The 140,128-nt window shown below is 36.8% G+C and overlaps 13 protein-coding genes and 2 long non-coding RNA genes across 38 annotated transcripts; 8 read left to right on the top strand and 7 right to left on the bottom strand.

Annotated features, from left to right (window-relative positions):
- The first annotated feature begins 3,214 nt into the window (after positions 1 to 3,214).
- Positions 3,215 to 7,791, top strand: LOC147550355 (S-adenosyl-L-methionine-dependent methyltransferases superfamily protein). 2 transcript variants are annotated; one of them, XR_015236935.1, is made up of 10 exons: positions 3,240 to 4,299; positions 4,754 to 4,903; positions 5,003 to 5,270; positions 5,539 to 5,649; positions 6,025 to 6,184; positions 6,287 to 6,544; positions 6,630 to 6,752; positions 7,021 to 7,098; positions 7,246 to 7,640; positions 7,683 to 7,791. XR_015236935.1 is itself a non-coding variant. In XM_086665994.1 (9 exons), exons 1-9 carry the CDS (start codon positions 3,538 to 3,540, stop codon positions 7,451 to 7,453), a joined length of 2,118 nt encoding a protein of 705 aa, XP_086522120.1. In that variant the 5' UTR covers positions 3,215 to 3,537; the 3' UTR covers positions 7,454 to 7,791. The 2 variants fall into 2 exon arrangements, 1 of the variants encoding a protein (XP_086522120.1); XM_086665994.1 differs by having other exon boundaries at positions 3,215 to 4,299; positions 7,246 to 7,791.
- Positions 7,792 to 7,945: 154 nt separating this feature from the next.
- HESO1 (Nucleotidyltransferase family protein) lies at positions 7,946 to 12,227 on the bottom strand. Its single transcript, XM_086665995.1, has 9 exons — positions 11,984 to 12,227; positions 10,598 to 10,754; positions 10,326 to 10,490; positions 10,069 to 10,247; positions 9,901 to 9,996; positions 9,298 to 9,367; positions 8,970 to 9,100; positions 8,646 to 8,753; positions 7,946 to 8,514 (listed from the first exon to the last, which is right to left on the bottom strand). The coding sequence occupies exons 2-9, from the start codon at positions 10,743 to 10,745 to the stop codon at positions 8,107 to 8,109; spliced, it is 1,305 nt and encodes a 434-aa protein (XP_086522121.1). The 5' UTR covers positions 10,746 to 10,754; positions 11,984 to 12,227; the 3' UTR covers positions 7,946 to 8,106.
- An 11,821-nt stretch (positions 12,228 to 24,048) lies between these two features.
- Positions 24,049 to 24,898, top strand: LOC147550353 (uncharacterized; the record flags this gene model as incomplete). The annotated part of the gene is made up of 3 exons (XM_086668449.1): positions 24,049 to 24,129; positions 24,367 to 24,411; positions 24,503 to 24,898. Coding segments are annotated over 3 exons (522 nt in total), but the record flags the coding sequence as incomplete, so codon positions are not given.
- Positions 24,899 to 28,379: 3,481 nt separating this feature from the next.
- On the top strand, positions 28,380 to 33,221 carry LOC147550352 (methylsterol monooxygenase 2-2-like). The gene is made up of 7 exons (XM_086665993.1): positions 28,380 to 28,812; positions 29,521 to 29,658; positions 31,629 to 31,774; positions 31,991 to 32,110; positions 32,222 to 32,434; positions 32,559 to 32,639; positions 32,921 to 33,221. The coding sequence occupies exons 1-7, from the start codon at positions 28,783 to 28,785 to the stop codon at positions 33,003 to 33,005; spliced, it is 813 nt and encodes a 270-aa protein (XP_086522119.1). The 5' UTR covers positions 28,380 to 28,782; the 3' UTR covers positions 33,006 to 33,221.
- Positions 33,149 to 35,998, bottom strand: LOC147550351 (putative protein phosphatase 2C 24). The gene is made up of 4 exons (XM_086665992.1): positions 35,436 to 35,998; positions 34,725 to 35,042; positions 34,190 to 34,295; positions 33,149 to 34,061 (listed from the first exon to the last, which is right to left on the bottom strand). Exons 1-4 carry the CDS (start codon positions 35,937 to 35,939, stop codon positions 33,685 to 33,687), a joined length of 1,305 nt encoding a protein of 434 aa, XP_086522118.1. The 5' UTR covers positions 35,940 to 35,998; the 3' UTR covers positions 33,149 to 33,684.
- Positions 35,999 to 53,021: 17,023 nt separating this feature from the next.
- LOC147550348 (tropinone reductase homolog At5g06060-like) lies at positions 53,022 to 72,065 on the bottom strand. 3 transcript variants are annotated; one of them, XM_086664931.1, is made up of 6 exons: positions 71,774 to 71,941; positions 55,453 to 55,528; positions 55,049 to 55,256; positions 54,195 to 54,411; positions 54,004 to 54,110; positions 53,022 to 53,422 (listed from the first exon to the last, which is right to left on the bottom strand). In XM_086664931.1, the coding sequence occupies exons 1-6, from the start codon at positions 71,811 to 71,813 to the stop codon at positions 53,234 to 53,236; spliced, it is 837 nt and encodes a 278-aa protein (XP_086521057.1). In that variant the 5' UTR covers positions 71,814 to 71,941; the 3' UTR covers positions 53,022 to 53,233. The 3 variants fall into 3 exon arrangements, with proteins under 3 accessions (XP_086521057.1, XP_086521058.1, XP_086521059.1); XM_086664932.1 differs by having other exon boundaries at positions 55,453 to 55,531; positions 71,777 to 71,941; XM_086664933.1 differs by lacking the exons at positions 53,022 to 53,422; positions 54,004 to 54,110; positions 54,195 to 54,411; positions 55,049 to 55,256; positions 55,453 to 55,528 and adding exons at positions 69,359 to 69,721; positions 70,242 to 70,348; positions 70,436 to 70,652; positions 71,299 to 71,506 and having other exon boundaries at positions 71,704 to 72,065.
- On the bottom strand, positions 64,040 to 67,687 carry LOC147550350 (tropinone reductase homolog At5g06060-like). The gene is made up of 5 exons (XM_086671836.1): positions 67,531 to 67,687; positions 67,141 to 67,348; positions 65,062 to 65,278; positions 64,868 to 64,974; positions 64,040 to 64,416 (listed from the first exon to the last, which is right to left on the bottom strand). The coding sequence occupies exons 1-5, from the start codon at positions 67,644 to 67,646 to the stop codon at positions 64,231 to 64,233; spliced, it is 834 nt and encodes a 277-aa protein (XP_086527962.1). The 5' UTR covers positions 67,647 to 67,687; the 3' UTR covers positions 64,040 to 64,230.
- LOC147550349 (uncharacterized) lies at positions 69,189 to 69,410 on the bottom strand. The gene is made up of 2 exons (XR_015236603.1): positions 69,344 to 69,410; positions 69,189 to 69,238 (listed from the first exon to the last, which is right to left on the bottom strand). It is a non-coding gene; the product is annotated as an uncharacterized LOC147550349 (long non-coding RNA).
- Positions 72,066 to 74,872: 2,807 nt separating the features above from the next.
- LOC147550347 (protein FAR-RED IMPAIRED RESPONSE 1-like) lies at positions 74,873 to 78,814 on the top strand. Of its 3 annotated transcripts, none has more exons than XM_086664929.1 (5): positions 74,873 to 75,126; positions 75,353 to 75,448; positions 75,721 to 77,652; positions 77,807 to 78,060; positions 78,457 to 78,814. In XM_086664929.1, exons 2-4 carry the CDS (start codon positions 75,415 to 75,417, stop codon positions 77,869 to 77,871), a joined length of 2,031 nt encoding a protein of 676 aa, XP_086521055.1. In that variant the 5' UTR covers positions 74,873 to 75,126; positions 75,353 to 75,414; the 3' UTR covers positions 77,872 to 78,060; positions 78,457 to 78,814. The 3 variants fall into 3 exon arrangements, with proteins under 3 accessions (XP_086521055.1, XP_086521056.1, XP_086521054.1); XM_086664930.1 differs by having other exon boundaries at positions 74,920 to 75,126; positions 78,462 to 78,814; XM_086664928.1 differs by having other exon boundaries at positions 74,959 to 75,126; positions 77,807 to 78,376; positions 78,430 to 78,814.
- A 627-nt stretch (positions 78,815 to 79,441) lies between these two features.
- Positions 79,442 to 86,099, top strand: LOC147550346 (phosphopantothenate--cysteine ligase 2-like). 19 transcript variants are annotated; one of them, XM_086666440.1, is made up of 12 exons: positions 79,442 to 79,592; positions 79,645 to 79,761; positions 80,200 to 80,301; positions 81,744 to 81,899; positions 82,002 to 82,125; positions 82,229 to 82,273; positions 82,361 to 82,446; positions 82,941 to 82,993; positions 83,131 to 83,190; positions 83,745 to 83,846; positions 84,401 to 84,520; positions 85,659 to 86,099. In XM_086666440.1, exons 4-12 carry the CDS (start codon positions 81,752 to 81,754, stop codon positions 85,920 to 85,922), a joined length of 1,002 nt encoding a protein of 333 aa, XP_086522566.1. In that variant the 5' UTR covers positions 79,442 to 79,592; positions 79,645 to 79,761; positions 80,200 to 80,301; positions 81,744 to 81,751; the 3' UTR covers positions 85,923 to 86,099. The 19 variants fall into 19 exon arrangements, with proteins under 19 accessions (XP_086522566.1, XP_086522555.1, XP_086522567.1 ...); XM_086666429.1 differs by having other exon boundaries at positions 81,978 to 82,125; XM_086666441.1 differs by having other exon boundaries at positions 79,445 to 79,551.
- Positions 86,100 to 86,679: 580 nt separating this feature from the next.
- Positions 86,680 to 91,278, top strand: LOC147550345 (protein FAR-RED IMPAIRED RESPONSE 1-like). The gene is made up of 3 exons (XM_086666426.1): positions 86,680 to 86,753; positions 88,482 to 88,877; positions 89,153 to 91,278. Exons 2-3 carry the CDS (start codon positions 88,787 to 88,789, stop codon positions 91,135 to 91,137), a joined length of 2,076 nt encoding a protein of 691 aa, XP_086522552.1. The 5' UTR covers positions 86,680 to 86,753; positions 88,482 to 88,786; the 3' UTR covers positions 91,138 to 91,278.
- A 3,613-nt stretch (positions 91,279 to 94,891) lies between these two features.
- Positions 94,892 to 97,462, top strand: LOC147550344 (L-type lectin-domain containing receptor kinase IV.1-like). Its single transcript, XM_086666168.1, has 2 exons — positions 94,892 to 95,237; positions 95,347 to 97,462. Exons 1-2 carry the CDS (start codon positions 95,132 to 95,134, stop codon positions 97,335 to 97,337), a joined length of 2,097 nt encoding a protein of 698 aa, XP_086522294.1. The 5' UTR covers positions 94,892 to 95,131; the 3' UTR covers positions 97,338 to 97,462.
- A 679-nt stretch (positions 97,463 to 98,141) lies between these two features.
- OHP (one helix protein) lies at positions 98,142 to 103,946 on the top strand. The gene is made up of 4 exons (XM_086666170.1): positions 98,142 to 98,212; positions 103,132 to 103,440; positions 103,524 to 103,646; positions 103,757 to 103,946. The coding sequence occupies exons 2-4, from the start codon at positions 103,252 to 103,254 to the stop codon at positions 103,823 to 103,825; spliced, it is 381 nt and encodes a 126-aa protein (XP_086522296.1). The 5' UTR covers positions 98,142 to 98,212; positions 103,132 to 103,251; the 3' UTR covers positions 103,826 to 103,946.
- LOC147550343 (uncharacterized) lies at positions 101,758 to 103,126 on the bottom strand. Its single transcript, XR_015236965.1, has 2 exons — positions 102,718 to 103,126; positions 101,758 to 102,191 (listed from the first exon to the last, which is right to left on the bottom strand). It is a non-coding gene; the product is annotated as an uncharacterized LOC147550343 (long non-coding RNA).
- Positions 103,947 to 104,217: 271 nt separating the features above from the next.
- On the bottom strand, positions 104,218 to 107,147 carry LOC147550341 (FKBP-like peptidyl-prolyl cis-trans isomerase family protein). The gene is made up of 6 exons (XM_086666169.1): positions 106,802 to 107,147; positions 105,411 to 105,540; positions 104,998 to 105,131; positions 104,838 to 104,917; positions 104,639 to 104,731; positions 104,218 to 104,510 (listed from the first exon to the last, which is right to left on the bottom strand). The coding sequence occupies exons 2-6, from the start codon at positions 105,517 to 105,519 to the stop codon at positions 104,360 to 104,362; spliced, it is 567 nt and encodes a 188-aa protein (XP_086522295.1). The 5' UTR covers positions 105,520 to 105,540; positions 106,802 to 107,147; the 3' UTR covers positions 104,218 to 104,359.
- Between the last annotated feature and the right edge of the window lie 32,981 nt (positions 107,148 to 140,128).

Below are 140,128 nucleotides of genomic sequence, written 5' to 3'. Positions count from 1 at the left end.
CTTTTCATTCTGCGGAAAGAAATACAAAACCATTGGAGTTAATTCACAGTGACATATGTGATTTAAAAATGGCTCAAACTAGCTAGAGGAGGTAAAATATATTTTATCACTTTCATAGACGATAGTACAAGGTACTGTCACGTTTACTTGCTAAGAACTAAGATGAAGCAGTAGAGAAATTCAAAATCTATAAGAATGAAGTTGAAAATCAACTTAATTGAAAAATTAATATTTTGAGAAGCGATAGAGGCGGAGAGTCTGAATCCCCTTTCGCTAGAATTTGTGTCGAAAATGGCATCATTCATCAGACTACTGTTGCTTATATACCTCAACAAAGTGGTGTAGCAGAGCGAAAGAATCGAACTCTGAAAGAGATGATGAATGCTTTATTACTCAGTTCTGGATTACCTCAGAACTTGTGGAGGAAGGCAATATTGTCAGCCAACTACTTATTGAATAAGTTACCTCAAAAGAAAACATGTAAGATCCCTTATGAGTTGTCGAACGACAGAAAACCATACTTTAAATTCATTAAAGTGTGGGGTATCTGGCCAAGGTCCCGGTGCCTTTACCTAAACGGGTCAGAATAGGACCAAGGACGATGGACTGTATTTTCATTAGATATGCAGACAATAGTAGTGCATACAGATTCTTGGTTGACAAGTCTGATATAGAAGATATATATGTGAATATAATCTTAGAATCACGAGGTGCTGAATTCTTTGAAAACATATTTCCATATAAATCTAGATCAGATGAGAAATCTATAAAAAGAGATAGAAATGAAGAAAATGCAGAAATCTCTGAAAGAGATAAAAATCTAGTAGAGGACAAGTCGGAAGAGTCTCGAAAAAGTAAAAAAGGCAAGGGTAGAAAAGACCTTTGATCCCGATTTTCTAACTTATATGTTAGAAAATGAGCCTCAGACATACAGAGAAGTTGTGTTAACTCCAGAAGCTCCTTTTTTGAAAGAAACAATAAATAATGAGATTGAGTCCATCATGAATAACCACACATGGGAGTTAGTAGATCTCCCGATAGGTTGCAAACCATTAGGTTGCAAATGAATTTTCAAAAGGAAATTGAAGACAAATGGATCAATCGACAAGTACAAAGCCAAGCTTGTGACTCACGGATTTAGACAGAGAGAAGGTCTGGATTATTTCGACACTTACTTTCCTGTTACTCGAATCACGTCAATAAGATTGCTAATTGCGATAACATCTATCCACAATCTAGAAATACATCAGATGGATGTAAAGACAGCTTTCTTGAATGGAAAACTAGAAGAAGAGATCTATATGACTCAACCAGAACGATTTGTGGTACCCGACCAAGGGAAGAAAGTTTGTAAGTTAGTAAAGTCGCTTTATGGTTTAAAGCATGCTCCTAAGCAGTGGTACTTGAAATTTGATCAAACAATGTTGTCAAATGGGTTCAAAATAAATGAGTGTGACAAGTCCTTCTACACTAAGGTCACTGCTAAAGGATGTGCAATCCTATGTTTGTACGTAGATGACATGCTTATTATGGGAGATAATATAGATGTCATAAAAACAACTAAGCAAATGTTGTCGAAGAATTTCAACATGAAAGACTTTAGGGAGAGCTGAAGTCATTCTCGGAATGAAAATCTCTAGAAGTTCGTCTGGGATAAAATTATCTCAAACTCAATACGTTGAGAAAATTCTAGAACAATTCAGAAAGAATGATATGAGTTTAGCTCAGACGCCGATAGATTCGAATGTGCATTTGATGAAAAATCGTGGTGAAGGAGTAAACCAATTAAGGTACTCATAGATTGTCGGAAGTCTGATGTATTTGATGAATTGTACACGTCCAGACATGGCCTATTCAGTTAGCAAATTGAGTAGGTTTACTAGCAAATCCGAATAAAGAACATTGCACGGCTATACTAAGGGTACTCAGGTATTTGAGACAGACTAAAGAGTATGGGCTATTATATACCAAATATCCAGAAGTATTAGAGGGATATGCAGATGCCAACTGGATCTCAGATACTGATGATACCAAGTCAACCAGTGGATATGTATTAACACTGAGTGGGGAAGCCATATCATGGAAATCCTCAAAGAAAACATGCATAGCTCGATCGACAATGGATTCATAATTCATTGTTCTGGATAAAGCAGGAGAAGAGGAAGAATGGTTGCGACACTTCCTAGAGGATATTCCTATATGGACTAAGCTGGTGTCTGCAATAAAAATGCATTGCGAAGGCAGCTATTGCAAGTGCACATAGTAAAATGTATAACAGTAAGTCACGACACATCCGTTGACGACATAACACCGTAAAGTAATTACTCTCAGAAGGAGTCATAACAGTAGATTATGTCAAATATAAGGATAACCTAGCGGATCCATTTACAAAAGGGTTACCTAGAGAGATAGTAATTGCTTCATCAAGGGAATTGGCCTTTTGCCTAAAGTAAATGAGTAAAGTCATAACGGAAGCCCAACCTATGTGACTGTAGATCCCAAGATGTAGGTTCAATGGGAAAATTGAAGTTATATACTGACTCGAACGAAACACTGAAAGAGATTTATCCCTTACCTGTTCCTAGGATGAATCAGTGTTGTCTGCAATGAGAGGTTAAGCGTTAAGCTTTTAATGAATCCGAAAAATTTGAACTTGATTCTAACGTGAGGTATAACAGGATACCTTATTATGAATAACCTATGTGTGTGCGAACTGATGCCGATTCCATGAGAAGGTTGTAATGGCCGACTACTTTAGAGCACACATGAAAACCAGGTTGTTCAAGGCCGAAATTAACACAACCGAGAACTTTCGAAAGTAAGGAACTAGTTGTGTGATTGTTACTCGTTGGTTTACAATTCATGAGACCCAGTTCAAGACATGGATCCTATGTAGCACTCTAAGTTTTAGAGTTTGAGTGTTGCATTGGAGATGCTCTAACTAAGATAAAGTTAGAATTTTGCATTGAAGGCACAAAAAAATTGAATATCTCTACTTTTGCCACATAGGAGTGAGAATCTCAATTGAAACTTGACACATAGGATGAATAAAGATTTTTTAAAGTTTTGCAGTGGAGATGCTCTAATGAGAGTACTCACTCAAGACTTGCATGAGGACTATCTGCCTCGAACCCCAGGCGTCCACAAACTTGCATCAAAATTGCACATGTGCACTTTTTTTTTTTTTGATGAAAGAACATGTGCACTTAAATAGTTTTTTTTTTTTTTTTTTTGTTAAGATGTGCACTTAAATAGTAGAAAACGAAAATCTTTGTTCTTTGTATTATTTTATTTTTGTTTAATCCATGGATTAACAAAAAATATGGAGTACTAACATATTCCTCAAACAAAACGCTCTACTAGAGACAGAGTGTGTGTGTGAGAGACAGAGTGTGTGTGTGTGAGACAGAGTAGAAAGAGAGTAGAGAGAGAAAGTGAGTGGGGTTGTTTTAGATCACACTAGAAATAGATAGATAGATTGAAATCATCATGCCACTTCATTAACGATTCAATTTCCACTTCAAGTTAGAACAATCCATGATGAAGACATTCAACATGGGTGACTTCTTAAAATCAAATTTGTTACTGAAAATATCTGGATTTGCTTTTATTTCATTAGCATTCTTCTATTTGGGCAAGAATTGGTCTGATGGATATCAACAACTCACTTTCTTCAATACCAAACAATCTTCTTCAAATTATCATTCAACACCATCAATTTCTATCTCTCCCAACGCCAATAAAACCCTTGATCTCTCTTCTCTTATCTCTGACTCTGATAATCAAACTCATCAGCGGAATCCTGATCAATTCCTTGCTCAACCACCTACCCATGAATCAATTCATAATCCCCAACCCTCTAATCCCGTTTCCTCATCTCCTCCACCAACACCATCACCTCCGCCGCCACCACCACCGGTATTACTACCCCCACCGCCTCCACCGTCGATTACCAAATTTGGGATTGTTGATGAGAATGGGGTGATGGCAGAAGAATTCGAGGTGGGTGAATTTGATCCTGCTGCTGCTGAGAATTGGGGAAGTGAGAATGAAACGATAGAGGAAGATAATGGAGGAAGTCCTAGGGTTAGGGTTAAGAAATTTTCTATTTGTCCAGAGAGTATGAGAGAGTATATACCTTGTTTGGATAATGTTGATGCAATTGAGAAGCTCAATTCAACTGAGAAGGGAGAGAAATATGAGCGTCATTGTCCTGATGAAAGTCACAGCTTGAATTGCTTGGTTCCTGCACCCAAAGATTATAGAACTCCAATTCCATGGCCGAAAAGCAGAGATGAGGTAAGTTAAAGTTCTCTCCTTTCTGTCTTTGAGTATATATTATGAGCCAGATTTGAAGAAATACTATTTCCATGTACTTCATTTGGTTCTATTTAGAAATTGAAGCTTGAAAAGGCTATAATTGCAATTCATGGCAATATATTTATAATTGTTGAAAAGGGCTGTTATCAATGTGAAGGGTATTATTCTGTTTTCGATTTTGGTGAGAGTTCGTGGAGGTGCGGATCGCTAGGGTTAGTTAATTATATATTCAGAAACTTTTGAGAAATCTGTCTAACCTTGTTTATCACGCCATTATTCGTCAAAGAGTAGGTTCTACGACCGAACCACGTAAATGTTCAGTGCACATGTGTGATTGTTTATTTCGCTTGTTACGTTTCTGCTTCTATTGTTCTTCGTAATAACAATTACTAGAAGGAAATTTCTCAGAAAAATGACAGGAATCTTATGACAGGTATGGTTTTCTAATGTACCCCATACTCGCTTGGTTGAAGACAAAGGGGGTCAAAATTGGATCACAAGAGTAAAGGATAAATTCATATTTCCTGGAGGAGGAACACAGTTTATTCATGGGGCAAATCAATACTTGGATCAGATATCGAAGGTCCATTGGCTTTTAAAACTTAACAATTTTTCATGTATTATCCTATCTACCCACATTGTTTCAGAATCTAAGAAGATACTTTTTCATCTGGGTATGCAGATGGTTCCTGTTGAATTTGGTGTTCGTACTCGTGTTGCATTAGATGTTGGTTGTGGAGTAGCAAGTTTTGGTGCTTTTCTGATTCAACGCAATGTGATCACTCTGTCTGTAGCACCAAAAGATGTCCATGAAAACCAGATTCAATTTGCTCTTGAGCGTGGTGTTCCAGCTATGATAGCAGCTTTTGCAACACGTCGTTTATTATATCCGAGCCAGGCTTTTGAGTTGATACATTGCTCGAGATGTAGAATTAATTGGACCCGAGATGGTATGCTTTTTCCTTCAAGCTTTTTTGAGTAGCAACTACTTTTTAAGAAGGATGCTGACAGTCTGGTGCTTGAAATAGTAGTCATATTATCTTTCTTTGCTAACCGTTCCGAATCGAGTAACAATTATTAAGCAAGTAGAAGTCCAGTTAGATGCTATTTTGTACATTGAAATTCTGCCGAAAGTCAGAAATGTTAATGCTTCTAGTATTTATGTTGATGAGTTAATAACTTTTGTTTCGATCATGTTTGTCTCTGCATGGGGTGAAGATGGAATTTTGCTTCTTGAGGTCAACAGAATTCTCAGGGCTGGAGGATACTTCGTTTGGGCAGCTCAGCCAGTCTATAAACATGAAGTGGCCCTACAAGAACAATGGAAAGGTATTTTTTAGTATAATTTATAGCCTTATGGGCAAGCATATGCATTCTGCAGAAGCCCATACATATACATATTTATGAAGATGATTTACTAGAAATAGTTAGCGTGACAGAGAACATATCTAGTTAAATTCGTTTGTTCGGGTAGTTTCTTGATGAAAATCATGCCTCTCATAGTACGCTATTGTTATCTCATTATTCAAAACTGACATGCACACAAAAACGAACAGAGAAACACTTTAGTATATGCTTTAGCGTTTGCTCTTTTCCTCATTGGTCCATGTCTTCTTACTTATGAGGCCTTTAAATTAGACTTATGTGTCCAATACCTGAAGGAATTGCCACTTTCACTCAAAATTCTCATTTATTTTGTGGCAGAGATGGAAGACCTTACAAATCGTCTCTGCTGGGAACTTGTAAAGAAGGAGGGTTATATTGCTATATGGCGTAAACCTTTAACTAACAACTGCTACAAGAGTCGTGATGCTGGGACTCAACCTCCACTATGTGAACTAGATGATAACCCAGACGAAGTTTGGTATCTTCACTGCCGAGTTCATTATAGTTTTTCCAATAACGAAGAAGCTCATGCATTTCCCAGCCTGAGTGGATTTATGTAGCAAAACATTACCTTTTGCAGGTATACTGATCTGAAGGCGTGCATTAGTCGACTACCCGAGAACGGATATGGAGCAAATGTGACTGTATGGCCTTTGCGAGTGCACAATCCACCAGATAGGCTCCAAAGCATAGAGATGGATGCGTACATGTCTCGGAAAGAACTATTCAAGGCTGACTCGAAGTATTGGAACGAGTTAATAGGGGGTTATGTTCGTGCTTTTCACTTGAAGAAGTTAAAATTACGAAATGTAATGGACATGAGAGCTGGTTTTGGAGGGTATTCTCTATCATCATCTCTGGTTTGTATGTAGCATTGCATAATACCCAGATTGTGATATGTTGAACTTCGTTAATTCTTGCAGATTTGCAGCAGCTCTAATTGATCATGGGATTGATAGCTGGGTCCTCAATGTGGTTCCTGTCAGTGGACCTAACACCTTGCCTGTTTTATATGATCGAGGACTTATAGGTGTTCAGCATGATTGGTATGGGCTATATATATACATATCTGTTGGTATTTAGTTTTTCTTTCCTCTCTATCACGTCGATTGATATGAAATATATCAGACACCATCATAATAGTTCTTATAATAAGCTCAAATTCAAGTAGTTTATCGTAGGGTTTGCTTATCTATGTGTGCCGAAACCGATCGTTCTGATTCGATTCTTACATCATTTTATCATTCAATTGTCCAATCCTCTGTCCGAATGATTTTAAAGAAATTAATAGAGACGCCCTAAACTTCTTATCAGGTGTGAATCATTTGATACGTACCCCAGAACGTATGATCTATTGCATGCTGCTGAACTCTTCTCTAAGGAAAGAAAAAGGTATCTTCCCAATTTTATTGCTTTGTCATAAGTTCATTTGTTCTTATCATTTTCATTTGAATTTCATGCCAAATTTATCTGATAGTGTTAAATGTATAATCGTGCCTGACACAAATTTTTCTTCTTGAAAAAAAAATTCTGAATCAGATGCAACATATCAACTATAATGCTCGAGATGGATAGGATATTGAGACCTGGCGGACGAGCGTTTATACGTGATACTTTGTCTGTCATGGATGAAATTAAAGAGACAGCCAACGCTATGGGGTGGCAGTCGACTATGCGTGATACACCTGAAGGCCCACATGCTAGCCGAAGACTACTCTTGTGTGAGAAACGACTATTGCGCACCTAAGAAGTTCCATATGTAGCGAACTAGCCGACCTTGATCTTCAAGAATGTCATAGCAAGTTGTGTGGCTGAAAGGAGTCCACTCGTGTATCAATTAGGTTCTCTTTTTCATCTTTCTTAAAAGAAAATAATTAAAAAAAAATTGTATGTTATCTTCGATGTATTTTAATTTTTTTTTTTACAATAGAGTAGTGAAATGTTTCACCATTTTGATATTTTTGTGAAAAATGTAGTGTCATACTTACGTCCAGACTAGTCTGAGTATTGATCGAAAGAATTCTTGTACCAAGTTTCTACATTTTTGAGGTGTGCATAAGAAGAAACAATTATGTCGTACGAAAATTTGACCCCAGTCGATCAAATCACATACCTCACATACCTATTGACACTGTCGTTTGCGAAAGATTATAACTTTTCAAAAACAGAGTTAAAGATCGATCTACATGAGCCGTAAAATTGGAATTGTTGTCCCTCCAGGAAACGTACATGTTACCACTTTAACCAAAATGAGCTTTAGAAAATATAAAATCCACGACTAAATTGTTCAATGTACCCAAACTTCATACTAATATAAAATCCATACAAGAACCTATTGTTGCAGAAAAATGTTGATCAATGTACCAAAATCCCATATAACACAAAGTAGACTTGTACTAGTCATCTGTTTGTATAGTACCTTGGCTTCCAGACTTGTGGACTTTGCCCTCGAGCTGGTGCTGATCCTGCTGGTCCTCGCGAAGTTACACTAGGAGAAGGATTTGATTCATACCTATTCATATTGTAAACTGGGGTCTGAGTCGGATACGGGCCTTGTGACAGTGGTGGAGGGTAACCTAAACCACCTCCATGATGTGATCTTGTACTCCGATTTGCTGTTGCTGCAGCTCCTCTAACTATCTGTGAGCTGACCTGAGGTCTAACTAGACTGTAAATCAAACCATTTCTTTCCCAATTACCCGAAACAAGTCTCCTGTAGGTCCTCTCAAATGCTTCGGATATTTTCACTAGCTGACTCTCGGAAACAGCCCTAGCACCATTTTCTGGTTGCTCGAACGGATCTTCAACCTAACCAACAATTAGTAATAACGGTGTTATATTAGTAAAATAAACTCTTCTAGGACTATTTCTTTATTTGAAATGTTCTTAGCAAAGATTATAATCTGGTAAGAGCTGCAATGAGAAACTGAGAAGCATACGAGTAACGGGTAGGTTTTGGTCCACTTTGGGTTGCTTCTTTTATGCTCCCATCGCCCTGTGTAAGTGCAAATTGCTAGCTCAGATGCCATCGCGTTGATCCTCGAAAACTGCAAAAGCAGTTAGAGGAACCAAGTTTTGTAATCCTCTTTATGCAAATTAATGAACCAAGTTTCATAATCCTCTTTATGCAAATTAATATCCAAATCAATCTTCAAGAAACAAGTATAGGGTACCCCTATTAGTAGCAAAATTTTCAGAAGAAACGTTACATCGATTGCAGTGAATAAAAGAAATGTTACATTGAAAACAGAAACAAGATATACCTTCTGAAAAAATGAAACAAAGAGCTCGGACAGCGAGCTCTGATTTATATTTCTAATTCTATTCCTTCTGAATCTTTCTATATTTGCAGTACATGTATCATGTATATTTCTCTCAGCAATGACCCTCAAACCTACAGAAAGAAGACGCAACCACGTGACTTGCCTGTACTCAAATGTAGCAAAAAGGTCGGTCTCATAGCAGCCGAATTATATAAAATTTATTTTAAGATACACAGTTCCTTCTAAGGAATTCATAATACAAAACGTACACATTTGTTCATGATAGTGTATCCAGTGAATTGATCATTATGAAATTACGACTATGCACCTGTTAGATCCTCGCACATATTACCCGCATATATATCCATCAGTGGAGGCAAAATAGCAGGTTCACATGTCTATATGAGAAACATATACAAAATCAGATAACAGGTAAGGAAGCAATATTACTTCCTAAAACTCAAACCAGAACCCGTAGCTCCTAAGAAATGCAAAAAAGTTGAGTTGAATATACGGTGGAGAGACGAGAACTCAAATAATGTTGAAAGTAAAAAACTTTTCATGCATTACCCAGGGGGTAACTACAAGATGCTTCAGACCTCTCATGTTCTATAATTCATTCAGTCCATGGAAAGGAACAAACAGGACTTTCCCTAAACAAGTTTAGGGGGGGACCTATTTACTTAGGTCCTAAATGCCCCCATGGTTTGTCAAGTAACGAGTTTATTTTATCCAATAGCCAAATGGCCCCCAAAACTTATATTCCGCTCGGATGCTATACTTTGATGAAAAGATTGATAGTTTTATACTCTCGCAAATGTAAAGGAGGTACACTTTTCCTATTGAAATGCTCCCAGTTTAAGCACCTGGGGCCTCCATTCTAAACTTTTAAGAGTTTCTAATAGCATAGAAGGTAAGAAACCAAAATTACCTGAAAATGGAAAATAACAAGCAATGTAAGAGAATATGAGTTCAGGGTTCCAGTTTTTGGATCATTGATATTCTGAGATTTTGCCCACTCCTTGATCTGCAAAAAAGAATCAAATAAGATGGAAGAATTGATGAATAGCAGAAAATATCAAGGAGTGCTGAAACAGACCAGTAACACCATATCACGGAAACGCCCATCTATCTGAGTAATCCAAAGAAAGAGTTTGGATTTAACTTGGCCCACTAGATTACTGATCGATATATCACACGAGATATTATTGTGGTAGCTCTCATATATAAGAAGGGGAACCCTTGCACTTGGAATAAATTGCAGAGTACGGATCCCACCTGAAACAAATAATCTCTAAAAATGAGATACAACAATTAAACTGTTGGGTACACAGCAAGGAACTTAATGAACACTACCTCTCCTCCGCAATGCTCTCAGTATGTCCCTTAAAAGACTTTGCTTGCGCTTTTTCCCAGCAGACGAAACAAGCGAACCATTTGGTACTTCAATCGAAATATCCAAGTCACCCCATCTTGTGTACAGATTAGAAACAAATGACCCAAATGGTTCAACAGTTGAACCTGTCACATTTGGAGAGCTATCTACTATTATGTCTTCTCAAAAGTAAAGTTATTAAAACACTAAGAATTAATTCTTGACCATGTGTAATATGAGAAAATAGAAATACCCCTCAGACTTTCCAAAGATTGAACAACAGCTTTTAAGTCATTAATGACTTGCACTCGAGTTGTAACATCTCCATCTGATGGTTTGAGTGCAGCAAGTATGTCTGTAAGACAACTCTCCAGCGGAAAACTCGTATTATAATAACTCATCGCCGAGTTCTGAATTATATTGAAATGAATAATGAATCAATGTGATAGATATTTATGTAGATATGATGATTGTTTTGATACACCAAGGTATACATAATAGAAAAACGATGGTGTATTTCTAGGCTAAGCAGTTGACGACGGCGGCTAACCCAATGTCTTAAAAGACGTATTTCCGCCTCAAGACAGCGGGCTGCTAAGATGCGATACCTCGATGCATAAAAGGTGTACATTATTCTTTTTTTGTAAATCATCAATTGTATTGAAAGATAACATTACATAGTTCTATTACTTTGCTATTATATAATCCAAAGCCCTAGGTGTTTAATAACCAATAATAACAATGTTTTCAATGTCGCATTCTAACATAAACTCCAAAGACATATGCTTACATTTTTATTTAAAAATTTCTTAAGAAGACAGGGGACTCAATGAGAGATTAAAAAGGAACCTACTGAGACAAGTGCAATTCATTTTCTCACAAACATACACAATTTGTGGGTGTGTGCCTCAGACGCCTTGAGGCGTTTCGCATCAAGGCATACGCCTCCCAAGTAAATGTGTACGTTTGTTGAGTATGAAAGGCGTAAGCTTCAAGGCGATTTTTAAAACACTAAACCCACAATCCCAATCTCCCGTAACGGAATCGTTGGGGATAGTCTTAAGATCGGCTTGGTATCGGTCACCTTTCACACTACGCAGATACATGTATCGTTAATAAAATTGACTCGGGAGCCTGACATGGAACCGGCTCGAGATTAGGTGTACTCCTGATCCCGACCCAATCCACGAGTTACAGTCCATAGTTGAACCAACAAGCAATGCACAATTAGGTTGAGTATGTAATTATACAATGAAATAATACTGGCAATCACCTATTGACTCTACTACTAACAAAATCACTATAAAATACTCGAATAATTTGCAGTAATGAAGAGCTTCACCAAATAATCGAGTGGGGCAACTACTTTATCATCCAAAGACCATATTGTGCAATTCAATGAACAAGACGTAATAAGAAGATAGCCTAATTTAGTCTTAATAGTAATGGATTTATACCCATTACCCAAACCCAATAATTTCTTCAATATATCAAATTTGAGTCACAAGTACGAATCAAAATCGATTAAGAAAGAATTTCATCCAGATGAAAAAGAATAGGTGGGTTGTTGTTGTTGTTGTTGTGGTTGAAGAAAGAATGAAAGGATTGACTAAGCTCAGAGTAAAGATAGAAGACTTACTTTGAGAAGGTAATACCACTAGGGTTTTGTTTGATCATGAGAGTGACTTCCAAGTTGAAGTGAATTTGAAGTTGTTTAATCGGAACCCTTATTTATATCTAAGAGAGAGAATTGACTGAGGAGGGGCGACTGTGTTTGCTTAATCCCAAGGGTTTTCTCTCTCTCTCTCTGGTGGTCTTTCTTTACTTCCCAACATTGACGCGGGATAAAATAAAGAGATTTGGAATTTGGGCCCCCTCGTAAAGTTTCAAACCAAACACTCTCACACTCTTTCAACAAAAAAAAAAAAAAAAAAACACTCTCGCACTAAAGATTGACCCCTCTTTGACTGTTCCAAAAAACTTCAACCAAATTGATTTTAAGGTCTAATGTAAATTTTCATATTCATACTATTAGTGACGAAGTTGAACTTTGAGTTAGAAAAAGTTAGAGTACAAGATTAAAGAATTTTATATCGATGAGCAAGTCAGAACAAATTTTAACTTGTGAAATACGAACGAATGTATGCAAGCATGTCCTGACGTTTCAAGCTTTGTATATAAATAGTTGTAACTTAAAGTAAGGCTATAACTTATAGGTATATGGAATTTTAAACACTAATGCATACTCTTAATTGGTGAGAAAAAAAAGTAATTCGTACAGAGGAAATGCCCAAGAGAGCTTTCATCAAGAAAAGTGGAGACAACAAGAAAAGTAGCAAAAGAAAAGCAAAAGATACAGAGGAAATGTCCTATTCAAATTGATTTTTGAAGGGTTATTTCCCTAATGGCCCCCTACTTTGTGACCAGCTTCCCGCCTGGCCCCCTACTTTACGAGAAATACCCATATGACCCCCTATTTCCGTTAACTTTAACTTTCCGTCACTCTCTCTCCTCCATCTCTTTTTCTCTCTCTGCCATGTCACGCCACATCATCTGTTACGCCACTTCATCACCTTCTCCGGCAAGGTCGCCGGCCGGCCAAATTTCCAGCCGGCGACCTTCAAACAGACGAACTCCAGCGAAGGGTTCCTTCGCCGGAGTTCTTAGAGAGAGAGAGAGGAGAGAAAGAACAAAAAAATATATATATTTTTTTTTAGTTTGAAGGTCGCCGGCCGGAAATTTGGCCGGCCGGCGACCTTGCCGGAGAAGGTGATGAAGTGGCGTAACAGATGATGTGGCGTGACATGACAGAGAGAGAAAAAGAGATGGAGGAGAGAGAGTGACGGAAAGTTAAAGTTAACGGAAATAGGGGGCCATATGGGTATTTCTCGTAAAGTAGGGGGCCAGGCGGGAAGCTGGTCACAAAGTAGGGGGCCATTAGGGAAATAACCCTTTTTTGAATAGGATGATTAAATTGATAGTAGAAAGGATCCAAAGATACATGGGTCGCCAAAAGTGGAGACAACAAGAAAAGTAGCAAAAGAAAAGCATAGAAAAAAATATAACATCAAAGCAGGGAAATGAAAGACTCCCAAGAGATAACCACGTCCGTGAAAGAATAGGCAAACGCCCATTGCATTTTTCTACTCCACGGATAAATGAGAGATTTAGCCGTGAAGACAATACTATCCGAGGAAACTTTCTTGTCATAGAATATGATCTCGTTTCTGCTAATCCAAATCGACCATATAATAACAAACGGGATCATTTCGAGGATGACTCTCTTATGAGTACCCCCTTTCAACCCCTTCCAAACTAAGATAATCTCAGGGATGGATTGGGGGCTAGCCCAAGCGACACCGAGACTTTGGAAGAAGACAAACCACACTTTGTAGGAGACGTCACATCCCAAAAAGAGATGGTTAATGGATTCTTCATCCTTCCCACACATGGGACATCTGTTAGGAGCAATAAAACCTCGCACCCTAAAGATCATGGAGAACATATGTTGTATCGAAGACAGGGACGTATCTAATAATAGGTCAGGAGGGGCCATGGCCCCCTGGCCCTTAATTCCCCTCCACTTCTTTCCTGATCTTCCCTATTAAATAATAAAATATTAAATTTTGTTTTTTAAAGTTTTATTGGCACCCCTAACCCAACTCAACCCAAAACTTGCATAAGCCGGCTTAAATTTCTATCTCACAAAAACTTCCACGGTTTAAGATTCTTACAAAGCAATGACGTAAATTTGAATGACCTTAATTTCCACCGCCCATCTATTTCTAACGGAAGTGTTAGAATCACAAAAGAAGTTACCCAACTGATGTGGCGGTTGTGATATTCATCTTTCAACTCATGTGATTTAGTCAAACTTTCAAACCACAACCACCACATTAGTTGGGCAACTTCTTTTGTCAAAATCTTTTCTAATTTTAGCATTTCCTTATTTCTAATTGTAAGTTTCTATTGTTCTTTTTAGAATATCAAGTTTCTATTTCAACAACAACAAAAAAAGTTTCTATTGATAACTTCATTTTTTTATTTGTTAATTTATATTGATTTCAGTTGTCAAATCCTCCAAATTTTTATCTCTTATTAATCAAAATTGGTTGTTTTCCAATCGTAATTTTAGAACAGGTAAATCTATCAAAGAAATAGTCTCTCCCTCCCTCTCTTTATCTAACTCCCTGTCTGTTTGTATATCTTTCTCTCTCCCTCTCTTTCAAGTTATTTACGTGATTGTAAATACTTTTATGAGTAAACATTTAACTAATGTTAATAAAATGTAGTTTAAGTAGGTACAATTCAAAATTATCAGGAGTAGTAGTCCCATGTATTTTTCTTATTTGTGTTGAATCTTAATGACTAGAATGATATTTATAAGTGTGGAATTGTTATAATCAACTTCGTAAGTTAGTTTATGATAAGAATAGTTTGGCCCCCCTCTAACAAAAATTATGGTTCCGTCCCTGATCCAAGAAGCCATCCATGAAGTCAAACGAGCAAAATAAGACAAATAAGCAAAAAAAAAAAAAGTATGTCTTATCATGTGTCTTTAGAGCATGTGACGGGAATCTCCATGAACTAGTACTTTATGTAATCTTTCAAGGTCAGATTTCACTTCTTTAGTTTTTTATGTATCTATGATGTAAATCATGACGTGGATAGTACTTTCAAAAAAAAAAAATTTAATCCTCCACAATTATAGTTGTTATTGAAGGACATAGAGGAGTAACATGAGTTAGCTCAAGATTTATGCTTTTAGTTCATCACTCTTAGTCTAAGGAGGAAGTCTTTCTTTTGTTTCTCGATCTTATAAATAGACTGAGCGAGGACTCTTTACCTTAGAGTAGAATTCTGGATTCTTTAGGAGAGGCATCCACTCATAGTTGTTCTTCATACATATAAATGACCTAAGTAAAACTAATATTCAACATTGGGTTATGCTATTATTCTATAATAGAGAACTAACTTTGTTATCTTTTTAGATTGATGGTTAAATTTAGAACTTTATTACATCATTAGCCAATAGCCCTGAACTTTAATCCCTTCTAAAGAAAATGTGATTTACATATGACGATAATGAATTATCGATGATTGTCTCATTTACTTCGACTTTGACTTTTGTAGGTCAAATTTGTTCATCCTAATTTGTATGAAATTCATACAAATTCTAGATAATTGTTAGCTATATAATTCAAATTAAAACATTGAACTCATTTTAAACCAACGGTAAGAGAGTAATTGTTTATGAGGTCATACGCATGAAGGGGCAATCAAAATAATTTGGTGAAATATCTCTTCCCATAGAGACACTTCCCTTACTTAGTTATGATCATCTTTGATAAAAATAAACAAATAAAAAAGATCCAAAACTATCACGTAATTATGTCATTTTGGAGTTTGACTACAATCTAGACCATTTTTTTACCCAAGTGAGTTGTTAAGTCATAAATTAAGTCGAAATTAAAAATACATTTAATATTTTCGTAATTAAAAATAGTATAAAATTAAACAAAAAAAAAGATCATGGTTGATCAAAACTGAAACAGAAAAACAGAACCAGGTAGAGGTTATACTTACACTAAACCAAAACACTAACCTATTCTTCTATCCTTCTTATGCCAAATTGCCATCATCACTTGTTGTTTGACTTGTATACTATATTATCGTCTTGTTTCTTTCAACAATGATAATATCCTTCTGAAATTTTTTCAGAGATAAACAATCAGTATTTTAACTAAAATTCCTTAAATGAAAAACAGAAGGTTAGTACTCTGTTTTTAAATTTCAGATACAAATTGTATCTTTGACTAATAAAATAAGAAAGAGGATAAAGAATAGAAATAATATTAGTTAGAACCGAGGCGAGTGATCTCTTTCCTTAAGACAATAATTCGCCCTGTTTATTGTACCAACAGTATAAGCGATTTGTGATGCAGGCGCATAAACGTGTGGGCCCACGTCCACGCGTGCCCACATCCTATTTGGTTATAATAGTAGTTTATTTAGTAGAAGAGAAGTTACTTTAATTTGATGTTTCTTTATTTTAAAGTTTCTATGTTTGAGTAGTTTATTATTTTAGGCATCCTAGTTTGAGTCTATCTAGGAAGGTTTATTATCTTATAAAAGGGGATCTAGTCTATGTTATTATACACCTTGAAGAGAAAAACAATTGAAGTTATTAAGAATTTAAGTTTAGTTTATCGTTTCTTACAGTTTTCTTTAATTGTTCTTAGTTTATTTTATTGTTCTTTAATTATTCCGCTGCGTCTACATCAAGTGGTATTCAGAGCCATTTTTTTTTAACCAATCACAATGGTTAATCCTACCGTTCCTACTCCAACAATCAAAGAGAAGACACCAACTTTTGCCTCCGAATGGGACAACATCAACAAGAAGTTATCCTCGGTTACAAAATTGGAAGAAGCTTTCGAAAATTACAAGAAGGAAACTATGGAAAAATTCGAAAATCACAAGAAGGAAACTATGGAAAAATTCGATCATGAAGCTATCTAAACAAATCGAAGGCATATGTAAGTCTCCCTCTTTTACCACTACTCCTTCTTCTACTACTTCCATTCAAGCATCATTATCACTTCCAACCACAACACCAACTTCAAATTCCATACTTGGTCAACCTAACACGACCCCAATCCCGATTCACAACAACCCTACATCACCACTATCACCGGTGTTCCCACTCATAAACCCCACAACACCACCTTTCTCTTTCAACGAACAACTAACATCGAACAAACCCGAATCGTTCTCTCATTATTCCACTATCAACCCAAGTACCACCCAACCATCCCATATTCTCTCAACCACCATTGTTACCGAAGACGTTCTTGATAAGATGAACGAAATTCTCTCAATGGCCGAGGAAGAAGAAAAAGGTAAATTTTCTTTATCAAACCTAAATTCTATTCGTGATATGAAAAAACCATGTTCGGACCAATTATTCGATTCATATACAATTCCGGGAGAAGATATCCTTGTTTCGAATCATAAAATTTTCCTGAATCAATCATGTCCCACATCACCTCTTTCTCTATCAAATCCCCATCTGCGAAATTCTTTGGAAATATTGACGAAAAAGAGGATTAATTTCCCTATTCTCACAACCTCGAAAATCGTTACTGAACCCCAAGACGTTTCTATTAGAGCTTGGGATACGAATGGTGGATTTCTTCTCATTGAAGATGTTTTCTCCATCCTTGATCGATCAATTAAGGTTGATCTGGATGACTTAGAAGCTAAAACTATTGAATCTCTTCGTGGAGATATTGAACTACAACATGTTGAATTCTCATACTCATTACGGCCTGAACTCGTCATATTTAACGATTTACACGTTAGAATTCGCGCTGGAAAAAGCTCGATCATATCGTGGGCCTCACGGTCAAGAAGCTACATTAGCGTAGTTTCTATAATTAAGTATTTAGGGTTTCCATAATTATGAGTCTTAGCAATCAAGGAAAGTATTATTAGTAGTTATCTTATTTCCTTATTTGAGTCTATCTAGGAAAGTACAATCTCTATATAAGAGAAGTCTAGTCTGTCTTTGTTAACCAGATCAAAGAATATTATCAACCAAGTTTATTATTAATCAAGTTTATTGTTTATCGTTATTTTATCAGTTTTATTTCGTTAGTTTAGTTTATTAACAATGGTGGATTCCATTACTTTTACGCTTCCGCAACAATCTACATCAGCTGGTATCAGAGCTTTAAAAATCTGGGAACAAAAGATGAAATTTTTTTCATGGATACATCTCTCCTTGAGTGTTGGAAATTTTTTCCACGTTTAGATTGGGATCCCTTTCGAGATTCAAAACAATTTTATGTTGATCGAAAATATCCAGAAAAAATTAATACCGTTTCTAAAATTCCTCTATTCGACGGTCAATATCATATAAATTTTTGGATTCAACATATGGAAGATTGGTTCATAAACCAAGATATCCACGACGAAGATAAGGTTTTTCTCATCGAACAACATATGTCTGAAAGAATCTATGAACAATTCAATGCAATGCAATGGGGACTCATTAATCAAGGGAAAAAATTCGTAGACTATTGGACTACATTGAAAAGCATCTTCAGGTATGTTTTTCTTCCTTTAGATGAATATTTTTCATATGTGGAGACAAAGATTGAATCAAGTAGACAGTTCTCCAATGTTACTTCGGTCACCGTGTTCGATAGTATTGAAGAAGAAGTTCTTGACAAAAAGAACAAAATTTTCTCAATAACTGAGGAAAAAGAAGAACAAAGTGAACTATCCGAAATTCTTTCGACTACCATGGTCGATACTGTTGAAGGAGATTTTCTTGATAAAATAAATCCTAGTTTTTCAATAATGGAGGAAGAAAATTTCGATGAGACAGATCAAGAAGAAGAAATTCAACTGACTAACACAAGCTCGAATAAGTTGTTTGATCCATATATGATTCCGGGAGACGAATTAGTTGTGTCGAATCATAAAATAATTTCTCCTCTATTGATTTCTTCATGGCTTTCAACTTCAAAGAATCATACAAACGAATCTTCATGGTCATCCATTGTTTTTCCAAGAACAAGACAGGTTGTATATGTGACCTCTTTCGTCAAACTAAAAGACGACGGACGATGTCGCAATTTACTAGACGTATCTATGTTGGTATTGCTTTTGCGAGTATCTTGGCAATATATGTTTCACATTATAATTGGTGCTATTGTCAATATTTTTCTTCTTCGGATTTTCGTCAATTTTCGTGAAAAGTGGGAACTAAGGATTGCCTTCAAACTTGTCGCCGAAGTTACCTTCAACATCGCTGATATATATCCTCATTACTTGGACGATCCGCTTTATGACAACACCAACTTGGGGGCAAGTTGTTCCGCAGCGGGGGAGTATGATGGAGACCATCTTCCTATTGGGCCTCACGGCCATGGTGATAGTGGGCCTCACGGTCAAGAAGCTACATTAGCGTAATTTCTATAATTAAGTATTTAGGGTTTCCATAATTATGAGTCTTAGCAATCAAGGAAAGTATTATTAGTAGTTATCTTATTTCCTTATTTGAGTCTATCTAGGAAAGTACAATCTCTATACAAGAGAAGTCTAGTCTGTCTTTGTTAACCAGATCAAAGAATATTATCAACCAAGTTTATTATTAATCAAGTTTATTGTTTATCGTTATTTTATCAGTTTTATTTCGTTAGTTTAGTTTATAAAACAATGGTGAATTCCATTACTTTTACGCTTCCGCAACAATCTACATCAATTTGTCTCCTAGGATACAACGGATTACCTTTTCGGATCGGGTACTTGGATCTGAAAACTCTTTCGAACGTCAGTAAGTATTGAAAACTCTTGAATGCCTTAAACTCTCTTCATTCGAAGTGAATCTTGAAGTCTGGTTTCATGGCTTATTTAAAGGTGAAAGGTGACTGTTTGTTAACAGTCACATTTGGAGGGAAAAGTCACAACCCTCACATTTGGGGGGAAAAGTCACAACCCTCTTGAAGAAAGGAGGTACTGATCCACGGGTTTAATCTGGTCCGTCGGATGTAGATTTAATCTTGTCCGTCAGATTGTCTTTGGTATTTAAATAAAAATAAAGGCTTCTATGCTCCTAGCGACGATGCGCACGTGCAAAGTGCAAAGTGCAAAGTGCGGGCGCCTCTAAAGCGCCCAATGCGCCCTAAACGCCCATTCGCCCACGCGCGTGCGCGTGCGTGGTTTGCGTGGTGCAAACCACGCAAATCGTTGGACCTTTATTTCAGTCATATTATACTATGGGAGAGCAGCTTATTATAAACCCTACATATTCCTTTAACGTACCCGATATGGGACTTTCCTTAAATATTTCATATATTTCCATATTTAAACCAAAACTTCGAAAATTAATATCTTATTCATACGGAATCGGTTTTGAGCAAACCAAAGCTTGAAATTCAAGCCCTTGACGAGACGAACGCAACGGTACGTTATTTGAGTTGTTTCGACCAAGGGAACCTTGTCAAAAAGGCAAAAAACGCTCCTGCTGGAAAGTCGATTCCAACATCACTCCCCTCTAAATTCCCATATATGTATATATGTGTGTATATATATATATTAAGATATTAGTTTTATTTATATCTTTTGTTTCGTGAAAGAAGAAAAATGTTTATGATCCGTGGACTGCGGATCTGAAGAAGTGGGACAAATAACTAATACAATAAAAAATTAATTTATTTGGTTTTAGAACATGAAAATTAAAATGTTTGATAGATTAGTGTGAGATTTCTCCACATTCTTGAATTGGAATTTACAAATTTGGAGATGATACGTGTATCACCCGAGCTCACCGCTTACCTTTCAACAAAAAAAGAAGAAAAAAGGCTCACCGTTTACCGTACAACTTCATATAAGCCAAAGGACAACGTTATCATCTCGCATGTGCGAAATAACGAATTTGCTTCTTGTCCAGAAAGACAGTGTGCTAGATGATCCATGGATTTTCCCAAAACCCATCTGATAAAGAGCTTTAACCGAGAGTTTTGCAGGGAGAGAAGACAGGGGGGAGATTAAAAGACTTTGATTCATCTTATCTTTCTCAAAGTTCTTTTATATTTTATTTTGTTTCCTTTGATTCAGTCATTTCGGTAATGATAAATTGAAATTGTTTGTTTCTTCTTTTAGATTTTTTTTTTTGAATATTGATTGCAATGGTCATTACAAAGCCATTGCCGACTTACTACTGACCTGAAGTCCCACGAAATTAATGACCTAAAGTCCACATAAACTACTTTATTTAACCTGAGTTCAATATTCCTGGATTTACACTTTTATGGGATTGAACTTGGGACCTCCGCATTGCAGAGCAGATGCACTTACCAAGTGTGCTACCAGTTGTTGGCCTTCTTTGTAGATTGTTTTAGGGTTTTATTGTTTTTCTCTTTCAGTTGTTATAGATTAGTTTAATCTTTGAAGAAGCGAACTTATAGAAAATTCTAGATTTATAATTATTATAGTTTATAGTTTATCTCTCTAAATTGCTTTAGGGGTTTTTAGTTTCTCTATAAGTTTGATGAAATTTGATAAAGAAGACTTGTACAAAACGGAGATGCTACAATGACTTAGATGATGACATAATAACGCGGAGTACACTAAAAAACACTAAAAGACAAAAAAAATTCAAAGTTTGACTGCCGTGGGGGCCGTTTTTTTTTTATAAATGAGGAAACATGTCATCCTCTAACTACCAAATTCTAAGTCACTCTATCATTTTCCTATACAAAAAGGGAGATGCTACAATGACTTAGAGGATGACATAATGACGTGTAGTACACTAAAAGACAAAAAAAAATCCAAAGTTTGACTACCGTGGGGACCGCTTTTTTTGTTTTTTGGATTTTGCTTTTTCTTTCTAAAAATTATTTTATTATTTGAATAAGAAAACTTATGCAAAACTTGATTAGTTCACAGTAGTAGAATGTGACTCAACTAAATTTCTTTTAAATTAGTCTCTCAAACTCTTAAATGAAGATTAGGTGTTCACTATTTAGTCAAATCAGGGGTTCGCCTCCCCTGATTTGAAATCCAGTTTCCGCCTCTGAGCAAATCATTAATCATCTTCATTACAGATTTAATATAGAACCATACTTAATTTCATAGATGATAGACTTTATGAATATGTGTATTTTACATTCATATAACATAAAGAGAAGTATTGAACCCAAAGATAACAACATGAGAGAAAGAATGTGTGAGAAAAATCCCCATCGACAAGGGGAAATCTTGAAATGGAAATCATCAGCAGATGGTTGGCTAACGACTTTTCTCGACTAGAGGATAGGTACAGGATAGGAAGGTAACAATTGTGAAATGAGAGACAAAAGATAAAAAAAAATTATTTTGAAGTTTGGGTGATGGGCTTATAGTTTTAAGAGTTAAATTTAAAACATTAGATAAATATGAGGATCAAAATTTTCCCTTCTTTAAAAATTGAGAACCACATCGAACTTGTCTCTTCATTTTATCTACTATAAAACAGACAGAGGAAGTGAATGCATCACATATTAGGTTACATATGTAATCAATGATATAGACATATAATACAAAAATGGTGATATAAAAAATAAAAAATGACTAAGCCAATCATTCCATTACTATTAAATAAAGGGTTATTTCCCTAATGGCCCCCTACTTTGTGACCAGCTTCCTGCCTGGCCCCCTACTTTACAAGAAATACCCATATGGCCCCTTTCCGTTATAACACCGTTACTCTCTCTCTTCCATTTCTTTTCTCTCTCCTCCAGCATGTTTTCTCTCTCTGCCACCTCGTTAAACCAGCCACATCATCGTCTTCACCGGCCGGCAAAATTTCCGGCCGGCGACCTTCAAACTTTTTTTTTTTCTCTCTCTCTAAAAAAAAAAAATTTTAAAAAAAAAACCTCTCTCAATAAACTCCGGCGAAGGGAAACCTTCGCCGGAGCTAGGTCTGTTCATCACGAACAGACCAGATCTGGTCTGTTCGTGATGAACAGACCCTGATCTGGTCTGTTCGTGATGAACAGACCTAGCTCCGGCGAAGGTTTCCCTTCGCCGGAGTTTAGAGAGAGAGAGGTTTTTTTTTTTAGAGAGAGAGAGAAAAAAAAAAAAAAAATAAGTTTGAAGGTCGCCGGCCGGCGACCCTACCGGTGAAGACGATGATGTGGCTGGTTTAACGAGGTGGCAGAGAGAGAAAACATGCTGGAGGAGAGAGAAAAGAAATGGAAGAGAGAGAGTAACGGTGTTATAACGGAAGGGGGCCATATGGGTATTTCTTGTAAAGTAGGGGGCCAGGCAGGAAGCTGGTCACAAAGTAGGGGGTCATTAGGGAAATAACCCTTAAATAAAAGATAAACAAATATTGATTGTAAAGTTGTAAAGTTTGACGGATGGACTTAGGGCTGGGAAAACGGTCCGGGAACCCGGGACCCGGCCCGTTCCGCCCGGACCGTCTGAACCCGCAGACCGAAATGTACCCGAGCCGGGCTTACCCGGCCCGAGAGAATCGGGCTTATAGGGCGGGCCTCGGACATACCTTCAGTTCCGAGTCCCGGCCCGTTAGGTCCGTCCGTCAATCCGCCCGCGTCAATCCGCCCGCGTCAACCCGCCCGACAAGCCCTCATCTATTATAAAAACCCTCCCCAAGAGAGAAACCCTAGTAATCACTCTCTCCGCCTCTTTCTTTCTCTCTCTCTCCGCCTCTCTCTTTCTGCATCTCTCTCTGCCTCTCTATCCACATCTCTCTCTCTAACGAGTTACCTCCACGACTCTACTAGTAAGTTTCATCATGTATGAGACTATGATTCCATTAGTAATCAGAAAAGGTGAAAGATGATGTTGGTTTGTGTATACGCAGATGATCTAACGATCAAATGACGCGGTTAAGCCTTTCAACTCGTCTATAATACTATGACTCTAGTTGTTTGTTTGTTTTTTTGTTTTGATTTTTAAGGTATAATAGATCTCGACATCACCATTTGGTTATCTCTATGTGTTCTTATTTGATCAAACCAAACATTTGAGATGGTTAGGGTTTTTACTTTTGTTATTCCCTTTATGTATTATTTTGTTATTTCTGGAACAAACTCAACATGGTGGTGGGCTTTTGATTCTATTCTTCTTGGAAGAGAAGAAGAAGAAGAAGAAGAAGAATAGTGATAATGGTAAGAGTGAAAAAAAAACCTAACTCTAGAAGATTACATCTCTTTCCTTAACAATCCCACACATTATGACAACATTACCATCAAACATCTTAAACAGGTTCCTCTCTCTCTCTCTCTCTCTCTCTCTCTCTCTCTCTCTCTCTCTCTCTCTCTCTCTCTCTCTCTCTCTCTCTCTCTCTTCATCTCTCTCTCTCTCTCTAACTTATGGATTCATTCTTGTCTCTTAGAATATTGATTTGTATCTGGGTTTTCAAAGATAGATAAATTCATTTTCTTCATACCCATTCTCAAACAACATGTATAAAAATATATCTTCATTCTTATTTGGTTGCAGATCATTTACATGCATGGATTCAAGAAAATACACAATCAACCTAAGGTCCCTTAGATCATCAATCCCTACTCTGTAATTTCATTCTACTCGGATGGATGATGCCATAAATCAATAGTTTCTTATGTTTTTTTTTCAGAAGGATCTTTTAGATGCTTTGAGTTCAATACAAATGTTGGTTCCGACACGTTCGACAATCAAGGAGAAGAAGAAAACATGTTATTATTTGTCTTCTGCTGCTCTCTCCAAAAAGGAGGCCATAAGAGATATTGATGAGCTAGACTGGAAGGAATGTGCATTGCAATCTATTCAAACCCTAACTACAACTACTAATACTACTACTACCCAAGATGGTAATGATTATGAAGTTGAAGAGTACCCAACCACGACAATGAAAGGCAATGATCATCTAAAGTTGGATGAAATGAATGATGGTTGCAAGAAAAACACAGTCAAGAAGAGACGGAGGCGAAAGAAGAAGAATATTGTAGATATTGGGACATGGGGTGCCAAAAGGACTAGATATTTTAATTAATTATTGTTTTATTATTAAATTATTGTTTATTTTTTTTTTTTTAATAATTCATTAAAACCCGAGCCCGCCCGCCCCGAGCCCGTTGAAACCCGTTCGGGTAGCCGGGCTCGGACGGGCTACGGGCACTTCAAGTCTTTGATTTGCCCGGCCCGATCCGCCCGGCTCACTACCTCGGGCTCGGCTTATCCGAGCCCGATCCGCCCGAGCCCGACACTTGGTAACCCGAGCCCGCCCGATTCCCACCCCTAGATGGACTTATAGTTTTAGGGGCTAAATTAAACAAATGTTGGACAATAATTTCCCTTAATTAAAAATTGGAAGCCACAGGGAAATTATCTCTTCGTTTTATTACATAAAACAGACTGTGAATGCATCAGCATCACGTATTAGGTAACATATTAATCAATGATATAAGGTCACGGCTTTGGGGCATAAAGAAAAGTCTCCGGGGAATAAAGACTTCGGTCAACAAAATTTGACTGAAGGCGCTTCTTTATTTTAGGTCCAAAAAATGATTTTTTTGTTCTCTGACCCTTAATCTTCTTCTCTTCATGTATTTCTCTCTCTTCCCCTCTTCCGCTAAACTCCTGCTGCTCTCACTCATATACCTCCTCTAATATCAACACAAAAATGTTTTTTCTTCAGATATCGATGAAACAAAAGAATATGACCAAAACCCTAATTTTGAAAAATGTGAATAACAAAATCTCTTTATGAATTAATGATACCCGAAATTAAATTAATGGTGCTTCCAAGGTCTGGCGAATCGATGAAGCCGTCCAGATATCTTATAGCTTCTCAGATCGATCAATTAAGCATCAATTGAAGAACCTTGAAACCCTAAAGTACAATGTCTTCTCAAATCTGAAACCTTCGAATTTAGGGAAGCGAGATGGATATCGGCCATGGTGGGAAGCAAGATAAGAAGGGTTTTACTAGAAAGCTTTAAACCAATAGTGTTGATTTCAAACTATAATTGTTAAAGGGAAGCCATTGTTGAAGAGGACTTGCTTGTGATCTATTAAAAGCTTCCATCATACAAAGTGATCCATCAGATTTAAGTGGCTTTGCAGATAAGTGAGAAAATTTCATGGTTTGATCCCCCAAGAATTCCACCAGAGATTGAAGAGTTAGTAGGTTGAAAAAATATAAAGAACTTCCATGTTAGGAGATCAGTTAAAAACCCAAGAAGTTGTTCTTGCTCTTATTGCTTAAGAACTTCATCCTTCTTTTCTCAAATCCATGGAGGATCTCTTGTGGGCAGCAGGAGAGAGAAAGAATGAGACATATGAAGATCAGGGCCCTAAAAGCAATCAAGTCAATTTTTGTGACTAAAAGATAAATATGTTCCTAAAACTTTATTCTCCGGAGATTTTTTGTTATGCCCCAAAGCCGCGGCCATGATATAAACATATAATACAAAGATGGTGACTTAAAAATAGAAAAAAAAAACGAACCATTACATTACCATTAAACAAAGGATAAAAGATTATGGACTCTAAAGTAATTCCCAAAGTAGGAGTAGAAAACTAATCTAGTGTGGTATCATTGTTACTTTGTTAGGGGAGACCAGTTTTGATGAAAATTGTGGCACTAATGAAGGGAAGGTGTTTCAACCAAATTCGTCAAAATGATATTATCGAGAATAAGTGAAGAAAACAAAAAATATTTCATAATTATTATTTAAGTAAAAATTCTTTATGAAGACCTGTCATTTTGTTAACAAATTCTTTTATTTTTTTCATTAAACTTTGAATTTTATATAACTTTTTCTTGAGATATCTTTATTTAACTACCACAACATTGTTTTTTTTTTTATGAAATCCACAACATTGTTTTGGATATCCAAATTAGGTTTTGAATTGGAGAGATCGTACGAAAAAACTTTAAATGTCTTATGTGGCTCTTACTGTTTTTTGGATTGAGTGTTTCATTAGAGATGCTAAAAAACGGGGTGTTTTTTTTTTCGAATCCGACAAGTGTCCAGTAGCAGGCGTTCTGGGTATACATTTTAATTGGGTCACACATAGGGGTGGGAATCGGGTGATCACGGGCTTAATCCCTCATCGGATCGAATCAGACTGGTCGAACTGTAGAATTTTATGATCATTAATATTATCTAATAGATTTAGGCGGGGAATTTTAAAATCTTAACGTCTAAAACCCGCCCAAGACTCTCAAATTTTTTCGAGTTTATCGGGTATGTGACAGTTTAAGTTCTGATTTACGCTATTCAAAAGAGGCACCTTAACCTGCTACTCAAGAGAGCAGCAACTTCCAATGTTGTCGACATGAACAATGCCAAGGCCTAGTAGGTCACTTGAGCTTAATGAAAATTTGAGAAGTTTGACCGTTTTAAAAAATAACATCCTAACATGTCTTATATCTTTACGATGCGAGATGTACCCACTTTTATCCCCTGCATACCCTTGGACGAGCGGACTTTAATGAGTGAGTGATGTTAGAAAGATACTATCAAGTCGGGTTGAGGCTCGGGCGGGATGTAGGGTAGTAGTTTGGGTTTACCAAACCTAGCGAGTTTATTTTATCATGGTGGTCGGGTTAGACCATCTTTAGGTTTCAGATGTACTCTAACGGTCTCAGGTGTCTGATGATGTCAAAATATATCCTTCCGCTATCATTCAGGATGAGAGACTGCTTTGTTGAATCTTGAACAGCTCCTCACGAACTGGAGGGGGAGGAGGAACCTGCAAAAAAACTTAGAAACCTCTTCGAAGTTCAAGTCAGTTAGGATGTTCTTGCAGTTAAAATTAATGAATATTGAGTGATCCAAATTTAGGAATTGGACCTCTGATTGATGGTATCCGTTGTTGATACCGTATTTGTGATTGTGCCTTGTTCAAGGCGAGTTCATTGTCTTTTAAACGTTTATTTAGCTGACTGTCGATAGACGACGTTGATGATCCTTGAAATCCACCATATTGTATTGAAATTACTATTTCATAGTCTTGAGATATTAGGTTTCTTCTTTGAGTATCATTTATATTTGAAAGGTGCAAGTTCCTTTATATTAGGATATCTGGTATTTAGGATAGATCGAGTTTTCGATGTTATGGATTGCGTGGAGAAAGGACCTCCTCGTGGGACATTTGTATCTTGAGTTTATTTAATACTTAAGATCTTTAGACAATATCAAGAATTAAATCGGTAAAGCATTTTTTTTTAGAATAAATCGGTAAAGCATTAGACATGCTTCTATCCCCTATATTTCGGATTGAGGTATCAACTCCACTTACACGGACTCCATTTGTCTTCTTAAAAAAATCATAGTATAGACCTAGTTGTATTTGAGCGAAAACAAGACTTATGCTTCTACGACACTCGTAATGACGCCCAATTTTGAGTTTAAGTGGCAGAGTTATTTCCGATTCTTCCTTTATATTGACTTGTCACATGTTGTTCTATTATATCTTTTGTTTTTTTATTTATTGAAGTCAATTGATGATCATTTTTGGTCATCAGTGTCTATGAAAGGTTTCAGGTTGGTGGACTTTTTCCAAGTCCTGGCGAATTAGGCAAATCTTGGAGATGTAACGCTACGTACACCAACAGCAAACTTCCCCTTCCGTTGAGGACGGCACGGGATATTCTATTCTTGTATTTCCTCCGCTTTAAACAAACCAGAAAATAAAAAGGTATGATACGAGGAGGCCCCACGCCACCCATCACTCTATCACTCTCTTTCTCTCTCTTACGCCCTTCCCCCTCGTGGTTGATAGCCATAGACGAGAGAGAGAGAGAGAAAACTTACAGCCAGAAAACTAGAGAGAGAAAGAGAGAGAGAAGGGTGACGTCGTGACTTTTTCCGATTTCAATCAGGCTTCGTCAACAACGCCGCTGATACGAGCTTCTCTCCTCGGTTCATGGCGGCCCTTCTCGAATCTGGTTGGCTGGTACTATTCATACTCTCTCTCTCTCTCTCTATATCTCCTTTTGCTTCATTCGCCTTAACTTATTGCGATTACTTCAATCTTCTTCTATTTCTCTCATTATCATGTTGATTTAATCTGTGACTTTGATTTTCCGTATTTGCAATTTTTTATTCGTTAAGGCATTTGTTAGATTTGGATCTGTGGATTTGTGGATCAATTGAGGAACATTTGTTACTGTTGGAACAAATAGGGATTCTAATTTGTTTTTTTCTTTCGAAATGATTGTTGTGTTTGGTGATTTTCCAGATTGAGCATTTTGATTTTGTTGTATTATTTGACATGCAGTTCAATTTACATGCCACATTGTGAAATTGAAGAGAAATTGATTTGATTTGTCCTTTTCTATTAGTCAATTTAGATTGATATTATCATATAGAAAACATTCTTGAATCAATTTGGACTAAAATTGGTTCTCAGATCCACCTAACTGAATTGATACGGTTTGATTCTGTGTTCTCAGTAGTTTATTCAATGGGAATTTTGTTAATCTGATTTAAAAATAAAATTGGTTTCTTCAGTCACCTAAGAACCAGTTTGATTCGAGTTCTCGATTCACCATAGAAACTCTCATGGGTTTTATGTAATGCTTCTCTTATGTTAAAACTTGATCATCTCAATTGTTATGATAATTCTGTTCAGATTATAAAACTCTTATTGTTGTTGATGCAGTATTTGATCACTCATTTTAGTGATTTTCAATTGGCTTCTCTGGGGACTTTCTTTCTTCATGAAAGTGTTTTTTTCTTATCTGGACTTCCTTTTTTATTTCTTGAGAGGTCGGGATTCCTGAGCAAGTACAAGATTCAGGTTTGTTCTTTTTGTTGTTCGTTAAATGATTAAAAATGTGTTGAGATAATCGCTTCCTGCAAGTTATTAGCCTCTATGGTTGATGTGGTTGAAGTTTATATTGTACCTTACTATGCGTGGCTAGGATGCAAATTGTTCCATATACCAGTTTTCTTCTTCTTCTAGATATTACATGTTTTCTATAATCACGGCATGTCACTTTCGACATGGATGTAGGCCTATAGTTATTGTTCTTGTTGAGTACATCGTACCTTTTACATCCATTAGAATCTAATGCTTTTGCTGCATTAGGACGGCAAATAATTTAGACTAACATCAAGGGCGGAGTCAGGGTGGGGCGAACCCTGGCTCTAGTCTAAGGTGGAAATGTAGTATAAATGCGACCCCTTGCATTAATATGACAGAATTTGGAGTCAGTCAAAGTTGAGTGCGCCAAAGGTCACACGATTGAATCCTAGGTGGCTACAATTTCTTGTTATCGTTTTTTAAGCTAATTTGATGTTGACCCCCTGTATTTTGCCAACTTTTATATTGGCTCCAACTTATGCCCTCTACTTGTTACTATATTGTTTTTTAGTCAGTCTTTTGCTATCTCTTTTTCTTAGATTTTATCCAAACTATGTTAATTTCATATTTTTGTCTCCAAATTACCTATCACATCTATTACTTCTTTGTATAAGAATAAACGTATAAAAGATTTGTTTCTTTTCGGGTCATCTTCAATCATCATTGAAACTTTATGTGAATCTTATTTATTCTTATGTGAAGGCTTGAAATAATTTATTTTGGATTGAAAATTCAGATATATCTAGAATAATGATAGAAAAATAATATATTCACCAAAAAAATGTCTTTAAATTATATTTTTACTATTACCTTTACGTTGCAATTGAAAATATACTCTAGTAAGTCTAGGTTAGGCAGCGGTCACTTGAAATTCGTCACTTCCTTTTTTAGCAGATAGGTATAAACAAAATTCAGGAGTTTGAACACTCTTATGCAAATAGTGCACAAAAGCTAACAGAATTTCAACTCAAGGTTAATTCCTGGAAAGATTACTTTCTTGCCCAAGTCTTGCCTTGGCTTTACAAGTATAAATTTGTTTGAAAAAAAGTAATATAATGATATTATCGTGTTTGACCTTTTCTTCTGAAGATCACCATGTTTCTGGTCTCCAGAGGGCCCAAGCCGCTTTCCCATTTTTTCAGAGCTCTTTGCCATCACTTGAAAAGTTTTTATTTACTTCATTACTTGGGTGTTTTTCTCGGTAGATCTAATTTGAGCCCTAGTTTCTACATCAAATTTTTTGATCTTGTATAGGGGTCTGAGAGTTAGCAAACGGACAATAATAGTCACTGAAGGTCGAGAGAAGTGTCCTATCCACTCAATAGTTCAAATATCTTCCGCATCATGATGTGTTTGAAGTTCACATTATTCACTTAACTTATCTTGACACAACTTAACCAGCTTATGGCAATGATGTCAGGACATAAGATTACATTGCCGTATTTCGTAAAACAACGTTCACAGTGAAAATAATCGTAGGCCATTGTTTCTACGTAGATATTAAAAAGGATAGGAGCCTAGGCATCTGTAGGAGTTTAGAATTGACAATTTATTCTTCCTTCCCATGTCCACTCTTCCTCGTATATTAGAGCTTTCTCCAGATTACGTAACAAGAATTAAAAGACATGCTGGAAAAGAATAAGCTTAATCCTTCTTGTCCAAGTTACTTTTCTTGTACGTGAATTATCAATTTATAAGAAACCCTTATTTGGTTGTACCTCCATTATCTATTAGTAAGTTAGATTAGGACCTAGAATTGGTAGTACACCTTGTTTTTGAGTAACATGCCTCCTAAACTAACCTACAAGCTTTTGCCATCTGATGTTCTCGCTACAAAGTACTTCATTAGCTATATGCTGAACTTCTCTTAAGTTTATGATGAGTTTTTTTTTTTCCTTTTGTAGGCAAAGAATAACAGCCCTGCTGCTCAAGGGAAATGTATCACACGCCTATTGCTTTATCATTTTGGTGTGAACCTTCCGCTTGTGATTCTGTCGAACCCTGTCTTCAAATATATGGGCATGCGAAGCAGTCTTCCATTGCCGTCCTGGTATTTTCAGGTTCTTTAGACATTGAAATCATATGTTTAATGGTTTCCGTAAAGCGTCTTAAGGAATGCTTTAACTGTTTCTGTGAATAAATACGAGATTTATAGTTACCAAAATATGATGATCGTAGAACTTCCTGTTTGAAGTGATTGTGCATTCATACTTGTCTTCCTATATATTTTCTTATTATGATTAATTAATTTTTTTTCTTAATTTAGGAAAGTAGTTTTGCTGCAAATAATTTTCTTCTTCATCGTTGAAGATTTTGTGTTCTATTGGGGGCATAGGATCCTACATACAAAATGGTTATATAAGCATGTCCACAGCATACATCATGAGTAAGTTAGCAAACAATGCTTGTTATAGAAAAAAGTTTGTAAAGCTACATTTTGGTTACTTCCTTCTCTAGGTGACTAGGCGCCATTACATGTTTAGTGCATCATGTGCAGATATGCTACACCGTTCGGGTTGACTTCTGAATATGCTCATCCTGCTGAGATTTTATTTCTCGGGTTTGCCACCGTAAGTGGTCCTGCAATCGTAGGGCCTCATCTATTTACACTCTGGTTGTGGGTGGTATTAAGAGTTTTGGAAACAGTAGAGGCACATTGTGGTTACCATTTCCCATGGAGCCTCTCGAACTTTTTACCTCTATATGGAGGGTAAGTCGATCATGAGCCCATACTTGTTGTTTACCTGTCATTTTTTTTCCGTTCTATTTCTTCTTTGTGTAAGCTTACTGCCTCTATATTTTCCTTCATCAACCTCTAATTTTAATATTTGCAGTTCTGATTTTCATGACTATCACCACCGTTTGCTCTATACAAAGTCTGGCAACTACTCATCGACATTTGTGTACATGGACTGGTGAGTTTCTTTGTCCTTTACCCTATCCAGCATTAACTTATTTGAACAGATATATTGCCTTCATTCACATGTGCATCTTGGGTTCATAATTTGTAATTCGAGCAAGAGTACCGTTTTCTTCTAGTTTAAGCTTACATATTTATGTTTACTCGTGTTATAGATCTAGGAATCCTATATATTTCACTCCAACATATGTTGTTTTTGGTGGTTACGAAATTGGAAATACTAGGTCTTATGCCGACGAGGAGGTGTTTAACTATTGAACTTGGTTAATATTACAGGGTATTTGGCACAGACAAGGGTTATAGAAAATTGAAGGAACTCCAGAAGACTGAAGACGAGACCGATGGCAAGAAAATGCATTAGAAGCATAGCATTTTTTCCGTATGGTATCAAGAGGATTGATCTACATCTCATAGAAGGTTTCTCTCTTTCACCCCGCCGCTTATTCATGTTAAATTTGTTTCCCTGTGATTGGCAAGTAGTGATTCAAGGTGTGCACCAATGTGTAATCACAGCTTCTCTGAATGATTATTGTTTGCTCCCCCATATATCACATAAATAGAAGCTTATTTGCTTTTACATCTCTCTCTCTCTCTCTCTCTAGTTTTTTATGTACATCTTGGGAGGTACACAACATTTATACCTAGATTGATAGTTGCAGAAAACTGCAATTCGGATACCCTTGATTTCTATGAAAACTTGAAAAGTTGAAAACTAAACTACCTCTGTTCTCCTAGCTGTGAAATTGAACGGGGTACACAGTAAAGTCTGATTCCATTCTCACGAAAATAAAGATTACTCAGCTTGTTCTTCATAAAACTTAAACTTACTATCTAGATCATTTCCTCCCTTTGTACAACTTAACCAAAATTTGCTCTACTCCGAGGCTGCAACTATAGAGAACTGCTCCGTTGTTTGTTTTCTTCTAACTCAGCTCTAAATTCTGATTTGACTTGCGCCAAATTTCAGACTCTTCATGGTGTTCGATTTTTCTGAATAGCTTGTCCGGTTAAATTTTGGTCTATAAGTTCCCCTAGTTTCTTCACATGGGGATCCTCCTGAGATTGACTACCACAACACTGACATTGTCGGCACTCCGGCGAGCCAAAGCCAGCTTAGTCAGTAGCATAGCTGCGTCTAAGCAGGCCTTGTCTGGATTCTCTCCTCCACACACAGAGGAGGATGAAGACGCTGGAGATAGGACTAGGCCTTGACCGCCCTCGGAGGAGGATGAAGACGATTGAGATACGACTGGGCCTTGGCCTTTTAAGCACATTCGCACTATATCACAAGCAGTGTTGTTTGATACAACGTCCCACAGTCCGTCACTGGCTAGTATCAAGCACTCGTCTTCTTCACTTCTCTCTGTTATTGTTATCTCAGGATTTGAACTCACATATGGTTTCAAATAACTGTCCCCTGTTCACCCATTGCAAACCGAAAAAAAAACTCAGACTAGAAAACTTGTATTTCTTCCGACTGCGAAATCTAGTAAGAGAAAGTAAATGAAATTACTAGTTTAGACAGAGATAGAAGGAGCCGCTTACCTATAGCTCTTGACATGGCTAGAACTCCAAGTACACGTGGACCATCCCAATAGATCACACGGCCACCAGCGTCTTGGATTCGGAGTTGCTCTTCCGGCAGATCTGGCTGTTATTAACAATACATATTGAGAGACGCCAGGTTAGAAGCTATTCAAATTTCTGTTAGATGAAGTCTGACTTGATTGGCCTCATATTTAGGTGTTCGTTTTTCGAGGTTCGGTTTGAAATTTATTGAGGCATGAACTAACTCGAGTTAGATTTCAGAATGCTTGTTCTTGTCTGACTCGCAAGTGAGAGACTCGAGCCACTTCAGTCGTTTGATCAAAATCGACTTAGGTCGATCGAAATCTGAGCAGAGGCCTTAACAGACTCAACTTAGATTTCAAAATGTTTCCTTTTGTCCAACTTCTGAGTCACAGACTAGTGGTATCTCATTTGTCTGAACAACTGATTTTGAATCCATTCGAGCTAGACGAGTCGGATTCAGATTAATGAAAAAAAAACGAGGACACGCGTTTTACATGTCGTTCATTACCTTATGATCAGTAGAGAGAGGCACTGGTCCACCGCTGCGGCAAAGGACAGCTCGAGAATCACCACAGTTAGCAACAACAATTTTATCAGGAGTAACAATGGAAACTACAGCAGTAGATCCGACTGCATCACACTGAGGTATCTGTAAATCACATCTGCAACTTGTTCTAGGTACATCGCCTCGACACCCTACAACTTCTTCATCCATACGATAGAAACTTCTCTCCATTGTTTCCTTCCATTCTACTACTGATTCGTCTCCATTTTCAATCTCTTCCTTCACCAACTCATGCATTCTTTCTTTGCAAGTCATTGCTACCTACAATTTTAAAAAACAAATTAAATCAAAGGAAACCCTAGATTCTCTGTTTTGAATAACTTAGGGGTTAGCAAAAATGTGTTGAACCTGAGACCTCCGGATTACCGAATTTGTCCCACCAATCTTAAGTCATATTATTGTGTATAGTATTATTATTACGTAACAAACCATTTAAAAATTCAAATAGTTGAATATTCTACAATAATATATACTCCCTACTTAAAAAAATTGAACTTGTCCAACTGGAGGTGTAAGTTGTAACCTAGAGTTTTGAATCAATTAGATCAACCAACTAATTACCCGAGCCAGTTAAGCTAAAAATGGTCGGCAACAGACAGATGCCAATTCTGATAGGACCAAAATTATATTGACATTAATTAATTTAATACTTACATGAGAACATCCATGACCATCATAAAGTCCAAAGAAATGCAATTTAGAATAATTCTGATGTTTTTCCCGGCAAAAAGACGGATGAATAGATACAGCATCTTCCATTTCTCTTCTCCGGCCACAAACAGCGGCAGCACCGAACTTAGGACACTGATCAGAAACAGTACTTAAACTCTGATCTGAACTCATATTTTCATTCAAATCAATCTTTGATCGATTCTCATCAGTCTCACCTGAACCTCCATATAATACGCACTTGATAGTACTGTTTTTGAAATCATCAAGCGGCGGTTGAGAAGATAGGTTATTGTTTTGTAATTTGATCCGTTTAGTTTTACTACCTTCAAGAGGTGGTGGTAATGGTGGTTGTGGAATTAGGGCTGAATCAGGGATGAGCTTATTACATCGTCTGATTTGCATTCTCTTACGTCTAGCAACTCGTGAACTTGGATTACGAACTGATACTTCGTCGTCGTTGCCAATCTCGTAACAGATATCCGCCATTACAGGGTAATTAAATTTTCTCTCTCTCTCTCTAGTTGATTGTTTTCTCTCTCTAGAAATGAAGTGAAGTTGGGAAGCACGCGAGTAGTATTTGGAACTGAGGAGTTCTGACTACGGTCAGAATAACGTCACATCAAGGGCTGCCCGTTATAATATTTACACCGTTCATCGGCAATTAGTCGTTCAACTTGACGTTAAACACGTGTAACAGATATTCTGGTTTGTTACACGTGGTCCAATTGTACACGTAGACGTAGACTACAAGGAGTTTTTCAGTTGACACGTATACTGTCGTGGAAGGCCTTTGATGGATTTTATCTCGGAATGATTAGAAAATTCTACGAATTAAAAAGAAAAATTAGAGTGGATTACTTGATTATTTGACATAAACTCCGAAAATTTAGAGGTCAAGATTATTGATTTTGGATTACTAAAGGTACAAGTAGTGTAATAAGTTTGTCGAACTTTGGCGTCTTTCATGTTGGACGGTCTATTTAATTGTTGGTTTAACTTAGACAGTTGTTGACTTTTAGGTGATTTTATTTTGTTAGATTTTTAGTTTCTTTCATGTTGCTCGATTTTAAGCTTCTTTCATTATTGATTTAACTTAAGTAGTTATTGTTCTTAAAAAAAAAAAACTTAAGTAGTTATTGTGCTTATTACATCTTCACGATGTATCAATATTTTGTAACGACTAATGTAGATCGTCATCGATTTCTAGAAAAACAATTAGATTAATTTGTGCTGGTTTGCTTTTAATGATTTCTGATTAACTCCTTAGATCACAACAATTTGGGTCCACGGGTCTTAGGCTAAAGTAAAATTCAAAAAGAGATTAAGATCCAATCTTTCTGGAAAATAGGATTTTAGTCCTTTCCCTTTTGGAAGAAACATTTTTGATACATAATGTGTTATGTATCAACACATATAAAACAAATGAGATAAAATATGAAACTTTAACAGTAAATAACACGTTATTTATGAAACAAAACAAAACAAAAATCAATAAACAGAAAAACACTGTAACTCTGGCATCTAGACATATTTTAACTATACTAAATGTGTTTCCTTGTAAAAGTATACGTAATTGATATTAAATAACGTTTATATTGCGAAACAGATAGTAAGTTTGAAATCAATCGGAAAAAATCTAAGAAAAAAAAAAGAAAGAGAATTTTGGAGATTGGTTTTCAAAAGTGAGTTTTTTCTCATATAAAATGTTATAATAAGTATTATGATTAAATAGAATTGATAGTGATCTATTTTTTATAAAGATAGGTAAATTTAGACTAAATATCTATTATAATTATTATTTTAGTTAAAATCTTATATTAATATTCGGGTGGATTAAATTTATGTTTAGGTGTAGAGTTTTAGACGGGAAACTCAAAAATTAATATTTGTTTTAGGTATACTTATTGATTAAATCATAGATCACAACAAATAATGCAATTTTCTTTTTATCTAGAATCTACGTATGCCATTACTTTTTTTTTTTTTTTATTATGAAATACCTATGGCATTACTCTGTGACATCATGTTTTAATAGTATTTCTTATTCATGAAGATATTTTGTAGAATATTGGGCGGTATTTAATGTGAGCGGAAAGAGAGTGAATCAGATCGTGAATACGAGGTAGGCAGGTTAGGTAGCATTTATTATCAGTCATATAATGGGTCCCACAACTGAGTCCTGAGAGAGAGAGAGGTCAATCTGGTGGTGTGAGAAGTCACAGCGGGGTCCCACAGAGGTGTATGAGTCCGTTAGAATTGGTGACACGTTTAAGTCTTTTAAGCGTTGGGGTTAGGGGTTGTTTTCCTTACAGAGAATACGGGGATAAAGATGGAATCGAAGAAAAGTAAGGCGGCAAGATATCTTAACGTCTGTAAACGGTGCATTTTCTTTATCTCTTTAAATTTTGTCCAAACATTTATTTCGATCGAAATATGGGTAGAGAAAGATCTTTTATGTAATATTAAACTGTGTCTGTGGGATGCAATAGATTCTTAGCTTTTGCAGAAGAAAAATAAATAAATAAAGTAAAGATGAATTCAAGGTTTGCCCGAATATGTGAGAGGCCCCAAGCAAAATCAAAAGGCCACGGTTTTGTGGAATAAAGAAAAATCTGCGGGGCATAAAGACTAAGTCAATCAGGATAGACTTAAATAGGAGATCAACAACCATACTTCTTTTATCATTAATCTCAACTCTTGAATCTCGAATGCAAGACTCAAATGAAAAAAAAAACTCTAAATGCCACTTAGTATGTTTTGAGTTCTTTTTTATAAAAAATTTCTATAATATAAAACTCAATTTGGTCCTTAAGATGATGTGACAGATAACATTTGATTCTAAGATGTCTTATTGACAAACTCAATACTTAAAGTTTTTCTTGAAGATCTCAATTGTCCACTCAATATTAAAAACAAAATTACCAATCGAAAAATTGATACATGGTAATAAGGGAATAATTTTCCCCATCTTCAACTCCCAAGAACACCTTATCCCGGTGGAGCGATCTACATCTATGGGTGGCGCTGCCTCCCGGTGGCGGTTTCCGTCCTAGGGTTAGTAGTTTCCTCGTCTTTTTCTCTCCGTTTATGTTCCCTTGGTCTTCTCCTCCTTCTTCGTGGAGTTATCTTGGTGATTTCCTCTTCATATACTTATCTCTTTCCACCATGACTTTCTCCTTTGTGTAATCTCCTTGTTTCTCCGATGTATACTCTTCTCTCTCTGTCTCTCTCTCTCTTTAGAATTTGGGGTTTTTTGCACTGTAGCGGCGACGGTTTTTAATTTCACCAGAACCACCATTTTTGGTGGTTTTTGACGGTTTCCAGCGGTTACTGGCGAACAATCAAACCTCTCTATCTCTCTTTTCTTCAAAATTGCTCTTCTTTGGTTGAGATTTAGTCTCTTTTCATTATTTCCCATTTCCCCTTCTCCTTCTTCTCCATTTTATTCATGGATGCTATAATTTCTGTTCTTCTACAACGATGGTGGTGATTGTGAGGCAACGGTGGTGATGGTGAGGCAACGGTGGTGGTGTGACAGGTTCTTAGGGTTCATTGATGGTCGAGTGGTGGAGGGATTTGTGGTGACGTTTAACGATGGTGGTGGGTGGTGGTGGTGGCGGTATGGTGGTGTTTTTGTGATGGTAGTGTGGTGGTGGAGACGAAAGGTGCGGTTAAGGGTGGTGGTGGTGGTTTCTGTGGTGGTGGTAGGGTTTGTGGGGTTCAATGATGGTGTTTTTTGTGATGTGTTCGGTGGCGGTGGCAGTGGCGGTGACGGTGGTGATCGTGCGGAAAAGGGTAGAAAAGAAAGGAAATTTAGTATATCTATATCTTAGTACAATAAAATACAAGAGAAATTACTTCGTATCTCCATATAGGGTCTTTTCGTTTCTCGGCCTTTAGGGTCTTTTGTTTGTGTATGTATCTTTTATTTTATTGAGTCGGTGTCTAGTCCAATTTCTTTCTCTTCATGAGGCACTTTGCATTTAAAGGTATGTAACTCTCATGAAGTTTTCAGAAGAGAGAAATAAGAATGATCTTCCATGTAACATTGTGATTTATTCACTTATTAATGAAATGGTTCATGGCTTCAAAAAAAAATCAGGATAGACTTAGGGGGCATATTTATTGTTCAACCCAAAAATTCACTTTATCGAGTTTCGCCTCCTATTCTTCATCTTCTCACCACCGTCACCAACACAATTTACTGCACCATTTCGACCACAAACCACCATAGCCACCTCTTCTTTCCTCTATGTTCCATCTTTCTCATATATTCTTTGTATCTCTCTTGCTCGTTTTCTCTCTCCCTCTTTATCTCAATATATTGCTCATCTCTCTCTCTCTCTCTTATTGAATTTAATGGCAGTGATAACAGTAGAACAATAAACCCCACAAGCTCCACAAGTTTTAAGGTCAGCTTGAATACCAACACCAGAATCAGAACCAACAACAGTTAATACATGTGGAATTTTTTGTTTAAAACTACTCTTATCATCTTCTCCCATTGCCTTTACCAAATTATATGAGTAATTTCGTCCACTAATTAATAGTTCTGAAAGGCAATCGTTTGGATTGTGCAGTACGAATCTGTAAAAGAAATTTTGTAACTTCATAACAAATACGATTACTCAAATGAAAAACCCTAAATCTTAGCACAATAACGAATTGGAATACAATTTTATAGCAAAATTCAGAATCTAAATAATATTGACAGTTAATGAAGAAACTAGGTTTATAAATGAATAAAGAGAGGGGGAAGTGATTACCTGGAAGGGAGAGAGGATTAGTGAGAATTCCATAAGCCATGAAAGTTTTAGGAAGAAGAAATTACCTTGTAAAAAGCTAATAAAGCGTCTGTATCCTATGCCCGTAGATTAATGGCGATTCAGGTTAGTGTTTTTCTTTATTCCCCTCCTCATTTCTTTTCGTATCAGAGGAAAGAAAATTCAAGTGAGACAGAGAAGCCGAGAGAGATATATTTAATAAGAGAGAGATGAGCAATATAGAGAGATAGAGTGGGAGAGAGAAAACGATCAAGAGAGATACAAAAAATAAATGGGAAATCTAGAATAGAGATGAAAGAAGAGGTGGCTATGGTGGTTTGTGGTCGATGGTGCAGGAAATTGTGTTGGTGACGGTGGTGAGAAGATGAATAATAGGGGCCGAAATTCGATAAAGTGAATTTTTGGGTTGAACAATAAATATGCCTCCTAAGTCTATTCTGATTGACTTAGTCTTTATGCCCCGAAGATTTTTCTTTATTCCCCAAAGCGGCGGCCAATCAAAATTTAGGCCCTGTATAGTGTTTGTTCGAAAAAATATATAAAATTTTAATGGGGTTTAAAGGTGGATTTGAAACCATGACCAAACGAGACCTGAGGTCTTCAACCACTAAGTTATAACTTAAATCATGTCAAAAAATTTGTTTAAAAATTAATTATTTTTTCGAAAGTAACATTAACTTACATAATTCGATATATAAGGTCCTTAACTACGTCGGGGTCCAAAGCGACCGCCTTGGTAGCTTTGGGACGGGACAATTCCTGAATACAAATTGAAAAGTCTACAAATTGAAAACGATGAATTGCAGACCCCTAAGGTAAGGGAAATGTCCCGATGACTTCTTTACGTTTTTTCCGTCCACCACAGTTACCGTTATCTATCCCATTTCACTTCTACCATCTTGTATGTTAGTCAGCTAGTCAGCTCATCAAGACATTAGGGACGCTCTTTCCCAAGGTTTTGAGGACATACTATGAAATCTTTTTTTTTTTCCATTCAATTCACATGATTTCATATCGAATAAAATCGGTCTTTAACTCTAGAAGAGCCAGTTGATTTCAATACTTGCCCAAATTGGTTCTCACTTCTCTTTTATTTCTTATGCTTCAACTCGCCTCTCTGATCTGAAATTTCTACTATGGGTTAACAAGTGGATAATTGTGGATGTCAAATTCCATTATGGTGGTCGATGCTTGTTAATAGAAACTTTACAAATATTTGTTACAAAGTACTTTGGTGGAGGAATTTGTTATTTTTGATGTAGATATCACTTCAAGATATCTGATTTACACGAGTTAATCAAAATTGTGTGCCAGTCGTTCAAGTCGGGATAGAGAAATTTTGGTGGATATCAGTACTATTATTCTGATCAAGGGGTTCTACAATGTGCTTTCTAACAATCCTAAGTCGCTAATAGTGTTCGAAAAGACCAAAGTACATCTTAGGGAAGGAGGATATCTTCCTTCTTACGTTCTAGTTGATTTTTTTGAAGTCGCCCTTTCGCATGAACCTCTTCTCTATCTTGAGTCATAGCGGGTCCCACAGGGGTGTGTGTCCGTTAGAATTGGTGACACGTTTAAGTCTTTTAGGCGTTGGGGTTAAGGGGTTGTTTTCCTTAAAGAGAATACGGGGATAAAGATGGAGTCGAAAAAAAGTAAGGCGGCAAAGATATGTTAACGTCTGTAAACGGCGCATCTCTTTTATCTCTTTAAATTTTGTCCGAACACTTATTTACATTGAAATATGTGTAAACAAAAATCTTTTATCCAAGATTAGACTGCGGCCGTGGAATGCGATAGATCCTTAGCTTTTGCAAAAGAAAAATAAATAAATAAAATAAAGATGATTTCAGGGTTGGCCGAACATGTGGGAGACGGGAGACCCCAAGCAAGATCAAAATTTAGGCCCTGTACAGTGTTTGTTCGAAAAAAAATATATAAAATTTTAATGGTGTTTAAAGGTGGATTTCAAAACCATGACCACTAGTACGAGACTTGAGGTCTTCAACCACTAAGTTATAACTTAAATCATGTCAGAAATTTTTTTAAAAATTAATTATTTTTCCGTAAGTAACAGTAACATACATAATTCGATATATAAGGTCCGTAACTACGTCGGGGTCCAAAGCGATCGTTTTGGTTGCTTTGGGGCGGGACCGCCCCTGCATGAATTGAAAAGTCTATAAATTGAAAACGATGAATTGCAGGCCCCTAAGGTAAGGGAAATGTCCACGACTGTTACCATTATCTACCCCATTTCACTTCTACCATCTCGTATGTTAGTCAGCTAGTCAGCTCATCAAGACATTAGGAACGCTCTTTCCCAAGGTTTTGAGGACATATTGTGAAATCTTTTTTTTTCCATTCAATTCACATGATTTCATGTTGAATAAAATCGGTCTTTAACTCTAGAAGAGCCAGTTGATTTCAATACTTGCCCAACTCAGTTCTCGCTTCTCTTTTATTTCTAATGCTTCAACTCGCCTCTCTGATTTGAAATTTCTACCATGGGTTAACAAGTCGATAAAACTATGGATGTCAAATTCTATTATGGTGGTCGATGGTTGCGAAATAGAGACTTTACAAATATTTGTTACAAAGTACTTTGGTGGAGAGGAATTTGTTATTTTTGATGTAGATATCACTTCAAAATACCTGACTTACACGAGTTAATAAAAATTTTGTGTCAGTCGTTCAAGTTGGGATAGAGAAATTTTGGTGGATATCAGTACTATTATTCCGACCTAGGGGTTCTATAGTGTGCTTTCTAACAATCCTAAGTCGCTAATAGTGTTCGAGAAGACCAAAGTACATCTTAGGGGAGGAGGATATCTTCATTCCTTCGTTCTAGTTGATTTTTTTGAATTCGCCCTTCCGCACGAACCTCTTCTCTATCTTGAGTAAAAAAAAACTTCATACATCCAAGAAGTTTGGAGGTTCAACGTTTTCTCATCACCAGATGGTAAAGAGAATAAAAGATGAGAGGAAAGACAACAAAGCAAAATCAAATATTTCTGCACCATGATTGCTCAAAATGCGAGGAAAACGGTTGTTACTCTAAAGTAAGTAAAGAAGGTCGCGGCTTTAAAGAATAAGGAATAATCTCCGGGGAACAAAATTTTCTAGGGAATCCATTTTTTTTTTTGCATATTCTTCGAGGCATATTTTATTGAGTTAATTCCTATATGGCCCCCTACTTTGTGACCAGCTTCCTTTATGGCCCCCTTTTTTTCGTAAATTCAAATATGACCCCCTATTTTCAGATAAATGTCATTACTACCCTTCTTAATTCTAAATTTAAAACAATAAAAAAAATTATTTCCACCTCACCCCTCTCTCTCTCCACCTCATCTCTCCCTACACCTCATCTCTCCCTACACCTCACCCCTCTCTCTCTCCAACTCTCCTCTCTCTCTCCTACTCACCTCTTTCTTCTCCGGCAAGGTGGCCGGGCGGAAAATTTTTTGGCCGGCCACCTTCAAACTTAAAAAAAAAAAAAATAAAATTTCTCTCTCCTCTCTCTCTCTAAAATTTTTTTTTTTTTAAAAAATCTCTCCACTCTCTCTTTCTCTCTTAAACTCCGGCGAAGGGGGTTTCCCTTCGCCGGAGTTTAAGAGAGAGAGAGAGTGGCGAGATTTTTCAAAAAAAAAAAAGAAAATTTAGAGAGAGAGAGGAGAGAGAATTTTTTTTTTTTTTTTTTTTAAGTTTGAAGGTGGCCGGCCGGAAAATTTTCCGGCCGGCCACCTTGCCGGAGAAGAAAGAGGTGAGTAGGAGAGAGAGAGGAGAGTTGGAGAGAGAGGGGTGAGGTGTAGGGAGAGATGAGGTGGAGAGAGAGAGAGGGGTGAGGTGGAAATAATTTTTTTTATTTGTTTTAAATTTAGAATTAAGAAGGGTAGTAATGACATTTATCTGAAAATAGGGGGCCATATTTGAATTTACGAAAAAAAGGTGGCCATAAAGGAAGCTGGTCACAAAGTAGGGGGCCATATAGGAATTAACTCTATTTTATTTAGTCCAAAAGTTCACTTGATCAAACATTGCCCCTAATCTTCATCTTCTTTATCACCTTCACCACCACAACTTCTCAGCACCACCATTCCGACCACCATTGTTACCCTCTCTATCTCTCTCTTGTTGCTTTCGTTCTCTCTCTCTCTCTCTCTCTCTCTCTCTCTCTCTATTTCTCTCTATCACTGACTATCTCTCTGTCGTTCTCACTCTCTATCTCTCTCTTGTTGCTTTCGTTCTCTCTCTCTCTCTCTCTATTTCTCTCTATCACTGACTATCTCTCTGTCGTTCTCACTCTATATCTCTCTCTCTCCCTCTCTCTCTCTCTCTCTTTCACTGTAGATCATTCTCATTACTTTTCTCGTTGTAGACATATCTTTCTCTCACTATCTATATCTCTTTTGCAGTCTTTATCTCTCTCTCTCTCGATCTGTACAGATCTCTGTGGAAATCACAGAGCTCGTGACCACGAAATGTTTTGTGGCTACAAAATGGTTATCACCACAAAACATTTTGTAGCCACGACATGGTCATGGCCGCAAAATGTTTTGTGGCCACGAAATCCTCGAGGAGGGTCTCACAAGAAACCCTCCTCGATGTCAGATTCCGACGAAGGGAACACTTCCCTTTATCAGAATGGTGTCTGTGTGAGGAAGGAGAGAAACAATGAGAGATTGATTGAGAAATAATAAGAGATTGAGAGAGAAACAATGAGAGACCGAGAGACATAGATAGTGAGAGTAATAGAGAGAGATGGTGTGAGAAGAAATGAGGAATCGAGATGGAGGGAGTAAGAGAAGAAGATGAAAAGACTAAGAGAATAAGAGAGAGATGGTGAGAGACAGTGAGAGACTGCGTGGGAAAGAGAACAATAGGAAAGAGAGAGAGAGAGACAGGGAGAGAGGAGATGAAAATTAGGGGGCAATGTTTGAACAAGTCAACTTTTGGACTAAAAAAATATGTCGTTGACTCAATATTTATTGACTAAATTTTTATTCTCCGGAGATTTTTTTATTTCCCAAAGTCGCGGCCATAAGGAAATGAAGGGTGGAACAGAGTCTTGTTACCCTAAGGTTTAAGTAGTATGTCGTGAAATTTGAAGTAGTGTTGAAAGTCAAGTCGGTGAGTTTGGTATGGAAGGGAGTTGATAGGGAAAAAAATTGTTGGTTGTGCTTCTCAGAAGGCAGTCCAGTAATTTTGACTTGAATAGTGGACAAATGGAAACAGATACTGACATGGGAACAATAGATCAAAGGGGAACTAAAATGAAATCATGGTGTTTTGTGGACCGGAAAGCAAACTTCTCAAATTTTGTGCAAGCAAGCGCCTTTTTTTTTGTTGAAACATTACATTAAATTAACACTTTAAAACGTTATTACAATACATATTAACTAAAAGAGAAGGAACATTATTCCAAGACTTAGATCTATTCTTCTTCCGCGCCCATTTCGCTAATTTATCCGCTGGAGAATTCAATTCTCTTTTTGTATGCTGGAATTTGACACTTAGCAAATTTATTTATTATTTCTCGGATCCGATGAATATGTATCAAGGATTTCCATTGAACTGCCCTTTTATGTTGTATGTGCTTGATGATGTTAATGTTATCACTTTCTATGATAATGGACCTGACATTATGATCATCCGCCCACGAGAGACCTTTGAGAATAGCCATTGCTTCACTTTCTTCACTGTTTCGAGCCCTGGTGGTAAAGACATGATCTTCTAGGAATTTAGATTCTGTATTATGAACTATGAGACTCATTCCTGTGATTGATTCAACTGAGGTAAAAGATGCATCAACATTTATTTTGAGGTAAGGTTCGACCGGAGGTTTCCATTTTATCTGTGCTATTGTTTTGGGTTTCCCTGTCTTTTTACTGTTTTTTGGAAATGCTTCAATCATGTTGATCATATTGCTTACCGTGTTAATGGAGTATTGAAAACAGTGATCACAACTCGTTTTCCAGATGTTCCATAGAATGCTAGTATAGTGTATATTACTGGTAGTGATTAAGGTAATCCTAGCGATTAAGGTAATCCTAAACCCTTAGTTAATTATTAGCTTATGCATGATGATCTTGGCACCATACTAGTGTTAGACATGAGATGTCTGAGATTCCGCTTAGAACACTAGATGACACCACAACCCAACAAAAGGTGAGTCACTTCTTGAAAGAGAAAATCAAGACCGATCTATGGAATTCCTCCAAGGTCTTAATGATAATATTTCGGCTCTTCGAAGCCAAATTCTCACAATGGAACCGTTTCCTCTATTGATTGAAATTCATAACCTTGTTAAGCAAGAAGAGGCACAACAAATATTAACCTTTGATTATGCTTCTCACCATGAATCGGCGGCGTTAGCAAGAAAAAACAACACCTCTAGGTCGCGGTTTGGTGCGCGATATGAATATTCTGGGAGCATCCTCCAGAAACCACACGCACCACCCAACCGAGAGGAGTTCTCAAGTGGCCGATTGACCCAAAATCAAAGGTCAAAAGGAAAGAGGCCCGGGCCTCAATGTGCTTATTGGCATCAATTAGGGCACCTTTTTGAGAATTGTTACTTCCTTCATGGATTTCCGAAGGGACATCCTCAATATCGTTAAAATAATTCCACCACCCTTGACGATGTTAGAGCTTCTTTTATGACTAAAGAACAACATAGCTTCCTTGTTCCCCTCATGAAGCAACATCAAAATCATCATATTGATACGGAGATGTATGATTCTATCCCTTATATCAACTCCATAGGTACGTCTCTTACTTTTCATTCACGGGTTGTCGATTCGGGGGCCGCAAAGCATATTTGTGCCCATTTATCCTCTTTTCACTCATATAGATTGGCTCTACCAAATCTTTATGTACGTCTACCCGATGGATCTAGATCCAAAGTTATTCATATTGGATCCATATATTTTAATAAAGACTTTTATATCAAGGATGTATTCCACATTCCGTCTTTTAAATTTAACTTAATTTCGATTTCTGAAATTACTACAAAGCTTCATGCGATGTAAACTTTAATTCATCATCTTGCGTCTTTTTTCAGGCGAGGAGAAGTCAAAGATAATAGCGAGTGGTAGAAAAGAAGATGGGCTTTACTTCCATCACTTAGGAGATAGTTTTTTAAATTTCATTAATTTTAATGTTTTTTCAATATCTAGTAAGAATAGCTTTGATATTTGGCATTGGCGATTAGACCTTCCTTGTTTTGAGAGATTAAAATTTATTATGAATAAAGTACCTTTTATTACGTCTATTTCAAATTAAAAAATTCCATGTGGTGTATGCCCTCAATCTAAACAACCTCCTTTATCTTTCCCGCATAGTACATCTGGGTCTTCTAGACCCTTTCAATTAGTACATGTTGATGTATGGGGACCATTCTCAACCCCTTCCCTTTCGGGATGTCGATATTTACTTACATTAGTTAATGATTATTCACAATGTACTTGGGTTTTCTTAATGATGTCCAAATCCTACACATTTGAATAAATCGTTAATTGTAATAATTTAACGATTACCCAATTCAATTCTAGGATTGAAGAATTTAATTCGGGAAATGGCCCAATTATATTTCCAACCATTCAAACCTTCCGTTCCGATAATGAAATTGAATTTCTTTCCAACGAACTCCAAAATTGGTTCCGATCAAAAGGCATCACGCATTAAAGGAGTTGTCCTTACACACCCCAACAAAATGGGGTCGTTGAACGCAAACATCGAGATATTCTTAATATAGCAAGAGCTTTATGAATTCAAGCTCATCTCTCCTTAGACTTTTGGGGTGAATGCGTTCTCACCGCCGTCTATTTAATTAATAAACTCCCTTCTCTGATTTTGAAAGGGTTTTCTCCCCATGAGATGTTAGTAGGATCCCCACCATCTCTTCACCACCTCCGAGTTTTTGGTTGTCTTTGTTACGCACACAATACTTCCATCAAAACAAAGATGGATCCATGTACAAAACCTGGAATATTTGTGGGATATCCACATAATCAAAAAGGGTATCAAATATACGACATCTCTACGAAGAAGATCATCACTTCTACATGTTGTATTTTATGAAACGATGTTTCTCATGAAATACCCTTCACCGGATCAACTCCACTATAATATTCTCGATGATGTGGTTATTGATAATCCATCTATTAGGTCGCATTCTAATGCACCCGAAAAATTTAGGGTTATTTCCCAAATAGCTCCCAACTTTATGACGGTCGGCTTCCTGCCTAGCCCCTTACTTTACCAAAAATACCCAGATGACCCACTCTTTCAGTTACCGTTATAACCCAGTTAACTAGTCATCACCTTCCCTCCTCCATCTCATAACCTCTCTCTGCCACCTCACCTTCTCGCCACCTCATTGTCTTCACTAGCGAAGGTTGCCGACCAGCCAATTTTCCGACCGGCGACCTTCAAACATAAAAAATAAGTAATTTTTTTCTCTTTTCCTCTCTCTCTCTAACACTCCGGCGAAGCTCCGGCGAAGGGAAACCTTCGCCGGAGTCTGGTTTGTTCATGGGCAGACCTTCAAAGGTCTGTTCACGAACAGATGACAGACCATATCTGTTCGTGAACAGATCTTGAAGGTTTCCCTTCGCCGACGACCTTCGCAGGTGAAGACGATAAGGTGGCGACAAGGTGAGGTGGCAGAGAGAGGTGATGAGATGGTGGAGGGAAGGTGATGACTAGTTAACAGTGTTATAACGGTAACTGAAAAAAGGGGGCAGTCTGGGTATTTTTGGTAAAGTAGAGGGCTAGACAGGAAACCGGTCATAAAGTTGGGGGCTATTTGGGAAATAACCCAAAAATTTACAAGCACCCTTGTATCAGAGGGCTCATCTATTAAGGACACTCCCCTCTTTCTCCACTCGTCATTCTCGACAGTAGTGCCTCGACATCTCGAAATTCTTTCGACGCTCCTCCTCGAACCTCAGGGGGAGATACAACTCGCAATTCTGCGGTCGTCCTCGATTATGCGGGCACCTCCGCCCCGTCTGCTTCCGCTCACACTCAGAACATTATGATTGTTCCCTAGCCACCCTCCACTCTCGGGCTCCTCTTCAAAAGTGGGTTACCCCTTAACTGACTATCTCTGAGTTGCTCCATTTTCTCGACCTCATCGAGTTTTTCTCTCCTCGTTTCCTTCCACAACCGAATCTTCCATGTTCACCGAAGCTTCAAAATCTCCACACTGACGTGCTGCTATGGATAAGGAGATTCAAGCCTTGGATTCAAACAAACATGGACGCTTGTTCCACTTCCTCCGAATATCAAACCTATTAGTTGTAAGTGGATTTACAATATTACATTCAATTCTGATGGCTCTATCGAATGATATAAGGCACGATTAATAGCCAAAGGATACACACAAATAGAGGGCCTTGATTATCATGATACATTTGCCCCGTTGCCAAATTAGTAACTGTTCGTGTCTTCTTCTCTATTCCCGCCATCAAAGGTTGGCCATTACATCAACTTGATGTTAATAATGGCTTCTTACATGGAGATCTTGAGGAAGAAGACTACATGAAAACCCCTCCAGGATATTCGAAAAAGGGGGAGTCTTTCGTTTGTCGCTACATAAATCCATTTATGGTCTCAAACAAGCTTCGCGACAGTGGGTCTCTAAATTCTCCTCTGTCCTAATCCCTAATCTCGAAATGATTTATTCAATCCCTTTCTGATTATTCACTTTTTTTCTTATTCCAAGGAATCAATTTCAGTTTTCGTACTTGCATACGTAAACGATATAATTATCACTGGAAATGACGATTTTACCATTTCCAAGCTTAAAAATTTCTTAATCAAACATTTTCCCTCAAGGACTTGGGACCAAGGAATCAAATGTCGGCATAGATCGAAAAGACCAAAATTTTTCGTTTTCTCAAGATATGGAAAAGAAATCCCACTTACAAATGTTTCGTGTAAGATTTGGACCGCAATTTTCAAGATTTCGTCGAAACCCTAGATCTCTTTTGATTTTTTCTTCATTTTCAGATAGGTTTTTTCCAGATTTCTTCTAATCTTGTCTTGGTTTATCTTTCATTTCACTATATTCTTCATTGCCATTGAATTCCTAAGATGATTTGATACTAGAACAGATATGAAACTAAAAAATCTAAAGAGAAAAAGAGATGCTACAGAGAAGAAGAAGGCGAAGAAGAAAAAAATGGATTAGGGTTTCTCGGGAAGAAGGAGGTGCCTGAAGAAGAAGAAGAAAAGGGATTAGGGTTTTAAAAGTATAATTCCCTCTAGAAAGTATTGTTTGCACCCCTTCCTCACTGTCACAATGCCTGCGGGGGTTCTAGTAACACTTTGGAGGGGCGTTTTATAACCTATAAAAACTAATTATTGTTTAACCTCTAAAAATTTCCGAAGTGAATATAGCCCCTCAAACTAACAGAGTAGTTAAAAAACAATTCAAGTTACCCCCTAAACTAATTGTTATTGCAGATTACCCCCTAAACTAACTGCCTTTGGATTATTAGGGGTGAATAATTCATATTAGCCCTCTAACTTATCTATTTTATTGCATATTAATCTCCTTAGATACTAACTTTTAATACTAAACAAAAGAAAATAAAGATATTAAATTTCGACAGATTTGTAAGATTTCCACACTGACCGAAACGTTTCCACTTTTGGACCGACCGAAATTTCTACCGAAATCGAAATTTCATTCCTTGCTTGGGACATCTCCAATACTTTCTTGGTATTGAAGTCTCCCGTTCTCCTCAAGTCATATTTCGGCCAGGGAAAATACATACTTGACATCCTCAAGGACTCCAGCATGACTGCCTCATGGGTTTCCCCATTTCAATGGAACAAAAATCCCTCCCCAGTATCACTGATGGCGATCTACTTCCAGATCCAACGGTCTTTCGACGCCTAATTGGTCGTCTCCTTTATCTAATCGTTACTCGACCCGATATTTCATTTGCGATCAATAATCTGAGTCAATTCGTGCAGTCTCCTAGGTCTTCTCACCTTGATGCGGCTCATCGGGTATTACGATACCTCAAAGGCTCTATTAGCATGGGTATCTTCCTTTTAGTTTCTAGTTCCCTTACTATAACAGGGTATTGCGATTCAGATTGGTAGGTTGTCCCAACTCCAGACGCTCTACCACTGGATATTTCACTCTCCTTGGTTCTAGTCCCATTTCATGGAAATCCAAGAAGCAACCAACTATTGCTAAATCTTCTGCTGAAGCCGTATATCAGGCTCTAGCTACTCTCACTTATGAATTGCAATGGTTAAAGTATCTCCTCCATGATTTTGGCATTGACCATTGCTCTCCGATGCCAGTTCATTGTGATAATCGTGTTGCTCTTCATATTGCAGACAATCCTGTTTTTCATAAACAACCAGACACATCGAGTTAGATTGTCATTTCGTACGTGAGAAGATTCATTCTTGTCTTATTGCTCCCCGACACACACCAACTTCGGAGCAACACGCCGACATCTTCACAAACCCCTTGGTGCAGATTCGTTTCAAAAGATACTTGGTAAGTTAGGGGTAAAATCACTTTCCCCCCATGAGGGGGAGTATTAGAGAACAGGGTAAGCCCACGACGGCCACAACTTAGCATAGCCGACGGCTACAAGCTGGGTTTAGGTTTCTTGGATATCTAGTTTAGGTATCTTGGAAATCAAGTTAATCATTGTTACTATAATGTAGTCTTTCTTATACTGTAAGTTGTTATAATGGTCATCTAAAATCCATTACATATAAATGATGTAAACTTGTATAATAAATCATAACAAAGTATTACAATTATTTCTTCTTCCTTTATTTTATTATCAATTATTTATCTCTAGCCTATTCAACTCTAGAGATTTCACACTTCTCTATATGCACTAACCTAAAGGTCTACATGCATACAATTTTAAGTCGTAAATTTAGAACTTAAGTTCGGATCACTCAATCTCTATAAACATCTCTAAAGTATAAGATTCAATGGCTCATGCATCAATCGATAATCACACTTCTAAGCTTTACTAAAGGCATCTCCAATGTAGAGGGGTTGGGGCTCTCAATTTGAATTTGGGAGCCCCAGCCCCCCACCCCTTAACTCCAACCTAGGAGCCCCGGGGCTGGGAGCCCCATGCTCCCGGACTCCCAGCCCCTAATGTGACCATTGGGGTGTTCCCAACGGTCACATTTGCGGTGGATTCCCTAAAAAAGGGGATCCACCCCACTTTATTTTTTAATTTTTATTTTTTAAATTAATTTTTTTAATCTTGTTATTATTTTAAATATTTCTTTTTTAAGTATTTTTCTCTAATTTTTTTTTTTATCTTTTTGAAATTATCTCTCTCGAATAATATCACACTTTAATTCATAATCGAAATCTAATAATTCATAGTCGAAACACGTATATTATTTTGATTTTGGAGCCCCGGTTGGGAGCCCGACGTTGGAATAGAGAAAAGCCCCAAAGCTCCCAAAATTCAGGGACTCTCAAAATTGGGAGCCCGAGCCGCACATTGGAGTTGCCCTAACCCTAAACATTAAACATCTCTAGTTGCAATGAAACTTGGGAACTAAGGTGGTGCTTTCTTTTTTTCTTCTCATTGTTTGAAGATGACTTCTGAACCTCTATCCTCTCTCAAGCAAATGAACCCAAAATGAAGCTGAATTATCCATTCAAACAACAGAGAAAAACAGTCTGAACTCTGAAAATTTAGTAAATTCAGAGCTCGAAACAGATTTCGGTTCTGACATAGTAAAACACCAACACTTAATAGGAGAAGAAAAATCGGAAGTGCAAAACTACTTTGAACAGATGAACTAAAGACATGATCAAACCTTATTCTGAAAACACGGAAATCCCATTTGTTGAAATAGGTTCTCTAAAACATACACTAAACCTCAATTAAGATGTCGGTACGTACAAGTATATTACTGCTTTATTTTTTAGACAGTAGGGCATAGCAACAACTAAAATGGGTTCAGACACCTAAAAGGGGAAAACTAGTCATGTGTTGGATAAAACCCATTGACAGTCATTCCACCATCCACAGAAATAACCTGTCCAGTGATGTAGGAGGAAGCGGGTAAGCAGAGAAATGCAACCAATGAAGATACCTCCTTCGCCTCTCCAAATCGTCGAAGAGGTGTGCGAGAGACTACGTCTGCTACAAACTCTTCGTTCTCAAGCAGCTGACATAGCATTTATGTAAATTTAGGTGTCAGTAGAAAGAAACTTAAATTGAGTAAAGTTGTTGCATGTCCATTTTAACTGTTTCACGTTTTGCTTAGTAACAAACCAATTGTGATAATGCTAGCAGGTGTAAGTAATAAAACTCGGTGAGAGTAGTATTTGTTAATGTTTCTTGGGATTCAATTTCAGATCTGAAACCTGAGTCGAAACCTCAAAACTACTCCAGTCATATTTGAGAACTTCCGTATTTTGTCTGACTCGTTTGGATGGCTGACTCGGATAGATTTTGGGTCTATTCGGTTCAAACATAGAATGAGTTTGATTCGTTGTTGTCATAATAATCTGCCCCTCGCTCTAAAAGAAGTGAAACTCAAACTAATCAGATTCTAAAAAGTCAGATTCAAACAATGAAGAAAACCCAAACGTCACCTGGATACAAATACTAGACACTGCTTAATGATAGGTCTCAATCTGTCTGAAGCCCAGCACGTGGATAAATATGCGTAGAAAAGTATAAACGGCGAAGGACCTTACGCAAATGGGTCATGAAACACAAAGTAAGAAAGAATCGACCCTTTACCTTTTCCACCAGAGAGGTTTTGATAAACCAAGGAGCAACACAGTTACTCCGGATGTTGTCTTTTGCCCACTCACATGCCAAGTTTTTCGTAAGTTGATTAAGTGCTCCTAGAAATAATAGAGGAAATCAAATCATTTTAACGTTACTTCTATCATGTATCTATAGGAATGGAAAACGACCACTTATAATACCTTTGGTTGCAGCATAAACACTTCCACTACGGATTGCCACCACACCAGCAACAGAGGATATAAACACAATACTTCCCATACCAGACGATTTCAGAAGTGGATGTGCAAGTTGGCAAAGATGGTAACAAGAATCGAAATTTGTAAGCATGATACTTGAAAATTCTTCAGCTGTGTACTCTACTGTAGGTTTCCTAATGTTTGTTCCAACATTATTGACCTATAATTAGGCAATCCAAGAACACGCTTAAACATTAAGGTGTGAGGTCGGAGTTTTACAAATAACAAATTATCTTAACTTACCTAACACAAACCACATGAACACCACTGAAGAGTTCAAGAAAGTTTACAAATTACACACTATGTAGTGTTTTAGCAACACCTAAATAGAACCAATTGGTAAAAACTCTTAGATCTTGGTATATTCGAACGAAATTTACAAATACTGTCTGAATTCACCTCAATCCTCACTACAAACCTCATGAGTGAAAAGGGCTACAACTTAGACTTAAGCTCACCAAATCAATCAAGAGTCAGGAAAGGAAATAATAGTCAGTCACGAAAATATAAGTTGGAAATGAAAAAGGGAAATCAGAAATTCTGCACCCTCTGAAGAATGGGTAGGCGAAAAAGCAACACTAGCTGAATTGTTGCTAGTTAGGTACTTGTTCCAGCTGAAAGTGTTGTTTTTTCTCCAAGTTAGATCTGAGGCGAGGTCTGAATTGGGTCGCGTCAGCTTCCAGGACTGTGTTGTCTGACTCATCTAAGTAGCTGATTTTGGGTCTATTTGATTCAGGCGATTATTGAGATAAGTTTCTCTTATATAGATAGTATTGATTGGGGAAAAAAAACCTTACAAGGATATTGAGCTTAGAGTTGAAAACACCAGAGACAGAGTGAATCAGCTTCTCCCTTCCCTCTCGAGATGATACATCAGAGACAGCACCAGTAACTTGAAAACCCTTTTGGTTCCACTCTTTCAAACACCGATTGAGCTCGGTTTCATTCCTAGAACATGTATGAACTCTAGCCCCAAATTCAGCTAATTCTTCCACTACTGCATGCCTGAAAACAACAAAACCCAATGAAATTGGTACACAATTTTGAATTCTACATAAATTTGATAATGGGTTGTTGATCTTTGAGAATGAATGTGACGAGAGAGCTGAATTGATCATTAATGGAGCTCAGGAATGAATACAGAGAAATGAAAAGAGAAAATGACTCTCAGAGAGAGAGAGAGAGAGAGAAGGGAACGAACCCGATGCCTCTGGTACCACCGGTGACAAGGGCTGTCATTCCAGTGAGAGACCATCTCCCACCAGTACTGCTACTGCCCTTCATCGTCTTCTCCTGCGACTCGGTCATAAATTCACCATTTGCCCTAATCGGACAGATTAAAGTTGATTTGATATACGTATTCTAAAATGAACAGAGTTTATAACGAGTTAGGGATTTCCTGATCAATGATCAGTTCAATTATCTAACCCCCACCTCAGTAACACATGGACGGTTTTGTGTCAGCTTCGAAATTCTTACGCGATCCCCAAGTCCAGGAGTTTTCTCTTTGATCTTGTTTTCAGGATCTCCAAAACTAATGGTCTCTTTATTGAGACGTCCGGGGGATAATCTTTCTATTACTCTTTCTCTCTGCGGAGAATTGAATTTTTACAGTTTGGTAAGAGATTTGACGGTCAAGAGATATCACAAGATTGGTTATGTTTGTGCTTACAGCGGAGTCCAACTTGTGGTTCGTGTTCGGCAACGACGTTCTGAGAAGATCTATTTTTGCGACTTTTCTTTTAGTCGTGAGAGCTACAATAGAGAGTGTGTGTTTAATTTGTTCTTATTTTCTTTTCACTCTGACATTGTGTTTGTCTTCTCTTTCTGTAAACTCTTGAGTTATAAATAATACGATGTTTACAGATTTTAAAAAAAAGGAACACATGGACGGTGTTTCTCACTAAATCATGATTGTCCAAGCCTGATTTGATTAGTGTGGTCTGCATCACTATCAAATTTCTGTGTTTAATTAGGCTAGGAAATTTTGTATCGATATTCTAAGAAGATTTTTCAACCCATCTCCAAATTTTTTGTTTTTTGAGATTTGCCTTACGCATTTTTGCAAATGTATCATTTTCTCTTTGTAATCCACCCCAACTTTCTCTCTCTTTTCTACTACCTAACTTTCTCGTCCTCCCTCTCTCATCCTCTACTTGACCTTTTTACTAAGAAGATCGTCAACCGACCACATTCCTACAAATAAAAACTTTAATCTTCGTCTTTTTCCTCTTCTCACCACCCAAGTTGGGTCGACATAATTAGGAAATTGTCCGTCACGGGGTAAAGTTTCGCCTTCGAACTTTTGTTATCTTGCAACACTAATCGCTCCCTTACTATTACAAGACTAGCCTCAAACAAAAAAAGAAGTACCTTTGACCACTTAGACAAAAGATCCATACACAAGTAGACAACAAGAGCTTCAAATAATGAAGTACTCAATGATGGGTTTTTTTTTGTTGAAAGTACTCAAAGATGACTTGAAAGCAAATTTTAACACTTTCTTCCGATTATAAGAGAACGCTAAGAGTGCTAGCATGCTTCCCAAGTCACTTAACTCTCGGAAGTCTTTTCTTTTTTGTTGAAACGGTCACATGTCTTGGATGATATACAAATGAAGTGGTCACTCCTTTATTTAGTGTTTGGGACTAAAAATGGGTGATCGAGATATTTCCACATGGTTCAATAAAGATACGGTTGCTTGTGTTAGAAGAGTTCTTTAGATTCACCCTTAGATATTAGAGTTAATTCTTATTTGTCCCCCTACTTTGTAACCAGCTTCCTTTATGGCCCCTTATTTTCTGTAAATTCAAATATGACCCCTTTTTTAATGTAAATGTCAGAACTACCCTTCCTATAAATATTTTTTCAAAATAAAATTAAATAAAAAACATGAAGTTCCACCTCACCTCTCTCTCCACCTCACATTTCTCTCCACCTCACCTCTCTCTCTCCATCTTACATTCCACTACAACTCACCTCCCTCTCTCTCCAAGTCACCTATCTCTTCTCCGACGAAGGTCGTCGGCCGGAAAATTTTCTGATCGGCAACCTTAAAACATAAAAATAAAAAAAAATATCTCTCATCTCTTTACCGGCGACCTTAGAATATAAAAAAAAATATCTCATCTCTTTCTCTCTCTTAGCACTCCGGGGAAGGGGTTTCCCTTCGCCGAAGATCGGTATGTTAAGGAACAGACCAGATCGGTCTGTTCTTCAACAAAGCGATCTGCGGCGAAGGGAAACCCCTTCACCGGAGTGTTAAGAGAGAGAAAGAGATGACAGATTTTAAGGTCACGGGCCAATTTTGTTAACATCCAATTGATGAAGAGACCATTCCTTAATGGAGGCAAGAAAGAGAAGAACACGGACAGTGGCCAATTTTGCAACCGGAGCAAAAGTGTCATGATTCAAGCCCCTCGATCTGAGTGTACCCTTTGGCAACGAGGCGGGTTTTATAACATTCGACAGATCCGTCTGAACGATACTTAATCTTATATTCTCATTTGGAGCCAATGAGGCGTTTGCCTGGTGGTAAGGGAACAAGAGACCAGGTATTATTTGATTCCAGAGCCTTGATTTCGGCTGTCATGGCGTCACGCCAATTGGGAGATTCCATAGCCTCGGCGAAGGAGGAAGGTTCAGTATGAGAAATTACTGAACCAATGAAAGACCTATGAGTCGGAGATCGACGATCCAGAGAAATGTAATCACAGAGAGGGGACTGGACTGTGGAGTCAATCGAAGAGGTGAAAATATAATCCGAAAGGTGTTTCGGAGGAAGGCGATTTCTGGTCAGACGACCTTGATGATCCGCGGGTATGGTGACCGACGTAGAAGAAGCGGGGTTGCCCGCAGAAGAACCCGAACAAATGGTGTTCTTAGGTTTGTTAGGGGCACCCACAGATGGATGTTGTGAAGAAGCGGGGGTGCCGTCGAGGATCCCGAACAGTTGGTGATGTTGGGCTCGTTAGGGGCACCTACGTACGGATGCTGGGAGCTGGGAACAACAACATCGGCGGGGAAGCCAACTGATTAGTCATGTTGGCGGAAGGAGAGAACTCCCCCGGCGAGACATCGTGGGCGGGACGTTGAACGACGGCATCGTCAGGATGTCAGAAAGTGAAAGAATCGTCATCCGAGATTGAAATAAATGGAAAAAGGAGTACGAAATTTCGGTGAAGAAGGAAGATCGACCATTGGAAAAGTGTCCTCCTTGAAAACAACATCACGAGAAATGATGATACGATTGGTGGAAAGGTTAAGAACCTTGTAGCCCTTTTGACCATGAGGATAATTAAGGAAAATACCGAAAAAAACTCTTGGATCAAGCTTAGACTTAGTGGATGTGAATTTAGCATAGCATAAACATCCAAAAACACGAAGATGAGACAAATTTGGTGGAGAACCAAGTAACTTTTCATGTGGAGACAATCCGTCTAAAACCGTAGTAGGAAGTTTATTAATAAGATAAATGGCGGTGAGGACACATTCTCCCCAAAAAGAGAGGGGAAGGTGTGCTTGAAGACGAAGAGAATGGGTCACTTCAAGAATGTGACGATGTTTCCTCTCAACAACACCGTTTTGTTAAGGAGTGTGGGCATGGGTGGACCTATGTGAGGGCAAGTAGGGGCAATTGCCTCTGGTCATTTTTGAAATTTTTTAACCAAGAAGGGATAATTTCGTCATTTTGAATTTTTTTTAGAAAGTCTGCTCCAGGGTTTTCAACCCACCAGACGAGAGGGAAGAGACCGAAAGTATTTGCAGGGAAAGAAAAGATTGGGAGGGAGGGAGGAAGAGATTGGGAGCTTTGTTGTCTTATTTCTCCCAAAATTCTTCAATATTTCTAGTTTTGATTCAGCCATTTAGGTAGTAGTATCTTAAATTTATTTTAGTTTCTTATGGTATGTTTTTTTAGGGTTTCATTGTTTTTCTCTTTTTAAAGTTGGGTTTTTTGAACTTACCCTCTCATCACTAATTAGTAATTGAGTTTACCCCCTTCAATAATGAGTAATTGAGTTTACCCCCTTAGATTTACTATTTTTGACAAAAACACAAAGGTTGTGTTTGGCGTACGTGAAATAAATGTGACTACAAAGAACAATTATCATTCAATATGATTCCTCGTAGTTGTTCCACCTTACTTTTATTGTTTGATGTGGTCGGTAATAAGATTAGTAAGGGCTGATTTTGGTTGTAATTTGTGATTTTATCATCTCATGCCAAACATGTTCTTATTAGTTTTGCTAAAAATACAAAATTCGAGGGGGTAAGCTCAATTACTAATTACTCAAGCGGGTAAACTCAATTACTAATTAGTTTTGAGGGGGTAAGCTCAAAAAACCCTTCAAAGTTTGATTGTTTGAGATTAGTTCAGGGGCGTGCGTGATGGAGTGCCACAGGTGCAGCCGCACAGGGCCTCCCTCATCCTAGGGGCCCCTATTTTACTAAGAGCTTGTAAGCATCAAATAGGTTTGAGCATATTAATATTACGACTACCTGTGGCTGGCAAGTTGGTATAGGGTTTGGTTTAGCATAGCAGATGTTTTGGGTTCAAATCCCATTACCTACATTTATTTTTTTATACGTTCGAATCCCATTACCTACATTTATTTTTTTATACGTTTTAAATGAAAATCTTTGGGCACTCTAAGCTATTTCGGCCAGGGACCATGGTATATGGGCACTCTAAGAATTTAAACAGATAACTATTTTACGCACAAAGTTTTTTCAATATTGTATAGGTTTAGTTTCATTATGAAATATACATATTTCTTTATATGTATTAATGCAAAAACTATTTTTTTATAACTCTTTGAATCACATATTTAGTTTGTTATATGAATACTCTTCATAATTCTTATGGTTGAATATCAATTATATAATCGTGAATACATTGTAGCAATCTAGCATAAAATTATAATTTTGATACATTATTGCATTTCAAATTTTTTAAGAAATAGGTAGCGAAGGTGAAAAGCGCTTGTAGGGTGAAACGGACCAGAGTGAAAGCATTCATGCACAATTTCTTGCATAATATCTATTTGTATGATGTCGTTAAAGATATAATGGTATGTTTTATATTTTTTTATATATTACGTGTTTGAAAAAAAAATTGTCAGGGGCCCCGGTCAAATTTCGCACCGGGCCTCCAAAATCTCAGCCACGCCACTGGATTAGTTCAACCTTTGAAGAATCTTGAACCTATGCAAAATTATAGATTCATAATTGTTATAGCCTTTAGTTTCTCACCCTAAATTGTTTTAGGTTTTTTTTTTATTCGCTCTCTAAATTGTTCAACAATGGGATTTGATAAATTTGTCTTAGTTTCTTCTTTGTAGATTGTTTAGGGTTTCAGTGTTTTTCTCTTTATAAAGTTTTGATTGTTTTAGATTAGTTTAACTTTTGAATAATCTTGAACATATGCAAAATTCTTGATTCATAATTGTTATAGCATATAGTTTCTCTCCTAAATTGTTTTAGGGTTTTTTGTTTCTCTCTCTAATTTGTTCAACAATAAGATTTGATAAAGAAAACTTATAAAGTCAATGTTCATAATTGTTTCTCCTTATATTATTTTGGGATTTTTGTTTCTTTTTCTAAATTATTATATTTTGATCTTGGAGTAAGAATACTTATGCAAAGCCTAGAGAGTTCATAATATAAGATTAGATTTTGTTTCATAAAAAAGAAAATTGATTTTGACTCAAAATAGAATTTCAATTAAGTTAGGTATTGTTTGTTTTTTTTTTTGTGTTTGAATCTGAATTTGCTGAATCCAATTGATTTTGTCTCTCCAAACCTTAAACCTTAGGTAATGTATGTACTAGTTAGTCAAATAAACATTTTGATTCCAATTGAAAGTATGGTACTATTTATATAGTATACTTCATAGAAAAAAAAAGTTTGTTAAGTTCAAGTGAAGAGCTCGCCTCCCCTGATTTGAAATCCTGATTCTGCCTCTGAGTGTGGGTACAACTTCTTTGATGAAGGATCCCATTATCAGAAAAAAAAAAAAAAAAAGTGGTGAATTTGGAGTTGAGAAACTCCGTACCATTGTCAGAACGAAAAATTTGAATGGAAGTCCGAAATTGAGTTTTAAAATAGTTAAAATTTAGAAACGAAAGATAATACATCAAATTTGGTTGGCATTGGAAAAAACCATGTACACCGACTAAAGTCGTCAACCAAAGTGAGAAAGTAACGACTTCCAGAAGTAGAGAGGACTGGAAAGGGTCCCCATAAGTCAGCGTGAACTAATTCAAAAGGGCGAGAAGTTGTTGAAGTACTAATTGGAAAAGGTAAACGAGAAGGTTTAGAAAGCGAACAAATAGTGCACGGAACCTTATTAATATTATTAATAAAAGAAAAATCCATGCAAGGTAAACGACATAAATACTTAAAACGGGAGGGAGATGGGTGGCCTGTATGCCAATGCCATATACTAAAAGAAGAAAAATTATCAAACGGTAAAGAAGACGCCAAAATATGAGGTTTCGTGCGTAGAAAATATAATCCATCGTATTGATCACCAAGTCCAATCGTCCTTGTCGTTGTTTGGTCCTGAAAGTCACAAGACATAGAATCAAAATTAACATTACAAGAGACTTTGTAATTTGAGAAACATAAATCAAATTGAAGTGAAAAGGAGGGATATGAAGAACCGCTTCTAGAGTAAAATTTGATTTGAAAGTGACAGAATCAATGTGGTGAACCCGGAAACGTGAACCATCCGGTAGACGAACATAGAAGTTCGGTGGAGCAGGAGTGTAAGAAGTAAACAAGGAAAGAAGAGAGCAAATATTCCTTGCGGCTCCCGAATCAACAATCCATGGTTTAGAGTATAGAGACATACCTGTTAAGTTGATGAAGGGAGAAGTAGGATCGGTTGGGTGCCTGTAGGTTGTTGGTCGTGGTTTTGGAGAAAATAGAAGAGGTGGTGATATTGTTCAACCGACATTGAAGTGGTTGCAGGCACCTCCGAGTTCTGTTGGACAGTTGCAACCGAAGTTGACCTAGCTTTGCGAACATGATCGGGGTAACCATGAAGTTGACGACAAGAGGCCCTAACTTGACCATCAAGACCACTATAATCACATAAGGGTCGTGGATGTTTCGGGCGTGATTTTATCACCTCGGTCCGGTCGGTTTAGACGATCCGACCGGAAGCGGGAAGATTGGTCTGATTGATAAATGGCAAGAATGGCCGAATCCGAGACCATGGGAGTGTCAAGCATGATATTTTGTTGAACTTCTTCTTGTTTGACAAGACTATGTATCTTAAGAAGAGACGGGAACGGATCCATGATTAAGATTTGACTATGAATAGCCGAAAAACGGTCATGTAGTCCTTGCAAAAACTCCATTGCTCTTTCTTGTCACACGATCAATAAGTGACTTGCCATGATTGCAAATACATGGTTCGATAATCATTAATGATTGTAATTCATCTTGAAGGGATTTCAAAGTAGTAAAATAAGTAGAGACATCAGACCACTCTTGCTTCAAGGAAGAAATTGCTCGTCTAAGTTGGAATACCTTAGGAGCATTAGTTTGATGAAAACGATCAAATAAGTTACGTCATATATCGGCAACGTTATCACCATAAAGAATAAAAGAGCGAGTACTAGGATTGACTGAATTAATAATCCAACTTGCAACCAAATCGTTGCAACGTTCGCAGAAGTGAATATCATTAGGAGAACTAGGTTTTGGGAAAGAACCATCAACAAAACCTAGTTTATCATTGGCTCGAAGAGCCTTCTTCATACCTCGAGACCAAGAGGCATAATTATCCCCATAAAGAAGTGGGGTGATGAGAATTGTTGTGGGTGAATTAGGGTGATGAACATCAAAAGGTGCATTAAGTTGAGTAGTACTAGTAGCCTCAGAGTTAACGCTCTCGGTAAAAGACATCGTTTCTCAAAAAAAAAACATAGCTCTTATACCATGTGAAAATATAGAACTTGAATGTTCTAATCAACCAAGAGCAAGATGAGAACGAGAAAGAGAAGCTAACCAAGAGGAGAGATTAAGATACAATCAACTTTGCTTATTGATATTGGTTTATAATGTGAGTGTATATAGAAATACATGAGTCCTAAATATGATACAATTAGAAACCCTTATACAAATAATTAGAAGGAGGTGGAATACAACAATTAGAAGGATGTGGAGACCGGTCGGTGGGCCTTGGACGTGTGCATGGCCGGACCCTAGCGGATCGGGTCCAATACCTCTAATACATGGGAACAATAGATGAAAGGGGAACTAAAACGAAAACATGGTGTTTTTGTGGACCGAAAACCGAACTTCTCGAATTTTGTGCAAACAAGCGCCTCTTCAAAGATTATCTCATTTTGGAAAGATAAACGGGCAAGTTCTTCGTCTCTTAAGGAGGAATTTTCCAATATTTGCGAACTTCGTAGAACAAACGATAGCTGCATTTCTGATATGAGAGTAGAGAGAAATGGGGTGGTTGATTGGAATTTCAACCTTTCCCCACAAAGTCTCCAAAATGTAATTAGTCTTTCATTTTCTCTTTGTTGTATGTTCTGTAATTGTTGACTTAGCAATCAATCGGTTTTGCCTTCGTGAAATTAGAAAAAAAATAAAAAAAAGGTGACTACCCTCCGACAACTACTGTGGGATTATTAGTAGCAGCTCTTCAGAAATATCACACTTATAACCTTTATTATCCCTAACTTTGATATTCATCTTTAATAAACTCGTTTTGTAAACTCTAAGCATGTTCGTTCGCAATGGAATTTAGGATCCAGAGAAGAAAATCAGCATAAGTTCAAAGTTCATTTGAAAAGATGAAATGAAGATACCAAACTGTATCCTAAAATCAACAAGGAAACCCCATGTTTGTAGCTACAAGTATAGTGTTTTATTTTGGAGACAAGCAAGTAAATAGGGAATAGAAACAAGTAAATTGGGTTCAACCACCTAGAAGGGGAAAACATTGTGTATATAACTAGTCATGTGTTGGATAAAAACCATTGACAGTCATTCCACCATCCACAGATATAACTTGTCCAGTGATGTAGGAGGAAGCAGGTAAGCAGAGAAATGCAACCAATGAAGATACTTCCTTTGGCTCTCCAACTCGTCGAACAGGCGTGCGAGAGATTACTTCCTTTACAAACCCTTCATTAGCATTCTGAACATAACAATCATATAAATATCGGGGTAAGTAAAAAAAATATATATATATTTTGAGGGTGTAATTGTTGCAGATCAAGCTCAATAGTTTCACATACTTGTTTAGTAAACAAGACAATTTTGTTAATACAAGCTTCTCAGATGACTACGGTTACATTTGAGAATGTTTGTTTTCTATCTGATTTGGGAATGTTTGTTTTCTATCTGATTTGGGTGTCTGGCTTGCCTGAATGACCGAGTCAGTTTGATTTTAGATTCATAAATTTGAACTAAGAAACCTTCATCTGAATGACTATTGTACTCTTGACTTAAAAAACAACTCAACCTCAAACGACTCATATTCAGACTAGTCAAATTCAAGCGAATCAGATTTAGAAAAGTGTAAACGATAAAAGTCCTTTACTCTGACGTCTTCACAAACCTAGTAAGCAAGGTTCGAGACCCATTACCTTTTCCACCAAAGAGGTTTGGATATACCCAGGAGTGACACAATTACTCCTAATGTTGTCTTTTGCCCACTCACAGGCCAAGTTTTTCGTAAGTTGATTCATTGCTCCTAGAAACAATGAGAAGAAATCAAAACATTTCACTGTCATCCTTCATGAATGTATCTGCAATCCACTGACAAGACCAGATATAATACCTTTGGTTGCTGCATAAATAGTTCCAGTACAAATTGCAACCACACCAGCAACAGAAGATATGAATACAATATTTCCCATTCCAGATGATTTCAGAAGTGGATGTGCAAGTTGGCAAAAATGGTAACAAGAATCGAAATTAGTAGCCATGATACTTGAATATTCTTCGGCTGTGTACTCCACTGTTGGCTTCCTTATGTTTGTTCCGACATTATTGATCTGCAGTTAGACAGGCGAAGAAAACAAGCTTACGAAAACGAGGTGGGCTTTGTGGAAATAAGACCCAGATTTTAATTACAATTATCTTTACTCACCTAAGATAAACCATATGGATTATGGACAACACTGAAAAGTACAAGAAAGTATACAAATCACATACTACATAGTGTTTTAGCAACACCTAAATAGAATTAATTGGTGAAAACTCCTACATCTTGGCATGTCGAAATTCTACCTTTTAGGCTATGTTTGATGCATCGAAAAAGAATGCGATTAGCAAGAATATAAATCCCCTAATATGAATTCTGTAGTCGTGATTAAATCCTATAGTATGTGACAATATTGCATTTTCTCTCTGCCTTGACTTAATTAAGACAGAGTTTTGGTTTGGAGTAGGGAACTTTCTTTCTCGAAGTTATAGAGAGATAGAAAATAAGCGAATAATGACTTATCAGTGATCCTTCTTTCGGATTAATCGAGATAGACAAAAATAAAGAAGAAAATTGGGGTAAGAAGAATTTATGTAGTCGAAGCGAGAATAAATTATATTTCCTTAAGAAAATTTACACGCGTGTAACAATGTCAACAATTAGAATTAATGTAGGCCTTTGGGATGAAAGATTATCTTTTCAGAGTTCTGATGGTACTTCAATGTTCTGAAAGCTGACGAACTTTCGTAAATAACATGAGTTCCTTGACTGATGCAACTTGATTTTCTAGACAATTGAATGCTTCTGACTATTTCTGAAATCCGAATTATATTCCAGACACACTTGGAATACTGATGTCAGAAGAGGAGAGAATAACAGAATTCACTCGGATGCTTCTTTCTTCAGAATTCTAGATATACTAAATACTTCTGAAGTCAGAATTATATTCCAGACAGACTTGAAATACGGATTTCAAAAGAGAAGAAGATGATGATTGGATTATGAACACAATGATTTTGGGTTGTTTGTATGGGAATGGAATAGTCATAAGTGTCTTTTGGGTTCAAGGGAGACATCCCTTCAAAGTAAGGAACTTAACTAGAAATGTCAGCCAAAACATAGTCGGTTGCTTTCTGATCTGTTAGATCTGGCTTCAAAACACGAAGAACACGTCCTCCATCCGATCAATACCGACATATGTTCAAAGATGAGAAATTTGACCCTCAGATTGAGATCTTATCAGGTCCCACCCTCTGTCTGACACAAGTAAGACTCCAGCCGTTGGATCGTCACGGATCGAACGCTTCATGAGGTGTTCCACCAAGATTCCAGAGGATCTTGAGCGCGACCGTCCGATCTGGACAACTTCCGCGCGTGGAACGCGAGCCGGCCCAGATTCAGACGTGATCTGGTAGCCCAAATGGTCCCCTATTTACTTCCTTTTTGTCGTTCTAGTCCCTAACTTAACCGATCTTCGTCCAAATTTTAAACTTGAATTTCTCATTCATCCGGAATCGGATTTGAGTGATTCTTGGCTCTATATTTAAGAGCTCGACGAGAAGGATGCAATGGTGCATTCCCTTTCTGAATTTGACGAGTCGGGTCGATCCAAAATCGACTCCAACTCTAACATAAAGTCTGATGTAGCCAAAAAATATGATTATTATAGTGTACTAAAGGAAAGAGAATTGCGAACCACCCGCGCTTAAATGAAATATACAAATCATTTGAAAATCATTAACCCAATATATAATTATTCTCCTAATGATGACCATTTCAAGTCGAGCTGAAGCCAAACTAATCAGTGGTAGTTTGGCTCAATCATCGCCCAAATCTGAACAGCGTTGGAAAATAAGTTTGAAAATTCAAAACCGTCATGGACACCCAGAGTCTTTAAAGTTTCTCCTATCTAGTATGGGGTAAAACTCTTACAAGGATATTGAGCTTAGAGTCGAAAACAGTAGAGACAGAATGAATCAGCTTCTCTCTTCCCTCTCGAGATGAAACATCAGAGACAGAACCAGTAACTTGATAACCCTTTTGTTTCCACTCTCTCAAGCATCGATTGAGCTCTGTTTCATTCCTAGAACAGGTATGAATTCTAGCCCCAAATTCAGCTAGTTCTTCCACTATTGCATGCCTGAAAACAACAAAACCCAATGAAATTGGTAGATATTGAATTCTACATGAATTGGATAATGGGTTGTTGTTCTTTTGCGAATAAATGTGATGAGAGAGCTGGATTGATCATTAATGGAGCTTAGGAATTAATATAGAGAAATGAAAAGAGAAAAGGACTCTGAGAGACAGAAGAGAACGAACCCGATGCCTCTGGTACCACCAGTGACGAGAGCAGTCATTCCAGTAAGAGACCATCTCCCACCACCACTGCTACTACTCTCGGTCCCCTTCATCGTCTTCCCTTGCAACTCAGTCATAATTCACTCTGCTCATAATCGAAAAAGAACTCGTATCTTATACAATTATACAATGGGGGTTGACGTATTTTAGCTTCTCACAATATGTTGATTTATGTAAAAAAATGGACAGAGTTTCAAAATGTACGTAATTACCTATATTCATATTTACGTATTCAAATAGCGGGTTAGGTAGTATGTTTTAGTAGTTCACAATACGTTGATTTATGTTGAAAATGTAGGTAAGTGTATATGTTCAAATAAAGGGGTTACGTGATATTGTCTAAGGGGTCATATGTTTGATTTGATCTTAAAAATGACTAAGTTTCAAATTTGTGCATAACTACATACGTTCAAATAGCGGTGTCAAATTCACCATCATGTGAGAATCGGAGAGATAAATTGAGATAATCGACGCGATAATTTAACGACACATATCTCTTATTAAGCGGGTTAAGTATGTTTTAGCATCATAAGTTATCCACGATTTTTAAATGCTCGACAAAACATATTGTGCAGTCTCCGAATTTGTTTCAGATTATCTGAGAACTATCTGATAACCTAACACATAATAACACATTTGTTTTGTGTATATCCATTGAAAAGTTTTTTGGGTATTCTCAAAACTACATAATGCGATAAACTTATTATGAAATTTATCTTTTCTCGCTAGACTCGAGAATACGTCTTTTCTCTTTAACTTTCCATTAATGTGGCCTGCAGAATGCCAGTCGGCGACGACCATAGAAGTGGGGAAGAAAACATGAAGTTGAGGGGAAAGAAAGACATACGAGAGAACTAAAAAAGATTAAGAATAACAAGAGAAGTTAATGACATACTAGACTGTCATAATAACAAAAAAAAAAAAGATAATAGTAGAATACAATTAGTAGCCAAAACAACCCATTTGTCACAAATTGGGGGCCAAATATGAACTCTTCTCTGTCTAATCTTGTATCTTCCACCATCTCTCATACTCTTTGGCATAAGAGGGTACAACTTTGATGGTATGCCCCGTCAGTCTCCGAGCTGACTCTCCCTCTCTAAATCTGACACGACCACGTCACCCGGTCCGGATTCAGCCGGGAGAGTGGCCACGCATACCATCATTTTTGTAGGAGGGTGTCCTCCTCCTCTCTATCTGTCCAAATACTTTTTTCATCAAAGAAATGGTATTTCCTCCATTTGGTTTAAAAATCTTTTGCATTTCTTAGTAAAAGAAAGGGTGTTTAGACTTTTTCCTCGTATAGGTTAGAATATCATCTCTAACTATGTTTATGTCTCTTCAGTACCACAATTTTGAGTTCTCGTGCCGACCTACGAGCGCAACCTCCACGTGTTATTACTCGCATAAGTTTCGCAAACTCACTGGAAAGACATGTATATTACTAATCTAAAACCATCTATCGATGGGAATATCACACTTCTATGCTTAACTAACCCTAAGCATTACACATCTCTAGTTGCAATAAAGTTTAGGGACTAAGACGGCACTTTTTTTCCTTCTCATTGTTTGAAGATGACTCTTCTGAACCTCAACCGTCTGAGCAAATAGACCCAAAATGAAGCTGAATTATCCATTCAAACGACTCAGACAACAAACAGTCTGAACTCTGCGAATTTAGTAAATTCAGACCTCTGAGTCAGATTTCGGTTCTGTCATAGTAAAACACCAACACTTACTAGGAGAAGAAAAATCAGCAGAAGTGCAAACCTACTTTGAACAGATGAACTGAAGACATGATCGAACTTTATTCTGAAAACAAGGAAATCCCATTTGTTGAAATAAGGTTCTTTTCTGAAACATACACTAAACCTCAATTAAGATATCCGTACGTACTGCTTTATTTTTAGACAATAGGGCATAGCAACAACTAAAATGGGTTCAGACATCTAAAAGGTGAAACCTAGTCATGTGTTGGATAAAAACCATTGACAGTCATTCCGCCGTCCACAGAAATAACCTGCCCAGTGATGTAGGAGGAAGCAGGTAAGCAGAGAAATGCAACCAATGAAGATACCTCCTTCGCCTCTCCAACTCGTCGAAGAGGTGTGCGAGAGACTATGTCTGCTACAAACTCTTCGTTGTCAAGCAGCTGCACATAGCATTTATTTAAATTTAGGTGTCAGTAAAATGAAACTTAAAACAAGTGTGTAAATTATAACAGTTTCACGTTTTGCTTTGTAAACAAACCATTTGTGATAATGCTAGCAGGTCTGAGTAATAAAGCTCAGTGAGAATAGTATTTGTTAATGTTTCTTGGGATTCAATTTCAGATCTGAAACCTGAGTCGAAACCCGAAACGACTCCAGTCATATTTGAGAACTTCCTTATTTTATCTGACTTGTTTGGATGGCTGACTCGGATAGATTTTGGGTCTATTTTATTCTAACATAGATTAAGTCTGCATCATTGTTGTCAAAATAAGTCAGATTCAGACAATGAAGAAAAACAAACATCACCTGGATACAAATGCTAAACAATGCTTAAGTTTAGGTCCCTTTCTGTCTGAAGCCCAGCACGTGCATAATATGCGTATAAAAGTATAACCAGCGAAGGACCTTACTCAAATGGGTCATGAAACCTTACCAAGTAAGAAAGAATCGACCCTTTACCTTTTCCACCAGAGAGGTTTTGATATACCAAGGAGCAACACAGTTACTCCGGATGTTGTCTTTTGCCCACTCACACGCCAAGTTTTTCGTAAGTTGATTAAGTGCTCCTAGAATTATAATAGAGAAAATCAAATCATTTTAACGTTACTTCTATCATGTATCTATAGGAATGGAAAACGACCACTTAACAATACCTTTGGTTGCAGCATAAACACTTCCACTACGAATTGCCACCACACCAGCAACAGAGGATATAAACACAATACTTCCCATACCAGACGATTTCAGAAGTGGATGTGCAAGTTGGCAAAGATGGTAACAAGAATCGAAATTTGTAAGCATGATTGTTGAAAATTCTTCAGCTGTGTACTCTACTGTAGATTTCCTAATGTTTGTTCCAACATTATTGACCTATAATTAGGCAATCCAAGAACACGCTTAAACGTTAAGGTGTGAGATCGGAATTTTGCAAATAACAAATTATAATTACTTAACTTACCTAACACAAACCATATGAACACCACTGAAAAGTTCAAGAAAGTTTACAAATTACACACTATATAGTGTTTTAGCAACACCCAAATAGAACCAATCGGTAAAACTCTTAGATCTTGGTATATTCGAACAAAATTTACAAATACTGTCTGAATTCACCTCAACTCTCACGACAAACCTCATGATTGCAAAGGGCTAAAATTTAGAGTTAAGCATACCAAATCAATCAAGAGTCCGGCTATGAAATAATAGCCAGTCACCAAAATATAAGTAGGAAATGAAAAAGGGAAATCAGGAATTCTGCACCCTCTAAAGAATGGGTAGCACATCCAACAGAAGAAATACCTGTTCAAATTCAGTTCCACCAATGGGTAGAGAAAAAAGTGTTGTTTCTTCTCTACGTTAGATCTGAGTCGAGGTCTGAATTGGGTCGAGTCAGCTTTAGGATTGTGGTGTCTGACTCATCTAAGTAGCTGATATGGGGTGATTTTGGGTCTATTTGATTCAGACGATTATTGAGATAAGTTTCTCTTATATAGTATTGATTGGGGAAAAAACTTACAAGGATATTGAGCTTAGAGTTGAAAATAGTAGAGACAGAGTGAATCAGATTCTCTCTTCCCTCTCGAGATGAAACATCAGAGACAGAACCAGTAACTTGAAAACCCTTTTCTTCCCACTCTCTCAAACACCGATTGAGCTCTGTTTCATTCCTAGAACATGTATGAACTCTAGCCCCAAATTCAGCTAGTTCTTCCACTATTGCATGCCTGAAAACAACAAAACCCAACGAAATTGATAGATAAATTTGAATTCTACATAAATTTGATAATGGGTAGTTGTTCTTTGCGAATAAATGTGATGAGAGAGTTGAATTGATCATTAATGGAGCTCAAGAATGAATATAGAAGAAATGAAAAGAGAAAATGACTCTCATAGAGAGAGAAAGAGATAAAAGGGAACGAACCCGATGCCTCTGGTACCACCCGTGACAAGGGCTGTCATTCCAGTGAGAGACCATCTCCCACCAGTACTGCTCTCACTCCCCTTCATCGTCTTCCCCAGCGACTCAGTCATAATTCACTGTTTGCCCTAATCGGACAGATTGAAGTTGATTTGGTACCTATTCTAAAATGAACGGACTTATAACGAGTTTAAAAGTTAGAAGTCAAAACATCTCACTTGGCTCACCCACCGCCGTACCTAGAATATATATTTTTTTTTTTTTGTTGAACCCGTACCTAGAATATATGGATGGATGGTATAAATGCATTTCTCTCAAAATCATGATTGTTCACACATGTGATTATTGTCGTGAGAAACACTATCAAGTTTTTGTGTTTAATTAGGTTACGAAATTTTGTATGGGTATTCTAAGAAGAATTTTCAGCTACAACTCCCAACTTTTTGTTTTTTCAGATTTGTCCTTGTGTCTTTTTGCAAATATATTATCGGGGTTATCTTTATAGTCCACTCCAACTTTCTTTTTCTCTTCTACTTCACTCTCTTGTCCTCCCTCTCTCATCTTCCACCTGACCTTTTTACTGAGAAGATCGTCAATCGACGACTTTCGTATAAAAACAAAAAAAACTAATTTTAGTCTTTTTCCTCTTCTCGTCATCCAAGTCGGGTTGACATAATTAGGAAATTTCCCAGTACGGAGTAGAGTTTTGGCCTTCGATCTTTCATTATCGTGCAACACTTGTAACTAGTTTGTTCTCTTACTAGTGCAAAATTAAGCCTCTTCTCACAAACCTAGACAAAGATCCAGCCACAAGCAAACAAGAGTTTGAAATAATGAAGTACTCAAACATGGCTTGAAAGCAAATTTGAAAACTTTCTTACTACAAACTTACTAATATAAGAGAACACTAAGAGTGCTAGCATAGTAGCATGGCAGCATGCTTCCCAAGTCCCTTTTAACTCTCACAATTATTCTTTTGTTGAAACTCTCACAAGTCTTAGATGATATGCAAATGAAGAGGTCAGCCCTTTTAGGGGGGGTAGTGGTTCAGGACATTGGAGGACACTCAGAGACAAAATGTTCCAGAGACATTTCAAGACATTTCGGGACATTTGTCCGTAGACAAAATGTCTTTATGGACATTTCAGGACATTTGATTCATAGACAAAATGTCTCAAAGACATTTCAAGACATTTGGTTCATGGACAAAATGTCCTGGGGACATTTCAACATATTGAATCCATGGACAAAATGTGTAGTGGATATTATTATTATTATTATTATTATTATTTATTATTATTATTATTATTATTATTATTATTATTATTATTATTATTATTATTATTATTATTATCTCATCATTGAATGATAATTGGTAGACATTTATTATTTGAATATTATCATTATTGTCAAACCATATAAAATAATATATTTGTACTCCTGTTTCAATAATATATTTTTCGACTTTTGTGGACATCTGTGGATATCTGAGGACATTGATGGCAGTTGGTAGACATTTATTATTTTAATGTAATCATTATTGTCTAATCATACGAAATAAATTTGCCCTACTACTTTGAAAATATATTTTTCGACTTTCGTAGACATCCGTGAATATCTGTGGACATTGATAGATATTTAGTTGATATTTATTATTTTTAATATTATTACTGTCTTACCATATGAAATAAAAAAAATTAATTAATATTTCCAAATATATATTTTTCGATTTTCGTAGACATCTGTGGACATTGATGGACAATTAGTAAATATTTTTATTATTTAATATAGTTAAATATTAATATAATAATAATAATATAATATAATATAATATAATATAATATAATATAATATAATATAATATAATATAATGTAATGTAATGTAATGTAATGTAATATAATATAATGTAATAATACAATAATATAATAATAAGATAATATTATAATAATATGATTTGATAATAATAATAATAATATAATAATAATAATAATAATAATAATAATAATAATATAATAATAATAATAATAATAATAATAATAATAATAATAATAATAATAATAATAATAATAATAATAATAATAATAATAGTAATAATAATAATAATACAATAATGTAGTAATATAATAATAAGATAATATTATTATAATATGATTTGGTAATAATAATTATTTTTATTATCTTCCTTACTCAAATGTCCCCAAGTGTCTTCCATATTTTGAGAGACATTTTCTCTCCAAAAGCTCTCCAAATTTAAACTAAAATGTCTCCAAATGTCCCCAAAAACAATTTGTCTTGAAATGTCCCTAATTTCGTGTCCCGAACGAATAACACAGACATTTGGGGACATTTGAAATGTCTCCAACCAATAACACGGACATTTGGGGACATTTGGAGACATTTGAAATGTCCCCAACCAATAACACGGATATTTGGGGACATTTCAAATGTCCCCAACCAATAACACGGACATTGGGGGACATGAAAATGTCCCCCAATGTCCCCAACCACTACCCCCCCCTTAGTGTTTGGGACTAAAAATGGATGGTAGAGATATTTCCACATGGTTTGATAGAGGAAGGGTTGCTTGTCTTAGAAGAGTTCCTTAGATTCATCTCTAGATTTGATGGGTATTTTCACCATAAGTTGGGCCAAAATGCTTCATCTCTTAGGTTGGGCCAAAAAACCAACTTGAAATAGGTGGGATGGGACATCCCGCCAATCTCCCATTGTGTTTGGAGCTTCTCTATATGCACTAACCTAAAGGTCTACATGCATACAATTTTAAGTGGTAAAGTTATAACTGAAGTTCGGATCATTAAATCTCTATTAACATCCCTAAAGTATAAGATTCAACGATTCATGCTTCAATGGATAATCGCACATGTATATGTCGAATTTAATTGCTGATAGATATTTTTGTGACAACTTTCAAGGGACGTGATTAGTAAGTAGATACTATCTTACAAATTAATTGTTAGACTCTTTATTTTAAAAGACGATTCTACTCTAAATTCCCTCTATTTCCTCCCTTTTTATCAACTACAACATAAAGATATGTTGTTGACAACTCTACGGCCCAAACAAAATTGTTGTCGACGGTTGTTGCACTGGTGGTGATGGTGATGATTGATCCGACTATAGTTCATGGAAAGACAATAAAATGCTTTGGTAATGTTGGAGATGTACGTCTCCACATCCATACATTGAGACATAAAATTGAAAACATTGTAAATATGAGATGTCCCAATAGATCAAGTAGGTTTCCCAATACCATCTATCCCTCTCTTTAGTCTTTCTTCCTTCCAAAGTTCCAAATTCTCCCTTCAGAATAAAATCTAGGGTTTCACGTGGAACGAACTAGAGTTTGACGAACTTGCCTGACCAACAATCTCTTCCGATCCTCACCATCTCTCGGGCATAAAACGGTATCTCTCTCCTCCTTTTCAATCTCTCCCAATTTTTTTGTCCATCTGTAACTCTTTGGCTAAAGCTAAATTGGTATTTTCTTCCCCTGCTCAAAAAAAAAAATCTTCAATCTTTCCTCAATAACATCTGAAATCTATGAGAGATACTTGAATTTTACTTACTATTTAGTCTTTTTTTTTTTCGATCTAGAAGGTTAGAATATGAACCCTAATGAACTCTTTTCAGGTCTCATACATCCTTGGCTGTTGAATGACTATAAGAAGCATTTTGAAATTTAACTAAAAGGGATGAAAAAGTTAACTACATTTAGTATATCAATGGGTAATTCTCAAATCCTCACTCCTCTGCTTGTAGTTGTTATAATTTTAGCTCTGATTCATATAAAAGATGTAATTTTTTTGAGAAATGTTTTATGTGTGGAATTTGTTTTTTCAGTTTTAGTTTTATTCAAGCTAATTTATTTACTGGTCTGTGTGTTATTATGGGTTTAATTCCATCTTGCTTTTGTTGTTACTGTTTTGAAGAAATTTCGGCGGACATTGCTATTTTCGTCGAATAATGTTTTTGTTTGGTGTTATATTATGTTTATATAGGAACAGAGGCGGGATCCTCAGCTAACGTTGTAAGTGTGGATAATGAGTCGAACAAAGATAATGCGGTCGATAGTGATGCACCCCAGGTTGGGATGACATTTGATGATTGTGAAGAAATGTTTGAATTTCTCAAAACCTATGCACGTCGAATGGGATTTCCTGTTAGGAAAAGATCACGGAAGAAAGATGCTGACGGAATAGTAAAATATTTGACGTATACGTGTGCTCTAGAAGGCAAGAGAGAGTCTACGTCAAACAAATTCTCGACCCCTAAACCGGACGCCAGAACAGGGTGCAAGGCTAAGCTTTCTGCAAGGCTAGAACCAGATAATAAATGGCTAGTTACTAAAGTCGAACTTATCCATAATCACCCAATGAATCCAAGTATGTCCAGGTTCTACAAATGCAATAGACAGACTAGTACAACAAAGAAACGACTACTCGAGACAAATGATGACGGAACAGAAAAACATTGTAAAATTGAAAAGGGAAAGAGGTTAAGATTCGAGGAAGGAGATGTTATTGCAATGCAAAGTTATTTTCTGAAAATGCAAGATTGTGATACGAGTTTCTTCTTCAACATGGACCTAGATGAAGACGGACGATTGAAGAATGTCTTTTGGGCCGATGGTAGGATCAGAAAAGCCTACAAAGATTTTGGTGAGGTGATCACATTTGACACAACATATCTGACAAAGAAGTATGAAGTACCAATCGTCCTTTTTCTTGGGGTCAACCATCATGGTCAATCGACGGTACTTGGATGTGGGCTGGTTTCAGGGGAGGATACAGAGACATTTGTTTGGTTAATAAAGACATGGCTTGTATGCATGGGTCACTGTGCTCCTCAAGGAATAATTACCGACTACACTACAGACTTGCAAAATGCAGTTGAAACCGTTCTCCCTAATACTAGGCATCGTTGGTGTTTGTCCCATGTAATGAAAAAGGTGTCTACGTCATTAAGCAGTCACGAACATTTTGAGACTATCGGTCTTGCTGTGGAAGGTTTGGTGTATGATACCCAAACCCCAACGGAGTTTGAACAGAGTTGGATTGAGATGCTTGACAAGTATGAGTTGCATCAGAACGAATTTTTAAGTGGATTATACGCAGAGAGGCATCGTTGGGTACCATGTTATGTTAAAACCCACTTTTGGGCAGGGATGTCAACTTCTCAACGAAATGAGAGTATGAACTCATTTTTTCATGGATATGTCAATTCAAAAACAACTTTGAAGCAATTTATGGAACAATATGACAAGGCAATGATGAATGAAGTGGAAAAAGAAACTTCTTTTGATTTGAAGTCATTTTCGCAAATGGTTCCGTGTGTAACTACTTTTGAATTGGAGAAGCAGATCCAAAGTGTTTACACAATTTCAAAGTTTAAGGAGTTCCAAAATGAGTTAACTGGACAGCTATACTGCCGTCAAGTTTCTACCCGAGAAAGTTACATGGTCTCGGAGTATGATATAAGAGAAGACATAGTGGTCGGTGAGGGTAAAAAGAGAATGATTTATACTGTTTCTTTTAAGGGCCCCGAATGTGAAATTCAGTGTAGTTGTCATACCTTTGAGTTCAGAGGAATTCTTTGTAGACACGTTGTTTTTGTGTTAATTCAAAATGATGTGGTGCTAATTCCGGATAAGTATATCCTAAGAAGATGGAGAAAAGATGTGCGTAGATCGTATACATTGGTCAAAATAAATTACGGTAATTTGGAAGCGACTCCTGAACAAGTGCGGTATGATCAGTTGCGTGGTGCTGTTACTGAAGTTGCAGAATTGGCAGCAGGAAATGAAGATCACTATCGTGAAGTTATGGAGTGGATAGACTATCTAAAGGCGAAATTGCCTGCAAGTAAATCAAGTCGTGAAACCAACAATCCTGCCCCCAAATCTAATGTCGACATGAACTTGTTATTTGAAGGTAAACATTTGGTTGTGTCAAATTCATTCAACTTCTAGGATATAAGATTTGAATTTTCCATTAACTCTTCATCGAAATAAATTGCACATGTATCTTTTTAGTAATATTTGCTTTCTGAACTTTTTATTGTACTCGGCGCTTCTTGCTTTTTCAGTTGGGTCTCCATTGAGGTCCTTGCCGCCTCTGCCTTCACTACCACCACCACCAAATTTGATGTAGCCCATTATCAGTAACGCGGATTGTCATGTGCTAATCTGAAGAAGAGACGGCAATGGCAATAAAGGGAGATATTGAAGTTGAGTTGGTATAAGATTATTTGGGTTTCCTCTGTATCACTAAACTCATGTTGTCATCCTGTACAAAACGTTAACCAAGGATGGTTGTCTTTTTACAAACGAAACAAAGAAGGTATATCTCCAAATCTTAATTTGCTCCTTTGATGGTTTAATTACTCGCACATATGTCCTTTCAATATCTGATCATGTTGTAAATTGTAATGTCCATAGTAGGTCCATCTGTCTGTGTGTAGAAACTTCTAATGCAACATTTCAACCCCCTTAGGCAGAGTTCGGTTACAAACGAGAATAGATGCTTTTAGAAACATATGGAACAATCAATGCATTCTTCTGATGCTAATAGACTAACATGCTTTGATCCATACTGTCCTTTCTGCATCAACGCCGAAAATTCGCTTATAGAATCAAACCAGAAAAAAGCATTAAGAGTTTCACCATTTGATATACTCTGATACTTCTTTCAAATCTGAATCATCTCAAGTTTAAATTGGTATATCTTCTGGCACAGTGCAGGTGATCCGAGAGAAGTCCAAGATAATTGCGCCCAGAGGAATTAAGTGTGAACATGTTGAACTATTAACCATCTTCAAAGCTGCCTCAGAAAATGAATAGGAGGATAGTGGAAAGTGATGGTGGAGCGGATAGCAACATTTTGTAAGGAAGATGGAGGCTTTAGTTCCAAGTGATGACATGAAATTCTTATTGAATTCAATTGAACTCTTTACTTGGGAAGAGTGGTCAGTCAGTCATGTGAGAATGTTAAATGAACTGCCACTGTTTGAAGCAGCAAGCTGTTCAATTGATTAGGACTGGTGGGAAATTGTTGTATGATAAATGTTATGATATATTAAGCTTAACTTATCTCATTTTCTTATAGTTTACTTTTGTCTTGATATGGCCTTAATTACTGTGAAAGAAACACTTTCAATTGTGACCTTAAACCCATTTTAGGGCTTGCAAGATCGCAGTGTGTTAACATTTTTTCTTTGAGAAATTGACTGCGATCTATGTTAGTCGCTACAAGATATTGATACATCGAGACGATGTGGTAAGCACAATCGAAATACTACTGGGCCTAAAGCTTGACGAATTAAATGACCTATAGCCTGACGAATTAAATGACTTAAAACCTACATAAACTATTTTATTTATCCAAATTCAATATTCCCGGTTTTGCGCTTCCATGGTCGAACCTAAGACCTCTGCATCGCAGAGTATATGCACTGACCAATTGAACTACCAGTTGTTGGTTTTACTGTATCTTTTTTTCTTTTGAGAATTCGACTACGATCTACGTTAGTCGTTACAAGGCTTTACTATATTAACATTGAACTTTGCTAAAATAGAGGTTGGACCAGTGTGGTTCTTACTTTGTTTTTGTTGAAATAGTGTGGCTACTTAAACTGTAAAAGTATTTATATTTGTGCAAACTTTTCTTTTCTCTGACCCTCTCTCTCACAGTCTATTTATTATATCTCAATCTTTTCTTCTCAATCGTATTTGGTTTCATCGATTTCAACTGCTACACAAACTTTTTCCAAGACAAAGAAGCATACTTTTTCCAAAAAGAGTTGTTGGATTTGCAGGCTACAAAACGGCGAATGCTGGACGGATTGAAGTTATATTACGCAATTCCTCGTTTCTGTAATCTTGATTTCTAATATTTCCCTTTCACCTCTTCCTTTTTTTTCACCAGCATTGAAGTCGAGAAAACTAGGGCTTCAATTACACAGAATCAAAGAAGGTTGATTAGTTTGACAAACCCTTCTCCAACCTCCGTCCATCATCAACATCCCCCCGGAAGCAACAAACGGTAACTCCTCCGCCCTAGATTTTCAATTATCTATCTATAATCTTCCCTATTATCTCCGTTTTGAACTCTTGAAAACCATTTATGTGATGATAGACAGTAGAATTAACAACTTAAACTCTCTACTTATTAGTGTTAATTTCTAGATTCAAAGTCCGATCATCCCTAATTTACTAAAGAAAAATCCAGTTTTTTGTGCTATTATTATTATTGTCTTGTACTAACTTTCTTAATTAGGGTATAACAATGGAGGTTGAGGTTTCTCAGATAATGTTGGTAGTTTAGATCATGAAATTAACAAAAAATAAACTCAAAGTTGGTATGGAAATTGATAGTGATGAACAAGTTTAAGTAATAGAGAGGGTATTTTAGTAGTTTCCTATGTTTATCTGTAAGGTGGTGTGGACCAAAAGTGAAAAACAGGGTTTTATGTTTTCAAAGATTGACAGCAGATGAAGTGAGAGAATCTTAGGGAAATTGGGGAAGAAACTAGAAAGGAAGTATAGGGTTTGACACTCTTCCAAGGAAATCCGACTATTCGAGGTAACAACTTCTGCTTTTGAGTTTTTGTCTTTTAATGGCTAAAACTTTGATTTTCTCTAGTACTTTGATTGAAACTTGTTGAATTTTATTGTGTAAGCCTGAATAGATTGAAATTTTAAACATTTTTTCCTTTTTTTCTATCTATGATTCATCTCAGATCTGCTTTCGAGTTAAATTTTTGTTTTCTTTGTTATTAAGATCACAGATGAAAGATGGCTAATCAAGCTGGGTAGCTTACTATTCTAGCTTGCAAGTCTGTTTTTTCTTATTTTATTGTTTTTTTTTTCGTGTTGGTTGTTTTAATGACTGGTTTTGCTTTTGACTTAATTTATTTTGTGATGTCTTCAATTAACATTCCAATTTGTAAAGTTTTGTGTTTTAATTGACTTTCAAACTCAGTCAACCATCTTATGTTCTTATATAGTAGCTCAATGTCTCTTTCTTTCAAGTTAAGGTAGCCCTAGGCGTAAAGTATTGTGTTCTTTCTTTTTAATCCACAAAAGACCCATATTATGATAGTAACAAGAAGCTTTTAATAGTTTTGCTTGCTTGTTTATTTAGGTTTCAACAAAAGGGTGGTAAAAACTTCAAATCCTTTTTAAAACTTGCGTAACTTTGAAAGAGATATAGCTAACTGATTGACCATTTCTAATTGAACACCCCCGATCTAAAAACTTGCTTGTTTAATTAGATCCAAGACTATGAACTTGTTGAATTCCTCACTAGATCATTTCTAATTGAACACATCCGATGATTCCTCATAACTTCCACATTTTTATGTCGTATGCTCTCATCTTTTTTACTTTTTGGATCATTCATCACAAAACTTTGATTTAGATAGTTAAGATATATGTGACACAGTGACAATAATAATACAAAAGCATACAATGTTCACCAAAATTTTGCTTTTAGATTATAGTTTTGCGAATACATATATGTCATAAGTACGAGTTTGATTCATAGCAATTTAGGTTAGTCGTGTATGAGCAAATCCTGTCTCCGCCCCTGCCCACTTGTGCATTTCCAGGATAGAAAGTTTTCTGCCATTGATTTCAAAGGTTGACAATGTATAGTTTAGCGGAGCCCCAAAATGTCTTCATATTTTTTTTGTATGCCATATTTGATGATATTCTCTGGAAGTTTGACTTTAGACTCTTTTGCTTTCCTATGGAAGTTCGGAGATTTGTTCAATTGGATGCCTTCGACATAACTGAAAGTTAAATCACCTATCAGTTCAGTCTTATGATATAAATTATGTCGTTACTTAATTTATGCGAATATGCGATTTTGTGCAATTTCTTCTATTAATAAGAATAGCTGTAAATTCGCCTTAGGTTGTAAACAACTACATTAATAAGAAGCTCCACAAGAATCTTTTATGGACACAATAACTGGAATTTGGTTTTCTAGTTTTTCTTATAGTTCTAATCAGTTTGTTATAGGCCTTCCCATGGATCTAAAAAATCAACCAGAAGCTTCACAAGAATCTCTGGCTAAAGAGTTTCAATCCTTCTTTGAATCTGCTCCACCTCTAAGAGATGATCTTGGTATTAGTAGGAAAGTAAGGGAATTCATTCAACTGAATTCTCCAGCTACAGGTGAGTAGGCTTTGCTTAGAAAGTATAATAGTTGTTTATTGTTCTGATAAGTATTTTGTCTCCTATGATTATCTATAGTTTTGTTTCGAGATTCAATTGCAGGAAATGAAATAAGCAGACGGATAGTATGTGTTACTTCTGGTGGTACAACTGTTCCATTAGAGCAACGTTGTGTTCGCTACATCGATAATTTCAGCTCTGGTCACAGAGGAGCAGCATCTACTGAGTATTATCATAATAAACTTCATATATCTTATAGTTATGAAGGAATCAAGATGATTAATTGTTCACCATAATCTCCCAATATCTACTAACACGGATTACTACAGGTACTTTTTGAAAGCTGGGTATGCGGTAATCTTTCTCTGTCGGAGGTGGATATTACTTTCTTTTCATTTCGTAACTTCATTTGCTTATCCCTTCCCCTAAATTTAGTATTAATGTTAACCTTGTTTGTACAGAGGAACTCTTCAACCATTTTGTAGGTCTCTTCCTGATGACATAGTCCCTGAGTGTTTTGAGGTTACAGAGAACTCTACAGTACAAGGTTCTGCAGTTTTCTCTAATCTGATAACCCATGTATTGAAAGTGAGTGTCTAGATTGAACCACTCATTCATGCACTCATGCTTGAATGGCTTGATACATCTTTTAAGGATTCTACCTAGACTAAGATAATCTACTTGTTCTATTTACTTGTAAAAGTCATTTTTTTTGTTGTAGCATTTTAGCATTTATGTTAACTTTACTGTTGAGTCCGTTAACATGAGTGAAGCTAAGTAATGTACTAATACATTGAGAGCAGGTGAAACTTCTATGCACGGGGTTAGAATATTGTTCCTACTGAATATTCCTTTTAGTTGAAAATCGGAAATAGTTTTGCGTCATTTGACTAAAACCCATTAACAAACTAAGACAGTTACTTCCAAACTATAACAAAACAATATTAGGCGAACCGTTTATTAATTTTATATTTGTGAGTTTCCTAGTATTTGTCATCTAACTTGCTGCGGATTCTTACTCATCAATGTATGATGTTTCAGTGAGCCAGTCCCATTCTGACGTTTTCAAGATGGCAATCAGGAATCATCATGATGTATGTATGAACCATAAGTTAGTATACTTATTTTCATTCTCAGTTTCTGCTTTTGCTTTTAAGCTTTGAATCGAGTTCTCGTTCCATATTTTTTCGTTAGACGAACATGGTATACTCATATGCTGTGTGTCTTGCAGGCAATAAAAGAAGGTCGCTTGCTGAAACTTTTCTTTACGACCATCTTTGAGTATCTCCAGGTTAGTTTATTATATATTTTATATTATGTAAGTTGTTTTTGTGGGTCCCAGATTCAGATTTTTTTCTTTGACTAGAATTCAACGGAGGGAGGGAGATGTATAGAGTTTGCATGAGGAGGATTTTGTATCAGTCGTTGGATCTAATTCGAAACCAATTGTAAATTAAAACTGAAGGGCCAGACTTATCTCCTAAATAACCTTCCGTGATGCTTTAATATATAGGATACATTGAGTAGATAGGTACAAGCAATGCTGTATTCGCTCTATTACGAATTTTTTTACTTCTTTTATGGAACTTATAAAAGTTCATAAAAAGTGTATCATCAGTTTATACCTCTTACATTTACTTCAAAAGTAGAGAAAAGACTTGTTGTTCCACATGTCGGTCAAACACTTAGAAATAAAAATGTCAGGTTAGATGTTATTGGTCAATTCGTTTTCTCATGTGAGGTATTTCTATGTGCATATCTCATGTGTTATCGAGTTGATAAGTATAAATTTATGTACTCCAAGGTATGAAATTTGAGTTTTTCTTCTTTTTATTCTATTAACAGATACTACGAGTAATCGCTACATCAATGAAGAGTCTCGGGCCACGCGGCATCTTTTACCTTGCTGCTGCGGTATCTGACTTCTATGTACCATGGGAGAGCATGGTAAGAATGTTTCCATGCATCAGTTGAGTCCAAATAACTAACTCCATTAAGGTCTTATCTTACACATATATTATACTGCATATAAATGCATGGAAAATATGTAAGATGAAGGGATTCACTTCATTGGACATTATACTCAAGGGATCCTTCTATCATGTGCCTTAGAATAAATGTTAATTGTTAAGTCATAGATTCTTTCTACTCTTAAGAAGTTAAAGTTCGACTCCTCTCACTGATGGTATTGGTTCCAGCTTTTCTCACTTAAAAAAGTAAACAGTTTATGTCTTATCATGTGCCTTATGATACTAAATTGAGACTCTAAATACGCATGAACATTCAACCCACTTTGGTCCGCCTTTTACTGCTAGTACCTGCACTCTATGAATTGTTTGCATTAAGTATATTTATATGTTGCGGCCCTCCGTGACCCGCGTACACTACCTTGCCTGCCCCACCTACTAATTTTAGACTCCTCCCAGTTGATTTCGGCCTTCTGACTCTTTTTGGTTGTTTATGAATGTCATCGCCAATAATGGGAACTGCTTGACATGCAGGTTGAGCACAAGATTCAGTCTGCATCCGGTCCTTTGGATATGCGACTTGCTCAGGTCCCAAAAATGCTCCTTGCTCTGAGGAAAGAGTGGGCACCAACAGCTTTCTGCATATCCTTCAAGGTGTGTTTAAATATCTCTGTACACTTAGTCACCTATCCTAAAAGATATTTAGTCACCTATGCAAGCACTTAAGAAGAGAGTTCGAATTTTCAAAGAGAAAAAGTTTATATATGTAAACACAGATTATGCATGCATTTCGAAATACTTAACCCGCTGTGCAGTTTTTGTTGCACATGTAGCATTTCTATCTTCAAAGATGTTTATAGGGTTGAAAATACTGAACAGTTTTTGTCAAAAAAATGGGCGATAATTTGGTCAGATGACAGAACTGAAAATTACTTGTAAAATATGTTCAGCTGGCATGTCTGGATATATATTTTGACATTGCTAGTTCTTATGTTCAAAAATGCGAATACCCTAACGAGAGAGAAATGCACTAAAATGTAGATGTCTGAAAAGGAAATAAATCTGAAGAGAATCATAATCTGGATATGCACACTTTCTTGCTTGGGTCAAATGCTGAGAGCACATACTATAGAGGTATACAATAGTTGGCCCAACACCAATCCGTTTCACACCTATCTGATTAGTAAGTAGCAAGTAGGAAGACATTCTGGACCTCGGTTGTAAGGTAGCACCTTTTCTTACATATCAGCTTGGCCTTTTTGTGTGATTTGCTGATTAGGCTAGTCAATTGAGAGTTGTCTAGGGCTGGACTATGCCAGTAAAGTCTTTAGTACGCAAACTGGGTTGTTGAAACTGGCATATATATCAGGACAATATTGCTGGTGTTGAGACGGGTATAAAGATAGCCATCTCTCGTACATGTCTAAGTATATTGGCGTTTACTTCAATACTTCGCCATATTTCGACTTTTACCTGGTTACACATATTTTTTACTTCAAATCTAATTAAACACCCGATCCTTTAGTTTCTTTGCAGATCAATCTTTTATGCATAAAAATCCTATAAAGCTAATAAAGTAGATGTCATGAACACTACATCAATTGATTTATGTCTCCATTTTATACCATTTTCGAATTCTTACCTCGTTACACTTCTTGTTTTGTGTTAACTTCAAATTGAAAAATAGCACAATAAGTTTCTTTTCAACAGGAAGGTCATACGGAGCTAAGGAGATTACCATGTCTTCAACTCAGTAATCATTCTAATTGATTTTTTTTCATGACAAAAACAGCTTGAGACGGATTCGAACATTTTATTGAAGAAAGCTGATATGGCATTGAAGAAGTACAAAGTGCATATGGTGGTAGCTAATGAACTTTTGACTCGTAAAGAAGAAGTTATCGTCGTCACGAGTAGTGGAAAAATTACAGTTCACAGAGAAGGTAATGACGATATCGAAAATCCTCTCATCAAACTTCTTGTAGAGAATCACACATCTTACATTCAAGACTACAAAACAAATTCATGCAACAACGGAACATCCAAAACAGATTGAGATGAAAGGCCTTCTTACACTTGGGCATCGACGCGAAGTCCAACCCGACTACGACGGAATGACGGATATATCGCGTGGAGTAAGTCTTAAGTTTTAGGTTATACTTTTGTTGAGCTTCATGAGACAGATAATTATGAAAACTACATTATTATCTTTCTAAGAAATTATTAAACGGAATTTTGTGCGTTTTTACAGAAGTTTTAACTCACAAAAATCATATTGTTAATTGTCTCCATCACTCCATTTCCCTTTTGGGATCTCTTCCAACCAAATTTAAGGACCTCAGGGGCAAATATTTAGTTTCTTTAGTTGGTATTTACCATAATTTCGTCGATTATTCTGTGAAAATCTCCTAGGTTTAAAATTATTGGTATGGATTCATGCCATCAATACTTTGATTATGGTTATGGGTAAGGCCGTAAGGCTATACTTGTACTTAGTTGGCCTTATTTTGAGCAGGCAGAAGTATTGAAAATTGGGGAATCAGGCAGGTGATCCCAATCTTGGAAGCCTGTTCAATTGGACTACAGGATATGCCTGTAGAATAATGATTTAACAAAATAAAATCTGAGTGATCAAACCAACTCACAACCATTTCATATTTCTATATTAATGAAACTGACTTTTGCTTCTACTTTTCTTTAGTGTTTGGATTAGGTGCAACAATTATCCTTTAAGTTGGTCAATTATATATTAAGTTGGTTAATTATATATGTATGTGATATATACAGATATATGTATATATGGTCCAAATGATGTTGTTTTTTATTTATGAGAGGGGCAGGAATAGTTTGTTCATCACATTTATAAAACTAGAAATTTCAGAACATAGTAGATGAACAAAAAATACATCATAATGCAACATTCTTATCGTAAATCATTAATAGTTAGAAAATTTTAAAGGCGTTATCCCGTAGTATTTTTTATGCTCCCTGTGCCGCCTTTGACTTGGTAAATCTGATTTGACTCCTTTTTGTTAGAGGCGTTTCAAAATTGTTGAACTTGGACGAGTTTCATCATAAAATTCGGCTCACGATCCACCATATTCTTTTTTTTTGAAGCCATGGGAATCGATTTCCATTCATAAGTGATAAAATCACAATGTTTACATGGACATAATTGTTATTTCTCTCTTCAAACTTCATGAGAGTTGCATACCTTTAAATGCAAAGTACCTCATGAATAAGACAGAAATGGGACTAGACACTGACGAAAAAAGATAGAAAAAGGATGAAAAGATCCTAAAGATCACGGATGAAAAGACCCTAAAGGTCAACAAAATAACTGAAAATACCATAGAAGAAAGCTAATTTACATTCCCATCACATTCGCCGGAAAACCACCTTTGTTGTCGGAAAACCGCTTTTGTCGTCGGAAAACCGCCTTCATCATCGGAGAACCGCCTGCACCCATTAGATCGGAGTAATTAAGTATTGAGAAAATGTTTGACTCCATGGATCGCTATCAACCCGTCGCTTTCGCTGGAAATCCACCAAAGTCACCGGAAATCTACCGATGTTGCCGGAAACACCAAAGTTGTACCCGAAACACCGTCGCCGAGACCGTCGAACCATCTTCTTCACCGGATAGCCGCCTCCATTACCATCCATTGTAGTTTGTTCCTTACACTTCTTCAGATCAATGGAATAGTCAGGAAGGACTAGAAGACCTTTGAGAAGTGGGAGTAACCTTCTCTAATCACCATTAAATTAACAATTGAAAAGCCCATTTAATGATTGAAACAATAAAATGGAAGAACATCAGAAGGTACAATTTAATGATTTATACAGAAATAAGAGTCTAATTTGGATGTGTTTTCTTTGGGTGTAATTGAATCAGATCCGTTGTGGGTTAGGGCATAAAGAACTCTTTCTAGGTTTATTAGATACTAGTAGTAGAAAGGTATTAGTACAAACCAGATGCCTCTTGATCTCTTGAAATTGTTTGGATGGTTTACAATCTCAGCCTTATCTATTGATCTTCTAAGAGGAACTAGGGTAAGACTAACATAATACTTATATGTGAGTTCAAATAAAACAGAGAAGAGGGGAGGAAAAAAGAGGAACAACCAGCGAAGGGAGACCCTTCGTCGGAGAACAAAACTCCGATCTACTTTCTCTCTCAAGAAACGGTTATGCAGAGCCCAAAACTTTCTATCCCGAACCAATTTTTCTTTAGACGATCCACCATATTCGACTCTAATATTATGATTTGAATTCCAAGGTCCTCGGTTCAATGGAATTCAACTCTATTAGTGTTCTAGAGTTGAAGTTGGTTCAACCGAATTTTTAAATAAAATTCGGTTCAAGTCAATTAATGTAAGATGTATTTAGAAGTGATTGTAGAGTTCAATCACAAAATCTCGAACCTATCGAATTTAAAATCGGTGGACTTGAATCGATTTTGTAACTAAATTGACTTAAATCCACCGATTTTAAGTCGAAATAAAATGAGCGCTTGTCCTTTTTTTTTTATAAAAAGACTACGTTCTACGTTAGTCATTACAATGCATTTCTATGTTTAATAACTATGGATTCCATCGAACATGTGACCTCCAAGTTTTTGGAGTTTACGTCAACACTTTCAACCACATGTAATGAGTGCTTGTTTTGAGAAGGGACATTCTTGACCATTTTTATTGAACATAGAGGGTAATGAGGGGAGGCGGCAAAGAGTAAAATGAATTAGTAAGAGGGGTAAAAATGGATAAGTAAGAAAATTAAGGAGGAGCCATTGTAAATATCACAACTAAAGGATGAAACGGAAGAGTTAGTCAAACTTGATGGTCCAAACAGGAAATTAAGTCATTCCCTTTCACCGCTTCGTTTTTCACCAGCATAGAACACGAGAAAACTAGGGCTTCAATGGCGCAGAATCAAGGAGGGTTGATCAGTTTGACGAATTCCTTTCCCCAACCTCCGTCCATCATCAACATCCCTCCGGCAGCAACAAACGGTAATTCCTCTGCCCTAGATTTTCAATTTCTTCCAAGTTTCATTTCTGGGTAATCCCCAAAATCTTAATTATCTATCTATAATCTTCCCCAATATCTCAGTTTTTAACTCTCGAAAACTATTTATGTGATAATAGACAGTAGAATTAACAAGTTAAAATCTCTACTTACTAGTGTTAATTTCTAGATTCAAAGTCTGATCATCCCTAATTTACTTGTACTAAAGAAAAGTTTAGTTTTTTTGTGCTATTTTTGTCTTATAAGTTTCTGATATTAGGTATAACAATGGAGGTGGGTTCCTCAGATAATGTTGTTAGTGTAGATCATGAAATGAACAAAGATGAAACTGAAGTAGTTGAACCCAAAGTTGGTATGCAATTTGATACTGATGAACAAGTTTATGAATTTTTCAAAATTTATGCACGTCAAGTAGGATTTCCGGTTAAAAAAAGATCAAGGAAGAAAGATACTGATGGAATAGTTAGATATGCAACATATACGTGTGGTCGAGAAGGCAATCGAGATACTAGAGCTAGTAAATTCTTAAACCCTAGACCGAGTACTCAAACAGGATGCAAGGTTAAGATTTCGGCGAGACTAGAACCGCATCAGAAATGGGAAATTACTAAAGCTGTACTTGATCATAATCATCAAATTAGTCCGACGAAATCTAGGTTCTTTAAATGCAATAAAGAAATTAGTCCAGCAACTAGGAAGAAACTCACTTTGAGTGATAGAATAGGAAACAAAGCGAAGAAACGGAAGTCGCCTATAGTTAAAGCTGTCGGACCTGATAGTTTATCATTTGTAGAGAAAGACAGTAGAAATTACGTTGAAAAAGTGAAGTTGTTACGACTTGGGGATGAAGAGGCTCTTGCTATACAAAACTATTTTTTGAAAATGCAAGAGCAGAATATGGGTTTTTTCTTTAGTATGGATACGGATGAAGAGGGTAGATTAAAGAATGTGTTTTGGGCGGATGGAAGGAGTAGAAAAGCCTATAAGGAATTCGGCGAGGTCATCACATTCGATACAACATATTTGACGAACAACTGTGAAGTGCCGATTGTTCTTTTTCTTGGGGCTAACCATCACGGTCAATATACATTACTTGGATGTGGGTTGGTTACGACTGAGGATACAAAGACTTTTATTTGGTTATTTAAGACGTGGCTCATTTGTATGGGAAATTGTGCCCCTCACGGGATAATTTCAGACCAGAATAAAGAAATACAATGTGCGGTTGCAACTGTTTTACCTAATACTAGGCATCGGTGGTGTTTGTTGGATGTCATGAAAAAGTTTCCTGAAACTTTGAGCGGACATTATGAATCCGTAAGTTTGTCTTTGCAAGATTTGGTCTATGATGCACCGAGTCCAGTGGTTTTTGAGCAAAGCTGGAACGAGATGATTCACAATTATGGTTTGCATCTAAACGAGATGTTGAGTGAACTTTACCATGAGCGACATCGTTGGGTACCATGTTACGTGAGAACCAGTTTTTGGGCAGGAATGTCAGCTATCCAAAGAAATGAGACTAAGATTCCATTTTTTGATGGGTATATCAATACAAAAACAAGTTCAAAGAAAATGATTGAACAATATGAGAAGGCATTGAGGAATAAAGTGGACAAAGAAGCTATGTTGGATTTTAGGACATTTTCACTAATGGTTCCATGTGTAACTACTTTTGACATGGAGAAGCAAGTCCAAAATGTTTATACTATAACGAAATTCAAGGAGTTCCAAAACGAGTTAACCGGTCAGCTCTATTGCCGTCAGATTTGTACTCGAGAAGGTTACATGGTCTCGGAGCATGATGTACGAGAGGACACCATGGTTGGAGATGTTAAAAAAAGAGTAATCTATACTGTTACATTTAAGGGCGGACAGGACAGTGAAATTCGGTGCAGTTGTCACACCTTTGAATTCAAAGGAATACTTTGTAGACATGCTATCTATGTGTTAATTCAGAACGATGTATTGTTACTTCCAGATAAGTATATACTCAGAAGATGGCGGAAAGATGTCGAGAGAGCGTATACTCGGGTTAAAATCAATTATGATAGTATGGGAGAGACTCCCGAACAGTTTAGGTACGATAAGTTGATCCAGGCAGTTACTGAAGTTGCAGAATTGGCAGCAGAAGATGAAGAACGTTATCGTGAAATTATGGAGTGGGTGGACAATCAGAAGAAAAAAACTCCTAAAGGCAAATCAAGTGGTGGAAGTGGAAGTAACAACGCAGCTCCCATGGTCTGAGATTTTTAGGTATTGTTCCAATCAAAATTCATTCCATTGTTAGGATTTTGAATTTGTAAGTTGAAACACTCCAATCCAGAAAAAAATCTTGCAACATTTCTATCTAGTAATGTTTTTTCAGTTTTGGTGGTATTTGTTTTTCCTCATCGTTTGAAATTCTGAATCAAATGTACACAAAATCAACTCGAATCTGGGATACGGGCGAGTCAGACAGACATTACCGGCCAAAACAAACTTCCTGAATAAAATCCGGCTTGAATCATTTCAGTCCTTGAGTCAGATTTCATATCTGACTTGGGAAAAAAACCAACACTGCTTAAGTTACTGTAAATGTTGTGCTGATTGATGGATAACTTGATCGAATAGGCACTGTATATGTGCATTGCTTTAGTATGGGTAAATTGTGATATATTAGGCTGCTGAAAACTACTGTTAGTTTTACATATTTTGGTTCTATGTATAAACGACATCTTCAAGGAAGAAGAAAAAGTAACCCTAGAATCCATCGTGTCACAAAACGCGAAAACAAACTATTACTCCGCCTAGTCTTAGTTTTAGACAAAATTATTGGGGATCAAAACCATAATTTACAGGAGGTCAAAACCAAAACTTTCTGAACCGAAATACCATTAGCTTGTGAAATGGAGTGAATTCTCATAATGTATTATGATCGTTCATACCGTTTATAATGTCGTTCATAATGTATTGTGATAAATTCTGTTTTGTTCTTCAACTCAATGCTTAATCATTTTTTTCTTTGTAAACCATCTTTTGTCATGACCAGTAATAGAATGTTACGGACAAACACAACATAATGTAGTTGTTGGAATAGGTAATGAACATAAATGATCATATTCCTTTTTAGGATTTTTTCATTTCTCCAGAAATCCCGTATTTTTTATAGTACATTATGAACTAATAGAAATGAATATAAGTTTCAATAAAAAAAAACTAAAACGATAATATAGTTGTTTGTTCATATAACGCTAGTATCTAGTACGCTGTTTTTCTCATGTGTCATGTAGAAAAGATGGAGATGCACAAACATCATTTTTAACCGGTGCACTTATTTTTTTTTCGAGAGAGGATCTCACACCCATTTCTTAGAAGGGCGCGTCTAAAGGGGCCTCCCCAAATTGTTGTAGGCGCCTTCTCAGAGGGGTTGACCGTGGTCAAACCTCCGACAACTGTAGGCGCCCCTCCTCGGGCCGATCAGTCCGAGGCCCAAAGCCTCATTTCGGACTGGACCAGTCCGACATTAGCCGGACCGTCCATACCGATTGTGTTCGGACTGGGCCCAGTCCGAAATGAGGCTTTGGGCATCGGACTGATCAGCCCGATGAAAGATGAATTCGAAGGTATTCCAATTCAAGAATCTGAAGCAAACCCTAATTCCGAAAACGAAAAATGAAAATGTTCCTCCTTTAGATCCTGAATCCAATTCGAACCCGGATACCACACCATCTCAGCCCCTTTCTCCTCGTTCGTTCATCGTTGAGATTATGTGTAAATTTTCTTATTATGTTCATTGTGATCTACTTCACTGGAAAAAAGCAAATGAAAATATTGCTTTAGCTTGGGCTGCTAAATTTGCTACTAAAGATTCAATTTTTGATAAGAATTTTAGTCTTTTGGGTAGTGGAGATGGTAAAGATACGCCATTGTTGTTGAAAGAAGGGCAAAATGTGTTCAAATTTTATGCTAGTGGTAGGAGATTTTGTCAAGGGTTATTAGCTACTATGGAACTTCAAAGTAGACAGGATTTGATATCTAGGGTTTACAATTTAATTGTTCCTTGTAAAGATGAGATCACATTTGAAGTTTATGAATGATGATATGGATCATATAATTTTTGGTCTTGCAAAAAAGAAAGCTGCTAAATTGATGCATAAACAAGTTACTGATTTTAGATTGAGGATTGAGAGAGAAAGAAATTGACTGGGATTGAAGAGGGAGCGCTCGTGGAGGCGCCTAAGCAATTTAGGAAGGCCCCTACAGAGGGGAGGCCCCTACAGCACTTTTGGGAGGCGCCTATAGCCGCACCCTTCTTAGAATTGTCTCGCCATTTCCATGAAGAAACATATCAACATATTTCTTTAAGACACACCTCATTGGCTCATTGAGTCATCTGCCTGCTCCTGTCTATGGTTTATGAAAAGTTCCTTAGATAAGTCTTTCTAGCTTTTTAGAGAATGCTTCCAATTTTAGCAATCCCGGAAGTTCTGACTATAAATTTCGAGATCTAAAATTTGTAGAGTACTTAAGTGGAGCCGATTAACAATAAAATTTTAAGAATATAACTAATAGACGACAAAGATGTGCTAAACACCAACTTATATGATACTTTCAAGTTGTCAAAAAATCGAGAAAAGATTATAACCATAAGATACCCTAAAGGAGATTAAGAGTATATAATTTGAATAGTAAGAGGCAAAGATGTGCTAAACACCACATATATGATCCTTCTAATTGTTTAAAGAACCAAAAAAGTTGGAACTCTAACACTCTCTATGTGAGATTAAGAATATAATCTAAATAATGAAAGAGAGACTTGGTAACATCAATCTATCTTATACTGTTAAGTTCTTCGTCAAAAATACGTAATAAAAAAAGGAACCATAACAACTGTCCTTAATACGCGCATCGAAACCCATTTTTTATTTTAATAACAATATTATGAAGAATTAAATATTTTTCTTGAAGTATCTAGTACCCCACATTCTATAAAAGACATTTTCTATGAATAGATATCTTAGTGTATTATTAAGTATGTAAGTTCTTTTTATAATATATGAATCTTTAGGTGTCTATTTTTAATTATGTATGGATAAAATAAACTCTATGTGGTAAGTTTTTTTTTGTTGAAAGCTCTATGTGCTAAGTTGGAAATTTATATCATGTAATTGTATTTAATTTTTTGCTATTAAGTCCACTTATTTTTTTTGTAATTCATTTAAACTCTATCCAAATTTTATATTTCTTTAAAACTCTTGAGGTCTAATTTGCTTGCCTTCCTCTCTCTATCCCTCTGTCTCTTTCTTGTTTCTGTCATATTGCTTCTAGTAGGGCATCTAAATCTTGGGACCAATTGTGATGTGTGTCAGACAAACTTGGTCAAAATTGTATGGTCAAGAATTAAATTGATTGAACCTTGATAGGTAAGAAAATCAATATTCACCAATAGAGTCAAGGCTTTCTATCCCAAACAAGGCCACCTTTGGGGACCTATTAAATGGTTGTTTTTTAGAGCCAATTTAATTTAATCCAATTGAGATTATTAGGTAAGAGAGCAACCTAATTATAGATGATAGTTGCACACTATCGTCTCTCTCTAGTCTTTGACGACGACAGAAGTATTAGTGGTCGGATGTAATCGCAACAGTGACGAATGAAGACAATAATCAGCAGTGTGATAAAAATGGAAGTGAAGATAAAATTAGGTGTTTCTGCAAAAAGAACAGATATAAGAGAATTTCAAAATATATGTCCATCAAATATTGTTGTTTCTTAAAACAACGGAACTACTTCGTTCAAAGTTTTTGTCCAAATATAGTCTGAAACTAACATGGCATGCTCATTTCCATATTCATATATACTTTTGAGACATACCCGAATAAGAATCTCAAATCAAGTAATATTTTCCATCTAAGAAATTACTTGGAATCTCATTAAATTTTTTGCCCTCGAAGTGATTTTTTCCATCCCCAAAGGAGGGACCCCAAACAATTAAATGACATTCTTCTTATTAATTATTGAAATGAAATTGCTAACGTATCAGTAACAACAATTTAGTCCTCAAAGGACTGACAATTATATATATCTAAAAAGATAAGTCTTTTATTATTCATTTTCTTTGTTTTTCTCGTGAAACTCAGACTCTTCCTTCATACTCAATTACTCATACCCACTTTGATTCTTTGAATTTCTCAATCTAAAGGTCAACAATCTTCAATCCTTACCAAAATTATGGGTCTGGGTTTTCATCAATTTCAACATGCATTTTAGAGAGATCTTGATTTTACTGAGGAGAGAGAGAAGAAGAAGATTTTCCAACCATCCCCAAGAATCCAATCATGTTCATGATGAAGCTTATTGTACTGGTAGAGTTCTTCCTCCTACTACTAATAATGAGTTCTCCTTTAGTTGTCTCAGATGATTCTGGGTTTATCTATAATGGATTCAAAGATGCATCTAATTTGAATCTTGAAGGCATAGCTGGAATCACCCCTAATGGTCTTTTGATGTTAACAAATGATACCAAGTACCAATTTGGTCATGCTTTTTACTCCCATCCTCTTCAATTCAAGAAAAATTCATCATCAGAATCAAAAATTGGTAACTCTAGTACTACTTTCTCTTTCTCTAGTCATTTTGTGTTTGCAATAATGTCCCCAGATGATATAACTGGACAGGGTCTTGCTTTTGTTATTGGACCTGAAAGAGGGATTCCTGGAGCTCTATCAAACCAATATTTAGGACTATTTAATGATTCCAACAATGGGCATCCAGACAACCATGTTGTTGCAGTTGAGTTAGATACTATTTATAATGTTGAGTTCGATTCGATTCAAGGTGATCATGTTGGTATAGATATCAATAGTCTAAAGTCTGTTAAGTCTGCTTCTCCTGGGTACTTTTCGAATACCGGGTATAAGAACCTTAGTCTGAGAGGGCAACCTATGCAAGTATGGGTTGATTATGATGGAGTACTTAAACAACTTAACGTAACGTTAGCTCCAATAAATGAATCTAAACCGAACGATGCGTTATTGTCTTTGAACCAAGATTTGTCTCCTGTTATCTTAGACTCCATGTACTTAGGATTCTCGGCGTCTACCCAAACATTGTTAACTTTTCATTATATCTTAGGATGGAGTTTTAAGATTAACGGGGAAGCTCAAATGCTCAATCTCTCGAGCCTCCCTGAGCTCCCTATGTTTGATGAAGAGCTCACTCAAATTCAAATAGTGCACAAGCATTCGAAGGTGTTGATAATTGGGTTGGTAATTGTTGTCCCGATTTTCATGTTGGTGTTGATCATTGGTCTTGTCTTTGTAATAAGGAAGAGGAAGTTTGCAGAAATTGTGGAGGATTGGGAAGTTGTTTACGAGACTCATAGATTTTCGTATAAACATCTATATAAGGCGACAGATGGATTTTCGGAGGATGAAGTTATCGGAAACGGTGCCTTCGGTAAGGTTTACCATGGTGTGTTACCCACCTCTAACATCGAAGTTGCTATTAAGAAAGTCTCTCATGATTCTGCACAAGGAATGGAGCAATTTATAGCAGAGATTGTTAGTATTGGGAAGCTTCGTCACCGAAACTTGGTAAGACTATTGGGTTATTGCCGGCGAAAAGGAGAGTTGCTATTGGTTTATGATTTCATGCCTAATGGAAGTCTAGACAAGTTCATCTTTCGTCAATCAAGTTTATCATCATTAGGAAGATTACCATCATCATCATTGCTTAATTGGAGTAAAAGATTCCAAATCATCAAAGGGGTAGGCTCTGGACTACATTATCTACATGAAGGATGCAAACAAGTTGTCGTTCATAGAGACATCAAGGCTGGTAATGTTTTATTAGATCATGAAATGAATGGGAGTTTAGGTGATTTTGGGCTCGCAATATTATTCGATCATGGAAGGGATACTGCTCCAACTTCCTCAGTTGTTGGTACAGCAGGTTATCTTGCACCGGAAATGAATAGAATTGGGATGGCTTCAACAAGAACAGATGTATATGCATTTGGGGCTTTCTTACTCGAAGTTGCTTGTGGTAAGAGACCCATAGAACTAAAGACGTTCGCCCCGCCAGGGGAGGCTCAAGGTCTAATCTATCTTGTGGATTGGGTTCTATCTTGTTATAGAAAAGGCTCGATTCTGCAGATAAGTGATCCAAATCTTAGAAGTGAATATGTTGAAGAAGAGATGGCTCTGGTGCTAAATCTAGGTTTACTTTGTTGTCATACTGATCCTTCAGCTAGGCCGACCATGAGACAAGTTATGCAGTATTTGAATGGAGATATTGCTCTTCTCCAGTCAGACCTATTGATCCTTGAAAAGAGCGAGATGATCAATCAGGCATTTGCAGGTGACAAAAGCGTCGGCAGTGTATACCCTTTTCGAGCAGATGACATGGACACCGGATCATCGTCGCCAGTTGCGAACGATTCAGTCTCATCTTGCACTAGTTGATTTTTGGAGTTAAAATAGAGGTATAATGATCAGTGACCTGTACATGTTTATATATTTAGTACATTTATACAGTTTTGAGAGGTTGTCGTTGCTGAATTCAAATCAAATCCAAATAAGTTCACAAATCATTTTCTCATCTTATTGTCGATGTGGTTGTTATCATAATGGTGGTTCTAGTGAAGGAAGGTATATGTCCATTTCTTGGCCTAACTTTTAGGAAAACTGATTTTCTGGCATGAAGCCTTGAAGGGGTTCATGAAGATGATCAACCTTCTTGATCATGGTTTTTTCCTCTTGGTGGGGTTGGTGTTGTAAATTGAGTGTAATAATTACATTGATGAAGTTGCTCAATGTTAGTCTCCTCCATTATTTGGTATCTCGATACGTATGATGTATCTATCTCATGCTAAACCATCACCTCTCTCTCGCACGCACAAATTGGTCTCATAAAACTGATGAAGGTTGTGTGAGGAGTACTGGTAACTCTATAAGTGTGAGGGAAAGTCTCTTCTCTCGAGCTCGCTTTTAGGGTAAAAGTAGCCCACGACCCCTTCGGGCAAATAAAAGCCACACCACACCCACAAGGGTTTCAGACCCCAATTTACTAAATTTCTACCCGAATTGCTATCATTGACTTTAAAGAGTTCCTAATGGGCATACTGACAACCATAGAGAGAAAAAGACACATTGTTGGTGTGCAAGTATATAATATACTTGTGATGGGCAATAATTTTGAACTCAAATTGATTGGTGGGTCATACTGAATGATTTGTGACATACTAGTTCACAATCTCAGAAAGATCTAGTAGTTGTGGGTTAGGTCTCTATGAGTGAGTCAACTTGTCAACTAAACTGACCAAGATAAGACCCAAAAAGTAATCAAAAATGATGCTATGCCCGGCGGTTTTCCCGGCCCAATCCCGGCCAGCCGAGTTGGCACGCCAACCGGGCATAGCATCCTGAGTTGGCAGCGTAAAGAGGGTGATTTATCAATATTTACAATTTGGTCCCTAATATTTGATGCTATCTGAGTTGAGTCCCTTTTTTACTCATAACCAAAACACGGGATTGCTATTCACTTTCCCTCTTCCAACTAAAAGCTAGGGTTTCCTGCCAACAAAAAGAAACTAAAAGCTAGGGTTTCCTTGATTTTGAACTCTCAACTCGATTCCAGCAAGGTTTTGCTTCAAATCACTCGAGAAATACCGCTCCTTCACAAGAATCAGACTGTTGGCGTTAGACTTCTCTCTCTCTTTCTCTCTCTAAAAACCGCTCTTCTCAGGTCGGTTTAACCTCAAAACCACTTAATTGAATCATCCAAAACCGCTTTTTAGCTCTAAAAACCGCTTATAAGCTTTTGCTCGGTTACTTCAAAACTGCTTAATAGCTCCATTATTGTGATTTTAAGCTTTTTGCTTGTCTAATACAGAGATTTGAAGTTCTGAACGGAAAACTCCAAATTGGTCTGTGAATAGAACCGTGAGTGAAAAATTTAGGTTAAGAATCAAACGAACAGCAACCGACCTTTGAGTTTTAGGGGGGGGTAGTGGTTGGGGACATTGGGGGACATTTTCATGTCCCCCAATGTCCGTGTTATTGGTTGGGGACATTTGAAATGTCCCCAAATGTCCGTGTTATTGGTTGGGGACATTTCAAATGTCTCCAAATGTCCGTGTTATTGGTTGGAGACATTTCAAATGTCCCCAAATGTCTGTGTTATTCGTTCGGGACACGAAATTAGGGACATTTCAAGACAAATTGTTTTTGGGGACATTTGGAGACATTTTAGTGTAAATTTGGAGAGCTTTTGGAGAGAAAATGTCTCTCAAAATATGGAAGACACTTGGGGACATTTGAGTAAGGAAGATAATAAAAATAATTATTATTACCAAATCATATTATAATAATATTATCTTATTATTATATTACTACATTATTGTATTATTATTATTATTACTATTATTATTATTATTATTATTATTATTATTATTATTATTATTATTATTATTATTATTATCAAATCATATTATAATAATATTATCTTATTATTATATTACTACATTATTGTATTATTATTATTACTATTATATTATTAATATTATTATTATTATATTATTATTATTATTATATTATTATTATTATGAAATCATATTATTATAATATTATCTTATTATTATATTATTATATTATTGTATTATTATTACATTATATTATATTATATTATATCATATTATATTATATTATATTATATTATATTATATTATATTATATTATATTATATTATATTATATTATATTATATTATATTATATTATATTATATTATATTATATTATATTATATTATATTATATTATATTATTATTATATTATTATTATTATATTAATATTTAACTATATTAAATAATAAAAATATTTACTAATTGTCCATCAATGTCCACAGATATCTACAGATGTCTACGAAAGTCGAAAAATATATATTTGGAAATATTAATTAATTTTTTTTATTTCATATGGTAAGACAGTAATAATATTAAAAATAATAAATATCAACTAAATATCTATCAATGTCCACAGATATTCACGGATGTCTACGAAAGTCGAAAAATATATTTTCAAAGTAGTAGGGCAAATTTATTTCGTATGATTAGACAATAATGATTACATTAAAATAATAAATGTCTACCAATTGCCATCAATGTCCTCAGATATCCACAGATGTCCACAAAAGTCGAGAAATATATTATTGAAACAGGAGTACAAATATATTATTTTATGTGGTTTGACAATAATGATAATATTCAAATAATAAATGTCTACCAATTATCCTTCAATGATGAGATGATAATAATAATAATAATAATAATAATAATAATAATAATAATAATAATAATAATAATAATAATATCCACTACACATTTTGTCCATGGATTCAATATGTTGAAATGTCCCCAAGACATTTTGTCCATGAACCAAATGTCTTGAAATGTCTCTGAGACATTTTGTCTATGAATCAAATGTCCTGAAATGTCCATAAAGACATTTTGTCTACGGACAAATGTCCCGAAATGTCTTGAAATGTCTCTGGAACATTTTGTCTCTGAGTGTCCTCCAATGTCCTGAACCACTACCCCCCCCTTAGTTTATCACATCATTTTCAGGTATTTCGTTAGGTTTCAAATAATTTTGGTCAAATTTTGTCCTACATTGGTTTGGTTTAAGTTCTAATAGGTTCATTTGGCTAGATTTTTCCTAATTTTGGTGAAATTGGTATGAAATATGGTCTGAAATAGGTCTAATTAATCTGAAAAAAATGGTCTAATTAGTACAATGGTTCAAATTGGTTCAAATTACATTATTAATTGGTTCAATCATAGATGTATTAAACTCAGGCGAGTCTCAGATGTTGACAAGTCGTAATCATATGTATCAAACTCAAGCGAGTCACGAGCAGAGGTGAGGGTGGAGGTCGAATATCCCCTCCAACCTCTCTGCTCCCCCAATGGTTAGTTATTCTCAAATTCTGACAGTTAGAAAATATAGTCGTCGACTCATACATAATCTCTTATAAAGCTTGAACAAGACAACAAACTATTATGAAAGACATATATGCTATCATCTAATAAGATGCCATAATTCTCATTCATACAAACTATACTGTTTCATCTTCTAAGACTCGAAAATGTAAACATTGATCTTGAAATTCTTGATATCAACCAGCTCCCAAGCACAAACATCACCTTCAACTAAATGATGTCTAACACAAGCTGAATCTAGGCTTTTTATCTTTTGAAGTGTGCTTCGCATTTGTATAATATGTTTCCGCTTGTTTTCTATTGTCTCAGAAAATTCTTGGACCTGTTCTTGAAGGGATTCAGTGAATACTTAGTGAGTCGTTTCCTTAAGTTCTTAATTGAAGTACGCAAAGTCGCGGTGGAGAAGGCAGCCATCCAAGCAGGTGCCTTTGGGCGCACTATAGGTGGAGCTGGTCCTACTATGCGTTACTAATGATAGCGAGGAGGGCGATGAAGAATAATGTGTGATTTGTGATACAAAATGTTTGAATAATTGAGATCAAATGTAATGAAGAGGCTGATTTAATGTCTTGTTTTGTTTACTGAATCAATGAAAAGTTGTTTGGTTTTAAAGAAGCTTTTTAGTTGACAATATTATAATTTTTTAACTCATAAAACAACCTAAGGAACACTCGGAATGTATCACAAAGTTTAGGATGACCCTGACATTTAAAATTCGAGGACTTCCATTTTTTTCTCGAAAGAGTTTGTGCATTAAACCATAACCCTTTTAGGAAGTAAAGAGTCTACCGATAAATACATTTAGACTAGTTCTTTCTGTCCATGTCAATCTAAACAAGCAAGAAAGAAGAGAACTTGAGTAGCTCAAGGTAACTTATACATGGTTATGTTTTGAATGTTAAATATCATATAAATGACCACCTGAAGTTTAAAAACTACATAAATTGGTACAATAACTGAAATACATCTGTTACTAAATAAAAATATGCACAAACTAAAAGTAGTTAAAGGTCATCCATCTTTCAAAAGAGAAAAGAATATAAAGTTAGAAGGATCCTAGATAGGAATAAATGTCATGGGCTTCTGTTTAATCATCCAATATCGCAGCGTCATGGTTTTTCATCGACAACCGACAGGAACCCAGGGAAGCAACTCGCAAAATTTGTGCATAACCTTGTATACTTCGATTATCAAAGCGAAGAGAATGAAAAGAACTCTTCTTCTGCAATATTTGTACAAACGTTGTATACTTCAATTAAGAATCTTGGGAAACGACTTGCCGTATATACGCTGAATCCTTCAGGAACAGATCCAAGAATTTCTTGAGACAAAAGAATACAAGCAGAAAAACATTATACAAATGCAAACTTCAAAAAGACAAAAAGAACACATGATTGGTTCTCTTTCTTTTACGGAATACATGAGAACACATCACCTATTTAACCAATTTGAACCTTTTCAGCCCTAAACGGAACCAATTAATGAAGTAACTTGAACCAATCTGAACCATAGAACTAAATTGAGCCTATTTCACACTAATTAGACCATATTTCACACCAATTTCATCAAAATTTAACCATTTTGAGCATATTTCAGACCAATTTGAGCCAAATTTGAACCAAGGGCAACATTTAGGGAGAAATTGTCGTATTAAAATCTAAGTCAAATTTGAACATATTGCAGACCAATTTCAACCATATGGTTTAATCTTGGGGCAAAGTCTAAGCAAAATCAATAACATGACATATGTAATTACAACAATCTAATGACCTAAAATATAAAACAATCACATTAGAAAATAGAAAAAATTCAACAAGTTTAAATTTGTAGAGAGAGAGATAGAGAACCTGGATCAACTTAAATTAGAGAGAAAGAAGACCTCGTTTTGCCTTTTTAGATGAAGAAGAACCACAACCCAAGACGAGAAAAGTCGAGTTACTTCCATAAATAAATCGAGTTGATAGATTATGAAGAGGAATTGAAACCCTTAGGTTCGCACTTTAGATGAAGAAGAACAAAAGAAAGAAACCCTAAGTTTCAGCTGAAAAACAGAAGGCAAGTTTTAGAAAGAGATGTTTTATCTTCTTTCAATAGAAGCACTTTTTTGTAATTAAACTACTTTGTAGGGACCATTTAGGAAATATCTTAAATCCCTCCCAAACTGCTAATCCACCTGTAATGCTATGCCCGGTTGGCTCGCCAACTCAGCGGGCCGGGTTTCAGCCGGGATTGGCACCGGGCATAGCATCATTTTTGAAAAGTAATGGGTAGATAAGGTTTATAGGAGAATGAAAAGCAATGGCTGCCATTTTTTCCCTTAGTTATCAGAACAAACTAGTAACAAAATCAGAAAGAATCAGAATTAGAAGAAAAGAGAAAGGATGACAACCTTATCAGCACTTTCTTCTTCTCCTTTCCTGCCCACAAGATCTCTTCAAGGGTTTCAATCATTATCTCATCATCATGGTTCTCTCCCCTTGTACAAGTCTTCCTCTTTTAATCAACAACCCAGAATCTCCAACAAGCCCATCTCATCTTTCACAGTCCGGGCAGCTAAGGTTCCTTCTGGGGTAAGTTCTTAGACTCTTGTTTTTCCTCAATATCTTCTTCTTCTTCTTCACTCATTTGTTTCATGGGTTCCTTTTATTTTCAGGTGGAATTTCCCAAAGTAAAGCCAACCTTTATACCCCCATTTCTTGGATTCACAAAAACAGCAGAAATATGGAACTCTAGAGCTTGTATGATTGGTCTTATTGGGACATTCATAGTTGAACTTGTGAGTCTTTCAAACCTTCAATCATTTGATATTCATATATACTAATAATCTCTGTTTTCTTTTTTGAGATTGTGTGATCATATATTTGATCCTGGTATTAATGATTTCAGATATTGAACAAGGGTATACTTCAGATTATTGGAGTTGAAGTGGGAAAAGGGCTTGATATACCTCTCTGAAAATGTTTTATATATCAAAAGTTATTATATTTGCAAGTCATGTACTTAAAGTTGATTTCAAGTCAACTTTAAATTGTTTTTAATGCAATTAGTGAATGCAATCCTAATGGCTTAATCTCAATTTTTTGTGTAAAGAAAAGTTGCAACTAACTTTAATGAGTGTAGATAGATAGAGAGATCGGTCGAAAAATCGTGATGTACCCAAGTTGCCCGAGGACAATGTTTTATCGGAATGTGTTGAATCCTGATCTACAAAACTCCAGGCTTTACTGGAACAGTCCGAACAAAACTTTCCTATATTACCTTATTTTGTGCTCAGATTTCCATTGACAAAAATTTTGTGATGAAATCGATTACGAACTAGAACAAATCATAGATGAACACTTCTCAGCTATGCTAAAATTGTTATATGTAATATATAGTCTCAAACCTAAAGCATAATAATGTTGTCGGTAAGGTTTACACGAAAATGATAAATATTGTTTTCAATATCCTCATTAGTAACAAGGTCGCTGTAAGAATAAGTGAGAAATCCTATTTCCCTTTTCCTTTACCCTTACCCTGACCTTTCTTGCCATCCAGTTTCGCCTGCACACGGGCAGCTGCTGCTGCTTTCGCTTCTTCTCTCTTCTTCTTCTCTTCCTCTTTAGTCGCAGCAGCCATTTCTCTCTGCTTCTTTAGCTCACTGATTAGAATTTGAAAACGAATCGTCTCATTAAATACTATCTAATTGAATGTTCAGATGGAACAACAACCCGAAAACAAATAGAAGCCGAAGTACTAATTCATGAGAGAGAAGGAAATACAACTTACTCTAGCCGAGCCCTCTCTTCAGAAACACTACCCACACTCGAACCTTTTCTTGGCCTGCAAGCTACCAACTCAACCTCGAAAACAAGAGTTGAACTGCATATAAACGGAAACAATACATGTTTTGGATAAACTATAATTAAATTTCATTTAAAACTATATTGTTAATAGAATTGGCCATTAAAAAGAAAAGAGATATTACTCTGGAGGTATTTCAGGTGGAGACCCCGCACTTCCATAGGCGTATTCTGGCTTACAAACAATTTTTGCAACTTCGCCAACCTATAGGAATGGCAAAAGATTGGATAAGTAATGAATTTCACTTCAGTATTTACGGAGAAGTGGACAAGAAAGAAAAAAACCTTCATGGTTTTCAAGGCTATATCCCAAGCTTTGATCACAGATCCTTGTCCAACCTCAAAAGAGAACAATGTATTATCTTCATGAGTAGTGTCAAAGACTTCACCTGTTTCAGCTAGAGTGCCTTCATAATGAACTGCTCAGAACCAAGATAATAATGAAAAACATTAGCCTACTTATACTAAAATGTTCCACTGATTGTTTTTGCAAAATTTTATTCAAGTTATGTTAACGGATAAATTACCAACAAACTAGACAATAACGACATCAGAGGAATCAAACACACCATTGTAAAGGTTAGATTCTCTTCTGAAAGAACTCATTGAATAGGATATGATTGTAAGAATGACTCTTTAATAATCTAACGGTTATATTACTAGAAAGAGCCATCAAAGACCAAGCAAAAGGGAAATACCATCAACAAGTGGAAGGCTCTCTGTTGGAGAAATAGCATCGGCCTTAGCTTGCCTTACAACAGTCTTGATAACACCACCATCCCCTGTCAAATCAATTTCACCGCCCATGGTTGCTTAAGTCAAGATAACCTGTTTGGACATTGTCAAAGGGAAAATGAGAAAGCATGAGCGCATACAACATGATAGATAGATTTCAGAATCAGATGGCCGCACAACTCTATCAAAGGAATGCGTTAGTACGAGCAAATGCCAGCCGGAACTTACTTTATGATACAAAAATAACGGAGTATTAAACATACTTGAAAGCTTGACTAGTGTGACTCATAAGTCTGAACTAAAAGGCAAATTATTACCCAATTTCTAAAATCCACCTTCCCGTTAAGAAATATGACGCGTAAGCCAATGACATGCACCTATTTAATGGCTTAAGAAAGAAAAACGTAAGAACAAGAACACAACCTTCTTATATGACTAAATATGCAATAAATACTTCTCAAGTTCCATGTCGTAATTGATTATGGCAATCCACATTGTCTATGATATATCGTGCCCTAGTGCCACCTATATATACACCACGGTGTACGGTTTACCTGTTAAACTTGTGGTCATGAAATTCAAACCAATTGGCAATGAGTGGAGAGGACTCAAACATTTCTTGGTTACTGGATCACCCTTCTTCCGTGTGGAACTATTCAAACACACCCCTTTGTCTGTGACGTTTTTTAGCCTAACACATGATTTTTTTCTTTTCGGGTAACGTGTAGCATGTGTGGCTTTTAAACCTATCACGTGTGAGACTATTCTCTCTGTACCAACCTAATTAGCAACTTCATTATTTGGACTCCACAAATGAAGGAGTTTACAACTGCATCAATAGATTCACAATACAAAAATTCATGAAGCCTACTTCCATTTTCATTTCGAATTTCCATTTGCAATTGAAGTGACATTTAATGACCATAACAATCCTACTAATCATTGTCACTAGAGCGAAAATACATAAAGCGTTTAGCTCTTAAGTTAAATCCTTATTGAGTATTCATGACAAATCCACAAGATAGTTCCCAAAACAGAATAACAAGCTGAACTCAATTCAAACAATGATTAAATCAGTGAAAATGGTTCTTATGAACAAACTCAATCTCGATTCCAATTGAGATAAATAGTGATAGATTTTCAATGATTTCTACCCCTTTGTTCCAAAATTGAACAAAAGAACTACGAAATTGGCCAATCAGTATAAATAACAGAAAACAAGAAAAAAAAAACCTACTAGTTAACGAGATTGAATTTAGTAACTAGAAAAAAAACCTAAAAAAGATTACAAAGCTTGTAAGTATAACAAAACCTAGGGTTTCAGAATTTGAGGAGAAAAACTAGGGTTACTTACTTGTAGCTATAGTTATGATGAAATAGTGGTTAGTAGAACCGAAAGGGAAGAGTCTGAATTTTGTGAGAGATTTTGAGTGTTGTAAAGGATGCCTGCCATAGACGTCAGATTGTTCCCCCTTTTTCCTCTCTTTTCTTTCGTCTCCTGCCCTAAAAACCCCCTTTATACTGTTATCGAATATTTTACACGTGTGACAGTGTTAAATTATTGCCCAATTGTTCTACTTTGAACGCCCTCCCTTTCCATTCCTCGGCCCATTCCTCACTTGGCACTCCCTACTTTTTCCATTTTTGTTCTTTGGCGCCCGAGCGCTCCTTGGCTTTTTCTTCTTCTTTTGTATATCATCAAAATAATTAGATTTTTTCGTGTTCCTTTTATGGATATCATCTACAACTCGCTAATTGAAGAAAGAGACCAACAATAGGGTTCAAAAAATTTCTTCTTAGATCTTTTCATAATTTGACCTTTTATTACAACGTTTGAAATTTTTTTGAATTGGTAAAATCTTTGGAAAGTATTTATCTAAGTTGTTTTCGAGTAGATTTAGACGGTTCAGACAGGACTTTATGAGGTCTAGCCTTTGGCTCTAGGATACTGGACAATCCCAAGACTTTAAGTTTCTCTTTCTCTTACTCTTGAGTTAAAAAAAAAGAAATCAACTAATAATGTGCACTTTAGCTAACGGTTGTGAGGGAAATGATTTATTGAAAGACCAAATTTGGAGGATATTTTCTGTCAAATTACAAAACAAAATACTACAAAATGAAACTTGTTATGTGCTTCAAGAAAATTGAGTTATCTAATTTTGAAATACAAAGTCTTTCATATGATGAATCATTTCAAATCGTATCTTAAAAAAAGTATTTCGCTACTAGTTAATTCTATAGTAAAAAGCTCTCTTAAGTTTAACGCGGGAAAATAAAATGTGATGATTAAAAATCTGATTCGAATTTGACTTTTTGCACACGAGAATGAATAAGGAATAACATTCTAAAGAGATATGATTCCTCCACAAAGTAAATTCATAGTAGGGGCAGACTGCAGATGGGCTCCCCATTCTCTTACCTTTGAAGTCGTTGTCAAAATAATTGACTAGGAGTCTTGTTCGTGATCAAATCAATCGATATTGGTAGAATTTTTTTTTTTTTGAAGTCAAGGGAACCATTTCCATTAATAAGTGATAAAATCACAATGTTTACATGGATGATACATCATTCTTATTTCTCTCCTCTGAAAACTTCATGAGAGTTACATACCTTTAAATGCAAAGTGCCTCATGAAGAGAAAGAAATGGGACTAGACACTGACTCAAACAAAAGACCCTAAAGGCCGACAAAAGATCCTAAAGATCGCGAATGAAAAGACCCTAAAGGTCGACAAAATATTACAGTAAAACTAATAAAAGAACCACCGCCTTCTTGCCGGAAAACCGTCGCCGTCACCGGAAAACCGTCGCCGATGATGAGACATGAAAATGTCCCATCTGAATCTCTTTACTTGGACTAGTTAGTCTATTTCGGGCAATTACTCTAATGAATTGGTTGTTTCTCTTACTCAGGTGGTTTCTATAGAATTGAGCGCTGAAAGTGGTTAAAAACAGGAGAAAGAGACACAAAAGGGTAGTTTCGTCTTTTGGGGGGTTCAGCAATTTTGGCTAATGATGATACTCAGATGAAAGTAGAGTCGAAGACGAACCTATAGGTGAAATCGGAACTCAAATCGGGTCCGGATAAGAAAAAGAGAGCGGGTCAAAGTGGGGTCAAAATAAGTTAACTACAAGTCAACATGGAGCCTTTATAGACACGTGGCGTGCCATTTGGTGGTAAATTCGGTATACTGTTAGGACTAGCGGGTGAAGTTCGGTATGGGTTGGTAAAGGATGATTCCGTGCTTCGTTTATCTAAGTGTTGGTGCTCCCTGATCACATCTGACGGACAGAGGGAGAGGCAGCTGGGATCGGACGACTATGGTACTTCAAGGCAGCATAACCCGGTAGGCCCGGATACACAAACTCCAATTTTTTGAAATACCCAGATTCCCTCCCAATCTATATCTCTCGTCTTCATCTTTAGGAAAAAAATAAAAGAAAGATAAGAAAACAGATTGGTAGAGAGAGAAAGTGACTGGAAGTTTGGAACCATATAAAGAAAGATATCGGGAAGGAGAAGGAAAGATTGAAGAAGATGGTTGGTCGGATTTCTTTCCATGATTCGAAATATTCTTAGAGAGAGAGAGGGACTGTTCTTATGTTTCTTCTTCTTCTTCATATAAAAAACAGAGAGTTGAGAAGGGTTCATGATCTCGGCTTGGAGGGGACAATCTTCTCTTTACTAAAATAAAGTCTCAATCTGTTCTTCTTCTTCTCCTGGGCTGCCATGATAATCTAAAGAGAGAGAGAAGAAGAACAACAAGCACTTGAATAGAGATTCAGAGAGAAGAGAGACTTTTGTAGAGGGACTGAGTGAGATTTTTATGCTAGTGTTTTCTTCTTCTTCTTCTTGGATATTTTATTAAAACAGAACTTAAAAGATCAGAGAGAGAATTGTAGAGAGAGATGAGTGGTGATTAATTGAATTTCAGAGATCAATAATAGAGATTCATATTTTATCTTCTTTTCATCTTTTGTTCTTCATCTCCTTTTCTTTGTGAGAGAGAAAAGAGAATGAAGAAAGTGAGCAGAGAGAAGAGGGAGGATATTTGTACAATTGAGTTTTCTTTGTGAGAGAGAACCTCATCATCAACTATCCATCTCATTCATCACCAAGGAGTTATCCGATCAACAAGCCTCTCATTCAGTGATTTCTCTACTCTTACTTTTAATTTTTAATGAGAAAATCTTTTATGACTATGCAAAGTATGAGTAGTTAAACCTTCACCTAGAGTGAAGATGAAACTTCAAGCATAACTAAATAATTTGTTCTCTTTCTTTTCATGATTCTTATGAGGTGCAACATTGTTTAACTATGTCTAATTGATTCCATAGAATAATGGTAGTAACTTCATCGTTTATACTTATAACTTGATAGGTCATGCTTAGAAGTTAATTTCTTTGATGATTTATACTTGTCGTTTGATAGGCGATAGTTGGGATATGATTATTAGGATTTCAATTTAGCATAACTCATCCTGAATATATTTGTTTAAAATGTTCAATTTTCCGATGTTTAGATGACACTACTTCACTAAATGTTGAGTTATAAAGCTAGAGAATCATGCTAGGAGAGGAATGAAATTATTTATGTGAGTTCGAGGCGGAATCTGAACTCTAGAATTTTCTCTCATTTTGAAATCTTCAACAACTAGCTATTAGTCTCTCTTTGTTCAAGTATTTTATTTATTTTTATTGTTTAATCATCAAAAACCAATTTCAAAAACAAAAACCGTCTTACTTCCAAGTCTTAGAATAGGTTTCACTTAGTCTCTGAGGAACGAACCGGTCTTACCGGAATTATTACTTGACGCCTGTATACTTGCGGGTGGTGACCTATTTAGGGTAACCTTTTAGGCCCATCAAGTTTTTGGCGCCGCTGCCGGGGACTAGTTTTAAATTTTTTTCTAAACTTGGAAAGTTTTTATTTTTGGTAAGTTTTGACTTTTTGAATACTTTGACTTGCTTTTCTATTTTTGGTGTGTAGAGCACTAAGGAGCTAAAGAGGAGGCGCAACAAGGAGGAGGACCTCAAAAGAAGAAATTTACATTTTTTTTTAAATTTTTTTTGTTTTTATTTTGGTGAGAGAGAGACTTAGACTTTTAAGTACTTTCTTTTGTTTTGACCCTAAATTGGAGGGCTTTTAAATTGTAACCGAAAATCAAACGAAGCCTCGGGTTCGAACACTCGCGGGGAGAGTGGCCCGGGTCGTCTGCAAAGGTCGTCGCCCGTCTCGAACGGGAGGTAACTTTCTCTAATCACCCACGAATCCCCTGTTAGTGGGTACTTTTCATAAGATCTTCGTAGTGCTTCCTCGGTTTTCGTGTTTAAAAAAAAAAAAAAAAAAAAAAAAAATTGAAAGAGAGATGGATAGATCGTGGTCCCAACATGGAGAGGTTGTTGATTTGAAGTCGCCTGACTCGCTTAAGGACGATGAATCATGGTTGACCAATTTGTTAAATGAGTGTAATGACCCGTCTGACTTAGACGATGATCTAGAATTTTTAGAGGACCCCGATTACATCGTGATAAAAGAGATTACAGAATGTCTATCCGACCCGACTTCTAGGGACTTTGAGTCTGATAGTAGGGTTTCTCCATTGAAGGAACCCGAAGTACCTGTTTTAGAGAACCCTAGTTTAAATCCGGGTATCATTGATAGTCCTCTAGATAATTGTGCATTTTGTCTTTCAGATACATGTGTAGATTTTGAAACACTCTCTTCCGATGTCTATCATCAATATAATGACCCCTTCTATCCGGTTTTTGATCTCTCTAGTGCGGTGCCAAACTTAACGACCTTATTGTCGTCTAAGTTTGGGGATTGCCCTTCTTTCTTGATAGTCTCACTTACACTATCACCAAGTTACAAAAATGTGAGACTATCGTTCACTGAAAACTTTGTGTTTTGGGTGGACCCACAGATGTATCGATTATTGGTTTACAGTTAGTTACACTTTTGTAATCCAGTAGGTATAATTCTTTCTATTTTTTCGAGTCATCTGTTTCGTCTGGCTGAAGACGTTAAACTTAGCGCTTTCTGGGAGGCAACCCATTGTTAGGACGTTGGAATCAGGTAATATCTTTCCCTTCACCCTGTTATTTTTGCATAGTCTTCAGAACATTGAGGACAATGTTCGGTTTAAGTTTGGGGATAGGGGAATGAATTTTTGCTAAGTCCTTATTTCAAAAATTCAAAAGGGTTTAAAATTTTTCAAAATTTTTAAACCCTTTTAGATTGAAAATGTGAGTCTAGTTGTTTTTGCTTGTTAATAGTTATAGAGTCTAGTTCGTCAGACTATCCGTTTGCTAAAGGTTTTTCCATGAATTTCGAGTCTTGGAGTTGTCTGTGCACTAGCCATGTGAGTGTTAGATAGGTGAAGAGTAGACTTTTCTGAGAGAACTTAATCGATCATTAGTGGAGACTTAACCTATGTGAGATTCTGAGCCTTTCTTGTTGTTTTGAGTGATCTCTTCTGAGCTAATTCCGAGTAGAGTGAAGAGCTACTCAACCTCGCAACATTCATTAGAGCTCAGTTGATCTCTTGAGCTCAAATTTTACAACCACTAGGGATGTCATCAGGAAGTAAACCTTTCTCTTGTAGTCTGAGAAACTTGAAAACAGTGTCAACTAGAGGAAGATAGAAATCCATTTGTTAGAATCCTGAGAATTAGGCATGAAGCAAAATGAAGAGAATATTACCAAGGAAAGAATAATATCAAGAAAGTAGTATTTGTATTATGAGTCGTATTAAAAAAAAAAAAAAAAAAAAAAAAAATCACAAACAAGGAAAAAATGGAAAAAGGAAAAGAAAAAAAAAAAAAAAAAAAAAAAAAAAAAAAAAAAAAAAAAAAAAATTTTGTTTAGTTGTATTTGAATGTTTATCCCTTGAAGTCGTTCTTGAAGATTTGAAGACGTCGACTTCTCAGGAGTTCTTTTCACATCATCTTTAGTTTCCATCGACCTCTAGGAAGCATTGTTAGAAAGTAGATCAGGTGAGAAGAGTTTGTTAGCTTCCCCATTCCGTAATAGTGGTTGTTTCCTTTCTTTGAGATCAGTCTTCCACAAAATTTTTAGTCCGTCTTTTTCATGTGTTGAGTTTTCCTTCATATTCATACCAACATATAGAGTGAACCATTCTGAGTGACTTTAATTTTTGAGCGTATGACCGTGAGGCAGTAGTCGAGGCGAAATGTATTGAGAAGGTAATCGAGGTCTTGTCTGTTCGGAACTGAAATGATCCTCTTATTGGCTGGTCACGTGCACTTCGGGTCTTGATTACTAATGAAGGAATTTTTAGCATTTGTATGGTTTGGTCGACTTAGATTTTGTTTCTATTACCTTTCAAAAATTTGACCGGATAAACATTTTTCAGTCCCTATTTAGAGTTGGACCCTTTTGGATTTTGAAACATTGAATTTTGTGGGTATATTCACTGCAAACCCTCACGAGACAAAACTCGTCCTCTAGGGTAACCTAGAGGTTTAACGGCTTGTTGCACGGGCTAAGTGCAATCGTGATTCCCTACGAAAATGGTGAGTTAGGTTTAGTTTTATCTTTCTGTTTTGCTCGAGGACTAGCAAAATCTAAGTTTGGGGATGTTTGATGAGACATGAAAATGTCCCATCTGAATCTCTTTACTTGGACTAGTTAGTCTATTTCGGGCAATTACTCTAATGAATTGGTTGTTTCTCTTACTCAGGTGGTTTCTATAGAATTGAGCGCTGAAAGTGGTTAAAAACAGGAGAAAGAGACACAAAAGGGTAGTTTCGTCTTTTGGGGGGTTCAGCAATTTTGGCTAATGATGATACTCAGATGAAAGTAGAGTCGAAGACGAACCTATAGGTGAAATCGGAACTCAAATCGGGTCCGGATAAGAAAAAGAGAGCGGGTCAAAGTGGGGTCAAAATAAGTTAACTACAAGTCAACATGGAGCCTTTATAGACACGTGGCGTGCCATTTGGTGGTAAATTCGGTATACTGTTAGGACTAGCGGGTGAAGTTCGGTATGGGTTGGTAAAGGATGATTCCGTGCTTCGTTTATCTAAGTGTTGGTGCTCCCTGATCACATCTGACGGACAGAGGGAGAGGCAGCTGGGATCGGACGACTATGGTACTTCAAGGCAGCATAACCCGGTAGGCCCGGATACACAAACTCCAATTTTTTGAAATACCCAGATTCCCTCCCAATCTATATCTCTCGTCTTCATCTTTAGGAAAAAAATAAAAGAAAGATAAGAAAACAGATTGGTAGAGAGAGAAAGTGACTGGAAGTTTGGAACCATATAAAGAAAGATATCGGGAAGGAGAAGGAAAGATTGAAGAAGATGGTTGGTCGGATTTCTTTCCATGATTCGAAATATTCTTAGAGAGAGAGAGGGACTGTTCTTATGTTTCTTCTTCTTCTTCATATAAAAAACAGAGAGTTGAGAAGGGTTCATGATCTCGGCTTGGAGGGGACAATCTTCTCTTTACTAAAATAAAGTCTCAATCTGTTCTTCTTCTTCTCCTGGGCTGCCATGATAATCTAAAGAGAGAGAGAAGAAGAACAACAAGCACTTGAATAGAGATTCAGAGAGAAGAGAGACTTTTGTAGAGGGACTGAGTGAGATTTTTATGCTAGTGTTTTCTTCTTCTTCTTCTTGGATATTTTATTAAAACAGAACTTAAAAGATCAGAGAGAGAATTGTAGAGAGAGATGAGTGGTGATTAATTGAATTTCAGAGATCAATAATAGAGATTCATATTTTATCTTCTTTTCATCTTTTGTTCTTCATCTCCTTTTCTTTGTGAGAGAGAAAAGAGAATGAAGAAAGTGAGCAGAGAGAAGAGGGAGGATATTTGTACAATTGAGTTTTCTTTGTGAGAGAGAACCTCATCATCAACTATCCATCTCATTCATCACCAAGGAGTTATCCGATCAACAAGCCTCTCATTCAGTGATTTCTCTACTCTTACTTTTAATTTTTAATGAGAAAATCTTTTATGACTATGCAAAGTATGAGTAGTTAAACCTTCACCTAGAGTGAAGATGAAACTTCAAGCATAACTAAATAATTTGTTCTCTTTCTTTTCATGATTCTTATGAGGTGCAACATTGTTTAACTATGTCTAATTGATTCCATAGAATAATGGTAGTAACTTCATCGTTTATACTTATAACTTGATAGGTCATGCTTAGAAGTTAATTTCTTTGATGATTTATACTTGTCGTTTGATAGGCGATAGTTGGGATATGATTATTAGGATTTCAATTTAGCATAACTCATCCTGAATATATTTGTTTAAAATGTTCAATTTTCCGATGTTTAGATGACACTACTTCACTAAATGTTGAGTTATAAAGCTAGAGAATCATGCTAGGAGAGGAATGAAATTATTTATGTGAGTTCGAGGCGGAATCTGAACTCTAGAATTTTCTCTCATTTTGAAATCTTCAACAACTAGCTATTAGTCTCTCTTTGTTCAAGTATTTTATTTATTTTTATTGTTTAATCATCAAAAACCAATTTCAAAAACAAAAACCGTCTTACTTCCAAGTCTTAGAATAGGTTTCACTTAGTCTCTGAGGAACGAACCGGTCTTACCGGAATTATTACTTGACGCCCGTATACTTGCGGGTGGTGACCTATTTAGGGTAACCTTTTAGGCCCATCAGCCGACACCGGAAAACCGCCGCTGCCGCCAGAAAACCGCCTCCGTCACCGGAGAATCGTCGCACACCACCATAGAAATCACATTACCACCACACCACCTTCACGAAGCACCACCCGATCTTGCCGTAGAAACCAATCGCTCCCACCACCACCCATCACCATCAATAAATGTAATTTCTGATAATATATCTTTCTTCATCAAAAATCATAACCTTAGGTTTCTTGAAAAACAAATAATCTCTTATGTCTTCCAATTTAAAAGATTAATTGTTGAATCAAAGCATCTAGGGTAAAGATTATGACTTAACCGCCCAGACCAACCAAGGTTTGCAGATTTTGTTTTCTAATTAGGGTTTGATTATAGATCTCATCTGAAGTTCATGATTTTGAGATGAGTTTTTGGATTGTGAGATTAGGGATGGGGCCAATCTTGTGATCAATGTGATTATGAGATGAGTTTTTGGATTGTGAGATTAGGTGTGATTATAGATCTCATCTTCCAACTTACCAGTTAAAACCACCGTCCTTCACCGTCTTCTCCCAGATGATCAATGTTGATGAAGAGATAGATAGAGAGAGAAAAAAGGTAGTTATATCTTTTCCCTCCATTGTTGGTGATTAGAGAAATCTACATAGAAGAGGAAACATAAGAACAAAAAAAATATAGAAGAGGAAACTCCGGCGGAGGGTCTCCCTTCGCGCGGAAAAATAGATCTCAATCTCTCTCTCTCTCTCTAGGAACGGTTATGCAGAGGATATTGGTAGAATTGTGGTTACTAGAACTCACATTACCGACCCTTATTTGGGATAATCTCATTCCTTCAAGTGGTGTAATCATGAGCCCACGTCCATCTTGGTTATGGTAGACAACTACATAAAATTTTGAACTTGTATTCCTATTCCACTCAAAGTTAAAATTTCGAGAATGTGAGAATAGTATCCTAACAGGAAAGCTCTTGTAACAAAATGATAAGATTCCCACTATTAGATAGATTTGGAAATCACTATCTGATTATAATTCCAATAAAAATGAAGATTTGATCGATTTTTAATAGTACAAAATTCAAATAACAAAATAAAATAATTGTCAGCCTTTTAGGGTCTCAGCAGAGACTGAGGATCAGGACCTGCCATTGTTGAATTCTCTCTATATATCTATTCTTTATTATCTCTAGTTGGTCCTTTCTAGAGAGAGAGAGAAAGTAATAGATTCTCAGAGTCAGATCACAGTATCTGTAATCTATCACTGCAATAATAAAAATAGAGCCAGTGAAGCCACATTAATCACAATCAACCTATCATTTCAAAATGATTGATTGAACAAACTCAAGTATCAAAGATTTCCCAAAAATGGGAATTTTTGTGTCTTAATGATGAAAATTTCTAATAACAATCTATATTCTCTAACAATAAGATGTACCCATTACAGTAACACCAAGAAACTACCAAGCTAGAGAGAGAAAATAAAAAAATTCTACAAAAGTAACCAAAAACTCTAGCTATACAAGTAGAAGTAAGAAGTAGTTGTCTTCCCCAAAATTCATCTTCCTTGTTGGATGATGGAAGAAGATCAATATATAAACTTGGGTTAATTTCTTTCTTTGATTAAACCCAAGACAACCCATCTCATTAAGAGAATGAGGGTACTAGTTTCTCTCTCTAAAAATCTCTTTCTTTCTCCTAATTTTATGAATCAATTGTAATCTCTCCAACACATAAGCATAGTAACACATCTCCTAACAATATAAAACTTTGCTCTCTGTTCTTTAACTAGAGTAGAACACTTTTTTGAAAATCTAGACCCACCCTTTTTAGATGAATTCCTAATCAAATGTGAGGTAGAAGAAGTAGATGAATTTCTTATCAAATGTGAGGTTGATGAAGTAGATGAACTCCTCATTAGGTTAGTTGTAGATGTGGTAGATGAACGACTACTCTTAGATCCTTCTTTCTTTGATAATTTCCATTTTTCATCATAGTGGATCTGTGAGTTTGAAGTAGTACCCATTGTTGGATCAGAGTGATACCCAAAGATTCAATCCTCTAATTCTATTGGAATATTTGATATTTGTGTGCTCTCTCTTCAACTAGTTAGAGAGAGAAAAAGAGAGAGGGAGAGAAAAGGGTTAGTAATTTGAAGACAGGGGAAGTGAGTGTTTTTAGATGTGTATTCTTAAGAAGGGTTTTATATAGAGTGGGTAATTGCTTGATGGGCTTCTTTTTCTTTGATCTCGAGATGCCCACAATTTCTAAACCAAACCTTTATTTACTTATTCATTTTTACCACACAAAGATATTATAATTTATACATACACACTATTCATGTAAACATGTGTAAAGTTCAGGGCGATTGCGTAATCTTCATACTGTAGACGCGGATAATTCATCAAGTGTCTTACAAGGGTTTAAGGGAAATTTACGTGACCAATCATACCTCAATTTATATAAAGACGTACAAATTTATCAAAACAAACTTACGATAGAAATATTTCAATATATTAAAATAATTTAACCTATTAAAGAAGAGTTGTAATAACTGTGATTATACCTCTTATCAATATGGTAGATTTACGAAACAAACATCTATTTAACCAATCTAAAGATGAAGATATAATTGAATGAAACAAGTACAATCATGTACAACACATCTCAATTCACAACGATGAAATGAAAGACTTCTTAGAGAGTATGCGGTGAAGCAGACATATGTCAGCTTCAACCACCTTGCTGGAAACATGTAAGTAAAGGTAACTAGCAAAATCCTTCTCCATTATATTAAAACTAAATGCGCAGAAAACGGAAAAAACTAGGTGGACGGCCTCACAAACGTACTACGAGCGTACCGTACTACGCTCCGAAGGCCACCGGAGAAACACCCTACAAACTACTGTAACTACAACTTACATCTAGGTACACTAAATTGACATAAATTTAACTCATTTTTGCTAGGAATCAAATGCAATAATAACCACACTAAGATTATAAAATGCATAACTAATGTACATTATGTACTACAATTGAGATCTACTTTATTCATTTCTTCTAACTCATTGTCAATAAATAACAAGTTATATAGTGATGATTAATCCTTAAATAACCTTTATATGGTGGATGGTAATGGACGTGATCGACATAACATTTCAGATCTATACAATGATAGAAAAAAACTCGACCTTAGACATAAACCCATAACCCAACGGGGTGGACAATGTTGACAAACTTATAATGTGTGTATTTTAAGAAGAGAAGATTATGTCTCAAAATCGACAATAGATACAAGAGGTATGGGGGAGACGGGAGAGGATTCAATATGATATATTATTTTTATGGTTTGGACCCTTTAGCCCATGGGTACGTGATGTGTATTGAGTCTACTACCCATGTGTTCTAGGTCTTTTATGTGTTTGCCCACCATAAAGCATTAACCAGCACAAGATATTCTTTTTTATTGCCTAATAATTGTTTTATTTATTTGTGGGTTATTTTTCTTATGCCCTCTGGTTCGCCACCTCTTTTATGTTTGGTCCCTATCTTGGGAGAAGTACCTAAATGCCTTCTCTTTTGAAGTATCTGAAAATATGTTATCTTATTTTGTCCTCAGCAAACTTCTTTTTCTCCCGCTTTTCTACGTAATTTTCTTTCTATGGACCTTTATCAATGAGGTCTAAACTTCTTATCCAAAGTACTATAATTTTTTTTTTGAAATTTTTTTATTCTCAAATTCTTTCGTAATCTTTCTAAACTTTTTATCCCCTGTATAAACTATATCACTCCACTTTGTCTTCTTCCTCTTCGAACAGTTTAGAAAGGTGGGTGATTGGGGGAATAAAGAAATTTTTCAGTAGGAAGATTTGTGTGGAAACCAAAAAAAATATAGAACTTTTTGTTTCCTTCAAACACTTAAACCCTTCTTTCCTCTTCTTCTTCCACTACCACCATCAACTCCGGCGACACTTCTTCCTCTATCATATTCCCTCTTTTTTTCTTTCTTTTCTCTTCACTCTCTCTCTTCTCTGTCTCTTCTCTCTCTCTATCTCTTGCGGAGGGGAGGAACCCCTTCGCTGGAGATAGAGGGAGAAGAGAGAGAGAGAGAGAGAGAGAGAGAGAGAGAGAGAGAGAGAGAGAGAGAGAGAGAGAGAGAGAGAGAGAGAGAGAGAGAGAGAGAGAGAGAAGATAGAGAGATGAGAGAGAGATAGATGAGATATTCCAGAAAGTTTAGTCGGTCGGCGACTTAAAGAGAGGGTATGTTTGGGGAAGCATTTTTAGCTTTGCACTCATTGAAGTTTTATTCCCGAAATTTTTTCTTATTTCTCCAAATCACCCACCTTTAAAAAAAGATCAATTTTTCAGTGTCTTCTCTTTGTGTTCTCTTTTCTCTCATCTTCTTTATAAACAAAAAAGAAACAACCATCTAAATATATGAGAGATAGGGTAGGCAAATAGGTATAAAACTAGGTATGAACTACGGAATAAAATATCAAAGGGTGGAAAGCTAAATTTTGAAGGAAAATCAACTAGTTCTATACCTACTTCCCGGGTAAACTAGGGATTAAAAGGAAAATAACCTTGTTTAATTTTCATATCATTAGATTTCAAACTAAAAATATCTTGATGGTGTGTTTGGATGGCGGAATCATGAATCCGCGGATTCATGAGTCCTTGGGATTCATGATTCCACGGATTCATGAATCCAAGTAATATTTTTTGGCTTTTTTGGCAACTAAGAATCCTATGATTTATTATTATTTGAGTATTTTTAAACGTCTTTAAAAAAAATATGATTTTTGAAAAAAATAATGATTTTTGAAAAAAATAATGATTTTGAAAAAAAATAATAATTTTGTAGAAGAAAATATTTTATTGTTGATTTTAAGGTAGAAATTTAGGTTTATTAATCCAAAATCCTAGCAAATCCTAGGGGGTAGAGTGGGATTCCGGTCCAATACAAATTTTGGAATTAGGAATCCTTAGGATTCAAGAGTCCTAGGATTCTAGGTAGCCAAACAGACCAAGGATTCATGATTCCTATCAAATTCCACTTTTGAAAGGAATCCTACTTAGGAATCCTGCAACCAAACACACCATGAAATTAATAAAGGTTGTGGTTTTGTAAAATCCAAAATAGTCTTAGAGAGAAATAAAGTCTTCGGGCAATTTGACTTAGGGGAAACTTAGTTTCCAAAAATTGGTTTGTTTATCTTTTACCCCTTAATTTTCATATCCAACATCCGACCACTACCCACCAACCACTACCCACCAATTTCGACCATCTCCACTGTAATTTTTCTCTCTCTCTCTCTCTCTCTCTTCAAGTATTTTAGTTGATTATTTCAAAGTTGATCCTAACGAAGAACTAATAATAAGTCTTCCGGATCTGCAAAGAGTAAAGAGAGAAGAAGACAAAAAAATTCTCATGAAGATTCCACATATGCATAAACTTTTAGTGTTTTATAGTCTACCTAACAAATCTCTCTTAGTAATCTTTATTACCCTAATATTTTGTAATCGACAAAGCAATTATTAATTGTACTTGATTTTATCATTAATTGATTTTTATTATGTAGTATGCCTTTGTTTGCAACTAAGAAATCCAGGATGTCACCTTTAATTCCGCAGTTACACCTACAAATCAACCATATATATATGAGCCTCTTAATTCCTTCATATTATAATATTCCTTGAATAGGGCAATGTTTGGTGGAAGAATCTCTCGTTTATTTTAAAAATATTCATACAACAAATTAAGAGAACATCTAGTCCCTATGGTAACAACCTATAAACTTAATAAATAGTGAAGGGAAGAAGTAAGTATATTAGGAGACTACATAAAGTTATAATGGAAGAGATAGTATTATGTATTATAATTAAGGAGTATATTTTTCGGAAATAGTTAGTCGAGTTCTTCCATTTCTCCAATTGAAATGCACATGATCAGACGGGCACATCAATCAAAGTGAATTTCACAAATGTTATATATATATTGTTTAGGAAACTCTATATATGCGAGTTAGATAATTGGTTATCGACTCAGACTACAACATCATACGGCTTGGGACCCCTAGGCGCATACTCAAATTTAGTAAGTAATTTTGGCTTTAAGATGGGTTTGTAGAGTCTTTCACCAAAAACAAGATTTCGTACCCGTTGCGTTTGAGTTTGGAAAAACAAGATTGTATATCTGTTAAGATTTGGTTTCTTACGCATTTACGCGGGGCTAAACTTATTTTCAAGTTACTTTCCAAACTGCAACATGTGATTTTGATGTCAAAACAGGACTTCCTAGCTAATTGCTAAAGTTTAGGGTTACATTAACTAAATTTGTTTTTCTCCATATGACCTTATTTAACTTCTTAAGTTTCACATGAAGACATGGGATTTTGATCAGTTACATTTTATGTCTTTGATTTTTGAATATGGAAGAAAATAAAAGAAAACAAGACAAAAACAGAAGAACATGATTTATAAAAACTGAGGTGAAACTCTATATATTGTTTTTATTTTAAGGTGGTCAATATATATTCTTCGTGGTCAAATTAGAACCAAAAGATCAAAGAAACAAGAAAACATATTATTAGAAACAAATCACCAATCCAGAAAAAAAATCTTATATTTTAGAATAATTTCTGAATTTATGTATTTATATAAAAGTTGGATTCAGAATATGTTTTTTGCCACAATAATCTTTTTTTTTTTTCAATGATATAATTGCCACAATAATCTTAGTATGTATATATACATGGTTTCTCCCACATCAATGTTTAACTGAACTTTCTGTATGATTGATTAAACTAATAACAATTTGCCATGTTTATTTGGAAATTAATTAGCCAATTTATGGTCGACAAAGATCTACGTATTATATTTTTTCCCTTTTTAATTAGTTAAAATGTTGTTTAAACAAATAAAAAAATAAGTTTCCTGAGCACGAATTTATGAGATTCTGACACTAATTCAAAATTTCGTGTTCTCACTCCCTCAAAGTAAAATGTTAAAGGGAAATTTCAAATGTATTGCTTTATTTTTTTCTTACTATGCCCAAAGACAGAGTTGTACATTCACCCACGGACAGATGCGAGGGGGTAAGGCTGCACCCATTGAATCCTCCCGAATGGGAAGTTTTATAAGGCCTCCCCAATTTTGTTTAAAGGCCTCCCCAATTTTGTTAAAAGGCCTCCCCATGAACCATTTTACTTGCTAAATTATCACTGAGGGGAGGCCTTTTAACAAAAATGAGGGGGCCCTATAAAATCTCCCAATTTTTTAATAGTAGTAGTCATTACGAAATTAAAGGGGTTTTGTTACAAGCCACGTTCGTAGCAAATGAACAAAAATCCGTAGCAAATAATTTTTATCAATGACAATAGCTAGTAAGCAATTGTGCCGTTGCAAATGGCTTTAGTTACAAGCTTTTGGCCTAAAGCCACAAACTTTCGGCTACTGGGTAGTTCGTAACTAAAAAGTAAGCTCTTTGGTTATGACTTTGGTCGTCGCAAAAGACCATATATTCATATAATATATATGCTATATGTACTTCATAAAATTTATCAAAATAAGTATGATGCATATACAATAACACAAATACAGAGATGAAATTCATAGGTACTACAATTTGCAATGTGGTCAATTTCAATCAAAAGACAAGCATTTTCCTAAAGACAATAATTCAAGGCGGTTCATTCCGTATCTATGAATTGATGATTTCTCAAAACCTGAATTATTGGATTGGATCGCTTGCAAGAATATTAAAGGAAACAAAGAGAGATAAAGTTTATCATTTAGTTTATTTGCTTATCATTTAGCATTAACTTTGCAGGTTGAACCTTCCTCCGTTGAAAGAGCCTTTTCAGATATGAAGTTAGTCAAGACACTATCTTAAGAAACAAGATGAGGGATCCGTGGTTGAATGATAATAGTCATTATTGAAAAAGAAGTTTTTAGTGAAATTGACAATGAGTCGATTATGCGAGCATTACAAAACATGAATTTCCGTAGAGGTCAATTGCGTTTGTAACCATTGATATATTAATATGACTAATGAATATTAGTATTTTGTTAATCATTGTGTTTGCAAATAGAAATTTTTTTGGGTATATAATTTTGCACCCCCTTTGGTACAAATTCTAGATTTTTCCCTGCATACACCACCTTGTTTTTAATTGTTGCTGGATCTGGGTACTCTAAAGGCGTCCGTCATTATTGTTTTTGGCAGGGCCGACCCTGGGATAAAGCCAACAATGCCTCAGTTCGAGCCCAGGATCAAAGAGTCTCGCGAGAGGAAGACAAAGAAGGAAATAAGGACCTCCGACTTAGTTTATCTTTATAAAATAAAAACTAAAAAAAGCAAGCAGTCTACTTTGGTTTAGTTGGTGGATGATATGGTAGGGAGACTTAACGACTGAAGTTCAATCCCAATACAAAACATTTTGACACCACTTAGATGTCGTCTGGCATAAAAAGTAAGTAATTGTTTTACTTACTTAGTAGAGAGAGAGGACGTGAGAGAGAAAAATGACAGGATCAGAGAGAGAGAGATAAATGAGAGAGGGATTCTCCGGGGACGATATTCCAGCCAACTCTAAGAGAAACAGTCACAGTATGTATAACCACCGGCCGGTGGGAATATAAAAAAAGCTTGCAGGGAATATTGATTTGGGTCGAATGGCCGCTCGACCTCACTCATTGTTGCAATGGCCCAGCCAGGGAAGTACTGGGCTTTTAAAATATAGATCATTTTTCAACTCATGATTAATGGAAGGGAAATTGTATAGACATCTCGGGTCCCCGATTTGGCTACGTCTTTGACTTTAAAGCCCAGGCTCTAGATAATTCCCTTGGGGCTAATTTTTTATGTGGCTCTTGGATACCAGTTTTCCTCAACTATGCTTGCTAATTTGACATATGAGATTTGTAAAAACTATAAAAAGAAAGAATAGAGACAAAATGACGATGAATCCAATCTAGTCTGTCGCTTTGAAAGAATTGCGCGCCGAGAAATGTAACTCCCTACATTTCTTTATAGTTGTATTAAGTAATGAAGATCCATATATCTACGACAACGAATAAACAGATGTCATAGATTAGCTTCCTTTTGTAAGTCCATATTTAGAATATCTAGGGCAACAAAACATATTATTCTTCTCAAACCATGTGTGCATAATTTTGATTAATGAAAGTGCATGATGAGGACATCCCATCCTTCTTTTCATAAATCATGTATGTACGTAAACTTGTATTTTAATCATGTTTAGGTACTTAAAGTTGTTTTTATTATTGAAAAGACCTCAAAAGGGCAGCTCTATATTCGAAGACATAGAGGAAAAATTGAGTGGCCGGTTAATATAATGTAATTAATATAGCTTAAGGAATAGTGCAGAGATTGAGATTTTAGTAATGGTAAGGAACTAAGGATGAGATTTCTCTGTATAAATGATCGCTCGAACTCATCTAAAAGCATATAAATCTTGCATTTGCAGGCTTCCTAGTTTTTCCCGTAGTTGACCGAATAAGATGTGATTCTGAAATACTTTTTCAAAAAAAATTAAAATAAATTGTAAAATTTTAGATTAAAGTCTAAAGTAGCTACAAATACGAAGGGGTAGCCCAAAGTATATCACTATCAATCAACTAGGCTCGAAGTGAAGCTTACTTAGGTCAGGTGGCTGTAATAGTTCTAAATCGCTTGGATAGCGTCTGAAGTCTGAGCAATAGGTTCGTGTTTAAGCTTTAAGTGTTGAAGTTTTTGAATGCATTCATTGAGCATTTCACATGGACAAAACTCTGTACATATTGGGCTTGTTCTTGAGTGTCAAAAGTGAGTACAATATCGATAATTGTTAAGGCTTGAAGCACTTACAGATAGTATGAAAACCGAATATTTCCCATGAACAAAACTCTCACTACATAGTGGGTTCCTGAGTGTCAAAAGTGAGTACAATATCGATAACTGTTAAGACTCGTCTTCAAGGGCGGGGAATTGTGAAAGTCCCACGTCACTTTGTGGCGCATCATGATATTAAGTGTGTGTCTAGGCATTGGAATATTGTTAAAGAGGGATTAAAAAACCAGCAAAATATGTAGATGGAAGGTACAAAGCAATCATCTCATCAGGTCATGTCCTAGTCAATTCAGTTACTTCCAATTGCAATGCTTATAGAGAAAGCAACATATTTTCCAAACCTAAACGTTACCCTTTAACAGGCTATATATTTATTTCTTTCGATTCAAACCATGTTGAATATTTTAGTAATAATAACATTTGTGGCAATCAGGTTTTTACAGTAGGATTTTAAGGTTTTGGAAGTTTGGATTGTGATGGATAACTGTTCTTCCCCTGGTACCACATTTACCTTCTCTCAACCTACAAGTCTTCATAAACGTTTCCACCAACTCATCTCTCTCTCTCTCTCTCTCTCTCTCTCTCTCTCTCTCTCTCTCTCTCTCTCTCTCTCTCTCACCATAAGACTTAAAGCCAGCCTAGCTCCTAAGCATCTATATCTATATATATGTAAATTAAGCTCTTACCCATGAACCCTTTTATGAGTTCCTCCTTTACTTGATCTTGAATATGTCTCTAACCATCTAGTAACACAACTAGTGTGATCATGACCATCTTCTAGGTTATTTTTTTTAGCCTTTTGATCAATCACCTTGAGTTACTATAGCACTTTTTTGCCAAGTGGGTACTTTTTTATTTATTATTATTATATATGTTTCATCTTTTCTTTTGTGGTGGGGTTTCTTTTGCTTTATTTTATCTTCTTTCCACTAGTATTATTCCTTCTTGGGATACTGAGATGATTTAGTTTAGGGTTAGGGTTTCTATCAGTATAAATTTTATCATTTGAATGGAGGGGTGTGATGATAATGAAATTAAGATCTCAAGATATATCAGTCAGTGTTTGCTCATGTTGCATCATCAAGATTCACATAAACTTTAAGAGATATTTTTGGGAGTGATGGTATTGGTTACAAGTGGACAATAGTCTTGATCCCTTAGATATCTACCTACACATCTCTCCTAAAGGCTCTCTTCTATATATATGTATATGAGAATCCTGATGATGCTGCATAGGCAGTCAATGACTAGTTTGATCTAGTTGAATATATAGTATGTTTATCGTCGAACCAAAGAGTTTACTACATATTCAAGCGGATCGATCACAAGAAGGATGTAAGGTAAAAAAAAAGGTACTATTTCTTACTTTATATGAGTTTCTTTCCTAATTTTCTTGGTTAACAAACAACATTAAATTATGAACCCAACTTCAGTGTTAAGAAGACCTCAAATCTTGAGTTAACACTCGTCGTGTGTACACTATGAGCTTGATTGAGACTCTATCGCTCTTTTAGAAGCTAACAACTCCCGCCCGACCAGTAAGCTAAGCTAGGTTAGGACTTAGGAGCAAGTGCTATCAAAATCCACTTTCATTTGCTTGCATCTCACTTGCTCTAGGAGATAAGAAGTGTCTCTCTACTGTGTAGACCAGGGCCTGAATCTTACTGTAACCAAAAAAATGGATTACCGTAGCCTCTGGCGGATCATTACGCATCTCTTTTCTTGGTGGGGGTATAAGAATGAATGAACATATGAGAAGTTGAATATTGTTAATATTCATGGTCAAGAACATAAACATACCAGATGTTTACATGAATTTTTTAAATTTGAATAGCCTATACCACTCAACCATCTATGAAGGTTATCATCATATATGTTGTAATGTTACTTAGTTGATACTTCATGTATTATCTAGGGGAACCACTCTAAACTTATCTGTGCAGTTCATATCTATGTTTAGGTTAGTCTTGTTTTTCCTTCTTCTAGGAATCATATCTAAATATATCCTGGAGTGGCTGGTCACTCTGATCAATCTTAGTATTCTTTTCTATTTTCGAACTAATGCGTTGTGCGGGCCAAGAACACGAGAGCTTACGAATAGTGGCTTATGCATCACAAGCACTCAGTTGGAGGACTATGGTATCTTAGATTGTATCGACAATAATCTTCCATTTATGTGATAGTCCAACATCTCCGACAAGGGCATAAGGAGCCTATAGCCTATAGACGTGTGCTTAAGCTTAGTAAGTGTACAGGCCTTTCGTATGGCTAGTGGAGTCTTTACCAGAAACAAAAACTTTGTACAAGTAGGCTTTGTTTGATTTTTCTTCTTTTGTGCAAATATATACATATAAATAGATAGACTCCAATAACTCAAAAAATATGTTAATTGTGGAAAACCACATTAAACCAGAGCTAGATCATTCAGCTTTTGCTTAGATTATAATACCCAGGCGCCTCAGCTTGAATTTGATTCTCTAAAATTTGGTGAAGGAGGAATTTAGACTTGAGATGTGAGCTCGAACCATGCCGTTGTTAAATAAATTAGATCTAGTATTGGAAGACAATGCACAACTCAAGATACATCAGTCTCTCTCTCTCCCTCTCTCCTTGCTTTTGTAATTTATCTTCTCTCGAATATTTGTGAGTGTTACGTTATAATCAGGGGTGGAACCAGGTTTCTGTGAAGAGGTAAATCACCTCTTGATAATAGAAGATTATAATTAACTGAAAACAGAGAGAGAGAGAGATGGGAGAAAGAATTCTCTGTGTGTTGTATTCATTGGTTTACATGGGTATTTATAGGTTTACAAGTGATTTACATATAGAAGTAATCTAGGAATATTGGAAACTTACTTATACATAAAATATTACATAATATAGCAACTTCCTATAATATTAACCCTAGTCGGTTTGCCCCTTGCTCATGGTCGGTCTGGCTTGTCGAGTGGGCCTGGTGCCATACTCTAACACTCCCCCTCAAGTTGGAGCAGAAAGGGACGTGAGGCCCAACTTGCCAATAATCGTCTTGAATGCATCAGCTCCTAGTGGTTTGGTAAAGATATCCGCAAGTTGTTCAGAAGTTGGTGTGAAACAAGGAGCGATGACATTTGCTTTGATCTTTTCCCGAATGAAGTGACAATCAATCTCAATATGCTTTGTTCGTTCATGGAAAACTGGATTATCGGCGATATGGAGAACAACTTTGTTATCACAGTGAACCGTCATGGGTGAAGAATGTGTTATGCCAAGATCTCTGAGAAGATACTTCAGCCATTGAAGCTCACTAGTGAGATGTGCTAGCGCACGGTATTCTGCTTCAGCAGAAAATTTAGCAATCGTTGGTTGTTTCTTGGATTTCCAAGAGAGAGGGCTAGAACCCAACATAGTGAAGTAACCTGTGGTAGAACGACGAGTGGAAGGGCATCCAGCCCAGTCAGAGTCACAATATCCAGTAATGTGAAGAGAACTGGAAGAAGAGAGAAGAAGGCCATGGCCAATGGATCCTTTGAGATAACGAAGGACTCGATGAGCAGCATCAAGGTGAGTAGTGCTGGGTTTTTGTAGAAATTGACTAAGATTATGACCGCGTAACAGATATCAGGACGTGTTACGGTAAGATAGAGAAGACGACCAATCAGCCGTCTGTAAACGGTGGGATCTGGAAGAGGATCACCATCGGAAGGACTGAGACGAAGCTTTTGTTCCATTGGGAAGGGAGAAGGACGGCATGCCGAAAGACCAGAGTCTTTAATGATGTCAAGGGCATATTTGCGTTGGCAAAGGAAGATGCCTTTGGAGGATCGGGAGACTTCGATCCCTAAAAAATATTGAAGACGACCCAAATCCTTGAGAGAGAAAGTGGTGTGGAGAAAGGATTTGAGTTTGGAAATGGCGGATTCATCATTTCCAGTGATGACAATATCATCTACATAAACTAGAACGTAAAGTTGTACGGAAGATGTGCAGAGAGAAAATAACGAATAATCAGAAAGGGACTGTGTGAAACCCTTTTTGATAAGGACGGAAGAAAATTTGGAAAACCATTGACGAGATGCCTGTTTGAGGCCATAGAGAGATTTCCGAAGTCGACAGACTTTGGACTCCCCCTGTTTGGAGAAACCGGGGGGTAATTTCATGAAGACCTCTTCATCGAGGTCGCCTTGGAGAAAGGCATTATTTACATCTAGTTGGTGGAGAGACCAACCTTTAATAGATGCGATTGATAGAAGAACGTGTACAGTAACTAATTTTGCGACGGGGCAAAGTGAAGGATATATCCGTTCGGTCTGAAGGAGATGTCCTTCCGAAGGAGTGTCCTTCGACCAAGGTGGCAATGAGATCAATTTGTCAGTTAGGATAACGATGACCACACGTAAAGATCATCCAGTCCGGTCCAATTAGGGGTCGTAATGCTTTGCTAGAAGCCAACTACGATCGTCGGATCAAGGAGTTGATTCGCGGCTAACATAGACCGGATCCTACAACGGGTTACACATAAGAGTGGTAGCTTGATCGGAGAGACTTGACTAGACGGGAACAGGCTAAAGATGGATGGGATCCAACTGGAAAGGCCGAAAGGGTTCGAATGGAGATTCAGATCAAGATAGAAAGAACCGGGCCTTAAAAGGGGTGCCCCGGGGAAGGCTCATAAGGCCGGCCATGTGATGGCCGACCAGAGTAAGTGGGCCGGCCATAGAAAGCCCATGGTGGGCTGTTCTGGCCGGCCACACTAAAGGGACTTGTCAAAATACCCCAAAAGGGTATTTTGGTAATTATCTTTTTTGTGACCCGAAAATAGAAAGACCTAATCTGAATGGGATTCTAATTAGGGTTTGTCTATATATTGGGTCAGTTGAGAACAGAAAAGGTGTGGATTTTTCTCTAGTAGAAAATTATACAACTCTCTCTCTCTCTCTCAATATACAGCTAGTGGAGAGAGAGGAATATAGAGAAAAAGCTCCCGTTCTATCAATCTAGTCAAGAAGAAGAGTTCTTCTCAACCTTCTAGTAAGTCCTAGCAGTCTGAAAGGAAGGGAGATCAAGTCTATTCACTCGGTGTCTCAAGTAGAGGAGCTACACTTGGAGCTCTCGATCTTTACATGCGATTGGAATGGTTCGAGGGAAAAACGCGTTAAGGTATTTATCCCTCTTCTAGTTCATTGATTAGTTTATGCATATGATCCTGGGAAATCTAGTTTTAACATATGATGTTTGAGATTCCGCTTAGAACACTAGATAGTGTATAGGATACACAAAACCATACAGTGGCATCACGAGCCGGTTGCATGAAACTATCTCTGACTAGTCGAATTAGATTCGAACTTGATTGATTAGATGGTTTTATGTTTAAATATGGATTTAGACATAAAATTGATTAGTTTAAATTAGATTTAGACGTAATCGGATAGAAATTGAAAGTTTTTCAATTGGGAGAACTTTAAATTTTCGATTTTGAAAAGAGTTTTCGAAACGGGAATTTAAAAGTTAATGAGTTTTTTGAAAAAAGTTTTCAAAACCTACTGTTTTTTTTTTTTTTTTATGATTTTTCATCAAAAACAGCAGATTAGGGTTGAGAAAGGGAGAAGACAGCATGCTCGGATGGCAGTTTCTATTTTGGAAATAGAAACTGTCGGTCCGGACCAGCCAGGACGCGTCTGGCCAGTCCGGACATCTCGGGAAACAGAGTCCCGAGATGTGGAAAGACCGGACTGGGATAGTCCCAGTCCGAGTCCTACTGGGAGTCCGAGACATGAAGTCTCGGACGCCCAGACGCGTGCAAGACGCGTCTGGAATCCCAGTCCGTCTCGGTCTAGGACCGAGACGGAATCCGAGTGGGACTGGGAATCCGAGACTAGGTCTCGGACATCCCAGACGCATCTGGAATCCCAGTCCATATGCGACAGGGAGTCCGAGAAGGTCTCGGACGTTTCAGAAGGTCTCGGACGTTTCAGAAGGTCTCGGCCATAGGCCGAGACATAGTCTGACCGTCCAGCCGCGTCTAGGACGCGTCTGACACGTCCTGGCTTCTCGGACTTAAAGTCCGAGAGAGCAATACTTGGTCAGACGCGTCTAGGACGCGTCTGATGCACCAAGACGCGTCTAGGACGCGTCTGTGGCCAAGGAGCACGTCTGGCCTAGGGCAAGGACGCGTCCAAACCGGGGTACCCGACATGTTTGGAACATGTTTTCTCGGTCCGGCCGGTGCTAAACACTTGTCCGAGCCCAGTTTTGGGTCAAACCGAGACTGATCCGCGGGTGTTTGACCAAGTTTGACTTAAGTCTTTAGAGTTTGACTCGGGCTTTTTGGGCCTTGACTTGAGTGGGAGGTTTTGACTTTTCTTCTTCCAACTTCAACCAAATTTTTTTTTTCCGAATGCGACCCGGGCCAACCAAAAGCCTAAAACGGAGTTTTTCCAAAACGATTTCAAAATCTTTTAGGACAAAACCTAAACGAGCCATTAGTCAGAATTTTGAGAAAATTAGACTTAAGGCACGTTAGACATAGAGATGTCGGTAGTATCTCCCGAATAGCTATCTAGAACATATATAGCAAACCTAGATTCGACCTAAGGAAGCGAATCTCATACATACTTGAGTGTTTTATGAGTGTCATATTATTATGTATGTATGAATGTGAATGCGGGTTCTAGTATGTCCATAGAATTGTTCTATCTTGTTTTTAAGCACGGATGGGTGCCCGATGTAATTAATTTAATTTCAAGTTTTATACGATCTGCGAATCGTTGAGTCTTGTAATTAGAGTTAAGGGTCCAATAGAGTCCATTGAAGAACCAAAGGATGAGATCGTGGTTCGAGTGGGAGAATTCAATGGAGGTTCGAGGATGGAGATCGAGGCGAACGGAGGCAAAGCAAGCAAGAACCTAAGAAGATTAGATCTTTTAGGTTAGGGGCCATACTAGGATCACGTCTGCTTGATTTATTTTCTCGCGCGCATTTACTTATTTACGTTTTATGTGGTGTATGATTATGTTAGAGTTCACAGTAATGCATGCAAACAAAACGTAAAAGTCCCCAAAAAGAATTTTGAGTAATGCCTACCCAGATTAAGACACCTGTTGAGCCCTTGTTCATCGATGGTGGGTCATGCCAAAGCAGGGTGCCATCTTTTACCTCGGGACAATACGGGTAGACCAATGAAGAGGTCTACATGTCTAAATGGTTATTCTCGACGAGTCAGCAAAAGAGTTTTGGATTTCGAGGCAAAAGGATGAATTGAACACATAAGTGTTATTCATCAACCAAGAGTCATAGGAGTATGATCAGTAAGGAGTTACTCACCCAGGAGGGTGGAGCTAAGGGCAGTGCCAAAGTACGCTTAACTTCACAGGAATGGGATCTTAGAATCATATTATTTAAAAGGGGACGGTTTTCATTGAATAATATGGCAAAAACTGTTTTTGCAATGATAATAAGTTTTAGGATTTTGTTTTATTTTTCTTTTAAAAGTAGAGGATATATGACGATTAGAAAATAGTTTTCCAACCTTCGTTCATTCCTTCAGAAGGAATTAAACGAAAATTATTTTCATGATTGGAACGGAATCCGAGAAACGTTCTCGAATTCGAAATAAAGAAAACGTCCGAGAATATCTCATTCCTAATGTTCATTATTTCTTCAGACGATTGAGGATATGATTATCCGAAGTCTTTTGTGAACATCCATAAAATTCTTCTCTCACGTAGGGATTAATGATATGGATGCATGCACAACCATTCGACAACTAAAGGAAGAGTTCCACTAGAAGTCGTGAATGGAGAGGACGGTGCCTCTAAGAAAGTCGTCTTGAAAAGAACATTGAGGAAAAGTGAATCTAAGAAACATTCTTAAGATTCAGAAACCAAAAGAATATAAGAAGAGTTCTTATGGTTCAAAAGGTTAAAGGGTTGACATAAAAGTTTGGCTAGGCCATTCAAGGATACTACCCTGAGTACCTGGAAGACAAAAGGAATTACGAATTCCGATTCTTATATCTTTGTTAATTAAGTTAATCTAGCAAGTTTTGTAGATTCCCTTCGTGGAAATAACATACTTGACTAAAAGAAGAAAGGATCCAAGAGGGAGCAGAAGCAAAGAGTTGCTAAGGATGCTGAAAGGGATCAAAGTCTTCTTTTAGACACTAATCTAGGTAGAACTTAATAAGCGTTATTATGTTCTTCTAGAAACATCAGATGTTTTAAAATAGTGCTAAATTAACGAAAGGTTCTTAGAAAACCAAGAGCATTAACAATGATACAATAGGCTATAATCAAAGGATTCAAAGAGGTCAACTCATGTTTTGTCATTGGTCAAATTGACATTGGACACATGAAGAAGATCCAATGGTGTGGACTTCTAGGTCTAATGAATTTGAATCATACGACACATGTGAATTTTGTTCAACGTGGCCATTTGACAAAGTCACCTTTTAAAAAGGGAGAAATGGCTAGTAAACTAATAATTTTTGTACATACAGATGTACGTAAAACTATTGGTACACTAACTAGAGTCAACCTGAATCCACTTGACGACAATATAAGTCATTCAATTGAATCGAGATGATAAATATTTGAATCAAAATTCGATGACCATTAAAGAAGTTGAGGAAAAGTTCCTCCGCTTCCTCCACAAACACATCATACGGATGATGAGTCTAGTGGGAGTAATCGAACATGTGAGACATGAGTCGATCAATGATGGGTTTAAGCCAATCTTCCGAACACTTTCTAGGATATATTCTCAAACACGGTCGTTCATCCTAACTAACCAAATTCCGTCAAAACTGAAAAGACACCATAATAGTATGGGTTTGGAATGGTTCCAAAGTGGTCTTTTCTTAAAGGTCTAATGATATGAAATTAACGTAAATGGTTTTCGAGAACCAAGTTTACATATCAGACATAATATTTCTTTACGGGATAAAGAAATATTAGGGGATTCTTTCACAAGCAATCAGAGAACAAGGTGGTTGTTGCTCGTGATGGTGTCTTCCTTGAAATAAGAAGGGTTATTTCCCTAATGGCCCCCTACTTTGTGACCAGCTTCCCGCCTGGCCCCCTACTTTACGAGAAATACCCATATGGCCCCCTTTCGTTATAACACCGTTACTCTCTCTCCTCCATCTCATTTTCTCTCTCTGCCAAGTCACCTATCACGGCCACATCATCATCTTCTCCGGCATTGGTCGCTGGCCGGCTAACTTTCCGGCCGGCGACCTTCAAATATTAAATTTTTTTTTTTTTATTTTCTCTCTCTAGATTTTTTTTCCTCACCCTCTCTTTCTCTAAAACTCCGGCGAAGGGGTTTCCCTTCGCCGGAGTTTTCAAGAGAGAGAGAGGGTGTGGGAAAAAAAAAATCTAGAGAGAGAAAGAGGAGAGAGAAAATAAAAAAAACTCTTTTTTTAATATTTGAAGGTCACTCTTTTTTTAATATTTGAAGGTCGCCGACCAGAAATTTGGCCGGCCGGCGACCAATGCCGGAGAAGATGATGATGTGGCCGTGATAGGTGACTTGGCAGAGAGAGAAAATGAGATGGAGGAGAGAGAGTAACGGTGTTATAACGGAAGGGGGCCATATGGGTATTTCTCGTAAAGTAGGGGGCCAGGCGGGAAGCTGGTCACAAAGTAGGGGGCCATTAGGGAAATAACCCAAATAAGAATTATTTCAAGAAGACAAGTGGGAGAAATATTAGATATCGAAGAAATTCGATCTGAGCAACAAAACTGACAGTGATGTACAAGTGTCAAAAATTGCGGTTCCTATCTATTCAGAGCCAATAGACATGGAAAGAGAGGTAGAGATGGAAGATCTCGAAGATCCTCCCCGCACAAAGCGAATTAGATTCGCAGGAGAACTTTCAAAGAGTTGAGAGTGTCTCAAAGTTGCTCATACCCCTTATAGACCTTGAAAGCTCGTAAATCTGTCTCAGAGGATGGAGATCCGGCTGAAGAAGAAAAGAGCTAGCTACACAAAAGTTGTGACGGAATCACTCCGAAACATGGCTTGGAGCCATATGATCAGAATGGAATCTATGTCTGAAATCAAGTTTGGAACTTGGTCTATTTTGCTTAAAGGAAGGGTTCCTGTTAAGTCCAAATAGATTTTTCAAAGTGAAAAACAGACAAGGATGGAAACATTGGTGTTTCCCAGAGCATGACTAAAGGTCACAAAATTCATGGTATGGACCAGGAAAGACCAACCCTCGTGTCACAATGCTCAAGACCATAATGATCTATTACTAGCAAAGGAATGTTTACATGACACATTCAGGAGGAAGTTAACTCTTCTAAAGCTGGTGAAAATGCAAGATTCAAAATCCATCGAGGGATTAAAGCGGGCAAATAGGAGTTGGAATCTTCGATTCAGCAAAGTATACAAGAGTTGTTTTCTTTGGGAATGAAGAGAAATCTTGAATTTAGGAAGTTCAAGAAGGTTAGTGGGAGTGACCAAGTTTTCTTTGGTCCAGTATGTAGGCGACATACTAAAGATTGAGAACAACATTCTGATGTTGAAAACAGTTTAGAACTGACTCAATAAAAGGACCACATAAAGGTGAAATGCTTTTTGGGCACCAAAGATTTATAGAGATGGATCGAGAAGGTGATAAGACTTGTTCAAGAAAAGGTCTTGAAAAGTCCAATGTGAAACGGAGTATTTCTACCCAAGTCTCATGGCACACAGCTTAGCAAGATTTAGAATCTGAAGGATTCTGATGAGCAAGCACGCATGAGAAAGATGGTTATGCAAAAGGCATAAGATCGGTCATGTGGGACATGATTTGCATTCGCCTCGACGTCGCAAATTACTTGGAGTATTTATGGTCGTCACCAATCAAATCCAGATGAGCTGATCTGGATCACACAATGTACTTGAGAAGAACTTGTGAGATCTCGGTATGAAAATAAAAGGTTGAAAAGTCATATGTTGCAAACTTCCAGAATAAGATGACAATCTTGACTTGGAAGAACAATAATCGGGAAGGGTTCCAGGCAGAGACTGTTGCAAACTTTACAAATAAAAGAAAATAGTTAAAACTTGGGAAGTTTTAATTCAGTATGGCGATACTGGAGATTATCATCGGATGATAACAAGCAAAATCCATATAGATTTGATCTATTAACTAAACTGTCACCTTCGACTAAGTATGGAAGTAATACTAAGGTCATAGGCATTAAGCTTTAAAGCTTAGACTAGTAAACCTGAGGGTGTAAGGAGTTACACGAGAAGGCTCAAGATTTACAAACTCTTATTATCAGAAATAAGTTAATTATTTCGTCATTAAATCATGGTTTAGTGTTTAATGACAGTCCAAAATAATGAGGAATTCCAGGTAGGTTTATCAGATACGTGATCTGGCAAATAGAACCCTACTAAGTGAACATGGAATAGATTCATTATTGAGTCCCTAGTCCAGGTCATTGCATGGACAACAATGACTCAAGAAGACTAGCATGGGAATTGACTGATAGCGCAGTTCCATGGGCTATAGGAATATGGTATTCAAGTCAATTACATGGGTGTATGATTGGGGAATATACACTGGATAACCCAAAGATGAGAGTTCTTCAAGGAGTTGAAAAACGTCACGAACTCTCATAGGCAAGATTGGAGAGATTCCTTAAACATGAGTACTCCACTCATCTTATGTAAGGAATGTCGAACTTTGGTACCGTCAAACGCCGCGCCGTAAAAGGAGGTTATAAAGGCGGGATACTGGGGGAGACAGGATAGACATGAAGTTAAGTGGGAGTACAAGACTGGATGATGTCCTCCTATTAAGTTAGGATAAAGTATCTCCGGGCCACTTGAGGAGAAGCAACTGGAAAATGTGTGGCCACACTCAAATGGATTAAGGGTTAATCATTTGTATTGACAGTTGTTCTCCAGATCAAGAAAGTCTGAAGGATATGACGTATCAGATGAGATACTAAGAGACATGGGAATCGAGCATTGCACTTGTTCTAAGTACAAGTGGGAGACTGAAGGATATATCCGTTCGGTCTGAAGGAGATGTCCTTCCGAAGGACTGTCCTTCGAACAAGGTGGCAATGCGATCAATTTGTCAGTTAGGATAACGATGACCACACGTAAAGATCATCCAGTCCGGTCCAATTAGGGGTCGTAATGCTTTGCTAGAAGCCAACTACGATCGTCGGATCAAGGAGTTGATTCGCGGCTAACATAGACCGGATCCTACAACGGGTTACACATAAGAGTGGTAGCTTGATCGGAGAGACTTGACTAGACGGGAACAGGCTAAAGATGGATGGGATCCAACTGGAAAGGCCGAAAGGGTTCGAATGGAGATTCAGATCAAGATAGAAAGAACCGGGCCTTAAAAGGGGTGCCCCGGGGAAGGCTCATAAGGCCGGCCATGTGATGGCCGACCAGAGTAAGTGGGCCGGCCATAGAAAGCCCATGGTGGGCTGTTCTGGCCGGCCACACTAAAGGGACTTGTCAAAATACCCCAAAAGGGTATTTTGGTAATTATCTTTTTTGTGACCCGAAAATAGAAAGACCTAATCTGAATGGGATTCTAATTAGGGTTTGTCTATATATTGGGTCAGTTGAGAACAGAAAAGGTGTGGATTTTTCTCTAGTAGAAAATTATACAACTCTCTCTCTCTCTCTCAATATACAGCTAGTGGAGAGAGAGGAATATAGAGAAAAATCTCCCGTTCTATCAATCTAGTCAAGAAGAAGAGTTCTTCTCAACCTTCTAGTAAGTCCTAGCAGTCTGAAAGGAAGGGAGATCAAGTCTATTCACTCGGTGTCTCAAGTAGAGGAGCTACACTTGGAGCTCTCGATCTTTACATGCGATTGGAATGGTTCGAGGGAAAAACGCGTTAAGGTATTTATCCCTCTTCTAGTTCATTGATTAGTTTATGCATATGATCCTGGGAAATCTAGTGTTAACATATGATGTTTGAGATTCCGCTTAGAACACTAGATAGTGTATAGGATACACAAAACCATACACAAAGGTGTCATGAAAATCGAGACCCTCGATTTGTGTGTATCCTTTCGCTACTAAGACGGGCTTTGTAGCGTTCAATGGAACCATCGGCCTTGAATTTGATTTTGTAGACCCATTTACATCCAATTGCCCTTTTTCCAGAAGGGAGGTCCGTAATGGTCCATGTGTTATTTGATTCTAAAGCGGCAATTTCTTTAGACATTGCCTCACGCCAATGAGGTGATTTGACGGCTTGAGAAAAGGAAGTGGGTTCAACGGTTGTGATTACCGAATTGAGAAAGACTTGATGAGAACCCGAGAATTGTTCAAAATTCAGATATTGAGTAAGAGGGTATACCACGTTAGAATCCGGGTAAGAGTGACAGACGTAGTCATTGAGATGAGTGGGCGGTCGGCGGTTGCGTGATGGCCGTGGAGGATGAATCGGATCAACGGGAGGAGGCGCCTCTAGTGAAGTGGGCGCGTGATCGATAGAGGAGGGAGCTGGGCTCCGGCTTTGATCCGTGAGGTGCTCAGGGGTGCCCGAAGGGAAGTCACTGTCGGGTTGATCCGAAGCGGAAGGGACATAGCTGAAAGGCCGTCAGGGAGTGCCTATAGGCACATCAGTGGCGGTATGAGAGGCTTGTCGAGTAGCCGATTGTGGATGTGATGTCCTCGGAAAATTAAAAGTGCCATCATCGTGGATGGAGACCATCGGTCGGTAGGGAGGAGGAGAAGGGATCGGATGTTTAGATAACATCAGAAATTTATCTTCGTAAAAAAGAACATCACGAGATGTGATTATTTTACGAGAATTCAAGTCGAATACGCGATATCCTTTTTGATTGTGGGGATAGCCGACGAAAATACCCGGAGATGCTCGGGAATCTAACTTTGTTTGTACCAAAGGGCGTCTAGTATAACATAGACATCCAAAGACCCGAAGATGGTCAAATTTGGGAGGAGAACCCAAGAGTTTTTCATGAGGAGAAAGGCCTTGTAATGTTGGTGGTGGCAATTTGTTGATGAGATATACTGCCGTTAGAACACATTCACCCCAAAAGGAAATCGGGAGATGAGCTTGAAGTCGTAAGGAGCGTGCTACCTCTAGAATGTGTCGATGTTTTCTTTCGACGATGCCATTCTGTTGAGGAGTATGAGGGCAACTAGTTTGATGAATAATGCCCTTCTTACGGAACCATGATTGAAGTTCATGGTTCATAAATTCCGTACCATTATCGGATCAGATTGATTGAATTTTCGGAATAGGAATCGTTCCTTGTCCGGATTGTAAATTTGAGATTGAAGAATCAAATTGAGTTGATATATAATTAGAAAAATTCTTGAGAAATTGAGTAGTGTCGGATTTACGTGACATTAAAAAAATCCAAGTGCAACGAGTAAAATCGTCCACTAAGGTTAAGAAGTAACGACAACCAGAGTTTGAGGGAACGGAGAAAGGTCCCCATAAATCCGCATGGATTAATTCAAAGGGACGAGAAGAAGTAGAAGTACTTAACGGAAAAGATAATCGTGTAAATTTGGACAAGGGACAAATTTCGCACGGATTTTTATTGAATGAAACTAATTTCATACATTGATTCTTTGAAATTAAAGACTTAAAAATAGAAGAAGAAGGATGTCCGAGGCGCCAATGCCAAATATCGGAAACATCTTTATTATATAGACTATTACTAAAAACTGAAAAAGAGCAAATCCTAATATCCGTGCGGAGAAAGTATAGTCCTTCATGGAGATCACCAAGTCCAATCCTCGCTTTCGTCAATGGGTCCTGAAAGACACATGAGCAAAAATCGAATGTTACTAAACATCGAAGAGAATTGGTGAGTTGGGAGACAGAAATCAAATTGATTTTAAATTCCGGAACATGTAAAACGTTTTTGAGAATTAAGTTTGAATTGAAAACAATCGTTCCAATGTGACGTACTTGAATACGTTTACCATCCGGTAAACGGACAAAACAATGAAGTGGAGCATCAACATAATGTGAAAAACGAGATAAAGAACTACATATATGTTTGGCGGCACCGGAATCAATAACCCAAGGAGAAGAGAGGAATTTAATACCTGTAAAGTTAATACCTGCGTCGGTAGAACCTTGAGTAGGGTTGGAAGCGCCGTTAGACTGGCGTTGGTGATCAAGTAGTGAAAGAAGACCTTGATATTCCTCTTGAGTTAATGAGGTGTCTAGAGGTGTTCCCGTGGGAGGAG

This window comes from Eschscholzia californica, unplaced genomic scaffold (assembly GCF_041429995.1).
Source record: "Eschscholzia californica isolate CP2 unplaced genomic scaffold, dmEscCali1.0.p SCAF_3, whole genome shotgun sequence".
NCBI classification, from domain to species: Eukaryota; Viridiplantae; Streptophyta; class Magnoliopsida; order Ranunculales; family Papaveraceae; genus Eschscholzia; species Eschscholzia californica.
The sequence above is the reverse complement of the archived record's forward strand: the minus strand, read 5'-3'. Positions and strand labels throughout refer to the sequence as shown.

What these genes read in the sequence shown, in the direction of transcription:
- LOC147550355 (XM_086665994.1), top strand. Translation starts at nt 3,538, where the DNA reads ATGATGAAGACATTCAACATGGGTGACTTCTTAAAATCAAATTTGTTA. An exon ending in GGCCGAAAAGCAGAGATGAG is followed by an intron (nt 4,300 to 4,753) that starts GTAAGTTAAAGT and finishes ATCTTATGACAG; the next exon opens with GTATGGTTTTCTAATGTACC. An exon ending in ACTTGGATCAGATATCGAAG is followed by an intron (nt 4,904 to 5,002) that starts GTCCATTGGCTT and finishes CTGGGTATGCAG; the next exon opens with ATGGTTCCTGTTGAATTTGG.
- HESO1 (XM_086665995.1), bottom strand. Translation starts at nt 10,745, where the DNA reads ATGAGTTATTATAATACGAGTTTTCCGCTGGAGAGTTGTCTTACAGAC. An exon ending in GAGAGCATTGCGGAGGAGAG is followed by an intron (nt 10,248 to 10,325) that starts GTAGTGTTCATT and finishes TATTTGTTTCAG; the next exon opens with GTGGGATCCGTACTCTGCAA. An exon ending in TCCGTGATATGGTGTTACTG is followed by an intron (nt 9,997 to 10,068) that starts GTCTGTTTCAGC and finishes TCTTTTTTGCAG; the next exon opens with ATCAAGGAGTGGGCAAAATC.
- LOC147550352 (XM_086665993.1), top strand. Translation starts at nt 28,783, where the DNA reads ATGGCGGCCCTTCTCGAATCTGGTTGGCTG. An exon ending in TGAGCAAGTACAAGATTCAG is followed by an intron (nt 29,659 to 31,628) that starts GTTTGTTCTTTT and finishes TTCCTTTTGTAG; the next exon opens with GCAAAGAATAACAGCCCTGC. An exon ending in TTTTTACCTCTATATGGAGG is followed by an intron (nt 32,435 to 32,558) that starts GTAAGTCGATCA and finishes TAATATTTGCAG; the next exon opens with TTCTGATTTTCATGACTATC.
- LOC147550351 (XM_086665992.1), bottom strand. Translation starts at nt 35,939, where the DNA reads ATGGCGGATATCTGTTACGAGATTGGCAACGACGACGAAGTATCAGTT. An exon ending in ATGGTCATGGATGTTCTCAT is followed by an intron (nt 35,043 to 35,435) that starts GTAAGTATTAAA and finishes TTAAAATTGTAG; the next exon opens with GTAGCAATGACTTGCAAAGA. An exon ending in AGCCATGTCAAGAGCTATAG is followed by an intron (nt 34,062 to 34,189) that starts GTAAGCGGCTCC and finishes ATGGGTGAACAG; the next exon opens with GGGACAGTTATTTGAAACCA.
- LOC147550350 (XM_086671836.1), bottom strand. Translation starts at nt 67,646, where the DNA reads ATGACTGAGTTGCAAGGGAAGACGATGAAGGGGACCGAGAGTAGTAGC. An exon ending in GGTGGTACCAGAGGCATCGG is followed by an intron (nt 67,349 to 67,530) that starts GTTCGTTCTCTT and finishes TGTTGTTTTCAG; the next exon opens with GCATGCAATAGTGGAAGAAC. An exon ending in AAACCTCTTTGGTGGAAAAG is followed by an intron (nt 64,417 to 64,867) that starts GTAATGGGTCTC and finishes TGTTATGTTCAG; the next exon opens with AATGCTAATGAAGGGTTTGT.
- LOC147550348 (XM_086664931.1), bottom strand. Translation starts at nt 71,813, where the DNA reads ATGACTGAGTCGCTGGGGAAGACGATGAAGGGGAGTGAGA. An exon ending in ACTCTAAGCTCAATATCCTT is followed by an intron (nt 54,412 to 55,048) that starts GTAAGGTTTTTT and finishes GCCTAATTATAG; the next exon opens with GTCAATAATGTTGGAACAAA. An exon ending in TGTTTATGCTGCAACCAAAG is followed by an intron (nt 54,111 to 54,194) that starts GTATTATAAGTG and finishes TATTATTTCTAG; the next exon opens with GAGCACTTAATCAACTTACG.
- LOC147550347 (XM_086664929.1), top strand. Translation starts at nt 75,415, where the DNA reads ATGAAAAAGTTAACTACATTTAGTATATCAATGG. An exon ending in TACATTTAGTATATCAATGG is followed by an intron (nt 75,449 to 75,720) that starts GTAATTCTCAAA and finishes ATGTTTATATAG; the next exon opens with GAACAGAGGCGGGATCCTCA. An exon ending in CATGAACTTGTTATTTGAAG is followed by an intron (nt 77,653 to 77,806) that starts GTAAACATTTGG and finishes TTGCTTTTTCAG; the next exon opens with TTGGGTCTCCATTGAGGTCC.
- LOC147550346 (XM_086666429.1), top strand. Translation starts at nt 81,752, where the DNA reads ATGGATCTAAAAAATCAACCAGAAGCTTCACAAGAATCTCTGGCTAAA. An exon ending in AGAGGAGCAGCATCTACTGA is followed by an intron (nt 82,126 to 82,228) that starts GTATTATCATAA and finishes GGATTACTACAG; the next exon opens with GTACTTTTTGAAAGCTGGGT. An exon ending in ATGTACCATGGGAGAGCATG is followed by an intron (nt 83,847 to 84,400) that starts GTAAGAATGTTT and finishes CTTGACATGCAG; the next exon opens with GTTGAGCACAAGATTCAGTC.
- LOC147550345 (XM_086666426.1), top strand. Translation starts at nt 88,787, where the DNA reads ATGGCGCAGAATCAAGGAGGGTTGATCAGTTTGACGAATTCCTTTCCC. An exon ending in CCCTCCGGCAGCAACAAACG is followed by an intron (nt 88,878 to 89,152) that starts GTAATTCCTCTG and finishes TTCTGATATTAG; the next exon opens with GTATAACAATGGAGGTGGGT.
- LOC147550344 (XM_086666168.1), top strand. Translation starts at nt 95,132, where the DNA reads ATGCATTTTAGAGAGATCTTGATTTTACTGAGGAGAGAGAGAAGAAGA. An exon ending in TGATGAAGCTTATTGTACTG is followed by an intron (nt 95,238 to 95,346) that starts GTAGAGTTCTTC and finishes TGAATCTTGAAG; the next exon opens with GCATAGCTGGAATCACCCCT.
- OHP (XM_086666170.1), top strand. Translation starts at nt 103,252, where the DNA reads ATGACAACCTTATCAGCACTTTCTTCTTCTCCTTTCCTGCCCACAAGA. An exon ending in CAGCTAAGGTTCCTTCTGGG is followed by an intron (nt 103,441 to 103,523) that starts GTAAGTTCTTAG and finishes TTTTATTTTCAG; the next exon opens with GTGGAATTTCCCAAAGTAAA. An exon ending in GGACATTCATAGTTGAACTT is followed by an intron (nt 103,647 to 103,756) that starts GTGAGTCTTTCA and finishes TAATGATTTCAG; the next exon opens with ATATTGAACAAGGGTATACT.
- LOC147550341 (XM_086666169.1), bottom strand. Translation starts at nt 105,519, where the DNA reads ATGGGCGGTGAAATTGATTTGACAGGGGATGGTGGTGTTATCAAGACT. An exon ending in GAGCCTTCCACTTGTTGATG is followed by an intron (nt 105,132 to 105,410) that starts GTATTTCCCTTT and finishes GGTTCTGAGCAG; the next exon opens with TTCATTATGAAGGCACTCTA. An exon ending in TAGCCTTGAAAACCATGAAG is followed by an intron (nt 104,918 to 104,997) that starts GTTTTTTTCTTT and finishes CCATTCCTATAG; the next exon opens with GTTGGCGAAGTTGCAAAAAT.